Source organism: Hoplias malabaricus, chromosome 18 (assembly GCF_029633855.1).
Source record: "Hoplias malabaricus isolate fHopMal1 chromosome 18, fHopMal1.hap1, whole genome shotgun sequence".
In the NCBI taxonomy this organism is placed as follows: domain Eukaryota; kingdom Metazoa; phylum Chordata; class Actinopteri; order Characiformes; family Erythrinidae; genus Hoplias; species Hoplias malabaricus.
Window position 1 is genome coordinate 24678998 of NC_089817.1, and position 144179 is coordinate 24823176.

At 42.0% G+C, this 144179-nt stretch overlaps 1 protein-coding gene across 3 annotated transcripts; it reads left to right on the forward strand.

The window, feature by feature from the left end:
* The first annotated feature begins 3328 nt into the window (after positions 1 to 3328).
* Positions 3329 to 114536, forward strand: zswim6 (zinc finger, SWIM-type containing 6). Of its 3 annotated transcripts, none has more exons than XM_066651220.1 (15): positions 3329 to 3371; positions 78305 to 78661; positions 80272 to 80420; positions 81606 to 81756; positions 92285 to 92464; positions 94387 to 94563; positions 95124 to 95270; positions 97580 to 97724; positions 102882 to 103150; positions 106030 to 106165; positions 108005 to 108049; positions 110122 to 110279; positions 111042 to 111205; positions 111328 to 111409; positions 112304 to 114536. In XM_066651220.1, exons 2-15 carry the CDS (start codon positions 78532 to 78534, stop codon positions 113164 to 113166), a joined length of 2796 nt encoding a protein of 931 aa, XP_066507317.1. In that variant the 5' UTR covers positions 3329 to 3371; positions 78305 to 78531; the 3' UTR covers positions 113167 to 114536. The 3 variants fall into 3 exon arrangements, with proteins under 3 accessions (XP_066507317.1, XP_066507315.1, XP_066507316.1); XM_066651218.1 differs by lacking the exon at positions 3329 to 3371 and adding an exon at positions 34241 to 34717; XM_066651219.1 differs by lacking the exons at positions 3329 to 3371; positions 108005 to 108049 and adding an exon at positions 34241 to 34717.
* Positions 114537 to 144179: the final 29643 nt, after the last annotated feature.

The following is a 144179-nucleotide window of genomic DNA, read 5'->3' on the forward strand; positions in this document are numbered from 1 at the left end:
TGCACCCAAGGGACTCGCTGCAACACAGAGCTCGATAAAATGGTTAAAGGTAGTGAATGAATGACTAGATAAAGCATGCACTGACCATGGAGTTAATTCATTTGGATGCCTTCCACAGCCAAAAAGACTGATCATTGCTCTCTTTTTATTTGAGAGATAATTGGAAGTGCTGTGGGTTCCATATGTTTACTTTCATCTACTCTTTCTTGTTTGCGGGCAATAATTCAGCCTCTCTGTACAAAGACAAAATAGACGTCAATGTTAAAACCATGACCAATAGGAATCTAAAGAGTGTTGCTGTTGAAGGAGGAGTATTTCATGATGTCCCTGAACACTGGACGTTCAAGGACAGTGGAGAATGGATTCTCCTGCCGACAAAGGCTTGAATGCGCCTCTTCTGAGATGGAGGCCAGGAGGTCGCTTGGTCGAAGGAGACAGCAGACGTAAAGAGATGACCTCATCGACAGGGCAGTACATCCTGATAGATCACACTCAGGTCCAGAGGACAAAGGAAAAAAGAGAGAATAAGAAAGCAATGCGTTCGCCGCAGAGGACAGACCACAGCGGTGAAGGCCAATGAGGTCACTACCATCAGCTTGGCCACTCAACACAATCTCAGAATGTACCACACTGCATCAGTGTCAGAACATGGCAGAGACCACCCTCAATTCAGTTATTTCCATCTGTGCTAAGAATTATTTAGTAGAAATTAAGGCTAAAAATGATTATTTTTGAGATGTAACTCAACAGGTTATGTCACGTAATGTTGGTAGGTGGACTGGTGATTTAGAAGTGGCCATAAGTGTGAATGTGTGTGTGTTCCTTTGTCCTTTGTATGTTGGTTTTATTATTTATTTATTTTTCAGCAGCTGCAAGTTTACAGGTCCACGTCCTTTCAGACCCACCGTGTTAATCAGGTTTCCTTCTCACAGTGGACATTTTTGTCATCTTTTCCATCAGAAATCTGTGCATATTTTTTCTGATCTGAAGCAAGTGGATTTTCTCCTGCCTCTCAAAAGATGAAAGCTTGAAGTAGTAAGTGTTTATGTATTAAATCTGTACTCCACAGACCAGGAATGTCATCAAGTATTTTAAATATTTTACCCTTTAGTGACCCTGAAGCTTGGGGAGGAATGAATATTTCTTCATTTGATATGGAAGTGTGTGCCTATAGAGATGGAATGTGTTCTAGGACAAATCTTAATGAAAGTGATGCTTTAAAAACTTTTTTATTTTTTAATTTAATGGCACATATATGAGTCATTTATATCTGACTACATTTACATTTACCAAGACACTTACATCTTACATGCTGAGCATATCAGCTTTACCTTGGAAATGTAAAAACAAAATCTAATCTTCCAGTAAGGACTTATTATTCAAAGAAGACAAGGAAACATTTCTGGAAGAAAAACTGTTTCTTCGATGCTCAGAACCCCACAGGACCACAGAGGTTGAATTTGAGTGACACTGATGTGATGATAGTAGTGTGTCTTGTGCTGATAAAAGTCGATCAGACACAGCAGCACTGCTGAGGTTTTTAAACTGCTCAGTGTCGGTGCTGAATAGAGAATAGTCCACCAACAAAAAATATCAAGCCAACAGCATCTTGTGTCCACGAATGAAAGACTAGAGGACAACCAAGATACTGTCTCTGACTTTACGTCTACAAGGTGGACCACTGAGGTGTGTCTTTTAGAGTGGAAAGAGAGTGGGCACAGTGTTTAAAAACTCCAGCAGCACTGCTGTGTCTGATCCACATGACCAACACAACACACATTAACACACAACCACAACCAAGCCAGTGTCACTGTACAGCTGTACAGTCCCCTAAATCATACCTGAGTTCAAGCAATGTATTCAGAGCAGCAGATGGGACACAGTTTTTGTAATTGCTGAACTGTAAATTGCTCCTGTATGGTCAGAGGAGCTGGGAGAATTAAGTGCGATTCGTGGCCAGGTCGTGTAGGTTCTCATTGCAGGTGCGTTTTGAACCGCTCTACCTGTAGAGGCGCTGTTTATCTTCGTTCAACACAATTGCTCAGAAAACGGGTGTTTTTTCTTTAATGTTACCCGTTTTCCGACAAGTGCCGCCTCCTTTGCGAGGATTGACTGGCATCTCGTTGTCACGGACGGACCAGAGCCACTGGACTGATTTGCATACCGCGATAGGATTGGCTAGTGGTGCGTAAACAGAATACCCTCTGCCATCTGGTAAACAGTAGCGGGCTGTTAATTTGCATATCGTGCTATGATTGGCCGAAGATGCTTTTTTCAACTTGAAGCTCAACGAGAAGTATGTAAATGGGCGCAATATTCAAAGTAAAGAACTATTGACCAATCGTAGTGGACTGGGCGTGGTTTGTCGGAGAACAAATGAGAAAGCTGGGACAACATTGAAACACTCAGTGAGTGACCGTTTTTATTTTCTCTGTTCCCTTTATTCGCCCCCCCCCCCACGTTATTACCATTTAATTCGGTTTGAGCTGGAATTTATAGCTTTTGATATCATAATGAATTGTTGTACGTGCTTATACAGTGTTAATATTGTACATTTTATACAAATATTAAGGACATATCTCAGAATATTAAAATACGGCTCAGACGAGTGCGACTGCCTATTTACTCAAGTATCACGACCTCCTTTATTTCTGCTTCCATTCTCTCTCTCCTCTCATTGTGCAGCACCAGGGAAAAAGACGACCAGTTTGTTTTTAACACAACAACAGATGGCTTTAGTGTCGCTGCATTCTAGTCCAGGCCTAAAATCTGAAAGGGAATATCGGTGAAAAAGAGTCCAGATTGCTGCATCCTCAGCTGCCAGTGATCCCGGGAGTAAAATTAAGGACGTTCAGTGTTTGTCTGAGAGCCAGGAGAGCTTTAATTTAAGAAAAACACAGGCGGACAATACACATTAAATCAATCACATCTTTATTAGATTGTTTATCCTGCACTGGTAATACGTACAGCTCTCAGTAAGAAAGCCTAGTTTTTTATTCTGAGATTGTGGAGGTGGCCTTTAGTTCTAGTTATGTGTCCTCAGCAGTTTCAGCTTGGCCTTGGTAAAGTCCTGTATTCCAGCAAAATTATTATTTTCCTCCCTTTGGAGGTGCCTATTGTGAGTTTTCAGAGAACTTGGCCAACAGTGGTAACCCCCACAACTTGTCAGTATGAACACTATCATCAGAACATCCCATTTTCAGAAATTGTGTTGTGTATTATTAACTGTCTACAAAATACAACAAAGATAAATAGCAGCAGGTAATAATAAAAGCTTCTGTTTTCTGCAGATATGAAAATGGCACGTGGTCCTGCTCTGGAGGGCTTTGTCTCATCATTCATGGGTCCGTAAGCAGCTCATCGTACTTGATGTAAGTTTCTCACATGACAAAATTTGGATTTCCTAATTATAGTGTAAAAAAAATAAGAAAATGACAGAATTGTTTAAATATATATATATTTGTAATCTCACACCTCACTCTCAATTTCAGAGCCCCACAGTTTAAATTCTCCAAAAATCTCCTGTATGTGTGGTCTGATGTGCAGTTCAGGCTTTTATACCGCTTTCTGATACATAGTATGTATAGATATAGTGTGTATTCCCTGTAAGGTTCCCATGCAGCAAAACACTGTCTCCAGACTTATTCTCCATGAGAATCAATGGGGTCCGAATATTTGGGCTCACTTCACTTAATGATACATACACAAGTAAAATCCAAACAACTACACACAGTACCAGAGCAACCACTGGCAACATCCTAGCAGCCACCGAGGACACCTTAGTAACCACCTGGATAATTTCAGCAGCAACCTGAAAAACCATAGCCACCACCTTAGCAACCACCTTGGATACAATAACAAACACCTACCAACACTTTAGCCACCACATTGGATATACGAGCAACTGCCTAGATACACCTTAGAAGTCATGGGGTATACCATAGCAATAACAAGCAACACATTAGCCACCACCTGGGATACTATAGCAACAGACTATTAATGGCATATTAATGAACTGTTATCAACAATAAGAAATGTATTCATTAGACTTTTAAGATTTCTAAGGATTTGTTCCGATCTGGAAAACCCCAGGATTAGGGTTAGCAACTAAAAGACCCAGCAAGCTTTGTGAAATATGGTAGAAAATAGGAAACTTACATAGAAACAGGGAGAACAAAACAAACTCCTCACAGACAGTGATTGAAGGCAGGGTCTTAAACCATAACCCCAGAGCTTTGTGTTAGTAACACTACCTGACATTAATTTGCTATGGCAGTGAATAAACCAGAGTCCAAGTAGGTAGAGTCTTTATACAGTAGTTATGAAGTTAAACAGTAGACTTATTTTTGTGGGACATCACTTAAAAACACTGTGGTCCTGCTTATAATGACTGAATGTAGAATTATTCATATATTTTGAATACTTAAAATTGAGATAACTCAAAGGATCCAGTGGCATTATTTGCCTCGGACAAAATAACTTTAATTTTGTTCAGAACTACACTAGCCCTTAGTTTTTTCTACGTAGAGAAAAGCAGCTCAGACTTAGAATTCCTTATACGTCTCCATGTTAAAATTACTTTAGAGGTCAATATCTCAGGACCATATCAGGGCACTAAAGTGGTTAAGGTAAAGCATATCATCATCATCATCATCATCATCATTCTCATCATCACCACGACCATATTTTTCTTCTTTCTCTTTTCTTCCCCTTCATCCTCTTGTTGAGTTACAGCTGTACTTAAGCTTTTTTTGAGCTGTGTGCATGATTTTGTAGAGTTCACAAGTTCACTGGGGGCTTTGTGATATTCCATCAGTTCAACAATATTAAAATCCTCCCTGGAGAACCCCAACTTTCTGATCCGGTTGTTCGAGGAAGATTTGCCTGTGTTAAACATTAATTGAATTTTGATTTTGGGCAATTATCCTTCATTTGTGGTTATTTGCATTAATCTAAATTATTAATGGGTTCATTTGCTGGAACAGAAGAACAGAACGTATTTAGTCACAAAGGGTTCTCCTCATCATTTTGTCCCATGGGACATATTGCCCAAATCACTCAGGCCCTCTCCCGGCCATTGAAGCGAGTAAAAATGTCCCATCCAGAGAAGTCTCAATGTGTGAAGTGATTTGGGACTGTGATAATACTCAGACACTGTTTTATCAAATATCTCTCATTTAACTCTGGGCTTGTGTGTCTGTGATGAGGCATTAACATGACATATGCATCTTCATGATGAGAATTAGACATTGTATAGAGAAGTGTTCTGCAAGGATGGGCACATGGTCAATTTAGCACTGCATCATGCCCCCAAATCTAATCAAAAACAAGTTTAATTTATTGTTACTAAATTACTAATAGGAGTTTCCAATATTATCATATTATTGCAGCCACAACATAATTCAATTTTTATATGTAAAGCTTATGATAAAGTATTTTAAGATACGCTACATGGACAAAAGTATAGGGGTACACCTAATCACTGAACCCAGGTATTTAGCCATGCAGCCTGCCTTTACAAACATTTGAGAAGTGTTGGTCATTCTAAAAAGCTCACTGAATTCAAATGTGTGCAGTAAACTCTTGAATTTCCCCTGGGGATCAATAAAGTATCTATCTATCTATCTATCTATCTAAATATTACACACAAGGCGGGAATACACCCTGGAGGGGGCGCCAGTCCTTCACAGGGCAACACAGACACACACACACACACACACACCCCTACGGACACTTTTGAGTCGCCAATCCACCGTGTTTTTGGACTGTGGAAGGAAACCTGTGGAGGAAACCCACGCGGACACGGGGAGAACACACCAAACTCCTCACAGACAGTCACCGAGAGCAGGAATCGAACCCACAACCTCCAAGCCCCTGGAGCTGTGTGACTGCGACACTACCTGCTGCGCCATCATGCCGCCCTATGATCAACTTTGAGTGGTATTATTTAAAAGTGGAATAATTTAGGAACCACAGGAACTCAGAATCTAAATGGCAGGCTAAGTAAGGTAACAGAGCAGGGGTTCCAAGTGTTTAGGCACACAGGTTGTAAAAGTCCACGAGTAGGTTATGAGTACGCATATACCATTGGAATGTTACCTTCCTGACTGCAAAGATTGGTAGAGGAGGGATAATGAAAAAGAGTCGTTTTTCAAGGTTGGTTTAGGTCCCTTATTTCCAGTGAAGGCAAATATTAATGCATCGACTTCATTACTAATGCATTAACTCCATATTAATGGCTATGTATTTAGAATGGGATGTTATAAAATCACCTGTAGGGGTCCCAGAATTTTATGTTACACTATGTGTACTTTCATAGACACACCTATAATTAGACAATTACTTCACTTTAAAGTGCAGCCAGTCTTTATAACCTCAAAATAATAATGAAGTTATATAAATAACTTCCAAATGAAATGGTACACCAGAGCAGCACCTGATTCAGGATCACCATGCACAATGCCAAGCGACGGCTGGATGGGAATACAGCTTTCCCAGAAGAGTAGAGGGAAACTGTCGATACTCTTCAGAAGAAATATTGACTGAGCTCATAATGGATGATTAGTTTTAGATCACAAACACAACACCAACTCATCTATAAGGTATTGGATGGAACTCCCTCATTCAAGAGAATTCAGATGCGCAGATGCACTACTCCACTGCCGAATTCTGGCGTGCTACACCCCTCTTATACTCTGCATTGAGCATGGAGACTTTAGCCCATGTGTGACTGCTATGAAGATTATACAAGCGGTGTGTGTGCCACAGTGGGTGCACCTTAAAGCAGAGGAATTCATGAATTATTTGGACATGTGGTGTATCATTACCACGGACATTAACAAAAAAGTTAAAAAACGGTTCAAGGTCCATGTGATTTATGACTGGATTTAAAAAAGGAGTGGTAATATTAGAAAGGAGAGGTCCAGCAGCGTTTAGCGGGAGGTGGTCTACAGTTCTGTCTGATGTGCCGTGATTCTTCAGCATTTGAGAGTCATAGGGCCTTCAAATTATCTGACTCTACCTTCATATTTCAGTGATATGAAATTCAGATTTTTGAGTGGGGGATGGGAGGGAAGGAGGGGGGGATGGATTAGGCAGAGGGGAGAGAGAGAAAGAGAGAGAGAGACGGCCCGAATATTTCCAGCCATTTGGCTCCTCGCTGTGCGGACTGTCAGACGTCACGGGGCAGATTGTTTTGACACCCCGTTAAGAAATTCAGGAGGAAGATGGACGGCTCATGAAATTTGCAGGCCCTGATTGAATTTATGATATTTTCATAAAGGCCATCAAGTGTGGACGCCTGCAGGGAAGGACGGAGCGAAGGAGGGCGGGAGGGAGGTAGGGGGAAGAAAAAGGAAAAGAAGAAAAAGTGAACTGAGGTGCCCCCCCCTTCCTCTTTTCCATCTCTCCCCCTCGCTTTCACTGCTTCTCTCTCTCTCCCTCAGTCTCAGTCTCTCTCAATCTTTCTATTTCTCTATTACCATGTCTTTCTCTCTGCCCATCTCTCTCTCTCCTCTGCCTAATCCATCCCCCCTTCCTCTGTCTCTCCCTTTCCTCTGTTTGTGTGTCTCCCTCTCTCTGTCTCTCCCCACTCTACAACACCCTCGCTTCTCGTCCTGATGAAGAAAGGAGAAAAAGAAAGAGCATAAGAGCTTCAATACGTTCTTTACTCCTAATGACCACTTTGCCTTTGTTTCCTGTCACTTACTGGGCCACAGAACTGACTGCTAAGTCACTACCTGACCACTGATTTGAGTTCAGGCATAAACTAGCCAACGAGAATTCTTAGTCCAAAGGACACTGAAATATTACTCAGTTAAAATATTTTTTAATTCATTTGTGTCTCAGATGCCACAGTGGACTGGCTGGGTTTTTTATTTTGCTAGAATTCTATACTGGGCGGTACAGTGGTGCAGGGTTGTGGGTTCGAGTCCTGCTCCAGGTGACTGTGTGTGAGGAGTGTGGTGTGTTCTCCCTGTGTCCGTGTGGGTTTCCTCCGGGTGACTGTCTGTGAGGAGTTTGGTGTGTTCTCCCTGTGTCTGCGTGGGTTTCCTCCGGGTGACTGTCTGTGAGGAGTTTGGTGTGTTTTTCCCTGTGTCTGCGTGGGTTTCCTCCGGGTGACTGTCTGTGAGGAGTGTGGTGTGTTTTTCCCTGTGTCTGCGTGGGTTTCCTCCGGGTGACTGTCTGTGAGGAGTGTGGTGTGTTCTCCCTGTGTCTGCGTGGGTTACCTCCGGGTGACTGTCTGTGAGGAGTGTGGTGTGTTCTCCCTGTGTCTGCGTGGGTTTTTTCCGGGTGACTGTCTGTGAGGAGTGTGGTGTGTTTTTCCCTGTGTCTGCGTGGGTTTCCTCCGGGTGACTGTCTGTGAGGAGTGTGGTGTGTTTTCCCTGTGTCTGCGTGGGTTTCCTCCGGGTGCTCCGGTTTCCTCCCACAGTCCAAAAACACACGTTGTACGTGGATTGGCGACTTAAAAGTGTCCATAGGTGTGAGTGTGTGAGTGAATGTCGCACAATCTGAACGATTGGCGCCCCCTGCAGGGTGTGTTTCTGTCTTGCGGCCAGTGATTCCAGGTAGGCTCTGGACCCACCGCGACCCTGAACTGGATATAAGTGGTTACAGACAATGTGAGTATTGTGTTTTTTGCCTGTGACTCACTCATTTACTCAGTCGCCCATAATTTTAAAAATTGCTCCACAAGAGAAGATAATTACTATAGAATTAGTGATTTAGGCTAAGTCGACATGCTCCAGGCTCCTGGGGTAATTGCATTCACCCAGTGTCGGTGTGGGTTTCCTCCCGGTGCTCTAATTTCCTCCCACAGTCCAAAAACTGATGTTGGTAGATGGACTGACTGTGCGAAAGGGTCTATATGTTTGAGTGAATGTGGGAGTGTGTGTTGCCCTGTGATGGACTGGCTCCCTGTACACGGTTTGTTCCCACCTTGCGCCCAGTGACTCCAGGCAGGCTTCTTCCCACCGTGACCCTGACCTCGATAAGCAGTTTGAGAAAATGAATGAATTAATGAAGCTACTTTAAGGTGCTCCCACTGTGCACACAGATGTTCAGTTCTGCACACACAGCTTGTAAAATCTCTTGTATTTAATGAAATATAACTCATGACCTTAAGATCACCATGCTCAAAGCCAAGTGTCAACTAGATGGGTGTAGGTAAAGGACTAGGCCTGTCTTTTTTGGGCAGATGCGATGAGTTGGAGTGGAGTTTGTGATTCAAAATGAACCTCAATATCATTTTATGTGGCTGAATAGTATCCGTATTCACAGCAATGTACTAACATCTAATACAGAGTAACAGAGACACACTGCACATCAATACCTTTAAATTCAGAAGAAATTGCCAAGAATGGCAAATTTTGTCTAGTGGAATATGCCAACATCTTAGACATAAGACATTAAAAGGACCTCCTTGTTTCTCCACTGGCCGTACAAGTGCACTTTGTAGTTCTACAATTCAAAGTGTAGTCCTTCAGTTGCTTGGCGTTCTTTTTAAGCCCCCTCTCATTACCTTCTTCAGGGCTTCCACATGACCCCAGCAGATCAGGGATTATTTAGGTCAGTGATGGTGGTGTGTTAGTGTGTGTCACTGGATCAGACACAGCAGTCATGTGTAATTTGCTGCACCTTCATTGGACACAGGACGCTGCCCATAAGACACCACTGGCTCGATATTTTTTTTGCTTGGTGGAGTATTCTCAGTCCTGCAGGGACACTGAGGTGCTTATAAACTCCAGCAGCCCTGCTGTGTCTGATCCACCTTTACCAGCCCAACATGCACTAACACAAATAACTGTCCACCAAAATAACACATAAAGGAGGATAACAGTGTACGCAGAACCACTGATAAACTAGAGACTAGTAGGAGCACCTGTTTAATAAGTGGAGAAGGTCATTTTAATGTTATAGCTGAGGCGTATATGCTGGATGTTCACTTTAGAAATGTTAGGTGTGGATTATGAGCATCAGACCCGATGTTAGAGAATAGGCCGATCTCAGATGAGAATAATAATGATGGCGAATAATGGAGAAATCTTTTTTTTTTCTGTTCCAGAACATCTGGTACTGCATAGTCTCTTGAAAAAGCTCTTTTTATCTATCAATTATCATGAGGGCTTTGTGTGTTAATAATGAATAAATGGCGATAAATATCTAATGTCCTCAAAGACCTGGGCTTTTATTTCATTTTAAATTAGTTTGTTGGAGTTTTTTCTTTTTTTTCGCAGGCCCAAACACACCAGTCTTAATTATTCAAGTGACTGAGAGGAAAAAAGAAGAAAAAAAAACACATTGTAACACTTTTTTAGGTGTAAATGCCTGAGTTCTAGTCGTGGATGTGAGTGGGTGGAGATCAAATATTTATAAGCGCACAATCCTTTCAATTATTTCCCCGACACTTTAATAAGAAGGGGGAAAAAAACGTCTCCTAAATGAAATAGAACATTTTTAATGCAACACGGCTTTAATACGCCCTAACACAATACAACCGTTTCAATTATTAAAAAGCGGACGGAGGCCCACAGCATTATACATTCATATCTCACAACAGTCTCCAAGTGAAAATTCACTTATTTGTCTGAGTGAAACTCCCAAATTGTGTTTTAAAGCCTTTTAGCAGTCTAAGAAAGTAGGAAAACACTCCGATGCCCATGCGGGTTCAAAGCCATACTATCCAAATTCTCCCTGGATTCGTTGTCGTCAGCAGCTAACACTTAAAAGAGGTTGTCAAACTCTGTCTTTCTCAAGTTTTTTCTCCACTGCGTTGTCCTGGATCAGTACAATTGCCTTTTATCTGCTAACTGCTGTTGGCTGGTAATAATGACATAAGCAAATCTTTTAGCATCCAAGACCTGGAGTCCAAGAGAGAACAGTTGGTCTCACTCTCTCTGGGAGGGAAGGATCTAAGTCGGAAGGAATTGGCAGATTGGCTGGGTGTGTGTGTGTGTGTGTAGTGCCCTGTCCAGAGTACGTTCCTGCCTTGCATGCAAAGATTCCAGGTAGACCCTCCGCAACCTTGAAAATGAAGAAGCAGTCACAGAAAATGAATGAATGAATGACCTTCACTGAAAGTTTTTACAGTTTTTTCCCTTCGGTAAATTTACTTGCTTGGAAATACAAGGTTTTTTACTGCAATGATTATTATTATTTAAAAAGACGACAAACAGGACCTCAACGCCTATAGCATGTTCTCATTCAGTTCTGCTGCTGAATTTCTTGTAACAACCCATTCTGTCTTCTGCACTTGACCTCGTATGGATAATGCTCCTTCCACAATAACCCCATCCTAAGAGTCTTTTCTGTCTACCGCTCTCTGGATGAAGTTATTTTTCAGTGTGGATTTCAAGCACCGTGGAGGTAATCGTCCCTAAATGTTATCTGCCTAAAGATAGAGCGGTCGTCGCCATGACAACCACCTTCCCATATCACTTATCGCTAAGAAAATTGGGAGGAAAGCACAGGTGCCTGCATCTGTATCTTACCCCAATCTTATTAGAGATGGAGCTCACACAGACTTAGTCTGTCTTTATAAAGCTGTCAATTAAGACACAGACTTCGAAAAACAGGCCAGGAGCGAATGTACTCCAGATGGGCTGGATAACCATATGAAATTACTGGAGAAAAATTCAGATTTGCCTTCCTTTCAGAACATGAAGGACTAAGAAAGCAGCCTGAATTGGATGACCATTCAGAATAAGAACCGATCAGAAAAAGGCTCGTTTAGTACCAAATGTATGAAGAAATCCACAGTGGAAAAGCATGACAAACCTCTGCTTTAGTTGTGTATTCAAGCCAGTGTAACAGGGTCCCTGGACCTTGTCTATCAGCAGCACTAGAAGAAGGCTGAAGGGCATTGCTCATAAGACAGAAAAGCACTGCATAGCCTTTCGGGCAAAACAAACATAGCACTTGAATTCCTATTTGCCTTTGTCCATAACTTTTTCCACAGTCCACCATAAAGCTCCTTTTTCCAATCACCGTAGTCCTTGCTCCATGACTCTAGCGTATCTTCAAATGTTTAGAGTCAACCTGAACTCAAATCTTGTTTTTAAAGTGGTCATTCTTGGCCTCCTTGTTTCTATCCTCATTGTGTATGATTGTTTATGATGAGTGTGATTGCTCCAATGACCTTATATGTGCTCCTTGTAACAGTACAACCACATACTGCACACGTTAAGTCCCTACCATCCTGTTCAGAGTGAATATTGTTTATTACCTGTTTTCCAAAGAACCTACTGAGCTAGTGCATAGACCATCTCAGATACAGTGATTCATTCTGAAGTATAGAACTACATGGAAGGAAAATGCAATATGATTTTTATCACATGGAAATGCCAAAGTTGTCATTCTGACCATTTTGAAATTTCCCACTCAGGTTGTACCCACCCATATATATCCCTCAATTTCCCAGCGCTGTACTCAGATATACTTGCTCATGTTTGGTGCAGCAAAAAACACTACAAGAGGATGTCTTGCTAAAGGTTGAGTAGTGGGCACCACAGCTGACCTTCACATGGCAGACCAGCGTATACTTACAGTACCTGGGCATTCACACCAGACAATTAGTGTCCTTAGGAAAGACACCTAATGCTACATTACTAAAATTGTAAGCTAGTCTGGATATGGGTGTCTGGACAAAGACATCTCCCAAAAACCATTTCAAGGTTTTTGGCACAGTAAAATGGCTGAATGGCTGAAAGATTTCTTTAAATCTTTGTTTTGAAAGAAGAATGACACAAAAGTATGAGATAAGTTAGATTCGGATAAGTTTTTTTTTTTTTTTTTTTTTTTTTTAGGAATAAACAATTTGCAATGAAACAAACTGGTAGGCCACAGCTACTTTGTGTGTGTGTGTGTGTGTGTGTGTGTCTGTCTGTCTGTGCTTGTATTCAGATCAATGTGACTGTGCCCCTGAGTCTCAAGAAGAGTAGAAGGCTGAAGGGCATTGCTCAAAGTGTGAGGTGTTGACCTTCATGAGCAGTGGTTGCCCTTTCAGGAAGTGTTAGTAATCTTGGTATGGTACACCTGCTGATCCAACATTTCTTCTGAAATCTAGGTTATTACTCAGGAGTGTGTCCATATTTCAGCTGCAACATTTCTGTGATGATTTGATGGCATCCAGCCATTAAAGCATTAGTGAAGTCAGGTTTGATGATTAGTTCTGAACCCAGAGGTACTGAATTACGCTCCGTCAGGCAAGAGTACTTAGAGCCACTGCTCCACAGTGCAGTGCTGGAGGACTTATACCCTTCTAGCTCACACTTAGCACTTAGCATGATGGTTTTGTGCGGCTGCTCTTGAGCATTCCATTTCGTTACATTTCAAATTCAGTCATTTTAAGTGTTGTCTACAGACTTATCCTTAAAGGCGATGTTTATGATTTTAATCCAGTGCACTTTCTATAAAATTCAGAGAATATTTCCTCAAGGTTTGCTAGCTCTGTTGTGTATTTGCATGCTGGAAAATGTTCAGTGTTGCTATGCAGCCCTGGCTCTGAAAATGGGAAACAAAGGAAGGTTTTCTCTCTGTGCTGCTAGTTCAGCCACGGCCAAGAAACGGCACCTTGAGGCATTTGAACCTCAGAATGTTAATAAGCATGAAAAGAGATTGTCGCTCTATTCCTGCCCCATTCGGAGCTAAATATTGACTTATTTTTTGCTGTTTAGGATGTATTACTTAATAAGGAAATGCCTCCAAATTCAGGATACTTCTGGCTCTGCATTAAATGTAAATATAGACAGAAACTAAACAGCGTGAGTTACAAATTAGTTTCTGTTGTAATTCAGTGACAGACAGATAAGTTAAAGTTCAACATTGAACAAGCTACAGTCGGTTTTTTACACAAACATACCGTTCCACCTTAAAATATGCACCAGGTTACATTACTTAAGGTGGAACTGAAATCTGGGAGACTGCTAACTTTGTTTGAAAGTAATTGAATACAGATAATGATACAAATTAAAAGCTCAAGTTAAACTTCAACCACAAACAAGCTACAGTTGGCTTCTTACTCAAATGTACCATTCCACCTTAAAAGATGCGGAATGAACATGAATGGAAGAGGGGAGTTTGTTTTGCTGTGAGACTGGTAGTTCTCCAGAATCATCTACGTTGCCTTTATTGTATTGTTTACATTCACGCTTTCATTTTAGTTCTCTCTCCTGCTCTAAGCTTAGTAGATGGCTGAAGGGCATTGTTCCTAGCTGGAGAGGCCATGGATGGCTGTCCTCCTTAAGCTTGTCCCTTGTAGGATTTCATTACCATTCACCCAACAAGATAGGCCTAAATCTCCACACACCTCCAGCCTCTTCCCCCTCCTCCCTGCTCCAGCATTGTCCTTCATGCTGCACGTCCCTTCCAGTGTGTGGCCACATCATCAATTCTACTGTAATGCAGTTGTTCATGGGTGGGGCGAGGCACTCATTGGCTATTTTCCATGGATTCCTCTGTTACCCACCCCCCATCTGTTTATACTTCTATAGGATCGATGCTGTAGATGCTGGCTGGATATGATGTAGAAGAAGTGATAGTAAGGCTGAGGTTGAGGGCCTATGGGGGGGCGGTGTGAATTTGCGGCAGTTTGTTGGAGGCTGGGTGTGAACAGGCTGTCAGAATAACCATATTCATTATATTTGCCATAAAAGGAGATCCCACCTGGCCTCCCCTTGCACATGCATGCTGCCGGCGAGGAAGGAACCAATGTTTCCCAACATGGAGGGGCGCTTTTATTTTGAAGCCTGTAGGTATTTCAGGTTTATTTTAAGGTGTCCTTAAAAAAAAAACAAAAAAACAAAAACAAAAAAAAACAGAGCCTTTGTGGTCTGACTGCTTCTTAATCTTCGTAAAAAAAAAGAGGTGAATTCCCATGACAGATAATGAAGAGCGTTCATGCTCACTGAGCATTTCGATTCGTTAATTAATTCAAGATAATGATCTCCAGCCTTACCTTTCATGCTTGGGAGTCAGGACGTTTGTCATTTGCCCGATTTCTGGCTTTTAACGCGAGCGTTGGGAATCAGAGGTGACAGTTTAGTGCACTCTGATTGGCTACAATTAGCCGGATCCATGAGTGTCTGTAAAAAAGGCATTTGAGGAAATTCAGGCCAAACGAAGTCTGCATTTCTCCTCTTTCACCAGCACGGTGCGGTGAAACATCCATTTTTTGATCGCGCCATCCTGCACAGGATGACTCAAGCATTTCTTCAGATATTTGACCCTCCTTTGTCCTTCCTTATCCTCGCATTTGCATGAGCCGTTGGGGTGGGATGTGACCCCTCCCTTCAACCTCCACCCTTTCCACCCTGCCCCGCCCCTGCCAGCCTTTGCGTTTACATACATAAATCTGTGGAGCACATTTGTCCATTACAGCTGAGCATCCTGAGAGCAAGGCCTGAGGGTCCAGAGGCTAATAAGCCATGCGCTGTCAAAGCAGCGGCGCATCATTATAAATTGTGCATGGGCTTTATGTTTTAAACATTTCAGCCTCTCGCCTTACACACACACACACACACACACACACACACAAACATTGGCCCAGACGCACAGCAGCCCCAGCAACTCCGGCAACCACCAAATACATCTGTGTACAGTGTCCAAATACAGTGCGCTCATCAGAGACGGGAGGAGGGGGAAGAAGCAGGCTGCATGGGGTATGAGTGAGAGACAGAGAGAGTGATAGAGGAAGAGAGAAAAGCTAGAGAAAAAGAGAGAGAGAGGGAGGAGGTGTGTGTAATGGAGCCCACTGGTTTGTGCACACATTGCCCACTGGTTTGAGGGTTTATTTTTGAAGAAATACGTGGGGGGAGCATCCCTCCTCCTTTCCCTGCATGCATAAGTGCATATCTGTGTGTGTGTGTGTGTGTGTGCGCGCGCGCACACATACATGTACAAACATACACGCTTGAACGCGCCAAGCACACAGACTGCAGGTGCAAATGGGCTCATACACTCAACTCAAGTGCAACCAATTGGAGGGAGCGCCTCTCCTCGCCTCGAAAGCTCAGCTGAAGGGGTGCGAAAAAATGCAAACGCGTGAAAATATGTCTTTGTCTCTCCAAATTAACAATTCATTTGGTGGAATGTGTGATGAATTCCCGCTCCCCACTCTAACGGGCTGAAATGAAGAAAAAAAAAACTCGCCCTAGGACGTCTCCGTACAACAAAGAGAACAAGGACGCGTGATGTCACTGATGCAAAGCACCACTCGTACACAGTAGCCCCGCTGCTTTTCTTTTGCCTGTGGTAATCTCCATATCCTTGTTGTATCATTACTCTGATCAAGTGAACATTTCCATATCAGCAAACAGTTGAAGCACTGTGACAGCGCAGCACTATGTGCATGGTGTGTTTCAGACCTTTTTTTATTACTAGAGGTTGGAACACAGGCTGGACATACAGTGTGGCTGCAGTGAAGGAACCGAGCTTTCGCTTCCCTCAACATTCACAGCTGAAATCCTCTCGAGCAAGGCACTTAACCCCCAACAGCTTCCCAAGCACGGGGATGGCTGCTGACTGCCCCAGGTGTGTGTGAGCTCACCAGTGTGTATGAGTGTTAACTTTTCAGTGATGCATGCAGAAGTTACTTGAATTATTAATAGCTCCCCCTTGTGGAGAATCTTTACTCTGTCAAACATGAGTGGGTGTGTTAAAATTTTACAACTCTCAAGTGGAATTGATCAATTCACATAATATATAACGCATAGGTTGATCTCAGATTAACATACTTAAGGTGATAATATTATCTGTGATAACTTATTATTCTTTGCTGTCCAAAGAAAAAAACATATTCATTGCCATTTTTGTCCTTTTTTGTTTACTACGTCTTTGGAAAACAACAGCTGTCCTTCAAATTGCATGAAAATTCTATGATGAATGAACCTACAGTATTGGTATGATTATGTTAGTTCTTATTTGTGAGTATTTTGCATATTGTGGAAAAAATAATGCTTAAGTTTAAAAAAGGAATGTACAGTGCGCTCCAAAATTACTTGGAATAAAATCTTTTTACAGAAATGTTGCAGTTTGGTGTGGTCTCCCTGTGTCCATGTGGGTTTTCTCCAAGTGCTCCGGTTTCTTCCCACGGTCCAAAAACACACATGGATTGGCAACTTAGGTGTGTGTGTGTGTGTGTGTGTGTCACCCTGTGAAGGACTAGCGCCCCCTACAGGGTGTGTTCCTGCCTTGCGCCCAGTGATTCCGGGAAAGCTCCGGACCCTCCGCGACCCTAAACTGGCGGTTACAGACAATGAATGAATGAGTGAATGTTTTTCTTTGGACAGTGACATGTTGATCTTTGCGTGTTGTTTTAGCCCAAACATGTTAAATATCTGGGGCTTAGCCCAAATATCCAGAACCAGAACATCTCTGAAGATTTATTTGCCCATTTACAGCAGTGATATGAACTCTTTTTCAAGCCACCTGAGACAGAATTCCTAAACAAATCATTCATTCATTCATTATGTGTAACCGCTTATCCAGTTCAGGGTCGTGGTGGGTCCAGAGCCTACTTGGAATCATTGGGTGCCAGTCCTTTACAGCGTGACACAGACACTTGCACATTCACTCACACCTACGGACACTTTTGAGTCGCTAATCCACCTACAAACATGTATTTTTGGACTGTGGGAGGAAACCGGAGCACCCGGAGGAAACCCACGCGGACACAGGGAGAACACACCAACTCCTCACAGACAGTGAGGGAATCGAACCCACAACCTCCAGGCCCCTGGAGCTGTGTGACTGCGACACTACCTGCTGTGCCACTGTGCTGCCCCTAAACAAATCAGTACGTTCCATATGCAAAACATAATAGTTTCTGACTTATTTTAATTTCTGACCATAAAAAGAGGCAAACTTCTCATTTAAAAGGTCTAATTTAAATCATATTTGACATAAAATCTGCATTACTAATCTTAGTGGTGTTACATAGTTGGTGTTGCTTAGCTCTGTGGTGGTCCTGATCACTGGAGAACAAAGTAAAAGAGCTGAAACGTTGTAATTGTAGAACTACAAAATGCATACAAATGGCAAACATCCCATTTAAATACACACTCATGGCTTGTTTCAATTCTGCTTTTAACTACATTTAATATATTCACTAAACCAACTGGGCTGTGCAGAGATGCAGTGCAACGTTTAGACTACAGTTAATCATATAAAAAGAATGTTTATTTATATTATAGTTATAATTATTTGCCATTCAAATTTAACATAACATTAATAAAATGCTTACATTAGTAACAGCACAGTAACTTCATCATTTTTAGTTATAGTCAAAAATCCATCCATCCATCCATTATCTGTAACCGCTTATCCAATTTAGGGTCGCGGGGGGTCCAGAGCCTACCTGGAATCATTGGGCGCAAGGCGGGAATACACCCTGGAGGGGACGCCAGTCCTTCACAGGGCAACACAGACACACACACATTCACTCACACACACCTACGGACACTTTCGAGTCGCCAATCCACCTGCAACGTGTGTTTTTTGGACTGTGGGAGGAAACTGGAGCACCCGGAGGAAACCCACGCGGACACGGGGAGAACACACCAACTCCTCACAGACAGTCACCCAAAGCGGGACTCAAACCCACAACCTCCAGGCCCCTGGAGCTGTGTGACTGCGACACTACCTGCTGCACCACCGTGCCGCCCCATAGTCAAAAATATTACATTAAAAATATAATGAACTTTACATTGGTGAAATGTTATTCACTGTTTCTTTTGCTTTACATTTTAATAAAACATCTAAAGAGGCAGAAAAGTGCGGCATTTCTCTTATTTTAATGGATCAGAATAAAACGTTTTATGTCGCTTTGGCAGAGTCCGATAAAAATCTTACAAGCCCCAGTTCTACATCTAATGTTTTAGTACTGAGTACAACTTGATTAACATTCAAATTAACCAGAGCTCATCTCATGAGTTATTCTGACCTTTGCCAGTGAGCTAACCGCAGCCAACCGTTTTTTTTATTACATCTACCAATTTACACATTCACTAGTGTGGACTCACATGAAACAGCTCTCTGCTTTTCACCAATGGTTGATGATGCTGACTCTGTTGAAGTTGAACCACTTTCTTTTGCTGACGGCTGTGATTCACTCCTATTCAAAAACGTTGTCCATGTCCATGTTTACTATTCACTATGCCAGGTCTAGTTTTTATCAATATTTCGGCAACAATAACCAGCTAATAGAACATCCCTGATTGTTTTTAAATCTTTTGTTAATGTTAGTTAGAATGCAGTATGTTTTTAAGACACATTGATTTTACCAGTCCAATTACAGATACTTTTATTCATTCATTTATTGTCTGTAACCGCTTATCCAGCTCAGGGTTGCAGTGGATCTGGAGCCTGCCCGGAATCACTGGGAGCAAGGCGGGAACACACCCTGGAGGGGGCGCCAGTCCTTCACAGGGCGACATTCACTCACACACTCACACCTATGGGTACTTTTTGAGTCGCCAATCCACCCACCAACGTGTGTTTTTGGACTGTGGGAGGAAACCGGAGCACCCGGAGGAAACCCACGTGCACACAGAGAGAACACAACACACTCCTCACAGACAGTCACCCGGAGTTGGGCTCAAACCCACAACCTCCAGGTCCTTGGAACTATGTGACTGTGACACTACCTGCTGCACCATCGTGCCGCCCACAATTCTTTTAATGTTTATTTATTTATTTTTTCAACTTTAGTATCTGAAGTTGTTTGGGTGGCTTTTGATAAATCTTTTGCTCCCTATGATTGACGTATCTCTAGGGATCAAACTAGCAATATTCTGAAAACAAGGCCAACGCTTAGATTGTTACACCACTCAGGAGCCCCCACTTTTATATTATACATGTGTTATATGTATAATATTATGCTAATATTGTGCAGAATTGTTATCGGTTAATTATTATTAATCTACCACCAAGAAAATCAACTAATTACCAAAGCTAAAGTTAATGCTAAAGTCGAGTTGCCCTCTCAAGGACATAATTCATAAAGGAATGCATTATCCTGTTGTGCAAATTCAATAACACTGGATTTGGATTCCATAATTTGTCTAATTTTTTAAAAAAATTAATATTTATCATTGTGTTGAACCCATAATTAAATAAAAATTCATAAATTCATTTTTGACCAGATTCCACTGACCTGTCAAGGACATCAAAATGCATGTTTGCACATTGCTTACCTGTGTGTCTCTATTGGGCTGATACATAGTGTGGCCAAAAGTTTGTGGACACATGCTTATCCAGCACTTCTGCTGAAAAATGTAGGCTATTTATTATCAATTTTAACCCCTTTAGCTGCAGTAAAGGCTCCTACACCTTTGGGAAGACTTTAGATTATCACTTGTGTTTATTTAAAATAAGTATACTTTAAAATGTGCTGAAATAGTAATGTTGTTATGTTATTTTGGAACCACTAATTTGTACTGTTACTAATAGTATGTAATTTAAATTATATTAAGCTACACTTATGAGTACACTTGTCATATGTTATTTGACTCTTATGATGCAATTTAAGTACATTTCTCACAGTAACACAAAGTACAGCAATATGTAGAATTGCAAATTACATTTTTTAAAATTAGAAATATATGTGTATATACTACACTAAGTGTATGAATATATTTAAACTGTTTTAGAAGAGTGCTGGGGAAAAATAATCATATAATTAACTAGTATACTCAATTTATATGGTGAAAACAATAAATCATTTAAATTACTTACTAGTAGTGGTTTAGTAAAAGTTAATGACTCCATAATAAGATAAATACATCAGTACAATTTATGTATACATTTTTTATATATATATATAAGGATAGGGGAAAAGAAGCAGTGTCCATCTAAAGCCCCGCCTCAGTGTAATGGAGGCGAGGTGGATAAATATTTATGTATTGGTGCAGAACTCTGGCTGGGTCCCTAGTGGATGTTCATTTTGTAATGGTCAGCTGACCGTATGAGCTGATGGAGTGGCTCTCCAGCTGACCAGCCTCGATTAGTCATCCCTGTCTGCCCAGGGAAGCACAGAGCTGCAGATTGCTGGCATTCAGGTGCCATAGTGCTGAGGACTTCACTCCTGCTAACCCCTCCTCATTGTTCTTTTCTTTCTTTTCCTCTCTCATTTCGCTTCTTGCTCTTGCCCCATCCTGTACCACCCCCCCCCCACCCTCTCCCAGCCCTCTAGAACTGCAAATACATCCCTCCCCCTTTTACTCTCCCCTCCCTCCCTCTCTAGGCCCGCCTTGACTGTAGCGTTTAGTGATTAATGTGAGTTTTAATTGTCAGGCTCACTTTTATGCTCATTAAAGTGTATTATGCAGCAGTTAGGGTATTAAAGTTCAGTGAGAAAATTTTCATGCATACTAATCGGAATGCAAATGAGGCTGGCATGAAAAAAGAGGAGGGGGGGGGATCCCTAGGTGCAAGGAGAAGTGTCGTTAGTTATCTCTTGCTGTGGCTGTCTCCAGCAAGCGGAAAGAGCGAGGAGAGGGTGGGGGGAGAAAGAAGGAAAGAATGAAAGAACAAGAAAGAAAGCTAGAAATGACTGGGGGTAAATGGAGTTTTCAGCATAGATGCAGGGAGAAAGCAGCGTACAGAAAACAGCAGAAGAAAAAGGCTAATAAAGAAGCTGTTCAAGCCAATGCTGCAATTAACACAATGGGGCAGGTAGAAAGAGCTTCCCCCTGCAGAACTGGTGGAGGCCAGGTGTTGAGGAATTTAAACATGCACACAGCAATGCTTTGAAATGTGGGTGCACTGCAAAAACCATAAAAAAAAATCCTACCAAGTGAAATCCTCTAACTCTGGTCAATACACACTTTATGAAAGTGAATGTAGTGTTAAATTCACAGTAACGCTTAACATACAGAGTCGAGTGGATCAAAATACACAGGGCTTGGTTTAAGTAATTTTATCCAATGAAAGTGACTTATTCCACTGGCTGAACATTTAACGTGTTTCCATAATTAACACAAGTAATTTAGCTTTTTTTTTAAGGAATACTATGACAAATCTCGTACTGTAACACTACATAGATCAACAAGATTGCACTTCTGCACTCTGTCAATTGCTCTGCATTTTTCTTTGCCCATTTTTACCCTGTTCTTCAATGGTCAGGATCCCCACAGGACCACCAAAGAGCAGGTGTGAATTACATGTGATTACAAAATAAGATCTGATATATTTACTATAGATTAAACCTTTTTAATCGACGTACCAAGACCTCAGGACAGTTTTATTCTGTCTGGTAGCATTATCTAAAACATTTGATACTGTAAAAATGATATCTAATGTAGTGAAGTCTTAGATAATCTTAGACCTGTTTCTATATTTTTTTTACTAGTTTTTTAGTCATTTAAACTAGTGAAATGAGAAATAATGCTTAAAACAAAAATAAAACAAAATAATTGGGTTCGATTCCCGCTCCAGGTGACTGTCTGTGAGGAGTGTGGTGTGTTCTCCCTGTGTCTGGGTGGGTTTCCTCCGGGTACTCTGGTTTCCTCCCACAGTCCAAAAACACACGTTGGTAGGTGGATTGGCGACTCAAAAAGTGTCCGTAGGTGTGAGTGAATGTGTGAGTGTGTCTGTGTTGCCCTGTGAAGGACTGGCGCCCCCTCCAGGGTGTATTCCCGCCTTGCGCCCAATGATTCCAGGTAGGCTCTGGACCCACCGCGACCCTGAACTGGATAAGCGGTTACAGATAATGAATGAATGAATGAACAAACAAAATAAGTGAATCAGTAATAAAATAAACTAATTCTAACATTATAATATTTACACAACCACTGCAAAATATGAATATTTAGATATATCCACTAGAGTTAAGGTTATTTTCACTTGAAAAAAAAAAATTTTTGTTTGCAGTGAGAAAACAGACTCTATGTCGGCAACCATTTCTGTTGCTTTTATTGTAACATTCTCCTTGTTATGAACAAATAAAGCCTATATGATGATCATTATGCTAATGTAAATGCTAATTAAGTGCACTATACAGAAATGATTGTATAGAACCTGTGTCTGGTTTAAGAAACAGCAAACATTAATTTCCCATTAAATACGTTGCTTTGGGAAAAGGCATTTTCTCGCATTCAGTTTGTGTGTTGGAGCATGTGTACATCTTGGGCACTGATGTATATGTATAGCCCAGTTGAGTAGTCAGAGACTACCCTTTATTTATTTCATTTCCAGTCAAAGTTGTGATTAATTTCCCTATTTTTAACAATCAGGACACGAGGCAAACTCAAACTCCCCTAGCAGTTTATTAGGAACACCTGTAAATCTACACATTCGTGCAATTATCTACTCAGACAATCATGTGGCAGCAATGCTACGCATGAAATCATTCAGATAAGTGCAAGCAGCTTCACAAGCATCAGAATGAGGGAAATACGGTATGTGAGCTGGTGTGACTATTTATATAACTGCTGATTTCCTTGGGCATGAACAATAGTCTAGAATGTATGCAAAATGGTGGGATAAAGCAAAAACACCAAGTAAGCATCGGCTCTACATAACAAAACCTTGTTGATAAGAGAGGTCAATGGAAAATGGCCAGACTAATTCAAATGAAAGAGTACAATAACTCAACTAATCACGCTGAACGATTGTTGTTATTAGAAACGTATCTCAGAACGTAAATCATATCAAACCCTGAGGTGGATGGGCTGCAGCAGTGTTTCTGTCAGGCAAGAACAGGAAGCTGAGTCTGCATTGGGCACAAAACTGGACAGTTGAAGACACAGATGGTAGGATCAGAATTTGGCAACAAAAGCTTGAATCAATGGACCCTACCTGCCTTGTGTCATCTGTAAACGCTGGAAGCTGTGGGTAGTGATTTCTTGGCACACTTTTGGCCAGTTCACACCAATCAATCCTAGTTTGAATGGCACAGACTATTTGAGTATTGTTGTTGACTATGTGCATTCCTTCACAGCCACAATGGCTACTTCTGTCACAAAGCTAAAGTTTCAAGGTAATTTTAAGAACATAACAATGAATTCAATGCAATTCAGTGGCTTTCCCTTTCCCCCAGATCCACGTTCAATAGAATACAGTTGTGATTTGATAGAACAGCAGTGTGTGCCTCGGAATCTGCAGGAATTGTGAGATGCAGTCCTGTCACTGTGGTCCAGAAACTCACAGGTATGTCTCCAACATCTTGTGGAATCTATGCAAAAAAAGACCTGAGGCTGTTTTGAGAGCAGTGCGAGTGTGTAGTGTATAGGGAGACCAGATCTGAGATGGTGAAAAAGAGGACACGTCTCCCGGGGGGGGACTGACGTGCAGACTGACCAATTAAATGTTTACAAAGAAGGTTATCGACCAATAACGGTAGCTCTACAGTCAGACCGTCCAATCAGAAGATTTTAGGCTACTTCACCACGCCCCCTTCTCACTCAAGCGAACCAATTGGAGTAGGGGAGGGCGGGACTAGTTTGTGAACGAAGCGCTTCTCGAAGTTCTCTGTAAGCTCTAGAAAAACAAAATCCCGGACGTTTGTGAAATTCCGCCCCGACATTTTTTTAAGTCTGAAAAAGAGGACATGTCCGGGTAAAAGAGGACGTCTGGTAGTAGTGTATAGTGTCCCTTAAAAAGTGGTCTGTGAATGTACATAAACTACCTAAATATTTAAAGGATACATCAACGATTCAGTGGAAATGGTGTTCTCTCGTGTGTTTACATTCAGAGGTTCCAAGTCTTTTAATGTGGAACGATATGTTTGGGGGAAACCATTATTAACAGTCTCCTGAGTTTAGAGTCAGATCCATCTTAAATAAAGAAAAACTATTTACACCTATGTGTAATCTTGATATAATCATATTGGAGGGATTCCCCTTTGTTTGTTTGTTTTTTTACCCATTTATTGACACTGGGTTTCATAACATCCTCTGAATTGTTTAAAAAGTTTTTTTTTTTAATAAAATCATGAAATAAACTAAAATCATGATAATTCTGTTCATCTGAATGGGACAATGTTGGTGTTACTGTGTCTTTTATGGATGTTAGAGTCTTAATTCTCTAGATTTATAAGTAATATTATATTATAAATATTATGAATATTAAAAATTATTTATCAGCTTCCATTTTTCTGAGGAATATCAGCTGAAACATCTGTTTGAAGAGAAGTTAAATGAATTAAGGGGTAATCTACAGGGCTTCACTTATTCTCTGCCTTTTTCACAGTATGAGGTGTAAATGTACATGGCCATGTCTGTGTGTGTATATACATAAAAACATTAGCGTCTGTGACTTGGTAAGTATATGAGTGTGTGTGTTAGTGTGTGTGTGTGTGTGTGTCCTCTCTTGCCCCCCACTCCCCTACTATGATGGCGCTCATGCAGAGAGAATAGATTGTGTCATTACAGAGTCACCATATTTCTGTCTGCGGGGCAAAATGAAACAATAATAAAGATATTGAAATGGGCCCTGTGTGTGTCCAGGCCAACAGTGGTGTCAGTTGGCTTATGGGTCTGCAGGTGGTAATGTCACTGTTGTGTGTGTGTGTGTGTGTGTGTGTGTGTGAAAAAGACTACAAACAATGGGAATTGTATATACACCAATCTTCTGACACCTAGTACACTCAGACTGAAACAGCATTAAAGGGAAATTCCGCCACACCACTTCTGTGAAGGATAGGTGTTTTGGTTTTTTAATGTCAATGTGGTAAATCAAGAAAAAGGAAACTGAAGATAAAAGCCCTGTTAAAGCCAGTGTGTTAAAAGTACTGTAACCGTGATCAGCTGAATCAAAACATAGGATTTTATTCCTACAGGTATTGGTAATGTCTAGATTTACAAGCCATATGCAGCTGTTACACTTTGTGTTAAAGCAAAACAGCAACAGTGTATGACAAACAGCAACATGCAGCCATGTAAGCATTTCCATGGCAATAGCATTAAAGAAATAGTAAATCCTTTTTGGGCAGTTATTGAAATGTGAGTTCTGCTTGAATATGGATGTCAACAATGTGAAATCTAATCTAGTCCACCGCTTTGGCTTACAACAAAGCTGGGCAAATTGAACACCTGATGGTACATTGCTTTGAAAGTTGTGGTACACTGCTCCAGTTTGGTCGGCTAATAGTTCAGATAGCAATTGGAAGGCATGAGCAGCTAAAATAAACCACAACTTGACACAGTTCCATTATTCTAAATGCAAGCCTACTCTAATCTGCAACATTTGTGCACTTTCTGTTTCCCCACTGCCATGATTTCATCATATTTGTATCTGAACTGCAGTGTTTCAGTCTGTAATATCTGCTAATTTGGTTAGTATAGGTAAATATTACGCTGTATGAATCCTGCATGTTTTTTAAGGATAAATAGAGAATGGACGCTTGTGATATACAGTGAGGTTAAATATCAAGCTTTCAGCTCTTGACATATCCTGTTACTTTTAATGCAGGAAACACAAAAATGTTTGGAAGATCATTAAAAAAAAGGTAAAAATGTATTTCTATGCCATATTTCAGTGTAAAATATACTGAACCAAAACTCAAACAATAACATTCTCCCATTAAAATCAGTCCCCAAAACCCCTGAGTAAAAGCGAGCGCTCCAGCATTGTCCAATTTGGGTTTGGTGAAGAAAGAAAGTTGGCATGTGATAAAATGTTTAACTATTGTTTCTAATAACTTAGGGGAGGGGAGGAGTGAGAATGTGGCTCTTGTCTCACCCTCATAAAAACAAAGAGAGAATCACCCAGTCAACACTATTCACGCTGCAGCAGGAGTTACACGCAGAAACTAAACAGAACACCTGTGTGAGTGTGTGTGTGTGAGTGTGTGTCTGTTGGGGGCATGCAGATTAGAGTAGAGAGAGAGAGAGAGAGAGTAGACTGGGGCAAGAGTAAACCCTCCTGACTCCGTGTATTGCCAGCTGTCATTAACATGGTGCCAAAATGTTGTCAGATCAAACAGATTTGTTTTGGCTGAGCCTGTAAGGATTCTTTCATAAATCATTCTAATTAGAGAGGGGAAGCCATCCAGGCTGGAATTTTACACGTGTTATTACTCACTCTATAACAATGCTACTCCAACTCCACAAAAGACACCATGAGATGTTTATACATCCAAAAACAAGGTCCAGAAAGGATTTTCACCTCTCAGTAAATTCACAGAATTAATTAACTATCAACTCCTTTAATGCAGACACACACACACACACACACACACACACACACACACACACTTCAGTGTTCAATGTCAACGTGTAGTTTCCATGTAAATATAAATATTAAATATAACGTGGCCATAAAACTTCTCATATAAATGCTTTATGATGTGGTTTTACATTAATATAAAACACAATTTAAAGTGAATTAACTTTATTAGTTTACAGAACAGTTTTAGAGGAAATAAGTATTAATCTCTGCAGTTTACAGCCGTGTACTTCTATATCCACTTAAACTACAAAGACTTTTAGAGACATTCTGAACTGCTGCCTTTTTTTTTACTAAGTGCTGAGATTTCAAATTTCATGAGCAGAAAATGTATTAGTTGCAGTTAGTCTGGTTAAACTGTGATTGCTAATGTCTGAGAAATGAAAGTCTTCTTCTCCTCGTCGTCCTGGACACTGGATGACTGGATATTTTTGGTTGATGGACTATTCTCAGTCCAGCAGTGACACTGAGGGGATGCACTAACACACCACCACTATCAGTGTCACTAAAGCACTGAGAATGATTTATTCATTCATTGTCTGTAACCGCTTATACAATTCAGGGTTCTCGGTGGGTCCGGAGTCACTGGGTGCAAGGCAGGAACACAACCTGGAGGGGACGCCAGTCCTTCACAGGGCGACACACACACACTCACTCACACCTATGGACACTTTTGAGTCGCCAATCCACCTACCAACGTGTGTTTTTAGACCATGGGAGGAAACCGGAGCACCCGGAAGAAACCCACGCAGACACAGAGAGAACACACCACACTCCTCACAGACAGTCACCCGGAGGAAACCCACACGGACACAGGGAGAACACACCACACTCCTCACAGACAGTCACCCGGAGGAAACCCACACAGACACAGAGAGAACACACCACACTCCTCACAGACAGTCACCCGGAGGAAACCCACACGGACACAGGGAGAACACACCACACTCCTCACAGACAGTCACCCGGAGGAAACCCACACAGACACAGGGAGAACACACCACACTCCTCACAGACAGTCACCCGGAGGAAACCCACACGGACACAGGGAGAACACACCACACTCCTCACAGACAGTCACCCGGAGGAAACCCACACAGACACAGGGAGAACACACCACACTCCTCACAGACAGTCACCCGGAGGAAACCCACACAGACACAGGGAGAACACACCACACTCCTCACAGACAGTCACCCGGAGGAAACCCACGCAGACACAGAGAGAACACACCACACTCCTCACAGACAGTCACCCGGAGGAAACCCACACGGACACAGGGAGAACACACCACACTCCTCACAGACAGTCACCCGGAGGAAACCCACACAGACACAGGGAGAACACACCACACTCCTCACAGACAGTCACCCGGAGGAAACCCACACAGACACAGGGAGAACACACCACACTCCTCACAGACAGTCACCCGGAGGAAACCCACACAGACACAGGGAGAACACACCACACTCCTCACAGACAGTCACCTGGAGGAAACCCACACAGACACAGGGAGAACACACCACACTCCTCACAGACAGTCACCCGGGGGAAACCCACGCAGACACAGGGAGCACACATCAAACTCCTCACAATTGGATGTTATGATCATTATGATTTGTCCAAACTCATCCCATAAATATAGAATGGAATGTTTCTCTCCAGTCTTCTTCCTGTGTCAACGTGGTTTCCTCCGGGTGCTTCAGCTCCCTCAACAATCCAAAAACACATGTTGGTAGGTCGATTGGTGACTCAAAAATGTCCCTAGGTGTGTGTGTTGCCCTGTGAAGGGCTGGTGCCCCCTCCTAGGGTGTATTACCCACTTGCGCCCAGTGATTCCAGTTAGGCTCTGGACACCATCGTGACCCTGAACTGGATAAGCGTTACAGACAATGAATGAATGAATGAATGTTTCTCTCCATTGAACACAGTTCCCTTGCTTCACTGTCTAATGATAGGAGGTTTTAAAGCACTCTACCCCAGGCTTGGCATTGGGAAATGTGACATTAGGCTCATGTGCATCTTATATGTACAGATTATTCTATTTCATTTGAATGTATCTAATGTAAAACCCAAATAGTGCGAACATTTATCTCAACTCCATTTCTTTGATCGTTCAGAGATTACAACACCCCTCCAAATGAGTTACAATTAGTTACATCACTTTTTCAGTCTAGATTTACCCTAATGCTACACATTTTTGTGTGTTGTTTTAAGGTGATTTATAATAAGTAACGGGCTCCCTGAAATGTAAACTTTCAGATCTCTTACTGTTTCCATGTTTGCAAGTGAACTAGAGGAATTTTAATGAAGGAATCAAAAGGAGGATTTTATCAGACTAATCAGTGCTCAGAAAGCTAAAACATTCAGGGAAGGTGCATCCATATTATGTGGTTCTTTGTGTGCTATTACAGTACTATGTCTGTCTCTTACTGTAAATAAAGTAATAGAAATCGGTCCACTGATGAACAAAATGGAGAGGTTAAAGTAACCATATTCATTCATTCATTCATTCATGTTCTGTAACTGCTTATCTTCCTGAACCTACCTGGAATCACTGGGAGCAAGGCAGGAACACACCCTGGAGGGGGCACCAGTCCATCTCAGGACAACACACTCTCTCAAATTCACTCACACTCACACCTATAGACACTTTTGAGTCACCAATCCACCTACCGTGTGTCCTTGGACCATGGGAGGAAAACAGAGCACCCGGAGGAAACCTATGCAGACACAGGGAGAAAACAGAAACCCAATTAATATGAGCATTTTTGAGCAATTAAAATGCATTATTATATAAATAAATAAATACTGTATATATAAATTGATTAGCCATTGAATTAAAACCATCTCCTTTCACACTACACTCACTGTTCTACAAATTCAAACTATTGTCCCACAGTTGCTCTTCATACTTTGTTAGCTCCGTTTAAAGGGATAACTTTTGTGTTTACGCTCAGGTTCCACTTCTTTTAAGGTAGAATGGTACTTTTGAGGGTGAAAGAAAATGGCTGCTGTTTGTATGTTTTTATTTACTTTTTGAATTACCACAGAACTCAAGCTGTTTAGATTTGTAGCACTTTTGGTCTGTGTTTACTTTCATGCAGCTAGTGGTCTACTGAACTTTAAGGTCAGTTCCAACATATTTAATCTGAAACAGCAAACATAAGTCACTTTTACCCACCTATGGAGTAGGAATAGGGCAATCCTCATCTTTTTCATGGTTTTCAACATTTGGAGGTCTCTCACATCTGTGTCTCTGCAATTAGAAACATATAGGACTGATCCCTTTTGTTTGTTCCCCCCATTTACAGACACTGGGGCTTCGATAAACACATTAGACCTGTTTCCAGCACGAAAACAGACTAGAGAGCTGGTAAATGATGTGAAAAACATTTTTTTGTTTAAACATTGTTTTTGATTAAAATTATGTACATCGTCTTTAAAGTAAGGAACCCCCCCCCCCAATAGAGCAAGTTATTATATGGAAAGTAAAGCTGCATGTCTGATAGCATGGTTTGTCTATCAGCTGAGGTGATAGATCTGGGCAGTTTGCATTCCCCTCCAGCATGTAAAGCTATTCAGCAGTGTTGCATTTGCAGTTCAATAGTGGGTTTAGGTCAGGTACTGATATTTGGTTATTAAACCTAGATCACAAACTCACCCTAAAAAAAACTGCACCAGCAGCGGGTATTGCTCTAAGACTGCAAGGGAAGCTCAGCTTCCCCTAAAATGTAAAAAATTAAGTGATCAAATATATACTGTTGTGTGTACATGTCAGTGAATAAATATGCACTACAACGCGCTCAACTTTTGTTCAGAATCAGCTTCTTATCACTGGTAAAGACGCGGCTTTCCTCTCAATCATTCCCGCAGCTTCAGTGCTTTAAACGGTGTGGACGCTGAGCGTCCTCAGAGTTCAATAGCGAAGCAGCGAAGTGCAGCGAAACGAGACGAGTCATTGGATAAATGCTGGGCTTTGTCCCGCCCATCAGACGCTCAGCGTCTCTGGGGGTCTATGGGGTAGTGGGCTGGCCTCGGCTGGCCCGGACGCTCAGCTTCTGCATGATGATTGGAGGATCTGTCTGAGGCTGAATCCCTTTTTGATTGACAGCGAAATGAGCGAATCAGCGATCCTTTGGATTTAAAGATCCGTGGGAGCACAGGCGGACACACTTCACATGGGCCAAGGTTTAAGCAGCCTAGCTCTGCTGGCCATTGAAAGGACACTAGTCAAGTCCCTGGAAAAGACGACAGGGTCAAAGATCATTTTCTTAAAAAGGAACGGAGGGTAGAATTTACGTATAAATAAACCAACACATTTTATGATTTAGGCCGAAATTGAGCTCCCCCTCCTTGAAAGACCAGCATCCGCCACTGTGCACCAGAAAATAGTTTCACTGCTGCAGAGTATGGTACAAAGCTGGGAGGCTTTGTACCTCTCTATCTGATGCTTAGCACTGGGTGTGAATACATTAGGTTTATTTGTAGCTTTTTCAGAGCATCCCATTTCTGTGGACATGTAGCTGTGTACACATAGGTACAAATGTTTGGACATGCACATAGGTTGTCTTCCACAAGACAACATGTGGAACACATAAAATTTTTATGACAGACATCTCTCTTACAAAAGTGCACTTCTCACTCTAGTTCCATTTGCAGTAGGCTTAAATTACCGGTGTGGAGTCCAACATTTAAAGCTAGGAAAGTCAAATTATTGCGTTGACTTCTGTCACATACAGCAGAAAAGAGACAGATGAGAAATTATAGCGCACCACTTATCATACACTCCGGCCTTTTCAGACTGAGGCTATTATACTCTCTGCAATAGAATAGATAGAGCACAGAGCAAGTTTTGAACCATAGTTTTGTATTGTACAATTGAATACATTCATTCTGTCCAGAGGAAAATGGCACCATGGGTGTTTAAATTGTAAAAAAAAATGGTCAGTTCCTCTCTGTTACTGTGATAAATGGTTATTCTGTTGTAGGTAAATCAGCGTACAGAATATAGGCTAACCTCTTGTCCATTTTGTTTTCTGTTTATACAGTAAATTCTAGCTGCCTTTAACAGTGTATTAAAGTTAGGATGAATTCAGCAATATAAATGCCCCAGCAATTATTGGGAGGGGGGGGGGTGGAATCTTGTTCCATTACAGTCCATTTAAAGTTATGAACATTTCTCCTTCCCCTGTAAAAATTAAAGGGTCCTGTAAAAGGTTTCTGGTTTCAATCCTCTATTCAATCATGGTCTCAAACGGGTCACTGTTTTGTGAGGATTTTTGGGGCCTCTTATTTGATACCACAATTCAAAATCATGTTAGTATGTTGATTGGCAATGTCTAATTGTCTGTGTGTGTGTGTGTGTGTGTGAGAGAGAGAGAGAGAGAGCGAGAGGGAGCGACAGAGAGAGTGTCCAGGGTGTGTTCCTGCCTTGCGACTAATGATACAGAGCAGACTCCCGGCCCACAGCAATCCTGGTCAGGACAAACCTGTTAAAGAAGATAAGTGAATGAATGTGAAACCACATACATTTTAAACTTCTATAATTTTCCTGGCATAAACGCCTTCGCAGAAATAACATCCCTTCAGACTATAAGAATAATGATTTTGAACAGAGTCCAATGTTATCTAATACGGTTTTTGACTAGATGTAATACAGCAGTGTTTTTGTAGGCCTACACCACTCCGCTTGGAATAGATTAGGGACACCGCACATGCCTCAGACGTTTTTGTGATGTGTCCACTTGAGACACCGCCCTTAGGAGTCAATGTCCGCCCATTCATTAAAATATCGTCTGCAGAGAAAACGTAAAAGTTGTCTAAGTTTTGGTTAAAGCCCCTCCTGTCTGTAGGACGTTTTGGGAACATTTGAGAATTCCACCCTCCGTTCCTTTTCTAGCGTGGCTGCTGAGCTCTAAGCCCCGCCCCTCATTTCATTCGTCCAATTGTAACGCTCGACACCACTCAGAAGCCCCGCCTCTTTAACCATATAAGGCAGGGGTGTACAAACAGGGCGAACAATCAGCGTGCGTAACGCACTTTCCCTTCGCATATCCCTCCTGTGATGGGAAATTCGATTCAACATACTGAACCGACTCTTTTGAACTGTCCGTTTAAAAGATTCAAACATACGATTCAAAATAATCAGTTGCTCACGAGACTCACGAGGTAAAATGCAATGTACAGTACAACACTACACATATGTGTAAAACAAAAACATTACTAGGCATAGAATACAGGTACAAATTGTACACAAAAATACATAGAATTCTTTTATAAAAATTTGAATAACGCACATTTTTACAAAACGTAGGAATAAAAAGCCTACTCTCACAGAAGTACAAATTTACTTAGTCTAATTTTGTCAATTAAAAAGCAAAAAAAAACCATCTCTATTAATAACATATCTAAGGAGGCATTTACAAGAAATGCCTTAATCCTTAAATGTAGCTGAGATGTAAATCTACATATTTGCCTTCATTCAGTACCTTTGTATGTATAAATAATTAGTCTCAAACTCAATCTACCCGCAGCTCAAAAACTCAACCACTCAATCTGAGGGATTCATAACTTAGGTTTATGACATAAAAAGACTTGACTGCCTGAATTTGCCCATTGAAGAATGTCTTTGATGTCTGATTATTTACCTCATGATATGTCTCCTGGCATGTAAACAACACCATTGGACATGTTAACAATGTTAAAACTTGATTTTTATCAGAGTGGATCTTTTAGGAATGTAAATATCTATTCCACAAAATGCTGGACAAATTTTATTACTCCACTTATCAGACTCTTTGTTATCGTGGAAACAGCAGCTGGAATTTTATAAATCTGAACATTTTTGGAAAGCCTCATTAAATATTTCGTTCCAAAGGAGGCCTGTTTGGTGTGAAACGAAAGTGTTGTGATGTTATCAAGTTTAAACCCGACTTGTATTTGCGCTGTAGTTCCTGCAAGCGGATGTAAACATTGTATCTATTGTACGTTTTGAGTTCGACTTGTGAATCGGTTCGAAAAAGAACCGACTCTAAAATGAACGACTCGTTGACATCGCTGGCGTTTATATGGCACGGCGACTTCCGCTCTCGCCGTTAAAGCGGTGCGATCATGGCGGAGCGCGTTCAGCAGCCTCCCGCTAAACGGCTGTGCTGCCGGCCCGGGTTTGGCTCGGGGTGCCGGCAAGGACAGCGGCCCGGCGGGGCAGCGTGCGGCGGAGGAGCCGCGGGAGCCTCTGGCTCAGGACACGGGGCCGCGGGCAGGGCGCACAACCCGGAGACCCTGCTGGACATCGCGGCCAGACGCGTGGCGGAGAAGTGGCCCTTCCAGCGGGTGGAGGAGCGTTTCGAGCGCATCCCAGAGCCAGTGCAGCGGCGGATCGTGTACTGGTCGTTTCCACGGAGCGAGCGAGAGATCTGCATGTACTCGTCGTTCAACACGGGCGGCGAAGAGAGCGCGACTGCCGCCGATGGCACCGACGAGACACGGCTGCCCTTCCGACGGGGCATCGCGCTGCTGGAGAGCGGCTGCGTGGACAACGTGCTGCAAGTCGGTGAGTGGAGCGGAGAGAGAAAGGGAGATAATTATGGTTATTCGTCTGGTGACTAGTCTCCTACGAGCGATATTCAACTCGCGGTTCAAGTTAAAGAGCCAGGCAACGGAGAAACACGAAGTTAACCGAGCGAGTTTACGACGAACAAAGAAAGGAATGACAACGGTTAAAGAGGCTCGACGGGCTTTAAATCTCCCCGAGGCTTTAACGCTACACTTCGCCCTTTAGTCCGAGCGGACAGCTCGGTCCAGCTTCACACACAAACACATTCCGACTATTTTAATGGGCAGACGGTCGTTAGGTTAAGCTCTTTTTAAGAGCTACTGCATATTTTTGCCCCTACTCACCAACAGAAAAAAGAAAAACACCACGGAAGTGGAATCAGCTACCCATTTTTACCTCAGCCGAGCTATTCAGTGTTAAAAGCAAAACATTTCCGTCGACATTTTAGTGCCCTCGCCCTCAGCAGTGAAACTGTTTTTATTTTTTCCTCTCAGATAGTTACAGCGACGAAGGCACGGGGCTCGGCACGTCTGCTATGTTTATTTTTTCCAGCTGAAAGCAATGGGGGAGGTTTCTGTTGAAGCGAGTGAAGCTGTAGCTAAGTGGGCTCCAACTGCTCCGAGGACGGGCTAATGTCAGCGAAATGTGAAGCCTAACTTATGTTTCCGTGTCCGTTTTTCCGTTAAGTCGGTTGCTGATGTTCAGAGGGCGAAGCGTCGCACGGAAAGAGAACTGGCTTCGCCGTTTTTGTTGTTCCAGAAGCTCCCTTTTGGTTTGTGTTTGGGCGCATATCAAATAGCCGTCAGGCATTTCCCCCATTGAAATTGGCACTTTGTTCCCATTTTCATGTTCATTTGTGTCTTTTCAGCTTTCTGTCAACCTCCTAAAAAAGGAAGGCAAACAAAAGCGCCTTTTTATTTCTTTTCACTGCTTGTTAAATAGAAGAGATTTGGAAAGGGGAGGGAGGAATGGCGATTTAAAGCTGCAGCGCCTCATTTTTCTCCCGTTTCTTGTTTGTTTTAGTGGACCTTGGCTTGCACCAGTTTCCAGCTGATTGACTCAAGCTGATGCTAGGAGCTGTGTGTGTCCAACAGTGGAAGGGCCGTGTTTGGAATGGATGTGTTGTGAAAGATAGCATTAACAAAATACTTTTTATTTTATTTTTCATTTATATTTAGGTGTACCTGGTCCATTCACGAATGTCCACTCTTTTTTTAGAAAAATTTCAGGGTGTTAATCTCATTACCCTGTATGCTTAATTTGAATTGTAATGCGCTCCGCAAACACAATTTTCTGCATGACCATTCCACCCCCTTCTCAGTCCTCCATAGGCTGCTGGATCAGCGGCGCCTCATCTGGGCTTTGTGCCCTCAGACCCGAGCCAAAATGGGTGTCTGCTCACAATAAGGCGTGAGTCGGAGACCATGTGTCTTTTAGCAGCGGCCTCCTCCCTGTGGAAGTGGCCCGGCCGCTCCTGAACAGAATCTATGTCTTCAGGATCAAGAGTTGTCCTGTTTTCTGTCAGACGTTGTGTAGAATTTTCTCTGCTTTTGGTGCCAAGGAAGAGAACTTATCTCTTTTGTGCGTGTGTGTGTGTGTGTGCATGCGTGTGTATGCACGCACACTCCTCATTCTGCATTCTAGCGATGGGAAATGACAGGAGTGCATACACACACACACACACACACACACACACACACACACACACAGGGAGGGTTTCTTGGCTGATTGCATCTCGGTCTGGAATGTGAAGCAAAAAATAAAGCCAAGGAGTGATAAATAAAAGATGCAATCTTTCTTCCGATGCGGGCTGGGCCAGGGGGCCGCTCCTAGCAGAACCCGGAGCGTGGCGCGGAGGGCCGAACGCGGGACAGGAATCTGTTTGTTTTTCTCGTTTGGAGGTAGGAGGGGGAGAAAGTGGTGTAGGGCCGGGGCTGAAAAAGCCATATATATATTCCTCTGTAAATAGCATGGCTTCACTATTGCTCTGGCAGGTGGCCATGATGGTCTATATTTACATCCCAAGGGCACAGGAGAAACCCCCTCCTACCTCTGATGCTCGCGGTACATTTTCAATCTCGCAGGTGTGGCAGACGGGCCTGTCTCGAGGAGACAGAAAGGCTGGGCTTGATGAAAAGCGTGGTGTGAATGCGTTCTATATCTCTCTCTTTTAAGGATCGGTGCTGTAGCCTGGTCCTCAGAATGGATCGCTGTGGAAAAACGGGAAAGGATCTAGAGGCCACGGACCATGTGGAGTCAGTCAGCGATACAAACAAAAGAATAATGGGATGCAGGCTCCAGGCCACAGTCGGCCCCCCCTGATTGTAGTTGTTATATTCAAAACAGCAGTGAGGGTGCCATTGACGTTGGTGTGCAGTTCTGCCTGTTATAGTTTACATCAGCGTATTGATCACGCACACAGACGGTCACACTCTAGCTCAGAGGTCACCGAGGTCAAGTTCAGCCTGCTTTTTTTTGTTGTTGTTGTTTTTTTCAGCTCTGGCTCACTATCACCCACCGTGTTGTCTCATTACATCTGTTACTTGTTTATTAAGGCAAAAGACATGCAATGCTTATCTGATGAAGTAAGACCTTGCCTTTTTTTTTAGTGAATGTTTTCAGGCTGTGAAAAATCACATCGTTAAATGATTTACACTGCGTTCAAATGTGATGATTATTTCTACACAGTATAAGATATTTATTGATATCCGGTGTTATATAATAGTAATAAGTGTTCAGACCATTGTTTTTGTATTTATTACGTGTCTAATGCAATTCAAATGTACACACATTGGCTTTTAGGTTTGAAATTCTCAGTGAAAACAGAATATATATATGAGCTGGTGTTTGGCAGTTGTAGAAGTGAAAATTAATAATTCAGGATATACATTTTGGTGGTTGACGCCTTAATTAATGTAATGTAAGGTGCAAAAAGTCAATCAGACATGTTTGACCTATGCAGTGGTAAGGTTGTGTGACTGCATGCGCAAGCACATGAGCTAGTACACATTTCACACACTGATGAAGCTTTCCGCATACTGTGTGTGTGTGTGTGTGTGTTTGGGTGGAGGGTAGGAGGCTGTGCTGGCTGGCAATTGACATTTCTAACATTTTGTACGAGGAAGTGCAGAATTTAAGATGTGCAACTTAAATCTTGCATGAAGATGCTGTCTTTGAGGCAGTTTGAAATGCCATTTGGAAGGAAGGACTGCTGAGGGCTAGATGGTATGAAGGCAGCTTGGAAATCAATTCAGAGGTGCCGGAACCAACAGAAAATAAATATATATATGAGTTGGCGGACATTAGAGCTTTGCAAAACCCTGTGAGGACCCATGCAGAGTGACATTTCTATTTTGTGGGCTTTAGATTAAAGCAAACCCACAAGATTTAGATGACCTTTGAATGACCATTGGCATCATGCATTTTGCATCATGTCTGATCGATTCTGTTTGGTCGAAGGTTAAAAGTCTGTGTTTCGGAGCAGATTTTGGGTTGTAAGTAGGATGCCAGAGTTACACCATGCGGGCCTTGGTTTCTGTGTTGATCTTTAGTTTTTCTTGTGGCGTAGCCTTTAGTATTAAATTAACTGAGGGATGTTTGTGCATCTCCTTTTCAGTGATTCATATTTCCTCCCTCACTAAAGCTTAGAAACATTATCCCATTTCTATAAATTAGCAAAGAATAGTGTTCAATATTATAATGCAATCATACGTTATTTATAAATGAACCCCTTTTAAACCTTTTGTATGAGACGGGTGCTTTGGTGTTATTGGACTTTAAGATGGATGTATGTAAATATGATTTTCTGATTAGCTGCCTTCAACAGTTCAAGCTACAACACTTCTTATAACCTTACCAATGGGTGGGGCTAAACGTCTGTAGGATCAGGGTTATAGTTAAACAGTTGCTGAGAGAAACAGCACTTTAAATATCTCTTGTAAATATACCCTGTTTCCCTTAAGAGTTTTTCGTCTTTAAAAGGAAAAATATTGCAAACTACTTATTAATCTGCCTTGTGATCTATATCTCTTCAGTCTCTAGAGGAACAACCCAGAAAACAGGCATCATTACGTTAATTCGGTAAATATTAGCAAGAGTTTGCAAGTTGTTTGTGAAAGGCTGAAATCTCTCTTGGCTGATTTAGTGAATGATGGATACCGTGTGAGATTAAAAACTCTGAAACCCATGGAGCTAATGCTCAACGATCAAGAGAACCACATTTTTTTTTCTTCTCTGCTCGTTTTGCCTTGAACTAGTTTTGGCTTGTCATGATTCCGCCAGCAGCAACGGTGGCCTGACCCACTGGTTTCGGCTATCAGCGCTCTCTGGCATGGCCTTAAACCAACAGTTCACTAAGCTGTGGATATGCCTCATGGCGTACAGGAGCAACTTGTGTTTGGCCTTTCTCTCCAGAGCAGTAATATTCAGCAGTATGGTAATTTCCACTAGTACTTCACTTCGAGTGCTGTGACCTCATGTCAAGTAAGTAGAGAGGCCGGTGCGTTTTTCCTTTGGAGAGCCTCCTTTCAGCACGATTCTGTAACAGTGATGAGCCCCACTATCGTTCTTTAATAGACGTCCACTTCTGTTTATTTCCACTAGTAGGTTTTTTTTTCTATTTCTTATATGTGACCCAGGAGCAACTTGGTGCATGAGTTGAGATGAGGGTTGTATTTTAGGTGGCACTGCAGTTGTGGAGCTGAAATGGAAGATTAGATGTATGCACTGATTGCCTGGAACACAATGTCTCCTGGTATCGTCATACTTGAGTTCTCCGGTACCCTGATGAGCTGGGAGAGTGGCATGCCTGCTTTTGGTGGGACAGCTTTGGGCCGAAAACCAGTCTCTTAGATTCAGATCCAGCTTGGCCTTTGTTAATATAATGGTGGCTCTCGCTTCAGTACGTTTCAATTCAAAGCAAAATTTCAGAAAGATAAGAGAAGTTATGTGAAGATGGTTTGAGATTTGAGGTCCTGAATGTTTGCGGTTTAAGCTCTGGCCGTTCGGGTTCTACACGTAGACCATAAAGAGATGTTAGCTCAGGCAACGTCAGTCAACTCCTTTGTTCTTGGGCTGAGGATGCATATGGAATTCTCCTCTAATGTTTTCCGTCTGTCCATATGGTGGTGTCAGATATAATGTTATGCCTTGACTAGATCGCCTTGGAACGTAGCATGGAGCGATGAATAATTTTACGTATGGAGAGGTTACGCAAGGCTTTTATCTTACTGGTTATGGAATGTGCCTCAGTGTAGGTCTAGACGTGTTACACCTAAATCTTTCACGTTGTCAGTGCTGGGTGAGTTTCTGTTTTTTTTTTCTGAGCCCTTTGTTTTTGGATTTCAGGACTGAGACGTTCAGTAGCCAGAGCTTTGGTCCCGGGCTTGGTTTCAGTGTTTGGCTGTGACGCTTTGGCATGTACAAATCGTCGTCTCATCATGGGCCCACATTAGATCTCTTTCTGGATCAATGAATGCAAAAAAAATAAAAATTGCGGAGATGCAGGGCAGCATGAAGAGCTTATTGGAAAGAACCTTTGATGTTGTCTTTTTATTTTTTTTAACCCTCCTTCTATTCCTCTGATCCTCCTCGTGTTGTTTATCAGCAGTATTTGAAATGCAAATGGAAATTCAATATATTTCCGTCTAGTGTAATCAATTTTTATTGGAGCTGTTTTGAGCCGCGAAGCTGCGGCGAAACTAAGAAGTGAATAATCCATGTTGTACTTAAGCCTCAGACCAGGCTTCTTAGCCATGTTGGAGAGCAGTGCAGTAGTCTGGCTTTTATGGAACGTTTTAAATATGGGGAAATGAAAGGAAAATTATACATTTAATTTTTGCATTAAAATGATTTGATAAGCATGTGCTTGTGGTTTTGTAGGAACAGGGTTGAGATGATTTTTCTCTTGGACCGAGTCCCACTTAGGTATTTTCCAGGTCATTGTCAGTATGTCCAAGCTATGCAACTTACGTTGGCTCAGGAGACCTTCATATTTTCTGGCTCTGGCTGTTCTAGTTTAAACCACTGTGCTCTCTCCTTTTTTAAAGGGACTGGGGTGTGTTCCTCTTCCCTTCCATTAATTTACTCTTGATCAGGAGGAGGGGGTGGCCCCAATATTATTAGAGGGCTTTTTTGTTTCATTGGGGGATGTTTGATGAAGAGAGGGATGGGAGAGCCTGTAATTGCTTTAAGGGGAAGCAGCTGTATGGTTTTTTTTTTTTTTAGTTAATATTTAGTTAATCTCTAGACTCCGGACCTGCGGGATTGTTTTCCTCCAGCTCTCCATCCATCTTCCCCTGATCGGTATTCAGCCTTGTCTCCCTGTGCCATTAACCTTCATCGAGGGTAAAGTGGGGGTGGGGGGAGAGAAGGGACCAATGTGGAAATGCAAGGTGGAGGGGGGTGGGGGGTTAGCAGGCTTACCTTTCCTCAGTGAGGACACACCTCTCTTATTTTTCCATTACACATTTTTAGCCGCCTCCTTACATCCTGGCCGAACTAAGCAGCGAACATCAGGCTTCTCGGCAGGTCCATACGGTACCGGGCCCTATAAAAAGGCTGGAACGTGGCAGCACTGTTATCCTGGGCGTGTAGCTGCGGTCCCAAAGGCAGGGAATTACCTTAAAGGCCATATTGCCAACCTTGTCCCTAATCCAGACTACAGCAAGCTGCTGGCAATGGCGGCACGCTTTGGGTAGACACCCTGACGCGTGGTGACGCACATCGCCATCCCGTCCGACAGGGGAACAGGCCCTAAATCAGTGTGGCAGAACACAGAAACTTCGTCATTGCCCCTTCCTGATTCATATGTCATGAGCAGCAAGAATCGAAGCAATGTTTTGGCCCAAAAAAATAAAGCTAGTAATGGCCAAATTTTAAAGGAACACTAGGTACGTTGTTTTTACTCCTGACCACACCCCTCCCCCCTGTACAGGTGCAGAGTGCAAGTCATTTGTACAGCATTGTCCTGAAATCAGAGATGAGGAAGGAGGATGGTTTCCTACCCTCCTCCAAAAGTTACATAGTGCTGTATCTGCAGTGCTGAACCTGAAACAGCAACAACAGAGGCTCTAGTCTCCTTATCACAGGTCAGAGAAGCATCACGGTGATTTGGAAGCTGGAATGTTGAGGTAAAAATACTACCTAGTGTTCCTTTAACCCTTTACACATAACATATTCATGTGTAAAAATGAACTAAATCGGTTACTTTTGATAAAGTTAAATGTTAAACCTTGTGAATTTGATTTTGGGCAAAACCATGGCTTTAAGAAGGAATTGTGGTCAGGTTATTTATTCCGTCCAGGGTACTCAGAGACCCCGATCCGTCTTCATTATCTGGGCCACAGCAGAGACCTGGAAAGCGTGTGGTGATGAATGAGACCTTTAAGTTCACGTTAATGGCTAAGTATTGTTCACGAGGAGCTTCGGATTAGGCCTCTGTTGGAGTGGTCTTCTGCGCTTCTCTGATATTTCTGTGTGGTTCTTTGAGGAGGTTGTGAAAGTAGCAGAGAAGGGAAAGCATCTCGAGCGGTTGCGTTATCTAGAGTGGTTGTGTCTGCCGTAGCAGACGGTTTGCACATGGCTGAAGTTCTTCAAAGCCCATTCTTGGAGGCCCCCACATTGCTGTGTGTGTGGCGCGCAGCAGGTTATGACTTGCTGCGAAGGCCTGTAAGGGGGCAAACAGTCATTTACACAGCCAGGCCCCCGAAAAAAATCTGTGTGCGGACCTCCAGCGTCCTCCAGTTTTGAATGAGGGGGATGGCAAAAAAAAAAAAAAAAGATTGCCCAAGTGCTAGCTGATTCAGGCAAATGAGGGTTATTTCCTTTTTGCCTTGTTTTTCTTGTCTTTTTTGAGCACGGTTCACCGGGCCACACATCAGCGACTGCAGCTGGGCTCCTGACGATGGTTTTACTAAAAGCAAAGCCGGGTCACCACTTATCCGCCACTTCCTGCACTTGCTCCCCCTTCTGGGACTCACGCGGCGGATAGTGTTTCGCAAGGTCCACAGACACCCACCCACCCATACGTTCCGTTTACTTCTCCTATCCCTCTGTGCTAATGATCTATGAAAGAGCTCGGCCCTAGAACACTGACTCAAATATGGCTGTAAAGACTGACTCACTGGAACAGCTTACTTTAACTGTTAGAAGTCACTGAGCTGTATGTTTGACTGTTTATGTATAGGACTATACCCATGTATTATGTATGTGAAGATATAACCAGAAGTAAACATGTTAAATAAAAAACAAAACATCTTTTCTTCTGAGCAGAAATGGAGGATAGTAAACACGGATGAAAAACGACGCCCTGCTTTTGTTGTCGTCACTACCAATAAGTGGCACTTGTAAGGGTTAAAGTAAACAAAGGCTCGCTTCCCCACCACCACCACCACCCTCCAGGGCCGCCACATGCTCACACATGCCCGAGCTCTCGTCGCACCTTTCCTCATTCCCTGGCAGCACATTGTTCTGCCTCCAGCCCCAGTCTCGCCCTCCAAACCGCCCGGCTGCGAAATGAGTCTCAGGCCAGAGCCAGAACCTGAAGAGCCTGAAGAGAAACAGGTTCAAAGAGGATAATAAGGCACAGGGGCCATGGCTCTAAAGGCTCCGAATGAATGTGTGTGATCTGCCCTCAATGAATGTTTGCTAGTGGCAGGAAGTGCTGAGCTGGGCTATTGATGGCAGTGGATGGGGAGGGAGTGAGGGCACAGAACACTAACCGCCCTCCCCCTTTTCCTCAAACACACACACACACACACACACACACATGCACGTGCACACCTTTATGTGGACTGTGAGTCATACTAGAGGTTTTTGTTTACAGCCCTGTATTTGATTCAGAATATTGATGTTGGGTCTCGCAATTGTTCACTTATTTTTTTTGGTCATCAAAATTTGCATATAATTTGCATATAGAATTTTAGGCACCTGAGAATGAGAATTAAAAAGCTATTTGAGCAGTAAGACTTTATTTGCTCAAAAAATATTAATATATATATATATATATATATATATATATATATATATATATATATATATATTCCCTTTTTATAGGGCAACTTTAACACGGATTGTTTTAATTATTTAATTATTTATTATAAAAACTGATGGGAACCAGGAGTCACACTCTCTGCAACATAGACATTTATTTACAATCCAAAATGTTGTTTCAAAAACATTTGTACACATCTCTCCACAATAAATGCATTCAAAATATGGTTAATATACATGTTAGGCCCAAACCTGTATGTAAAGTATGTAAAATAGTTTCTCAAAGTAGCACAGTTTTCAGCACTTTCCGTCACTACCACAGTGAACTGTACTACATTGGAGCATGAGGCCACACTGATTTTGTTTGCCTTTTAAGTATATACTTATGCGGTAAATTAGGCCCAGAACAGTTGTTGGAATCTCACTTTATCTGAAACACTGAAGTAGACACAGAAACACATCGTGTTACCCATGTAAAGCTGAGCTTTATGAGCGTCATTAGCATAAGGTTAAGCTAAATGGTTGAACAGCAGAGTAAGGGCAGGTATAGCATTTCATGGCTTTTGTGGCTGACATGCTTTAGTGTTAGTTTTCTGGCTCTTACAGTCGTAGTGCAGTGAGAGGTTGTAACCAAAGAACCATCCTATAAAGACCTGCTAACTCTAAGGTTAATTAACAGTACGTGACATTAGACAAATTCGGTGTCATCGCCGAATAATTATCCCGTACGATGCTGTCGTTTGGTGCACATTGAGTATCCACGAGCAAACACGCTAGGGCTCTTGTTTTATTGCAGTGTGCGAGGTCCTGGAACAAGAATCGAAGGTTGCAGGCGGTGACCAAATGATGCTCTGATATGTTTCCTGTTGGGTTTAAAATGAGGGTGTTGGCTAAGGCGAATGGAAGGAAGGGATGTCCTGTGGTGCTGCAGCGGTTTTGATTTGCTTGCGGAGACCAAGTATGCAAACTATTGACAGGCCTTTATCATTTTTATTTACTTGGAGCGCGAGAGCGGAGGAGGCCGAGTTTGTGTCAATTGAAGAGCGGAGCCCAAAACCGATCGAGATTTATGGAAGCATAAGCAAGACAAATGGATGGCCCTGCTTTCCTCCACGGAGCCCCGTCCAAAGGAAGAATATGCCATAAATGACATATTTAGCGCCGTGAGAATGGGTCGCTGTGATTAATTTAGTGCAGAAGGAGCAGCGGTATCGACATCGCCAAGGAACGAGGGAAGGGCACTTGCAGAGAGCTATAATGGTGATCATAATTCTATCTGTAAGCTGTGGAGGGGGGCGAAACGTCTCCCAGCTTAGACCCTTACACTGCGAGAAATGAATAGGAATTGGATATGCAATGCAGCATGACAAATCGCCTGCGCCAAAATGAAGGGTTTGCAGTTTGTAAATTAAATGCGGGGAGAGAAATAAGAGGGGAGCCAGATTTGATTTTCCTTTTTTTTTTTGGTTGCTTTGCCTCAGTATCGAATCTGATTTAAAAGGTGCCCAGATCTTCCGCGAGAATCAATTCTGAGACCCCCGAATATCATTAGTGAGCAACAATCCAGGCTTGACTGATATTGTGTTGATGGCTGAATGGAAGGTGAAGGTATGTTCTGTTACGGCTTTGACAGTAAAAGGCAAAACAGTCACACCCTGAAATCAGTTATGTGATTTTTTTTTTTCACCCTTGTCTATGAATTAGTCACATAACTGAAAATGCTATTGTACTCACGCGTTCTCGGTGCATAACCACTAACAGCTTCCTACAGAGATCAGCTGCTGAGTCAGCTGTGTGCTCAGAGGCAGTTTCGAGTTGCTCACACAATTCCCCCCCTGAACAAGTTTGTCTGGATAAGGGTGGAAGAAGCCGGAAAATAAAATATCACTCAGTTCCACGTTTCCTTTAAAGGGCACACAGGAAGCAGCCTTTTGGAACGACCCAATAAGCATTTCTCCCGTGCACTCAGACGCAGAAGTAATATGTTTTGTGTTAGGGGAAAATTGGTCTGCGGTCAAGCGTCGCGCAGCCACACTGGCATGGCAGCCTACTGCAGTAAGTTTACTGTGACTTTGACAGGCTTTTAAAAAGTTCCTCAGTGGGCCACAGCTGTGCCAGTCGTGGGTTTGCTTGCGCACAGACGCTGTAGCTGCCAGGATATGGAGGTGGTATTTACATTGCTGAAGTATCAGCATCTCCTTACATATGGCAAGACTAGAGAGTTAAGACGCTGGGTTATAACACACTGTGACTTGAGGATTTCTAACAAATTACAAGTAGAGAAGTAAGGACACTAACATGAGGGAAAAAATCTGTAGTAGATACGAACTGTGCTTTATTATATAACATTAAAACATCTTAAGATATCTGTTGGATATAACTAAGCCCAAAAACAAACTGTTTAAAGGAATCAAATGTACATCATTTCTCATTCACCCCGGACTTAGGCGTTCACCTGAGACATGTTTGGTCTCCAAACTTTCCTTCTTTATATTAGCACTGGAGCTACAAGACTCAAGTTGCCAACAAACACTGGACGTAAATAGAGATCACATGTATTCTGTAAATACAGTGAGGCTTTAAGGAAAAGCTAGATGAACTTTGAGCAGGTTTTTGCTCTGTCCTGGGTGTGTTTGGTTTTGGTTAACTGCTGGCTACTGGTGTTGGTAGCCTTGTTGTTTCCAGCTACACTAACATACCAAAGGTACACCAGACATGTCTTGACTGACTAACGTTATCTTTGTTAATGTTGCTTTTCCACTGTATTGTACCTAATCTACTCGAGTCTACTCGCTTTTTATTCCCTGGTACCTGATTGATTTTCTACTACCATGGCTCCCGCCCCCCAAATGTAGCCAGTGGTATCCCAGAACACATTCCTAACATGATGTGCAGGCTTTGGAATCCACAACAAAGGAGGCAGTAATGTTGTGTTTTTTCTCACTGTCCATTCCAATATGGTGGTGTTTTGTTGTTGTTGTTGTTTTTTGCGAATTTTTCTTCCTTGATGCAGAAGTCCAGCTCTCACTAGAGTCTTTCATCAATCACTGATCCAAGGAGCGTTAGAACTTCTTCAAAGGTCCATGGCATAGCTTAGAGATTTTCAGCTGGCTATATTGGGTTGGATGTCTGCAGTTCATCGTGATTGATAAGTCTCGCCGACCAATCCGTGCTCTACAAGGTTTACACAGCGTAGTTGAGTCCCTACTCAGCTCGCTTGGAACCACAATCAAGTAGATGGTAAAAAACTAACTGGTTCCAGGAAAAGCAAAATGATGCACTGTCCCAAACAAATAAATAAATAAAAGTAAGTAAGTAAATGCAGAGCACAGACAGTATTAAACTCTGGGTTTGATCATTTTGCCTGAACAATTCTTTTCACGGTCATTTTGGTTAACTCCTTTTGAAATGGCTCTCTTCTTCAAGCTCTATTTGCTAGGTCCTGGTCTGTGAAATCACGTCCTCATCTAAATCCCTTTCTCCCTTACCAATTCCTGTCTAGCCATGTTGCCTTAATTTACAATATTCGTGTAACGCTGATGACCGGTCTCAGCAGCCTCTATGCCCCAGCTGGAGTGTGCTCTATATACAGGACCATGGGAAGGAGAGAAAGAGGAGGAGGTGGAAGGGAGGAGGAGGGGAGTTCGGCACAGAGGGGCCGAGGCCCTGGAGGATCTTGCCAGGCTCTAGCTGTCTCCCTGGCTCGTCGCTGAGAATGATGGATCTGTTTGTGTTTGCGCTGCGATTGATGCCCTGGGCTCTCTGCGCAAGGAAGCTGTTTTGTTTATAGAAGTTTCTTACTCTTGAATGCGTATTTAGTAACCCATCTCTCAATATTTATCTACACTCCCGTACAGCTGTTATTGATTGTGGCACTAAAACTAGGGAGGCGCCAAATTGGGATTTCATGGTCGATGGTGATATCTGATGGTTTCATATTTATGTTCTAATACTGCGGCATATACATGAATATTTAAACCAACATTGGAGCTTAATTATCAGTTATAGAGAGTTAAAAGTGCTGCTGATATTGATATGGTTCCAATAAAATCAGAAGCCCCTAGCTAGGGCCCCTGAGAGTGTCTGTTTTTCTGCCTCTTGAGGTTTGGGAAGTGGCCACATGTGACACTGGGAATCAGGTCTGACGTGCACATGGCTGGCTGGCTCTGCCTAGAGGCGGGAAATGAGTTTGGGGCGTGACTTGGCACCACATCCCCCACCCCTCCCCTTTGTGTCGCAGAAGTAGTGGCTGGCTTTGCCTAGTTGGCTCGTGTTTCACGTCAGATAGTATTTTTGATCGTAAACCGAGGAGGTGAGCAGCATTTCATGCACTCGACCATGCCTCTAAAAGGAGCAGCCCTGGAGCCTGGCAGGCTGCAGCCTGCCTGTGCCTTCCCGATGCCATCGTGCCATGTTTCAGCGGGCACAATGAGGGCTTGGCGGAGCCGTGCGTCTCCTGCCATTCCCGCCAATGGCTCCAGCTGCATGTTGGGCCCGGTCCCGCTATGCAGGAGGGGACAGTTCCAAATGGAACAAAGCCACCAGCCACTTCCCTCAGACACAAATGCGTCTTCACTGCTCTGGCCCTTGAGTTTGTGTGCAGCCTTTGGCCATTAACCTCTACAAGCAGCTGAGAAATGGCCTCCTTTGATTTGCCCAAGTGAGAGCATATGTGCACCACGGGCCTCTTCTCCGCAGCATACGGGTGGTAGATTTGGTTGCTATTTCGTACCTTCATCCCCAGCCTGATGTAGATGTAGCATATGTAGCCAATCACAGATGTAGACGGGGTAATAATTCTTCAGTCTACATAGAACTCTTTTGAAAAGGAGCTGTTTCCTCTGGCAGGAACTACAGCTGGGTTGATGCTAGTCTCTGCTATAGCACTCAAGCTCCTCTGTGAGCTGGGCCTACTTGACGTGGCTGTCTTTAGGGAATTCTCCAGAGGCCTCCAGGTGATGGAGTGTAACTTCTATACAACAGGGATTGATCTTTTTTTATTTTTTTTTCTTCCTCCCCTTCCCCCATCTCCCTCTTGCTAGCCTGTTAATGCAGTCCAGTTGCACCTGTTGGGAGTTCAAAGGTCAGAGTTCGAACTAAAGTCTCATGTGAAAACACTACCAAGCTTTAGTGGCACATGCCCTGCCCCAGGCGATCCACCCACCCTCGAGCAAGTGTTTGTTGGTGCAGGTGGAGCAGGAGATGGAGCTAATGGCTTTACAATCCCTGGTATGACTGCTGACCAGCCCCTTCCTTAACAGCTTTACAATAACAGCTAGCTCTGTCACTCCACTGCATTGACCTCCTTTTTTTTAAACTCCAGAATGGATAAGTCTTAAAGAGGACATATTATACTTATTTTTAAAGAAGTTAGAATAGGTGTGCTATACAAAACATGTTCATGACTCTCTATTCTTGCCAGTTTCTGTCCCTTTCAGAATGAGCCGTTTAAGGGCTCTGACTTTTATGCAAATAAGCTGTTGCTGGCCATGCCCCACCTATCCATGTTTATGCAGGTAAGGGGTGGTGCCACGGTCGTTCTATGCAAATTTCCTTATTGTGAAATCACAATAAGGGAGTCATACAAAAGGCTTGTAGAAGCATATGATTCCTGACATCAGAATCTATCAATCTTTCTCAATCTTCAATCTTACAATCTCAGAATCTTTCAAGACTCACAGAAAACTTCTTTTTTTTCGCACTTGAAGTGTTTATAGGAGCAATTGAGACCCAAGTGGAAATACAAAAGCACGCAATAAAGTGAGTTTTGCGTAATATGTCCCCTTTAATTTAAGAGATTTAGCATTAAGATCTTCTTAAACATAAAGACATTAAAAGGGTTTGAGTGGTGCCATAGAAAAACACTTTTAGTTTGATAAAGAACCATGTTTGTTTAGGAGATGTGTAAGTGTGAAGAACATTTTAAAAGGTTTAAATATATTAGAAAAAAATGTTCTTTATGGAACCAAATATAGTTCTTCTATGACATCACTCAAATAACCTTTTGTAACAGCTTTATTTCTAAGAGTGTAGGGTTAATTTTTTGTACTAATTTGCAGTGGTTTGTGATGTAAATTCTAAAATAATTCTATTTTTGGTGAATCTAAATCTGCAGTGGTCTACTCCATAACATAAGTTGATAACCTAGTAATAATAGAAACCAGTTCCTGTTTCTTCGGAGAAGGCCTGATTCTGTAAAATATAGCCAATATGATACATGTCTGTTGTTCTTTCACTGGACTAAATACCTACCCTGTTTCTACACTCACTGTCCATTTTATCAGCTCCACTGACCAGACAAGAGCAGCTTATAGTTCTACAATTGCACACTGTAGTCCATCTGTTTCTCTGCATACTTTCTTATTCCCATTTCACCCTGATTGTCAATGGGCAGGACCCCCACAGGACCACCACAGAGCAGGCTCATTCTCAGTGCTGCAGTGACACTGACGTCCTCATGTGGTTGTGTGTGTTGTGCTGGAACAAGTGGATTAGACACAGCAGTGCTGCTAGAGTTCACTAGAAGCCACTGATGAGGGACTTTAAGTGCTTAAGAAATATAAGACTTCAGAAATAACCTGGCTCAATGCCAGGGCCCAGAAAGAGTCACTGTAAAACTGCTACAAAAGTAAAATATATGTTAAAGTGTTAATACGAAGGATGTTTTACGCACTTAAATTATCTTCATTGAATGTAGAACGAGCAAACAGTCACCATTTGCGAACTTACATTAGCAGACTACATTTGGAGGCTTAGCTCGATTTGTTATAGCTTAGCATATTTGTCATATATCATTTACCTCTGGGTAATTTATGAATATATATTACATCTCACATCAATCAACTACATTTTATAGACCATGTTTAAAAGTAATCCACTTTCTGGTATATATTTTTTGTATGATCACATGGGATTTTAGCATACAGGGGATTACAGGGTGGGGGGGGAGGCTATGACTTGTGCATGTTATGTTCATGCTCTGGTGCTTTTCTAGAATCACAGTGCGTTACACGCGTGGCCGCCTCTCTCCACTGTTGTGTAATCAGGATGTTTTTTTTCTTTTTCTTTGTGTGTGTGTTTCACTTCCCTTATTGCGAGCATAAGAATGCATCAAAAGAGCTCAAGCAGTGGTCCATGAGAAGCCAGTAGCCCACCCCTTCTCAAATTTCTCAAACGCTAGTGCGAGCATATTAATATTCATATGGTCTTAGTTCTGCCTCTTAATCCCGGAGTGCGAGAGTCAGGAGGCCCTTTCCTTCTGATCTCTGATCAGCAGGGGCTGAGGGCAGAGGGCTCGCCTCTGTTCGCTCGCTGGAGGATCTGCTCTGAAACCCTCTGAGAGCTCGGGCTTGACCTTCCAGGCGATCGTAACCCATGCCCTTCTGGAAAATTCTAAGAGATGGCTTTTTTTAAAAAAGAAAAACCCAACCCTGCTGATGTTTGCCTATTGCTGAGTGCATGAGCAATGAGCTCCTGATAATGAGCTTACTCGCTCTGTCTCTGATCAAAACCTCTATCACTTGGTCTCTTGCACTCAGGCCGGTCCCTCGTCTCTCGGCCCATTCCTTTTGACATTCCACTTTAAAATTCAGAGCGTGGACTTGGCTGCAGATAAAGATGCACGCATTTTGCACGCTTTTCTCTCCCTGCTTTCATGCTCCTGGATTATACAGTTCCTTGGAGCACCACCAGCCCCCACTCCTTGCATTGATTAACCCGTTAAGTGTTTGTCTCTGTAATGGTGCACCATGTGAAGCATGAGGGCTGGGCGAGACGAGATCTGTAGCCCCTCTCAGGGCCTTTGTGCTTGGCCAGGAGTCCTCCAGGATCGTCAGCCTGCCAGAGCTGCTCATGCTATATTCTCCATAGCGACTTCGGAATGTGGTTCCATTTATGAAGTGGAACTGAGTGGAGTTTTCCCAAGCTGCATTTCTCACTGCTTTACAGTGTTGCTAAGTTTTTATTGTCAAGTGTTGTTTTTTTTTTCAGCTCCAATGACCATACAGGTGAACTTTGATCAGGTATGATTTGAGTGGTGGACCATTCTGTTGCACAGTGACAATGAGAGGTTTAAAAACTTCAGCAGCACTGCTGTGTCTGATCCTCTCATACCAGCACAACACACACTAGCACACCATTACCATGTCCACCATCCAAATCATATCCGCTCTGTGGTGGTCCTGTAGGGGGGACCTGACCATGGAAGAACAGCAGCCCAAAACCCAGATTAACTGGATGATATGGAGAGGAACAAGCTTGACTGACACCTCTAAACTTTGCTATGTCACATGGCTGTGGTTATTGATTTGTATGTGAAATGTCCCCCTTTCCCCCAGACTAATGACTGTGACTTGTCTGACCTGTAAACCAATGCCGCCGAACCAAACAGCGTCTCTGCATGTCCCTCTCCTGCCAAAGAGGGGCTGGACTGGCCTCAAAAGGAAAAGATGGATGGAAGTATAAGGACAAATTGTAAGAGCATAAAAAAAAAGTCTGCTTAGCACAGGCTAAAAGTCAACTCTGCTGGCGTCCTCGTGTTCCTGTGTTGCTCAGGGCTCTCTGTAGTTTGCCCCTGCAGCTGGCCATGGGAACAGCTGACAAAACCTGAGCCCGAGAGGCCTGTGAGAAGCCTTGCCCTGTCAGTCAGTGGGGACGACTGGGGGGCCTTGGCCACAGCCTCCTGCTTCTGCAGTTCGGAAGGCAGGAACAGCTGGAAGCACACAACGTTCACATGGACAGAGAGGCTCTTTACTCCCCACAAACCAAAGCTCTCTGGGACTGCCTAAAACGTCCCAGTGCTGAGTTCGGATGGAAAACTGCCTGTTGAAGATGGTGGGACAGAAGTCTTCGTTCTCTCTCGTTCTGTCTCGGTTATTGCTTAAAGGATTCATGGCTTGGATGCACAGTTTTAAGGCAGTTTATTTTATATGGAATTGTTGAATAATTTTTGTTCTTCCTTGTGTAATAAAAGTAAAACATGTTTGTCTTTTATTACAGTTTTAGTAAGAAAATATATGGAAAGATTCTATCCATGGGTTACTGGTGACCTCACTGTGTATAGTAGCGGCCATATTGAATATTTACTCATTACTCATAACGCACAAATGAGAAAACTGATGTTTAAATACATGTATTGTTCCTTTCTACATTTTAGTCCTAATTTAGACTTTACAATTAAAAAATATAAGTATGGACCTCATCCAATTTATCAGCATCACGGTTGTAAACGGAGTCCGTTCATCTGAATGAATAAGTCATAAATATCACAAAAGCAGAGAATTGTGTTGGATTCTGACATGCTAACCTTTCCTTTAGATCCTCTGACAAAAATGCTAATATGGCTAACAGTGGATAATTCTTTTTCTCCTCATTATGCAACACAGTGGGATCCTTTACCCCCCAGCGCAAAGAGGCTGTTGGCTTCAGTGCTTCTGAATGCTGTGAGACATTCTCCAGCGAATGTTTTTTATTAACATTAGTAATGTGCACTGAAACCAGACATTTGGCAACCAATATGGCACCCATACCAAAAAAATAAATCAATTAATTAATCACATGAGTGGAACCCATGTATAATGAACCATTAGTGGTTTCTTCATGGCAAGTGCTCCCCAATCTTTTGCTCTAGATCCTGCTTAGATTCAGCCATTGCCAGAGATTCAAAACAACAACATTAGCCTAAGCTTTCTTAATAGCTGCTAAATGTACGTTACTCCCTTTCCTCTTTTTTTTTGTTGTTTTTGGACTCAGTGGTGACATTAGTTATTGTCTCAATGCAGTAAAACCGACAGAAGGGATCTTTTGTGCGAGAGCCCTTTCTCTTGATCACGATGGTGGGAACTAGAGGGCGTTTGCATTTGGTGTTTGCTCATTTTTATTTGTGTACGTTTTGGCCCTGCAGCGCTGGGCTGCTGGACTAAACGGCTTGGATTGCGGAGGTTGGGAAAGATGTGGGGGGAAGAAAACTCCAGCGTTCAACCGTTGAGCATTGCCAAGCCTCAAATGTGGCTCACTGGCTTCAAGGGCCTTTCAGATTCCTAAAATAAAAAAATAAAAAAATAAAATAAATAAATGGCCGACCAGTCCCGCTTGGTTGAGTGTGTTTTCGTTTTTTTTTGTTTTTTTTTTGAAAAGTAGACAGACATTGCCTCTCGGGTTTCTTTTAAGCCGAACAAAGCTGAAAGCCATATGCCTTGAGGTTGATCAATGGCTGCTAGCTGCATGTTATGTGGCTTCCTTGCTTGAGCCTATTTTTAATTACCCTCCCGCCCCCAGCCGGTCGGCTGAATGAGATTTGTCTCAGGCTCCCTTTGCTTATTTCTTCAATCTCCCCTCCTTTACACCCCACCCCGGTGCCTTTACCTTCCTGACAGACTGTAAATCTGTTTGGCAAAATCAGCTTTTCTGTGGATCAGCCTTTTGAGGTGGCGTTTGCTTTGCTCATATTAATTTGTGTACTTGCGTGCAAAATTGAACTAGACATATTTGGGTTACAGATTGTTGTGCGCTTGTGAGAATCGTGTCCTCTAAAGCCTGTTAGAGGTGTTCTTTCACATTCAATGAAACGGGCTCTAATGCATCGTGTACTCCTTCACTCCCTTCCCCCTCCTCGTCCCCTTTCCTCTCTCTCTTTCAGTTGTCTGTCTCAGCTTGGTCCAAAAAAACTCAAGTACTACTTGTCAAGTCTCCCCTCCAAGCTTGTGTCCTTGAGAATCTAACGGTGAGGAAAAGAGCCTTTTGAAATTGAGGGGTTGAGTGTCTGTTTCTCCCCCCCAGTTCTTTGGAGGCATTGTCCGGGGCCTCGGTGAGAACTTGGAGCCAGGCTCCCTGTTTGTTGACATGCCTGTGTGTGGGTGGGTGGATGTGTGCCTGGTTTCGTATGGCTGCACCCAATCAGATTCGCCTTTAACTGTAAGATGACCACTTGTACCTCTGATAAACTCTGCGGTACGTCAGCAGATTTGGGAGCGGCGATAGCACCGGCACCAGCCGTCCGTTCTCCTGATAACAGAATGGAACGAGGTCCAAGTGCTGACTCTGTTTCCCCATCCCCTCCTCCTTGTCCCCCTGATATAAGGCCAGAAGGGGGAGGTAGGAAGCACAGTTTTAGCCCTTTTCTTGCTCCTCCATCGCCAGGAGAGAGGCTAAATATGACTGCATCAGGAGAGGCGGCCTGGCCTGGTGCGCTGTTCCTGCATATAGATCACTGTCTGAGCTTGGGCCTGCGCCTAGATCTGCTGAGGCATCAGTATAAAGCCCTCTCGCTTTGCTCTCCAATGCCTCATCCCTCTCACTGGATCACTACCATGGCTGTAAATTTCTGACCTCACAAGTTTATGCAGTTATGATTATTAGGACGTTATTCCGTCAACGGTTACAACGGTTCTGTAACTGCCATATTACAAATGAACCTATATTTCATCATATTGTTGCTGTCCAATGAAAAACCTGTATCTCCTGAAACAGTACGTTTACAGAAGGAAAAACACTTTTTAAATGACCTGGAAGTCAATGGACCAACAATAAATTGATGTAATTTTGGAGCATTTCTATTGGTCCATTCATCTTAATATTATGACAAAAACAGACCAAAATGGAGGTACATATATTTAATTGGACGATACACGTCTGGGGCTAATGGGCTAGAAGTATAAAGGCTCGTAACCGAAAATGAATGCATGTTGCCATGGTGCAGGGAGGGTCCCTCCATGTTCCCATTGTGGCCACTGGGTGCCCCTCTCTGGAGGAATTCTGTGACTTTAAAGGTAAGGGCGCTGAAAAGGCTGACTGGGCTTGGTGTGTTTGGATTGTGCCTGAGCCTTGTGACAAAGGCACCATGACTGTGAACTAGCCAGCTGTCCCCTGGCTGATGAATGGCCAGTGCTTTTTAGCCCCGTAGCCGTTGCCATTGGATAGGCGCGGGACAAAGGAGAATTTTCATAGCAGCTAAAACCAATATCCAGCTAAAAAAAAAAAAAATAGAGGAGCGGAGTGGAGAAAGCAGCCCACGATGTGCAGCTAATTAGTGGGAATTTGTTTTGAGCGCAGCCCTTTTCTGCAGGGCTGTTTTAGGCGGCGAGGGGGAGGTGAGAAAGTTTCAGAAGGCAGGTTCCTTTGAGGCCTCGGGAATCATTTTCTGTCAGCAATGTTTAAAGAGAATAAAGTGAGCCGTCATCACAAAAGGTTAAAAATCTGTCGTGCTCAGCCGTTTATTAAAAGCGACTGGGTAACAACCACAAACTGTAATCCATTATTCAGAGCGCTATGCGAGAGAAAAAGTGGCATTAAAGGCAGAAGCGCGAGGATGACTGCGCCTCCCATGATGTTTCAGTCACGTCAAAATTGAGATGGCTCGTTTTGAAGTGGAAATGTGAACTGCATTCATTGTTTGGAGTAGTAACAACTTGTAAAACAGAAAAGCTCTTTTCAGGTGCAGAGAGGGGTTGTGTCCTAATCGTCTCGGTACTAAGCAGAAAACGTAGGGATCTATAGGTTTGGGTTTTTTTTGGTAAACAGCTAAAGCCCTGCTTAAAAAGGGTTAAAGATACAGTAAGGTTTTGACAGTAATGAATGACTTGATTTTGAATGACTGGGTGAAGTCACATCCTGCTTGTGGTCATCGGTGTGTTTTAAATTGTGTAGAATGTGTGTGTGTTTGAATCTGACCCTCGTATATGACCACACTTACGGGAATAGGGACATAGTCAGCTAATCCTTTTCCTCTTCCGAGAAAGTCTCAGGTCCCCCAGACTTCTTCAGTCACGGTTCTGATCTCTGGATACCCATCAAATGAAATGCACTCCAGTTCTTAACCAAGATCAGATGTTAAGACTCATACATTTCTGAGCATGGTTGAGATAGATACCAATCACAGTGATACTTCACTTGCGGCTGGAATTACTTGCTATAAAGAGAGGTTGTTAATCTGTAATGTCACACAGCTGGTGAAAAAAGGCCCAGTGGCACCCCCCGTAAGGCCATTACACCCATGTCAAATAATTCTGCGTTCCATTTCAACTCGGATGTTGGATTTTTCGAGCTCCAACTAGGAGATTTCAACTGTAACACCCCCACAAGTCAGACTGTGTCTTTGGAAAGTCGTGGGAACCTCACCAACCCAGAGTTCAGAATCCAAGATGGCTGCCCGCACATAAAATGTGTAAAAGCAGTAGTATCAAAGTGTTTGTTAGTGCTTTTATCTATTTGTGTCTCATTAAATCAGTCATACACACGGCAACTTTCCAAATGTTGTGTGTGGCCATGTTTCCATGGAGTTTGTATGTGTAATATATCATATAATGTGCTGTTATCAAATGCTATCGCTAACAGGAAACAAGCTAACAATGAAAAACCTAGGGCATAGCATTTTCTGAAGGTTTAACTGGAATGTAGTCAACTCAGGTATGGCATCATTCACAGCGTTTTCTGGTCCTGTGTCATTATTAAGGCATTTTGGGGCCCTAATATTTAAACATTTTTAAGAAATGTTCTTGTTTTTTGTTTGTTCTATCCCTCAAACAATTTTTAAGGCCTGCCACTCCTCTCACAGCAGCATATATCATTAACTTTAATGTTTATGTTAGACTACTTGTTTAGATCACAGAAATTATATGTAATATAACTGTCAGAGACATCACTGGCCAAATATGAAGACAAGGATTCCAGAGTATTAGTCCTGTGCAACATACATATTTGATTAAATATACACTTTGATATATTATTTAAAAGGAATGATTTTGATCTTTCGAGATGAATTCATGAAATAATGAACATGTCATATAACAGGTAGAGAAGGGTGCGTTTGAAAATGGTTCCACTGGATGAGATACATAATGAATAAGATGGAGAAAAATAGACTTCGGATCCAAAGCTTGTTGCTGAAAATAGAATGGATTTTTTTTACTTTGTTCATTCACTAATGTCATTAATTCACTTATGAGTAATTAGTACCATTTATTTACTTCTTAACACAAAACTAGGTAGAATTTTTTTACCTTAAAGGTACAGCTTCAAATAAATAATAGAGGCTTCTCTGGGTTCAGCACTGCAGAAAATAAATTATGTAACCTTTGGGGTAGGGAAGGAAAACACTCCCAATTCCCTCTCCCTTGATTTTAAGACAGTGATGTAAAAGTAAATTAATCCCTGCAACTGTAGGGGAGCCCAGGATCAAAAACACCAAATCTTACCTTGTGTTCCTTTAAGGTCTGTATGATTTTTCTTAGCTCTTAGATCTTTAATTAGTGCCCCCCAGCGTTATTAATATATTATACTTTTATATATTTTTTCATGCTTACGTAAGCATAAATTCAAAGCTTCTAATTCTCATTTTCACACTTTCTTTATTCATTATTACTATAGTTTTAGGGTATGTTTGCAGGTAAATATTGACCAGAATGTCTATTGTAAACATGGTTTGCCTTGTCAGTCCATTGTGTTGCACCATGACCCTTGTTTTAAATTACATAGTTTTCTGTCAGTATCCAAGTCTTATTCAGGTTACTAGAAGCTATCTGTGAGATATGTTAAGAAATGAGGTCTTGCTGTGAGTCTTGTGCTACAATAATGAATATATAAGAATATGTATGAGGTGCTCTGGGCCCCAATGCAATTGCCCTCCCTGGCTCTGCAAGTAGTTTCATCATAGTACTTACAGTAGAGATCAAAATTAGAGAACAATTTGCATCTAAAGTCACTAATGATCCCAATTTAAAGTTCTAACATGAACAGAATGGATGTAGGTGAAACAAGTCGTGCAGCAGGTAGTGTCGCAGTCACTCAGCTCCAGGGACCTGGAGGTTGTGGGTTCGAGTCCCGCTCTGGGTGACTGTCTGTGAGGAGTTGGTGTGTTCTCCCTGTGTCCGCGTGGGTTTCCTCCGGGTGCTCCGGTTTCCTCCCACAGTCCAAAAATGGTGGATTGGCGACTCTAAAGTGTCCGAATGTGTGACTGACTGTGTGTGTCGCCCTGTGAAGGACTGGCGCCCCCTCCAGGGTGTGTTCCTGCCTTGACAGTGAATCTAGGTAGGCTCCGGACCCACCGCGACCCTGGATAAGCGATTACAGGCAATGATTTTGATCTCTACTGTAAGTACTATGATGAAACTACTTGCAGAGCCAGGGAGGGCAATAGAGGTTTAGAGGCCTTGTTTGAATGGCTCCAGGATCTCTGAACTTCAAATTTCAAATTTGAATCCAGTCTTTTCTACAGTCTGGTAACTGTAGTGAATTTCAACCATGTTCGGATCAGGACGCTGGGCTGGCAGTTTCATTATTTCAGTGATAACAGCTTCAGGAAAGTGCTTTACCTGTTTTGCATTGTGACAGTTTCTGGAATAAATATTACTGGCTGATTGGGAGACATTTGCAGGGAAGATGCATGTGTCTGCAGGGGATTCTGTAAACATTAGAATTCACTTTGCCTTTGAGTAGCTGTAAGAGGCCCAACTCCTGCAGTAGTTTGCGTATCATCTATCACCAGTCTACATATTACTCTCTCGGAACAACCACCTTCACCTGTGATGGTTGAAAGGTTTATCCCTTCGGCCTGAAATCTGAAATACCTGCCCTCACAGGGGTTCATTCACCTTGGTGCAGCGTGCCATTTTGCAGATGTGTTGCGAATGTTGGTAGATAAATGAGGCTTATCAGATAAATCTGGAAATTAGCAGCAGTAACTCTTCTCTAATTCTGATCTTTTTCAGTGGCGCAAAAGGTAGTGTCGCTGTCAAGTTGTGGGTTCAACACCCTTTCTTTCTGTGTCGGCTTGGGTTTCCTCCAGGTACTCCAGGTTCTTCCCACAGTCCAAAAACACACGTTTGTAGGTGGATTGGCTGTGTGAAATTGCCCTAAGGTGTGAATGTGTGAGTGTGTGATGCCCTGGGATGGGCTGGGACCCTGTCCAGGGTGTGTTCCTGCCTTGTGCCCTGAACAGGATGAAACAGTTACGTCCAAAATAAAAACTGTTGTTTTTTTTTTCACATTTACGGTATAGCCATAACCTACAGCCATTCTGTCCATGTTAGGTTAACTTAAATGATGGTGGCACTGACTTTGTAATTGTTCTCATTGATTTCTGCGGCACGTCTGCAGCATAATTTGTCAATTCCTCCGTACCGACACCTTTGATTCAGGTCGGAATATAAATGACGGAGACATACCACAAAAATGAACTCGGAGCTAATCTGGCTAACTGATTTTGTTCTTGCTTAATGACCAAGCTTCTCTGACCTTTTCCCACTATTAGGTTTGCACTTTGGGCATTCTCCCCTGGAGCGCTTGGCAGTGCACTGTCACATTTAACTTTAAACCTTGGATTGTCACCTGACACATCAGGCCAACAAAACGGCAAAGCAGTTTACCGGCCAGCAGAAAGGAGATTGTCCCTCTTCTTTGACTCGGGCCAAGGGTCTGCTCTTCGGAAATGCCAAAAGGACAGTTATTTCCATGGACAGATGGAGCCGTCCTCTTTATTTTTTTTATGCATATCTGTATTGAGGAGCTGGCCACAGGCCTCGGACCATTCTTGGCAGGGCTGAGAAGAGCTATAATGGTGACAATTAGACTCATAGTGTCACTAGAGGTCTCTTTGTGTACTTGGAGGAGCAGGGCAGTAAAACCGCTTTGATTGTTCTGAGGATTGCTTCGCTCTGTCTGTCACCACACACTGCTCCATCTGCACGTTTGGAGAGTCTCCTCGCTGCGTACACACGAGGGAAGATGGTTAATTAGTGCCTTGAAAAGTGCAAGATGTGTGCAACCCCCTCCCCTTTTTTTGTGTCCTCTTACTTTGCTGAGCAGTTGGAGATTACTTGTGATGGGCTTCAATTGACCCAGTTTGGGGGTGAAATCCTCATTGACCTAATTTGTGGTCTGTGTGTGTGTGTGCACGCTCTTGCATGGTGGTTCCTCCCTCCCTCCCCACCCACCCCAAGCTGCTCCTCCTCTCATTGTTGTCGTCTTCTCCCCAATGTTGTTGACTGGACAGCCATGGAAGCTCTGAACATTGTTTTGTTGGTTCTTGCCTGGAGAGAGGAGCTGGAGGTGCCTATTGTTGTCACATCTTTACTTTGAGGCCGCCCCCCCCCTCTCTCCCATTCACCAGTTACCTTCTGTGTGTACACCCCCAACCCCCATCCCTTGCCTTCCTCAGTTCCGACCCCTCCGGGGGCTTGCTTGTGTGTCTGAAGGAGTGATTGGGTTATGCTTTGTGAGGCCAAGCTTACACCCACTTTATAGTACACACCTAACCCTGTACTTTCAGGAATTCACAATAACAGGACTGGGAGGGGAGCCAGAAATGGCTTGGGGATGAGATGGCAGTATATAGGTGTTGCTATTGTATTTTTGTAATGAACGCCATATCTGTGTACAGCAGTTTCAGGATCCTCAGCTTCTGCTGTTGAAAATAGGTTTTAACCTTGGAGAACTTGCGGTTCTGCATTCTCGGGTTTATGTGGATGCAGTCAAAGCGTCTTGTAGTGCACTCACAAAGACGTGGGAGCACTCTGATGAACTCTGGAGAAACTCTAGCTACATGCTAGCAGGATAAAGTCTGTGTAAAGTCCGCGAAAAATATTGAATAAAATAGAAAGAGCTTCTGTTGTTGATTCTGCAGGCTGCAGAAACTGCACTGTGTAACTTTTAAAAGAGGGTAGGACATCATGCCCCATGCCCTTGATTTCAGGACAGTGCTGTTAAAAGAGAATTAAACTGTAGGGGGAGCCCAGGAGCAAAAACACCAAATATTACCTAGTGCTCTCTTGATATATTTTGAGCACAATTTTCTTACAGAGGAACATAAGTCTGCAAACAAGGTAATGACAGCATGAGCGTTGTTTTCCGCATCTAATGTTTTTATCTTTGCAACTCTGAAGTGATTCTTAATCAAAAGCATAAATGGACTATTCAGTCTATCATAATTAATATGGGCACTCAACGTCCTACACTGCAGGCTCTCTATTTCTTTTTTCGTCTGTAGAAATGGAGATGCGTGTAAACCTTTTTAATACAGGAGCTGTCAGAGGAATGGGGCCGCCTGTTAGAATTTACTGGCTTGGGATCATTCTTTATTTGGAGTTGCATGTAAATCTTATTTGCAAGGCCGACAGTGATGGTTTACCTTTGCAAATGTGAGCAAATGTGTTGTTCGCTGTACTTTCTTCGCCTTTTGAAAACAGAATACGCGATTCTCAGACTCTCAGGGCTAAATGTATTATTGAGCAGGGTTGACTGTTCATGAATGTTTGGACTGAGCCTAAACGAACAAAGAAATGGTAAGTAATGCATTGACATTGTGAGAGGTGCTCGTGGTAAACTTAAATGAATGGCTAAGTACTGTCAAATATAACGCTAAATACGCAAACAACCATCCATTGATTGTGGGCCAGGGTTGGTCAAGCTGTTTTTTTTTTTAAAACCATGTTATTGCTTTAAACCAAGCCTTTGGCTTTCAAAGGGTTGGAAATATCCTGTTCTTGTTTGGTTGAAGTGTCCTGTCTGGTCGCATTTCTGTTTGACGTCAGTGTAAACAGGTTTGATGGGGATGAGTGTGTCTGCCACGGTGGAGATGCACTGGGGTGATGGAGGGCTTTGACACTAATTCCGAAATGGTGCAGGATGCTAGAGTTATGTCAACTGCGATTACACGTGAGGGCCCACACCATCAAAGGCCCTGTCTGCAGGCGTTAGACTGACAAAGCCGTTTTTCTCATGGGTTGTTCTAGAAGTATCGGTTTTGAAGTCCTGATGTCTATCGGGGATTGTCGTAGAGCTCTAGGGCTGGGCAGCAACTTGTTTGGGTGCCTTTGTGTCAAAGGTGTCTTGGATTCTTGATGGCAAGACACCACCATTTTACTTTCTTTTTCATGTTGAGGTAGAGGTCCGTATTCAGCTGCTCTCCCGGATTCATAGGATCCTCCGTATATTATGGTCAGGCCTCTCACTGCGTTTGTAAAAATTGGCTGGGACATGAAGAGTTAAAGGTTGATGGCTGTGGCGGCCGGCGGTATTATGCAAGCTGTTAAGCAAAAAAGGAAGTGCATTACAAAATGCTGAGCTCAGACATCTGGCGCGCCGCCAAGCCTTTGCTTTTTCTTCTCCACAGCTGAGGGCTTTCTAAGCTTCCCACCAGTGGGTTTGTCTACTGTTTAGGAATTCTCTCTCTCTCTCTCTCTCACTCTACCTCCCCCACCCCCTCTCTCCTCACCCCGCCCCAGTCTCCACCCCCCGTCTGCCTCTCCACACCACCACCCCTCTGTTGCCATGACGTCAACGGAGCAGTTCAGCCCAGGGCCAGGCACTGTCGGGGCTGGGCCATACAGGGGAGCAGCGTTTGTTGATATTTGTTGATGTGTGCACGATTCAGGCAGTTGAGGGGGAGGAGGGTGTGTGTGAGTGTGTGTGTGTGAGCAAGCAAGCAAGCGAGTGTGAGTGAGCGAGTGTCTCCGCAAGCGGGTGTGGATAGCTGCCAGCGTGTGGAACGCTTCCCTTGTGGCCACAGCGTCAGCTGACTACCAAGTGTAAGGGGAACAGAGGAGGGGAGGATCTCTCTCTCTCTCTCTCTCTCTCTCTCTCTCTCTCTCTCTCTCTCTCTCTCTCTCTCTCTTCCTCCTTTGTACATTAGTCAGGTTTTCCAGTCAGTTAGTCTGGGTGTAAATTCCAGCAATAGTATCTGGGCACTAAGCAAGATTACTGCACACAAAAAAGTAAAATGTACGTGCTTAAAAATGATGGTTCTTCAAGGGTTCTATATAGAAAATGTTTTTGTATAAAACCACGGGCACGTTAAAGAGCACTTTGTAGGTTTAAATGGTTCTTTGCATTGTGAAAGTGTTCTTCAGACGGATGGAGAATGTGCTACAGATGACTCTGTAGAGCACCTTTTAGAAAGGGTTTCTATATGGCGTCAAAATGGGCCCTTTTTTATTATGATGTGAAGCTTGTTTCAATAGAACACTGCCATATAGAAGCCTTCATTATGAACCCTTGTAGAACCATACTTTTTCAGTGTGTAGTTATGTACGTAGCACTGTATCGTCATAAATAGCGTTAGCGCATATTCTACGTTAGAAGCTCACACAACTCTGAAACACACTGGTTATTGCTGCTGGAGCTACTCGAGGCTTATTTTCTGTTTTCTTTTTTGTTGTTTTCAAAGAGAAAATAATCTCCTGCTTGCTGTTGTTGCCCACCTCATATTTTATACTCTCCCATGATTGTGTTTAGTTAAAAAAAAGTAGTCATCATATGGCCTTACATCATGAATTCAAGGCTTCAGTGGCAGTTGTAGTCATGGTGTACCCTGAACTGCTGTAAATTTAACAATTAATTGTAGTTTACTTGGTTTCTTCTAGCCGTAGCAGGCTTGCTTCATATAAGATCACTTTCTGAAGGGGGCTTCACAAGCAACTAGCGCAGCTGATTGACAGCAGGACGCTGTTGTTGCTTAGCAACACGGAGACTCGCAGTCAGAAGTCGCAATCTGAAAAATACAGTCGAAACCCCCTCCATACAGTGGGCCTTACAATTTAACACCTTAAGAAAAAAAAGCACAGTCTACACTGAACAATAATCAGATTAATAACACCCACCTTGTATCTACACTCACTGTCCGTTTTATCATCTCCACTGACCACACAGGAGCACTTTGTAGTGCTACAATTACAGACTGTAGTCCACCTTTTTCTCTGCATACTTTCTTACCCACACAGGACCACTACAGACAGGGCAGGTATGATTTGGGTGGTGTCTGATACGAGTGGATCAGACACAGCAGTGCTGCCCGAGTTTTTAAACATGTCCCTTCAAATTTCTGTTAGACACACAACTACCTCGTTGGTCCACCTTGTAGATGTAAATTCAGTGACAGTAGCTCATCTGTCGCTGCACAGTTTCTTGGATTTGTCTGTTGATCAGTGGCCACCGACAGGCCACGGTTGGATATTTTTTGTTGGTAGACTATTCTCAGTCCAGCCGTGAAACTACAGGCTTTAAAAATTCAGACACCACTGCTGTGTCTGATCCACTGGTACATACCCACCACCACCACCATGTCAGTGTCACTGCATCACTGAGCATGAGTCAACAACCAAATCATACCTGCTCTGTGGAGGTTCTGACCGTTTGAGGAGCAGATTAAAGATGGTGGACTACAGTCTGTTATTGTAGAACAACAAAGTTCTCCTATATAGTCAGTGGAGCAGATAATCGACAGTGAGTGTAGATACAAGGTAGGTGTTCCTAATCCAGTGATCATTCAGCGTAAACCCTTGGTCAACCCTGACTGTCATGTGTTCAAGTGACTAACTAAACATGAAACTAAAATGGCTGATTATGCTGCAGGATTGGGCGGGATGTGCTTCTAAATCTGGATCTTTTTGAAATTGAGCCCTACTGGATATTTACAGGACCTCTGACATAGTGCCCTCTTATATGCAAGACTTAAGTCAACGAGTTCACGTGAAAAAGGCTGATCCAGCAAACTAGCTCATTAATTTCCCAACAAATCACAGGCTTACCTCCACTAACCTCATGGAGCATCTCCTTTTTAAAAAAAAAAAAAAAAAAAAGCTGAAGTTTTTGGTGGGCAGACTGAAGCTCCAACTGTGGTTGGCTCCTATTTTTAAATGCCGTTTTCCCCTCACCACCAGGGCTCTCAGTGTGCAGGGAGGGGTCCAGAGCAGAGAACCCACATCCACCCTGGCCCACCCAAACCAAGGCTTTTCTCTCTCCACCGCACCCCTCTCCTCCTGGGACCTGGAAAGGCAGGCTGGCGGCTAAGGAAAGCCAGTCTCTCCACAGGCGTTTCGGCTTGAGAGCCTTCCTTCTTCCCCAGAAGTGCAGCTTTGGCCTCAAATGACATACGGGGCGCGTCCACATAATTTATGAAAGCTGTGTCCACCACATACATCCTTTAAAAAAAAAAAAAAAAAGTTGTGCTGTCCTGTAGCGTTCTAGCGTATCTCCCAGCAGCAGCTTTGGCTGTCTCTGTGACCCGTAGCTAACACTAACATTAGCATGCCTTGTGCTTGTGGAGAACCCAAAAAAGCCAGGCGTCTGGGCTTTAAGTGTGTCCCAGATAGTAGTTTTCCACTTCCCTATGCTACAGGGCTGAGAAGTGGGCCAGATTTCCGGCTAAAGAGGTGTAGTACACTCACTAGCATAAAAATTCCAAGGCTTTCACTTAAGCTCAGTGCTATGTTCTGATTAGCATTTATTGGCAGTCTGTGCTTGTTTAGTTCACTCAATTGTGGGTTTGTGTATATATGTAGTTTAGGTTGTGATAATTAAAAAAAAAAAGCATTTTGTTGAATTAAACCTATATTATTGTCAGTGTAGACATTAAATAATGGCCTTAAGATTAGGAACTAGGGCAGTCAAGCATTTAAAATAATAAATCAGCATTGATCACATTGGCTGGGGTCAAAAGCACTGATTCTTTTATTTACCCAGTGTCCTCCAACACTAATATTGCCAGCATTAGTGCTGGATTTTGCTCATAAAGGGTCCCTCAGACTTGGTAAACTTTGACGAAAATCAACCTGCGTTTGGAATCTCAGCAATAGTGCACTATATAGTGTGTCAGCCATTATGTTTTGCTAGGTACCCTTAGACATTTCACGAAGTAACAAATGCTATATGGTGAATAGTGAATGAGTTAAACGAGTGAACCATTGCAAATTTACAGCACAACAGATTTTCCAAGCAAAAATAGCAATTTAAAAACTGTATTTGAAGGAGAGTGTCAGAACAACATATAGTCATTGTTTCAGAGTGGAACTATAGATTGTTTGAAATGACACACTAGAAAAACATTGGCGTTACAGAATGTGTCAATGACAATTTAAAAAAAATTAACACATTAACTCTACTAATAACTTATCAATACGCTTAGGTTTCAAAGGGTTAATTTCATTTGGCATAAGATCCTTGCTTGGAGCGACTCTGTTGCTTTAGGCAGGAAGTGGCTGTCCTCATCCTATTCCCTATACAATTGCATGTGGAATTGAAACCGTTCCACACATTCACACAGTAAGCCTCAGAATGGAGGGGCTCCGGAGAAGCCTATGGGCTGCAGAAGTAGACTAGTCGTAAAAACCCAGCTCGCACTTCCCAACACATGTGTTCTTAAGGTTGTCCTGTAACGTGAATCAAGGCCCGACTGCAACCCGCCCACACAGAACCTCATATTGTGTGACCTCAGAGACCACCCCAGGAAACAGGTGGAGGTCTGTTTTTTTGGAGAGTGCGTCTCTGTATGTGCACGTGTGCTCCTGCCTGGGAGGGGTTAGCTGCGGGGAGCCAGAGAGTAGTGGTTGTGATGGCCTCTTCCTTTGCTCCTCCTCTTCCCCTTATTTGTTATGGGAAAGTGATCCGGCCAGAGGTGGAAGTAGAAGGTGGAGGAGGGGACCCGGCTATTTGGTTGGCAGAGGCCAGCATAGTGAATGACTGTTGGGAAAACACGCCTGGGCTACAGCTGTGCTTTTCCAGGCCCGTGAAGCGCCAGCACTGTGGCACGCTGTTTGCTGATGGGGACCACACACACACACTTGTACACAGACCTTGGACTACATCTCCATTCTATCTGCTCCATTGGCATTCATTGGCAGAGTAGAGCCATACTCTACTGTCCCATCAAAGAAGGTTTAATGCTACTAGGCTTGTTTACAAAGGCTTCAGCATCAACGGGGTTGGACGGAGCTGAGCTTAATATCAAATATATGTGGGCTGTTGTGCACAATCCGGCCATTGTAAACAAGCTTGATTGGAGCCATATCGAGTTAAACGATATGGCAGCTAATAAACAGGCCTAAACACAGCATCCATTGGCAGTAGCGCTCCCCGTGCAGTGTTTCCTTTCATTGGCCGAGAGCACACTCAGATGTAATTCCAGCCTGAAGAGCCAGAGCCATTCTCTGGGTATTATCGTGGCCTATCCGCTGCTTCGCTGCCTTTCAGAGGCACAACACACTTGGCCTAATCCACAACACAAAGTTAAGTTAGTGGGGTTGCCTATTATGCCTACTGACTAGTGTGTGGCATGGCATTACACAAATCATACAGTGGGAGGTTTATCAGTTGTTTTCTTGTGGTAGCTTAGAGATTCTGAAAATAAAAGGTATTCAAGTATCCCACATGCTGGCAACAGGAAACCAGCGTAATAGTAATACTATAGTTCAGGGATGTCATTAGACCCAACTTACTGAGGCACGTGCCCCAGTAAATTGTTGCCGTGCCCCACTAAAATCACAGTGGTAAAAAGGGAATTTTATCATGGATTGCTGAGCAGAACTATATGACTTGCCACACAAATTCACTCCATTCACATTTCCCATAATGCCCTAGCATCTTTCTAAATACATGAAGATCTAATACTTTCGGTCATGCCAGTTAAGCTTAGTTCTTTGCATGGTGATATTAAATGACTTTCGTACATATGTTTACAGGCAAGTCAGCTGTGCAAAAGACAAGCTTGTCCATCGCAGAGCAATGCCCACTTTACTGTTAAATCACTTAAACTATTAGTGTTACAGGTGCAGTTCTGACCAGCAGAGTGATACGGTTGTGCCCCTGTAAACTCCTTGTACCTTTTTTATAACAAGCAATGCAGAAACACCCCTGAAATTGGCTTAGGGTAAATGGCTGAAAACATAGGTCTGAAAATATACCTGACACTGAGGTTTAGATCTGGGAGTAATTGGTAGACTGATAGAATTGGGAGCATGTTTGTAGACTTGGGTTAGTTCCAAATCCTGTTCAAAACAAGTCAATTATATGCTGTTTGCTGGGAATTTCCTAACTCGATTAGACAAGTATTTGGGTTTAGGGAATTGAATTTAACAAAGTATCTCAGTCCAAGCCCGAGATACCTTTTTATAAAGAAACACATATGAACGCAATCACGTTTCGCCGAACACGTTTAGCAGGCAGCCTAGGGATTGCAAGTTCGTGCAGCATTTAATCGTTCAAATTCTTTGTGATGAACCGTTTGATTGGAAAACTTGCGTGGCTAATTATATGCACTTAGGAGAAAAGAAGAAGGGGAAAAAAAGTAAACATTTTCCCCTTTCAATTTGTCTGTTATTGTATTGTGGACGACTATCTATATTTGGTTACTTCTATTTGCTTTCATGTTGACATTTTGAACATTTTGTTTCTTGGCTGAAGTGGTGAGCGGCGAGGAGCATGCTAGTAATCATTCCGTCGTCTGTTTTCAGGGGGTGAACTGCTGTGGCTGGGAAATGCGTTTGATCTGCTCCCTTGTGTTTGGGTGGTCTTAAGAAGAAAACAAACCAGTTTATGTAGAACCAGCGTCAGCCAAACGTGAGTTTTAGTACGGGCAGCTTGGTTTCTAGTGCCTGTGCTAAAACTGGTCGTTTTTTTTTTTAAACCGCCTCAGCTTCTTTCGAAACACTCGGGAGAATAACCTTAAAGCCTTGGACAGGACGAAATGTCAGCATTTAATAACTTGCACGTGAGATCCTGAAGGTTAAACACAGGTGTTTTCTAATCGTTGGGAATATGCGAGGTGGGCGCAGGGGAGAGGGCAAGATATTTCCTTTTCTTCTGCAGTGGTTTCAAAGAGTATTCAACTTATTGGTTTGACTTTGTAATGACTCGAGATGTTGGATAAACCAAGGTTCATAAGCTGGATATTGTTCACAAGTTGTCTCTAATAAATAATGCAGGTATTTCCTTTTGTTTTGTGTTTTTTACAAATACATTTACAATATTTTCGTCCAGTAACTGGTTTGGTAGCAGTGTGAAAAAGGGAAAGACAGTGTTTTATGTTCTGCTCTGGTCCAAAAAGGTAAACACCACAACATGTCTCGCATCATTAAGCTCTGTGGACCCTGGGCTTCAAATCACTGACATTGTCCCCAAAGCAAACATTCTCTCTCCCTGATATCTAGCTCCTGCCATAATAGAGGCCACTCACTTGTTTATGTGAGCAAAGTCATGCAATGCACTATGGGTAGTCTTATGAGAATTGGCAGCGCGATACGGGTGCGGGCCCAAACCATTGCCCAGCATAGCTATTTAAACTGATCAGTCTAGCACAAAATAACAAATAAAGCGTCCCTGTACTCCAAGATGGATGGATAAGATAACAGGGATGTTTAGGTGAATGGAAAGACATTTGCAGTTTTTTCACCATCTGCCCTTTACATTTCATGATGAATGAACCTATAGAAGTGCTCCAAATGTTCTCCTTCCATCAATAGTTCACTAGTGGCCCATTTAATGTTATTGTAATTGTCCTGGACTTTAGCTTAACACGGCCTGTTCTCGCCATACTGTGTGTTTTATGATCTTTTATAATTCTCCCTTTGCCCGTTTAGGCCTGACTGGCCTAAAAGAGAGGGAAAAAAAGAAAGAAAAATAACACTCCCACTTAAAGGATTGCACATAACAAACTTGTGAGTTTAAATAACTTATTAATTTGAAATTCTTACATCAGTTAATAAATAATTTTCAGTATGTTGAAGTATATCGTGTGAAAAACGATAATAATCCGTTGAATTGAAACCTATTGAATGTCAGAGTTTTTCATTACCTGGCTTTAAAATATGCTTCCACAGATCTCTACTTTCAAAAATAACTGGAGATAATTGGAAACCTGTGATCTGTTTTTGCAGCTTTTAAAATACAAATAAACATGTGTTTTTCTTTATGGATAACTTTTGAGTCTAGCTTTGTATGAGGCCTGCATACCAATGGGAAAACAAGATCTCGCATATTAAATTTCATTTATTTATTTATTTTTACTGAATAGATTATTAAGCAGTAGGTCATGGTCAGCACTTGCAACATCTCCTTGCATGCGGTAATGCAGCATTGTTTTGTAGCCTCATTGCCATTTCCCAAGCCCCCTGCTGCAGATATGCCTTTTGGGTCAATGCGTAGGTCAGAGCTAATTGGACATTTTTGAAATGGTAATGTTTTGAAAAGGGCAGTTGTGAGTGAGAAAGGTTACAGGTCTGTCTTCAGATGACTGAGGTGGGGAAAAGAGGGGGCCGACTTCAGTGTTCAACAGGGGGAGGATTTATGGCAGGCATTTTGGAAAGCACTCAGAGTTGTCCATCTCTCCGAATACGGGCCTGTCTGTGTGCTTTTTCCGGGCCAGTTTTTATCAGCAAAAAAAGGCTCCCGCGGTCATTCTTCTTCATTTTCTTTGTCAGTGTGTGTGAGAATGACACGCTCTGCTGTCAGCCAGGAAATGAGGTGTTATCAATCTCCTCAACTCGCCGCCCCTGGCTTCTTGCTGTAAACTCAGGAACTAAGCTTAAACCATCATCAATCCTCCATTTCCACACCTCGTCCCTGGTTTCCAAACTTGGTGTAGGAATTGGCCTGTTAGGAATACTTCACGACACAAACAGCGATTGCTAGCACAAGCCCTGTTAGCACTGAATCATTTGCTTGATGCTAACTGCTCTCCACTAGCTTTCAGGCTAGAATTCTGGATAAATCTGTCTTTAAACCATAGACATAAAGCTAGAGTTTGTCATGTTGTTCGGAGTTCTGTAGTGCAGCATTTTGTTCCTTTTGGCAGGAGTTGTACTTTTGCATGATTATTTATGATTGTTCATTCACAACAGTATGTAGAATGCATCATATTTTATAGAACTATTGGGAATCCTGGTTGCTAGCCTAGCTATGGCTCTGTGGTCCAACATAGCAGGATAGAACTGGTGTAAATCTTAAATCCGTCATTTAACAAAATTCTAAAGACAACAGCGAAATTCACTTTATCAGTAGAGATTTGATTTTTCAACTAGTGAAAAAAAAATCAATGTATTGGCTACTGGGGTAGGTACTGGATAATTAGCTTGAAACTTTAGCTTTTAGCTAGTCATTTCTGTTGTTTGAAAATAGTAAGTATATTTATATGGCTGCATATGTAGCATCCCAGCAGTACTTTTAGCTATCTGAAAAAAAATGAGCCCACCCCAAAGTGTTTGGTTCTCTTTAAAAGATGCACTAAGTTATATTTAGGGGATATTTTGGCAGCAATGGAAAGTAGTATACAAAGCTGTGTTTTTATTAGTGTACATTAGCTTGTAACTAGGACACTTTGTAGATATAAAGGGCTTACAAAAACACATAGTGGGTGGGTCCTCTTGCAACAGTGGCATTCATATTGCGCTGCCATGTTTCTACAGTAGCCGAGAACAAACAAACACCAATCACATGCTGTAGAAAGTACTTCTCACGTTCTCATGTTGAAGTGCAGCTTAGTAAGGGAGGGGTGAGAGTGGGGTATTCAGTGAGTACCGTGTGCAACCTCCCTGATACGTCACTGTCCAATTTAAAAACACGTATCTCCCAAAATGTTAACTTTTACAGGAGTAAAACTTTCAGTGGAAATTAATGTAAAAAGTAATTTTGGCACATATCTATTGGTCCATCCATCATGAAATACTTAGTGTGAAGGAGAGCTACTGTGAAGAAGTAAATCTACTAAAAAATACACAATTCCTTAAAGTTCCTCAAACCTTTAAGAGGCATCGCAAGTGGGCTTTCCTTGACTAGATGTAGGTATGATTACAGCAGATATTCATTTTTAAAGTTGGCTGAAGTGTCTGCTCTAACACCTGAGGGGAGATGCACGCTAAACACGTCTAATCTCAGTGTAAGTAACCTCTACCATCAGCACATCACTAGCATGTCATTAGCTTCTTCAGTGTCCTGTGACACTATTGGCCTGCTTTACACAGCAATGTTAGTTATGCTGGGTCTAGAATACAGTCGAGAAGAAATACCCAGGTATCAGTAAACCCCATATAAGTAACATCTACCATCACCACATCACTAGCATGTTATTAGATTCCCTGCCTGGTGTGATGAAGGCCCACACTGGATATTAACTGCAGATTGGTTTGCTACACCCATATGAAGTCTATGAGCTCCGCTGGGCATTACCTAAGTGCTTTAATAAAACTGACCATCGAGAAGACGTGTTAATTAAAGTCTTACTAATTGTCTCGTTGCCCCAGCCATTCCATTAACTGTAAGTTAGCTTTAGCTAGACAGTACATTCCCCCTTAGGAAGTGAGGCTGATGTTGGCTTACGACTTTGACGTCATGCAAAAATCCATCAGCACACTGCCATCCACGGCTTATAAAGTTATGATCTATGATAATTATTAGTCATATAAACTGATAAATGTCTGCAGCTGTAATCTTTTTGGCTCCGTTTGGCTATAGAGGCCCGGAAACTCGTAGTGGCACTTTTCATGGAGAAAATGTCTTTGACTACAGACCGCAGAAATCATGTTGTAACTGTTGTACCTTTTAAAGGTACATTTACACTGTTTGTACCTTTACTGACCAATAATGTATCTCTGTCGTACTGTTTTTCTGAGTTAGTTTAGCTGGCGTCATGCCTATATAAGGAACTGTGGATCTTGGCTGTATTTCTATGTGAAACCAATAGTGTTCCTGAAAATTGCCACTATCACACTCGGGAAATGTGGATAGTACATTTACATCCTAAATACCACTCAAGCCTAAGAATCTTGAGGCTGTAGCAGTCAGTATATGAATAATGCTAAAGTACACTGCGATTTGAACTGATGCCAACTTCACCAAAAATTTAAAAAAAGCAAATTTGAGACCAATGCAGCGATAGAGACTGGAGATAAAAGAGAGAGTAGGGTTTAGTTCATTTGGCAAATCTGAGCCCAGTTTCTGACTTTACTGAGATCTCCACAAAGACTCCAAAAGAGACGCATGTGAGATTTCTTCTTTATCTCAGGGGACACGTTTGAGCAGTCATGTTTGTCTCATTTGTTTTTCCTCAGATCTCACTGTTGTTTTGGAGAAACTACAGAAATATTAAGAAGAACTCCTTTTTGATTTTTCTTTCCTCTGGGTTTTTTCATGCTGCGTCTTTTCCGCTCAGGAGTGTTAGCTCTTGCAAGTTGTTGTTTACCACAGAGCACGATGGAGGCCATTTCTGAAAATGTTGTTCATTTTTCCCACAGAGAAAAGGCACTTAGGCCCAGAATTACTAATATGGGCATGTGAGCATGGCGCTGAGTACTAACTGACGCACAACTTCAGAGGCCTTTATGAATGAACCGTTTTCTCCATTTCTCACTGATTTGGAGCAGGCGGTGAGCGAAGGGGGAGGAGGAGGGCGAACCAAGTGAGGTGCATGCAAATAATTCTTCGGAACAGAGTGGTGCGTGTGCACTCTTTTGTGGAGAGCGGAGCAGAGTGGAGGTGCAGCTAGGCTAATTATTTACCAGTCTGTTGGAGAGGAGCAGGGAGGGAAGCACCGTCTTTAACCCGAGCTAGCAGATGGCTCAGGGCTGATGAACTGTCCGGGAGCTGCCGCTCTGTGTGAGATGCAAACACTCGGGAGAATACTCTCGCTCCCTCAGCAGCCTGCTCATTAAACAGCTCCCCATTTCCCTGAGCTCCTCGTGTGGCTCGCCATTCCAAGGAAAATCATTTAGAGAGAGAGAGTGTGTGTGTGTGTGTGTGAGAAAGAGTGAGTATGTGTGAGCCTGTGTACGAGTATGACTGATTATCTATGTAAGAAAAAACAGAGCACTAGCTTTATGTAGGCTTCCCGACGTTGGAACCCCGAGCTACTGTTGATTCATTTAGGCTTTTGATGAATAGTGAATTCTCTCCAGCGTTTATTTATATTGGCCTTTAAATCTACACTTTACTTTCATTATTACCTTCTGCCTCCTAGGGGAGCGTTTCAGCGCAAAATAATTTTGATTATGGAGCTCGCAGCTCAGTACTTTGGCTCGGAGTCTAAATGTTTTGTGTAGGCCTGATCTGGAGATTTGAACAGAATCGTTAAGTGGGCACCTTGAGACCAGCTCCATAATTAGTTGATTTGCTGAGTGATATGTGCCGAATTGCTTCCTTTGTTTTCCTTTGTGAATGAATAGAAGTGGATTGCAGATGGGTGGATGCTAGCTTCCGTTAAGGAGTCCCACTCACTGCGGTGTAGACGAATCCGGGAGCCTGCCTGTAACGTGCTGTTGAGCACGGTCCATATGATGAGCCAAGCATAACAGCAAGTAACTCGTCTAAGGGTAGGGCTACTAATGCGTACCACAGGCATATAAACCACAACCCAGCCAAGCCCAAGAATAGACAATGGCTGTGTTCAAACTGCAGACAAATCTGACCTACTCTCATCTATTTATTTATTTTTTTAAATCAGATTTTTACAGATTTTTTTAATGTGATAAGATGAAGCTGTGTAACATTTGGGCTGAAGAAGAAGAATGCTTTTGGATGTGAGCCACATTTTAAACCAATTTGGAATGGGATTAATGATCAGTCTACAACTGGACAAGAATTGGACCTAGCTTACATGATAATTGCAAGACAAACAGGACAAAAACACTCAGAATCAGCTGTGGTAGACAAATCTAGTCACTTTTTCATAGACAGATTTAAAGAAATGGTTTACATTTGTTCTGTAATGTTAGCTAGGTAGCGTAACAGCTTATTAAATATTAGCAGTGCTGGCTAACATTTCGTTTGTTTTGTTCCCATTGTTAGCTTTACGGATTAGCTACCCATTAAACTAGCAACAGACCAGTTTGCTGGCTAGTTATGCTGTGAATTTGTCTTCAGTATTTTCAACAGGTTTACAATGTAGAAAATTATTTTTATATGTATTCATATTTCTTACAATTTACAAATAAGTAAAAAAGAATGACACAAAAAGGAGACATGAGGTAGAGATAAAGGAAATATAGGGTGTAGTTCATCAGGCAAATCTTAGCACAGTTTGTGACTTTACTAAAAATCCAGAGGGGAGACACGCAAGAAGATCGAGGTCTGTATCTCAGGATTCTTTAGCCATTGTCTTTCCATCTAATCTCGTTTTTGTCTGGGAGAAATTACTGAGATATTACAGAGATCTCCTTTTTGATTTTTACTTTCCTCTGGCTAAGGCTAGCTTATACTTGTTAAATTTACATTTACAGTTTTACAGAAGGCCGCAAAGCTCCCTAAACCACATGGCCTGGACCAATGCTGTTTAAAAGCTAAATGTTTTTCTAAATCCATACGTGTGAATGAAAGCGCTGTGCGGCTGCTCCTCTGTGCTCTGTGGAAAAAGCTTTACACGCTTTTCTTTTCTGTATACAAAATAGCCTCTGGCTCTTTTTTCTCCTGCCTGCCTACAAGCAAAGGCTTTTCTTGAGCGATCAAATATTTTTGGTATTGCAGGGGATATAGGTGGCTAGTGCAAGGTCAGCACATAGAGAGGGGGGAGAGGAATGAAAAAAGTGAAATATGCAGCCCTTTCCCTCTCTTTTTCTTTGGCTACCATAGCTCCATTGCTGCTGCAGAGGAGAATTAAAAGGTGAGAAGGCCTCTGTGCCTTAAAGGCAAGAACAAAATGGAGGGGAAATGGAGACGAGTGTAAGGCAAAGCACCTGTGAAATAGATATAAGGTCGCTGTGGATCGGTGTGTGGGTGTTTGTGTGTGGACGCTCTCTTGCATTACAGTAGCAGTAGCCCTCGGGTGACTACACCACAGGTCTCCAGGGAGTGGTAGTTTTGCTGACCTATCGCTGAGGGATGTGGACTGATCTTGAAGATATGAGACAAAAGGACATGAAGAGTGTAAATTCTTCTTTGTCTTTCCATTTTAAAACGCCTTCAGCCACCTCCAGCTTTATATTGTGTGTATTTGTCATGCTAAAATAAGCAATGGGAATGGTCCTTTAGTTTCTTTCCGTCTCTATAGTTATCGTTTCTTCACGAGTATTTTCTTATTAATGCATGTTAATAGTAGGGGTGACCATACGTCCCCTTTTTCCTGGATATGTTCTCGTTTTGGACGTAAAAAATGCATCCAGTCGACTATTTTTAATCACCAAAATGCCCAGGATCCAGATTTTGCGGTTGGCAGTCGCCATTCTTTTTGTATTTTTGCATTTATTTAATTTTTTGGCTCACCTTTTTTGCCCTCCAGTCCATGAAAAGAAACAGTGTTATGTAAAATGCATTAAAATCTAAACTGTATTCTATTTGTTTTATTATTGTATAAGGCTTAGGTTTTTACTGTTGTTTTATTGTTTAATTGTTTACACATAGCCTTGCTGCCCTCCCCACCAACCCAGCCCTCCACCCATTGTAGGAGTCTGTCCACTCCAGGCCACCATCCTGCCTAAGTGTCCTCCTTTTTAAAAACCAAATTATGGTCTGAATAACTAAGAGCAACCCATGAATATTCAAGCTGTATGTTCATTTTGCTCTATAAATCTAAAAATTGATTTTTGCTGAAACCTTTAGGCTTTCATGAATTAATTATTAAGAGCAGCATCCAACAATCACTACTTTTTCAATGTTTTCTTTCCACCTCTGCATGCAAACTATAATGTAGCAGTATTCACCTCACGCTTGAGTTTGCGGTGTTGTGTTTTTTGTTTTTTTTTCTGTCGCAGCAGCTGGGTGTGTAAATAAAGCAGGATATGTGAAGTCACATGCTGTCTAGGTCTCTCTAGAAATTCTCTATCTCTCCCTCTCACCCCTCAGAGTGGCTGGCTGGGAGTGACTCATTAGTGTCTCCTTTACTTCCTAATCAACGTATGATTTCTCCGCCTCTCTTGGCCCAGCAGCACGGACACATCAAACACATTCAAATCAGCAGCTGCATTATTCAGCCCTGCCTTTGTAGTGGCACACGCCAGTCACTCTGCAGCCCCGCCCCCTCCTCGCCCTCCTCCCCCACGTTGGGTCTCACTGCTGCCCCCCCCCCCTTCCAACACACACACACACACACACACACACACACACACGCACACAGCCACATACATCTGCTAGCCAACAGGGGATTGAAGCCTCCACTTCCTCTTCCTCTCTTTCTCAAGCATTTGGAATTCTTCTTATAGAGATGTCTCAAATAGAACCCTCGCAGTGTGCCACATTTAGCCCAATACTGTGCTCATACTGGGAGTTGAAAGGAGATGTACTGTGTACCATTGACAGCCACGTGAGGCAAAAAAACAGCACACCATTTTGTACTCCCCTTCAAAAATGGCCCACACACCAAACGAGACAGTCGTTAAACTGTGCAAATGGGATTTATGTGTGATTTAAGGTGCAAATTATGTGCAAAGAAACAAAAAAGCGACCATTTTTATATTTAACAGCATTTTAGCAGCATTTTACAAGCTTTGAATTTCCAAATGAATGCTTGCATGCTCTCTCAAAACAGCCTTTAAAACAGCGATGTGTCTGCTTCATAAATTACCATAATTTGAAGTACATAATGTTGCCAAGAGTTTGTAAACACCCCTTAGAATGAATGAATTCAACTAATTTAAGTTTCACTCTTTGTTGATGTCTTTCTCAGGTCATTGTGAAAAATCCTATTTTCATGCAGCGAAATGTGCAGTGTTATGAATTTATACCTAGCGCTTGTGAGAGATGGAGCTGGATTTTAGTGATAGGCTTGTGGTTCGTGAAATTGAAAACACAAATCTAAGCGTGTAATATATCATATGCGTACGTGTGTTTGTATAATTCTTATACATAACGTATGAACTCTTTCCTCAGTCTAACGTTTCTGTTTCTCTCCCTCTCTCTTTGTCTCTCGCCCAGGCTTTCATCTCAGTGGGACAGTGACAGAGCCGGCCACACCCTCTGAGCCGGAGGTAGTGTGTAGTGTGGCCATCAGCTTTGACCGCTGCAAGATCACCTCTGTGACATGCGGCTGTGGCAACAAGGACATCTTCTATTGCGCCCACGTGGTAGCGCTCTCCTTGTATCGCGTACGGCGGCCCGAACAGGTCAAACTGCACCTGCCCATATCAGAGACACTCTTCCAGATGAACAGAGACCAGCTGCAGAAGTTTGTACAGTACCTCATCACCGTCCACCACACAGAGGTGTTGCCCACAGCCCAGAAACTGGCAGATGAAATCCTCTCCCAGAACTCGGAGATCAACCAAGTACACGGTGAGGGAGAACATGGCTTATATATAGAGGCAGGTTTATCAGCGCCAATAATGTTTTGGCCAGTGAAGCAGAATTCAAATAAAGCTTCATAAGTTGAATTTGGCATTTAGTATACACAGATTAACTGAAACATTAACAGTGCCTCTTTATTTCTGAGCTCATTGTTCATTTCATCAGATTCACTTATCATGTGCATGCACTTTGTAGTTCTATAAATAAAGATGGTTGTCAATCTGTTGCTGTGCATACTTTGTTAGTCTCCCTTCATTCAACAGCCAGGACCCCTACAGGGCCATCACAGAGCAGGTAGTATTTGGGTAGTGGATAGTTTCATTTTATGTTATACCATAGCAATAAGTGCATGTTTACATTTGTGTTTGTTTGTGTTTGAGTGAATCAGGCACAGCAGTGTCGCTGGAGTTTTTTTTCTTTGAGTTTCACCACAGCATTTTGTGCTGATTTCAACCTGATACCAACACCAGTTTTAGTTCCTTAAATCTATATTAGGATATTAAGTAGGGGTGGTCTATATGGCAAACAATATATCACATCAAAACTATGTACTACCCTCTCCGGCAGTTGAACCCTATTGTATGTGATTAACAATTATATTCATCTCAGATTTAAAGACTACTAGAGCTGTCCCCATCCAGAAATTGTTGGAAATAAAATAATTCAAGATTCAGAACTGTCCCACAACAACCACAACCGCCCAAATTGATCAGAATGTTCCACGTGTTTGTCCGATCCAAAAGACACATTATTTATTCATGTGCTACCGACCCATTTTCCTGTAAAACTCATTGGTTGAAATCTTTTAATTGTAGGTTTTTATTCCCTCACACCAATGGTATGCTCTGGTTCATAGTCCCATTTATGGAAGGGTCCCCCCTTTATGGTGGATTGGTTCATCCCTGGCAGGGTTGACGTAAGCTCAAAGTGGGGGGGGGGGGAGAGGAACTGTGTCTTGCTTCTCTCATCGTGTCCACGTGAGGCACAATGGCCATATTATATTTCACTTTTGTCGGGAAGGGGAAATCTAAAGCGGATGTTCCAATTATGGAAAAAAGGAGCCGGTTAACTGGCACATTTTGGAGAGGGGGGAAAAAAGGAAGTGCTTTCATCAAGGCAGGGCTGTGCGAGTTCACGGCTGGAATGCAGGAAGTTGATTTGATGTGGTGCTTCGTAAATCTTTATAACAAGACTGTAAGCGTTTAAATCATCAAACCTTTCTTTTGTTTGGGGTTGGGGGCTTCCTCCTCGTCCGCACACATGCAAAGCATTGGGCTCTTTCTGCTCTTTTCAAACCCAAACAGACCTCCCTGGTCTGACAGCCCTCATATGCTGTCTGGACTGGATTAGTACTGATTGTATTAGTGGGCCACATTGCTGGTGAAATATGTTGGCCATTTGGTTTTCTCTGCTTTAGCTTATCTGGGCCCTGTGTTCCTACATGAGCTTTTATCTTCTTTTATGTGTCACCACATGTGTACCTTCATATCCAAGAACATATGCTTCTTTGTCACTGGTTTGTCTTTCACATTGTGTGTACTTAAAGGCCTTTGAGAAGCGCTGACTGATTTTGTTTGTTGTGTGTGTGTGTGTGTTAGGGGCCCCGGACCCCACAGCAGGGGCCAGCGTGGACGATGAAAACTGCTGGCATCTGGACGAGGAGCAGGTCCAGGAGCAGGTCAAACTCTTTCTGTCCCAGGGGGGCTACCACGGCTCGGGCAAGCAACTCAACCTCCTCTTCTCTAAGGTGGGATGGCTACAACACATCACGCAACTCCTAGCGACTGGGTCTTTTGTATGGACCACATGTCTACATGAGAAAGCAATGATACACTTGAATTATCATATTTTAAAACACTTGTCTGTAATATAGCAATATTTATATGGCTTTTCATATGGTGTTCATTTGCTTTTCACTTGTAATGCAATAAAGAGCTATTAGGCTCTTTTAAGAGATTGAAATCATTGTTTATTTGTTTGGGTTTTATTCTTTTCTAATAAAATATAAATTTGTAATGAACATGTAAACGATGATTGTTACATGATAAAAAACTTCATTGTTTTCAAACATTTATTGCTAAACCGAAGGAAAATGAACAGAGCTGTAGGTGATTCCAGGATATTTTAGTAACACTTGTAAGTTCTTTTTTTAACTAAGAAACAGCTGAATATTTTTGTGTTGTGGTTAATAAAGTAACAAAATTGGAACATTATAGGTTGTTACACCATTACCCTGAAATGGATTAAGCAGAAAAATGATGATAGACATTCTGAACGTTACCACAGCATGGCTTCATGCCTTGAGTGCAGGTACTAGACTGACATTGAAAATGTGTGACGCATTATGAAACGCAAAATATGACAACGGAGACCCCGGACTGTTGAGCAACCACCTACAAAGCTTCAACAATTAGTGTCCTCAGTTCCCAAACACTTATTGAGTGTTGTTATAAGGAAAGGTGATGTAACACAATGGTAAACTTGCCCATGTCCCAACCGTTTGAACATTAAATATCTCATCTTTGTAGTGTATTCATTTGAATATAGGTTGAAAAGGATTTGCAAAACATTGTATTCTGTTTTTGTTTGTTTTACACAACATCCCAACTTAATTGGAATTGGGATTGTAAGTAAAGTTTTCCATATTTTCCACAAATTCAGGACTAAGTAGACTGTATTTAGTCATATTTAAAAACTTTTCTATTTTGTAGGAAGTACCTTGAGGTCAGGGTTTACAGAATGAATGTCTGTGGATGAATGCGGATGAATGCTTAACCATAAATTATCGCTAACTTTCCCAACAATTTGCTGTTGTTTTGGAAACTTTCAAAAAGGCTCACAGGTGTTGGCTCTTTCTCAGACCCATAAACTAATGTCTTTTGGGTTTTTTCTTTGTTTTTGTTTTTTTTGTATCTGTGTGTGTACACTGCAGGTGCGGGAGATGCTGAAGATGCGGGACTCTAACGGGGCAAGGATGCTGACGCTAATAACTGAGCAATTCATGGCTGACCCTCGGCTCGCTCTGTGGAGGCAGCAGGGCACCACCATGACAGACAAATACCGCCAGCTCTGGGACGAACTCGGTGAGCTGATATCAGCAGATTTGAGTTCACAATAAGCAAGATAAGGGCCACAGTAACAAGAAAAAAGGTCTAAGATAAGGGTAAACAATGTGAAAAGAGAACCCAGACTTTAAAGGGGACCTACTATGTTCCCAGTCTTGGGCCTATTGTTAGGAGATTGCGGATTCTATCCACGAAGATGCCTCAGGCAGCCAAGACTGGGAGTTCAAGAGAGGGCACATTTGGCCTCATTCTTTTTGGTGTGTTGGGTGGCCTTACTTTTCTGTTTCATCACAAGTACAAGGCTCACCAGGGCAAGGATCTGTTACTTTGCAAGGGAGATCTGGACATTTCACAGTGTCTTCCAAGTGTGGTGATCTGTCAGTGGCATTATGTTAGGAACAGTTTGAAGAGAAGCATTTGTGGAATCACATAAACAGGAGGAAACAGGGGCTTGCATTCACACTCCCAATTGGCATTTTGTGCGATTAGGGGAGTCGGGTGGAATGTGATACAATTAAATTGAGGAAAAAATTAAAGCAAATAAATAAATAAATTGTAAAAATCAAATTAAATTATCATAGAAATAAGAACCAGCTTGGGCATTCAAAACAGGTGTGTAGCAGTGATGTGTCAAAATGATTAGCCTGTTTGTCAGTCTTATGACATTGCCAATGGTGGTATTTTAAATTTATTGCAAACAACTGCGGTAGATGCTGCGATAGTTTTGTTCGGGATGCATAATTATTAGCTAGTATAGTAGAGCCAATATGCAACTTTATATGATAAAGATCGTATTTCTGCAACAGTTCTTACTAGAATTGTATCTTCATGTTGTCTCTGTTTTGATTGGTAAAGAATGAACTGCTTATATCTTTGAATAACTGAATAAACAGTATTACAGTATGATATAAACGCCCTTAAACTGGGTAACTTAGTCTAGATTGTGCGCTTGTGTATTGTGTATTTGACTTGACTACATTCGGACTGTGTTGGCCACATGCTAAACCCACCTACGTCTCTGAGGACATCCATTTAGAAGACTCTTCCGCTGCCAGTTTGCACATTTGCAGCATTTGCTCTTGATCAATATTGCATATTTCTTTCCCACTTAAGCCCCCCCAGGGCTTTCTGGCTGAAATATTGTGATGTAAGTTCAAAAGCCTGAGTTGCACTCTAGTAGTACAACACCCTTCTGTAGAAGACAGTGAAATGCTGATCCTTGTTGTTCCATGCAGGACAGCGGGACAAACTTTCAGGGTGGGTCAGTGAGCAAATTTTGGGGTATTATATCATTACAGTTCACGGGCCAAATCATCCAAAGAAGAAAAAAAGGAAGCGGAAAAAAAATCCCACTGCGATTGAAGCTATTGGAACGAAAGCAGCGCAAATTGGATGGCTGTGTAATCATTTTAATTGTGACTGGCTTGCCACAGCATTGAGCCTGCCAATGCACAAAGCCCTGTGATGTTTCGTCAATTTTGCCTTGGCACCCAGGACGACCGACACAATAGATCGGGTCCAGGTCCCTGGGCACAAGGAGAGGGATGCAGGCCTGGCCTGACTAGTGAAATAACTCCAGGAAAGCTTAAATTTACACAATTATCCTCTTTGCCCAAGCATAGTCAACCGGCCAATACATGTTTGGTGTGAGATGTTTTCTTGGGTTTTCTGTTGGAGCTTGAACGCTTCAGTAATGGAATGTAATGGAAGCTTATGAGCAGAGTTAGCAAACGCGCAGCTTAAATCACACAAATTACTCACAGCATATTAAACTTTCTCTGACACATCTGCATAATGTGCTTTTATTCGTGATATGGCCAAACATTTGACAATAACATTTAAATTTTGAATTCTGCTACTTTAAATTGCATCTATTTCTAACACAGGTGTTCAGTTGTGCACAGTTTGTATAAGACCCATATAAAAGCACTGACTCATCTAGAGCAGCCAGGTGAGTCTAAGGTCACCTCACCATGCTCAGTGCCAAATATGGGATTAAGAGGTATAAATGCACCCAACGTTGGGCTCTGGAGAAGGGGAATTTCATATATTGAGTGATGCAGCGTCATCTAACGGGGCTTGTCTACCACATGGTACTATCTCTTCTGTGCTCTACTCTACATGCTACCTAGTTAATTTTCCACTATAAAGCTCTTCACACCCCCACTACCCCCGAAATATAGCTGGTGATGTTGCAAAACAGTGTGTCTGAAACTGAGCTCTATTCACTATATAATGCACTAATTTTGGTTGCCGCCATTTTGTATGACTGTATGAAAACCTATTGCCGAAAGTGCAAACAATCCCACAATGCACCGCAAACGTTAGCATACAACCCATGTACACTAGCTGACACTAGTGGATAGCAGATACCCATAATTCACTGTGCTGTTTGGTTAAAAACCTGAATGAGTTAGTGTCTGAAACCATTCAGTACACTATAATAGTGCACTGTATTATGAGTAATATGGAGAATAATGAATAGTGACCCATTTTGAACGGTGTCAGTCTCTAACTAGAGCCACTGCCTTTGGAATTGTGACAGTAATGTTAAGCATTTTTTACTCATTGTGTACTACACGCAGCAGTTCAGACAGATCAGTGTAAATTTTATTGTATTTTTTATTTTCTTTTTGTTCCTTCTTGCACCCTCCAGTTCTCACTGGATGTAATTTTATGAGCTGCCATTGTTAGTCAGATAAAAACAAATGTGATCTCTACTGTAGCTTGGAAATGTTACAAATTTTACACAGATTGTGCTAGATATCTGAAAGTCTCTATGGCCATTCAGTGCTCTGCAAGATTTACAGATCATTTTTAGTCCCTACTCAGCTCGCTCGGAACCAAAAGCAAACAGGTACTAAGAAAAGTACCTTGTTCCAGGTACCAGAAACCCCAATATGCTTAATAGAAAAGCAAAAAAAAATAAACTCCTTAGAGGAGTTGGAGCTTTGTTTTTGAATCAGAACCAGTCATCCAACATTATTTCTTGACAGTAAGGCTCCTGAGAATGAATGCAATCACACCTTCAAAACATTCTACCATCTAGTGCCTTGCCCTGTTGTGCAGTATGATCAGCCATCTCGAAGCCTAGGTTTTCTCTTAAGAACATGTTATCCAGCATCTTTGATGTTAGCCTAAGAGCGTCAGACTCTAAATAAGTCTTGGTAAATTGTGTAGATTATATTGTTCTCAGAACTATAAGTGAAGCTGTCTCACGTTGCAGCCTCCCACTGCTTTTGAAGTTGGACACTGGTGTATTCAAGAGTTTTGCATTTGTGTGTTACTAAAGGAGGGCTGTTGCCTTTGTCCTTCCAAACTAGCCGTGTGAATTTTTGCGGGCTAGTGGAGATTAGGGGGAGTTTGGGTGTAGCATGCACTTCCACGTTTGGCTGTGTTTGTCAGGGGGCCGCTAACAAGAAGGGGAAGGGAGGCCCCTCAGTCACAAGGGAGGTGGGCTGTTTAAGTGACCTCTACTTGGAACGCTCGCTCACAAACTGAGGAAGAGCTCTCCTGTTAACATCTGCCCTTGAAGCGTTGTAGTTCTTGGAAAATCTCTGTTTACACAAGGCATGAATTTTGTTACAGAACAAACATTGTGTGTATAACATAGTTTTCAGATTCAGCTCATGATAAAATATCTTCTAATGAGCTTAGAACCAGCACTTAAAACAGAATCCAAGTGAGCAGTAACGAATAACGAATACTGATAGGCAGTGGTTAATTTACACGATGCAGTAGAACAAAGATGCTGAAATCAATTTATCCAGTGGCCACATGGTAAAATCTGAGGCTGTGTATAAGGTGAGATTGTAAGTATGTAGTGGGTCATATTTATCGGAATACAGTCTAGGGTCTCATGGTTTTGAGACCTTTGTTGTGGAGCTTGGGTGACCAAGGAGCCACAAGCTATATTTACACAAATACTCATGCACAAAACTACCATTCCACAGCAACCTTCTTATGTCAGTCACAAATTGCAGATTGAGTCTTTTAATTCCAGACGTTCGAATATACATTATCTGTATTCAGCCACTGTCTTTGTGAAGAGAGTATGCAGAGGGATGATGTCTTTGGAAACAGACTCTGAAAATTAGGGCAGATATTACTCTGAATTATCCATCATATGTCACAGGATTGTGAGGAAGCGTTGGTTTTTAAGATAAGACAATAAGATACAGGAAAACCCTTGTCCTTCCCCATAATCATATGCCATAGCGGCAGATACTGCGGAGGTTTCTCTAAGATGGTTTCAGAGTCTTAGAGAAACTGGACTCTAGGACTGTCTTGCACTGATCGAGAAATCCTCACCATAGCCACCGAAACACAACGAGAATTTGCTTATTTTAATTCAATAAGACACGAGTTACTTCTGATTTTCTCATTTCAAAATGAAAATTGAATGTCCCAGAAGTACACAGGTCTAACATATATATCGCTATATTTTTTATTACGAAAGGAAGAGCCGCAATTGCACGGGAAACAAGTCGCGGGTTGGCAACCCCTGCTATAGAGCCACACTTCAGGTGTGTATCTGCGGCAGCCATTTTGTACGAAGGAGTGTTCTTCCTCTCGCTAAAGGAGAGGCTCTACCTCATTAAAGAGCAAGAAAAAGAGAGGCGGAACCCTGTCTCAAACATTTTCCTCTCTCTCTCGCCCTCTCTCTCCTCTATCAGGCTCTCTGATGAATCACTAGGCCTGTCAGGCCCGTAATTGGAGAGGCCTTCGTTATGAAGGCTGCCCCCCTCTCACATTCTCTCTCTCTTTCTCCCCTTCTCCCCTTCCTTCCGTCCCTCAGCCCTTCTTCCCCTCCACCTCCTCCAGCCCCTGACAGGAGCGATAATGCTAAGACCGTTTCATTAAATTCTGGACACTTAATGTGACACCAGCGGTCAGGTAGGAGCTATGGGAGAGGATGAGGAGCTGGAGGAGGAGGGGGAGGTGAGGTTACAGCTCAGATTTATGCATGGAGGCGGAACCACGTCTCTCTCTCTCTCTCTCTCTCTCTCTGCCTGCCATGAGAGGGCCCCTTTTGTTGATGGGAACAAAGGCATGTTTCCCTGAGACGGGGCTTGTCGAGTACAGTGAAGGATGCTATAGGTTCTGGGCTTGCTGATATGAATATCACCACCAATGCAATGCAGATTTTGAGGAGCATTGTTATATGTATGCTAATAAATCTGCTGGGTTTGATCCATAAAGCCACAGAATGTAAGACTCTTAAACACCTACACCTCCGCTAATGATATTGCACATTCCTGTTGATCACTATGAATTCTTTTAAGTTATAAGTGAATTGAAATCTGGACCCACTGACTTGTCCCTCCGAATGGAAAGAGGTGAACAGAGTTTAATCTACTGATGATTAGCAGTTGTGAAATACGACTAGAAGTCTGTATTCCGAAGAGTTATTCAGTATCTCCTACTAAACAGATAAGTACAGTTATGTAAATAAGTAACCGAAGTGCAGGCGAACACGCAGAACCTGATTAATGGTTAACAACCAGAATGTACACTCTTCCTGAGGTCTTCTGTTAAATATTCGAGACTATATTATGGCTATGATAAATCAGTTGGAACTAATATCAGCTGATTTATTTATTGCCTAATTGATGAATTGGTGGGGGCTCTGTGTAAGAGGGCGCAGAAACGGAAAGACAGTTTTAGCACTGAATGAGCAGGTTGATGGTGGAGATGAGATAGGGATTGAAGGCTCAAATCAGGCCTGTGAAAGTAGCAGCCATGGGGCGGAGGAAGTGTGTGAGAGTGCGTGCGCGCCTGCCTACATGTGTTTTGCGCATGTGTGGATGCATTTATACAGTGAAGCCCAATATTGTTTTAATTAATCTGGGCATGGGGGCCTTTGTGGTGAAACCGACTCCTTTTCATCTAGCTTGCATCTGAGAGAAAAAAAATAGGCCATGACTTCTCTCTGCTGACATAATTACACCAGCAGGCTCTAATCCTTTACATTATCCGCCCCACAGCTGAACACTCCGCAACAGCAAGACAATGGAAAGGTAAAGGCACGGTAGATGCTCCATTAGGATCCAGCCCCATGTTTAGTATTCTCCTCGCCACCTTCCCCCAGCATACAGGCTTATCTTGATCTTTGTCGTAATGAATTACAGCTGCTGAGGCTGCCTCACTCCCTCGCCTCTGCGTTCCTCGAACAGTGAGCTGCGGAACAATAGGATCCTCCGATTATTGAGGGTTTACCAGCAACCCAGCCACGTCTATCGGCCTCGCAGAAAAATAGCTCCTGCTCAAGTGGCGCTTTTGTCGTACCCTGCCGACTCTTTCTAGCGCTGGGTAAGAATGATTGGGAAAAATAATTTCAGCGAAATTCCATGATGGTGATTAATTTGAAGATAAGAAGATTTCACACACAATTGTAGCAGTTGAACTGTCAACAGTTGATCGTGTGAATAAATGGGTGTTTAGTGGCACAAGTAGAATGCTTATTCTAAAGGCCTTAAGACTGCTTTGCAAATAGGAGAACGCATTTTGACGTTTTGACCGCAGTCAGAAGGATATTTTTTTAAATAAACATCAAAAATAAATAAGTGTCTGCCTTTAGATTTCAATGAAATCGGTCTATAGACATACGACCAGCAATTTCTTCCATTGACAGTGTTTTTGTCATGAGCTGCATCGTACGTTTATATACCTCCGCCAATAAGATACATATTCTGGGGTGCGGCTTCAGTCGGTACCCAGCTCTTAAAATATTCATGAGTGTGGTTAAAATATCAAGTCTATATTGCTTCATGTGATTTAAAAAAACAGCATGCACCGATCTATTCCCAAACACACCTGCTATTAACTAGCATACGAAAACTTCTAATGTGCCTTTTTTCATGAATCTTGCCACTGGTTTGGTTTTTATTTTCTAAAAACTATATATTGAAAGACTTAACTGACATTTCTACGTGATCTCGAATGAAGATGTTGCCCACTGAACGTTTGAGGTTGAGATTTTGGTGAGATGTACACTGCTTTTAGCCAGTAGAGTCTGTGTAGAGCAGGGCTTTCAGTTTAAAGCAATGTCGATGATTCTGGGGAAATGCTGTTTTATTTGGTTTGTTCACATTCAGGAGCTCCACGTGTTTTTAAGATTGAATGCGGTGTTTGAAGGAAATAAGTGGTAAGTTTTTATTCACTGTTTGAATTACCACAGAAACTCGTTATTTAGTTTTGTAGCACTTTAAGTTTGTTTACTTCCATGCAGTTAGTGCTCCCAGGACTTTAGAGTCAGTTCCAAGTTAATTAGTCAATATTGCCCACCTATGGAGCAAGAATAGAGCAATATCCGCAACTCTTTTCATAATTTTTGATGTTTGGAGGTCTCCCCACTATCTGAAACCTCCAGATGCCATTTCTCTGCCATGAGCAGAGAGAGAGAAAGCCTACTAGGTCGGACCAAGACCCTTTATGACTGACAATGGTGAGGAAACAACAAAATTGTGCACATTGACCTTAAATTACATCTGTGCTGAACAAAATGCAAGAGAAATGTAATTCCTGCTATGAGCATTCTAGCTCTAGAGCTGTTAGCATGTGTTTAGCTTCATTCTGTAGACACAGAAGAGTAGTATCACTTTTTTAATCAGAATGTCTTTTGACTGCAAGCTAAGGCCAATGCAGAATTGTCTGCACTTCTTGCGCAGCAGTAAACGGGAGGGTTTTTTCCTTTTAGCCAATGCAATTATCTTCCGCAGACGGTTGCGTTTGGAACAGTTTTCCCCCACATATTGCAATTATCCTCCACTTGACATATTGAATCTTCTCAACGCTAATGTTAGCTTATAGCTTGAGTATAATCGTATTAGAAATCTGGCATGGACCTTCCCTGGGTGTGGCTGTGGGTGTGGCCAGGGATCAGTACTAAGCTTGTCAGCTATCTCCTGTACCCAGGATTTCACCCATTCTCCGCGCTCTTCCTTCTCTTGTCCTTGATGCCCAAACAAAGACTCGCCTAGCTTCTCTCCCCTTGCCTTCCTCCCCTCCCCCTTCTGTTCTCTCCCTATCCTTTTTTTCACATTTCCTCCCTTCAATCTCTCCGTCTTACTTTCGATTGCTCGCCTCCTTTCATTCTTTTCTCTCTGTCTCTCTCAATCTTAGTCTGTTTTTGCTCTTCTGTAATTGTTCCAGTGCCATCATATATTTCTTTCACTTTTCCTCTCATTTACTCTCTCCCCCCCCTCTCTCTCTTATTTACTGTCTCCCTCTCTCTCCCTCCCCATACTCTTTCCGTACAGTGTAGGTATTCTCAATATGTTATTGTGGCTCACTTGGGGAGTGATTAAACTATCATACGCTTGCCGTATGGCACAGGCCTCTCACCAGAGTCCATACATCATGCCCTAATGCAGCCAGCGGGATGACTTGGCGCTCACAGGAAGGCCCTGTACTGCCAGCCAGGGAGACAGTAGCCGTTTTTACCCTCAGAGAGGGAGACGATATCGATCGCTTACTGAGAGCTTCCTGTCATTTTTGGTTTGTATGTGTCAGTAGGATGTACATATGAGCTCCACAAGAGAGTTTTAGGGAAGCAATCCTGCCAGCGTTGAATTAGAGTAGAGCACCTGGACTTAGGAGAAAAAGAAATAACATATTTCCAGGCATATTTTATACACATTGCTGTAGTTTATTTATTTATCCATTTTTTTTATTACATACTTTCATATGATTGAAGATAAAAATTATCTTTGAAAGAACCAGTCGAAATATTCAAAAACTTAACTTACATTCAAATTAAGAAAGATTTTCCTTCCTCTAAAGTTACCGTTGGAGTTGAGCAGGGTTTGGTCTGACAGCAGCTTTCAAATATCAAATCTCCAAAATGAGATATTCGTTCATTTCATTGAGAACTGTATGTACTGTAATGTAAAGGGCAGCTGTCGTTTTTTTTTTTAATGGTGTAAACAATAGGGCTTTAATATGACTGCAGTAATAAATCAGTGCATGTCCGTATGAATTTTCAGAGGCATCGTTAATGTCGGCTGCGCATCACCAGAACATGAAATATCCAACATAAACTCATACGCTATTGTCTCTAATTGACCCCTTTTAAAGGAATCAATCATAGTTTGTCAGGCCTCAGGACCCTTCGGAGAATACACACAAAAGACTGGCGCCAATTACGCCGGGACGGGAAATTAGCACGGCATAGATTTGCATGTTTAGCAGCGGAGCGAACCGGGCGCATCATGGGACTCAGCTTTTTAGCTTTCAGCATAAGCTGAAGAATAGGTACATGGCTCTCCAAGGCCATTTGTCCATGTTAAAGGTGACGGGACTTATTCGAGCAGTCAGCTGACCTATTTCTTTGTTTGTCTGTCCAAAGTAATGAAGCTTTGGACTGTATGGATGCTGCGTCTCATCTGGGGACCTTAACGGGATGTATCTAGATCCTTATGTGGGTGTCTGACCGGGTTCTTTTTTATTTTTTTCCCACCAAACAATAAAATATGAACAGGATGTCACTTATGATTCATACTACACATATGGATATTTGTGATGTTTTAGAACCTTGTTTGCTTGAACACTGTGAATTAAATGAAAATCAGCCACACATGGAAGTCAGAGTCCTGATAAACCTTACTGTAACTAGCTCCTGTTTTTTCACACACAGTTTCTCACTGGTTTTACTGAGTTTAACCGGTCTCGTACTAAATAGGACCTGGAGGTTGTGGGTTCAAGTCCCGCTCCGGTCTGTGAGGAGTTTGGTGTGTTCTCCCTGTGTCCGCGTATGTTTCCTCTGGGTGCTCCCACAGTCCAAAACACATGTTGGTAAGTGGATTGGCGAGGGAAGAGGGAAAAAAACAAAAAAAAAAACAGTGTGAACGTGTGATTGTGTGTTGCCTTGTGAAGGACTAGCGCCCCCTCCAGGGTGTGTTCCCACCTTGCATTCCCAGTGATTCTGGGTAGGCTCTGGACCCACCATGACCCTGAACTGGATAAGTGGTTACAGACAACGAACGAATGAATGAAGAGTAGTAATGTTGAAAAAATGTATTCGATAAAGCAATTATGTTTTATGTTTATAATTGGCATTCAGTAATAATCGTAGTATTAAAAACAATAAATAATGACGTTAAATAATTAACAAGTCATCTGTTCATACTCATTTCATGCTTGTATTTATAGTATTATAGTATTATAGTAATTTTTACATTTTTAAAAATTTTTTTAAATAAAGTTTTACTCACTCTTCTTGCTCTCTTGCACATTTCTTTATTATATACAGTATGATTTATATTATATACATGAAGCAAACAAACAAAACAAAGAAAGGAGAGAAAGAACCTGCATTTACAACCACGCCGAGTGTGTCTGATTTCAAGATTCTGACACCTTGAGTGCTTACACAGTCCGTATGAATGGGACACAGTCAGTTTGACGTATCATTAGACAGTTTAGCATCATGCTAAATCTTCAGACCCTAAAAGACAGTAGAGAGAGGGAGAAATTTTCTCTATCCCTGTGTCTCTCACTCAGCCTGTGTGTTTAACCACGCCCTCTCCTCTGCTGGGTTTCCCAGGTGCCTTGTGGATGTGCATCGTGCTAAATCCTCACTGCAAGGCCGAGCAGAAGGCAGCCTGGCTCCGGCAGCTCAAGAAGTGGAACGGCGTGGACGTGTGCCCCTGGGAGGACGGTAACCATGGCAACGAGCTGCCCAATTTAACAAACGCTTTGCCTCAGGGTGCACACGGCAACCAAGGTGAGTCTGAATATGTTTGGGGGTGTAACTGTGGAGGAGATTGGGGTGGGGTGAGCGGGAGGTGGGGGCTCTCTTTTAATCAACTGTGCCACCTTGAAGCCCCCCAGCTCCCGTCTTTATTGGGCTTTGTGTGACTAATGGAATGGACCTAATGACACCACCTCACATGACCCTCCTCCTCTCTGGCTTTCAAATCATAACTCAGGACAGAACTGATGGAAGGGTGCTCTGTTAAAAGTATTTGATCAGCCAGTGCTTTTATATGGACAGAGTTTTCTTTTTTTTTTTTTAATTGGGCATTTTGCTATAAATATTCAGTGGAGCTGCACAGTAATTGCTGAGAAATCATATCTCAAAGCCTGGGCCTTGCTTTTGGTTTTTCTGAGTGGCTCCTGTGCCCTGGGCATAGATATAGTGGAATGCTATTACAGGCCTATATTATTCTGTTATGGCTGTTTTGTCCATGTTCAGTAATTCAAGGCTTAGGTGTTTTTTTTCCCCAAAATAATCAATATTTGTTGGGTTATGTGAATAGCCTGATTCATCAGAACACCCACAGAAACGCTCGTCTGGAGCTGAGGTTGTTCCAGATGTAAGCCGAACAGTTATTATTCAGAAGTTAATGTTTCTACAGTGTCAGTATTGAATAAACAAGTGTCGTTTGTTAGTATTTTTGAATACATAATCAAAATGATGTTGTATTTTATTTTACTCTTCAGTAGTTCAAATGTTTTGAAACTAATACTTTTATTAGTATAAAAGCAGTGCAATATTAGATATAGATACTCTCCAGAATAATGGGCCTGTGAAATATTGCAGGTTTATGTAGTCACTGATAATAAATAGGAATCTGTGAATAAATGATTGCATGTTGTGTCCAGACTGATTGACAGAGCCATAGAAGATTCTAAAATGTTTGCCTAAACTTGAAATACAGTAATCCCTCGTTTTTCGAGGGGGATGCGTCCCAAGACCACCCGCGAAAAACAGATTTCCGCGAAGTAGAGGAAAGATATATTTTTTATGTATTTAACGAGTATTTGGACGAGCCTTTTAAAACCCTCCCTGTTACTGTTAACAACCCACCCTTTGCATTAAACAGTCATTCTATGTTTTTCAGCTGGAACTACATGTGATATCCTACCAGTTTCTTTAATAGAGTAATTCCTAAGCTGTGATTTAGCGTAAGTAAATTTCACTCGGATGTGGACATGAACAGTACATGTACTGTACATAAGAAATACTTACGTTTTTCCTAGATTTTCCCTCAATATTCACGATATAGCGGCCATAAGTCCCATTGAAAAAACCAGCGAAGTAGTGAATCCACGAAAGATGAACCGGAATATTTTTACCAGAATACTTTGAGTATTGTATTGATCTCAGGCTCTTGAATGGTAATGTATTGTTATTCATTATTTGACTAATTAAAAACCTGTTGCTTATTAATATATTAGCTGTGTATTTGCCATGTTGACACACTTCATCTCTACAGCAAGAAAAGTCTCCTTTTATGGTGTGAAACATATTGCTCCCACTGTTTCCTGCAGTGTACTACAATCTGTCTGATCACATGGCCATTATGAGGCATCGCAGAGCAATTTTGCTTTTTTAGTAATCAGCACATTTTCTTCTTTTTCTATAGTTGACTACTTAGCTCTGCTGAGAATGACCAAGGCATCTCTCCATCGCTCTCTGTCTCTCTCTCTCTCTCTCTCTCTCTCTCTCTCTCTCGCTCTCTCTCTCTCTCTTGATCTGTCTCTGTCTCTCTCTCTCTCTCTCTCTCTCTCTCTCTCTCTCTCTCTCTCTCTCTGTCTCTTCATCTCCATCGCGCTCTCTCTATCTTGCTCTCTCTCTCTCTCTCTCTCTCTCTCTTCATCTCCCTCGCTCTCTGTCTCTCTCTCTCTCTCTCTCTCCCTCAGATTCAGGCACCCGGCCACATCGGACAGTGTTCACGCGGGCCATCGAGGCGTGCGATCTCCACTGGCAGGACAGCCACTTGCAGCACATCATCAGCGACGACCTCTACACCAACTACTGTTACCATGACAACACTGAAAATTCACTCTTTGACTCCCGCGGCTGGCCCTTGTGGCACGGTAAGTGGCTCAAGGAGAGAGAGAAAGAGACAGAGAGAGAGAGAGAGGCAGAAAAAGACATCTGCGCTGGCTTGCTCTTTTGTCTGCTGTTTTCTATAGCACCACCGTGAGAACAGAGTTGTGTTTTTCAGGGATCCTAAGAGAAGGGATGCAGCATTTGCTGCACTGGAAAAATAAAGTTCCTTTCTGTAGGACCAGGGTCCTCAAGTGTCCAGCACAATTTCGTTATTATCCAACTGAAACATCCAGGACATAACTCAGGAGTCAAATCAGATATGTCTGAGGAGGAAAATCACCGAACTGTACTGGACACCAACCCTTAATAACAGCATGTGTATGACAAGTGATGTCTACTTTAAAAGTGTGAAAACCACTGCCATGAACCATAGTGCCCCCTTGGCTTCCTGTAGCGTGTTGCAGTTTGTCAGATCATATGGACATTATGGGGAATGCTTTAAAATGTAAAGCACCTTCGTTATTAAGTAATCATCACATTTACTTCTTTTTCTGTAGTTGACTTTGAGGCTTGTTTAACATTTTGTGGTTATGCCTCTGTACAGAGCACGTCCCCACCGCCTGCGCGAGGGTGGATGCACTGAGGTCCCACGGTTACCCGCGGGAGGCACTGCGACTGGCCATCGCCATCGTCAACACCCTGCGTCGGCAGCAGCAGAAACAGCTGGAGCTCTTCCGCAACCACAAGAAAGGTGAGTCTTACATTTATGCTGTTTGGCAAACGTGTTTATCCAGAGCAAAATTTGATTTAAAAAAAAAATCACGATACAGATGAAGTAAAAATAATAATACTAAAATTATAATACATGAGGCAGGTCCAAGTGCCTTCAGTAAAGAATTTTATTTTTAAATTTGTTTTTAACATTTAATTTTAGATAAACAAAACAGATTAGTGTTTTATTTAATAAAAGCTAGATTTAAAAGATGAGATTTCAATTTTTTATTAATTTTTTTTCCAGTGTGTACTGAGCTCTGCTCGAATTGAAAGAGGAACTGTGTTTCACAATTTAGAAACTTTACAGTTTAAAGGCTTTTTAGTGTTTCCTTTATTTTACGGAAGGTTTCTGTAGAAGGCCAGAATCTAAAGATCTAAGATGACGTGTGGGAGCATAAGCAGAGGTATTGTGTAAGGTACACAGGAGTTGAGAGCTGTTAAGACCCTTGTTAATAAGTGAAATATAGACTTAGGCAGTACTGAGAGTCTGGGTCGAGAACTCGTATTGGCATTACATTCTGCTCTTGCCCGAGCTGGGAGCTGAACCCAGTATGGTCACGTGAAGAGCAGTGTTACCCACTACACCAACTGCTGACTACTATGATTAACATTTACACAGTTTCCTTCCTGAATCCACATGACCTCAATCATACATTTGGTGTTCAGTATTAGCTCTTAGTTTTGCAGTGGAACAAGAATAAAAGCAAGCGTATATACTGCATCGCCAAAATGTGTGCAACATATCTTCTGAAGGGGTTTAGTGGGATGTTGCCCCCTCTTTGCTGCAGTAACGCTGTGAGGATTTGATGGCATTTAGCCATGATAGCATTAGTGAGGTCAGCTACTGTCACTGGTTGATTAGTTCTAGATCAAATTACACCGTTTCAGCTCATCCCAAATGTACTGGATGAAGCCACATTAGCCCAGAAAACGCACTTTCACTTCTCCACAATATGAAGCCGGGAGGTTTTACAGCCCTTTAGCCGACACTTGGAAATGGGCATGGTCACTAATTACCAATGCAATGAAAGATTCCCTAATATTATTTCTGTTCGTTATTGCTCAGATATTGTCGGACCTGACTAATGTCGCATGTTGAATCTTATGAAAAACATGAACCGGGAATGTGTCACAATCTGACACTCATATGAACTGAAATCCACATTGTGTAGAAATCTCTTTTTGATCTGGGTGCTGCTAAAAACCCTCTGATCTTGCATGTGTGTGTGTGTGTGTGTATATGTACATGTGTGTGTGTGTTTTAGAGAATATCTTTTTTGCAGAAGACCATGACGGAATTAGCCCTCTGCTCTGTTCTGAAGCTAAATGTCCACTCATGCCCAGCATGGCTGGGGTCAATTGCATTTAAATGCAAATGACTACCTGTTGTGGGACTAGTGCCCGAGCACGATTCACATTCAAATGAAGCGGCCGGGCCCTGGGCCTGAATGTAAAGTGCTGTTGCAGTGATTTACGCGGGAGCCACAGAAACGGATGCTTTCGTACCCCTCAGGTGTATGCCATTGTCCTCTCGCAGTAAAGAGAAATCTCCCTGCTGGTCTGGTGGAAGGTCACACCCTCCAGATGTTGAAAGCACAGGAAAATGTCCAGATTGGAAAGATGAAGTTAAATGTTAAAATGTGTTTCCACACACCCATACGCTATAATGAGGCATTGACCAATATGAGGACTTCAGGTTGCAGTCTGAATGTATATTAGCTTGTATCCTACACTGATCAGCTATAACGTTATGATCACCTCCTTGTTTCTACCTTCACTGCACATGCAGTTCTACAAACACAGACTGTAAACTTATCGTTTGCATGGTGGACCATTGCAGGGACACTGATGTGGTATGTGTTGTGTTGATTCTGTTGGTCGTCCTCTATTCCTACATCAGTGGGCACAGGACGCTGTTGGCTGGATATTTTTGGTTGGTGGACTATCCTCAGTTCAGCAGTGACACTGAGCGTTTTAACAACTCTAGCAGCACTGCTGTGTCTGATCCGCGCCTACCAGCACAGCTCCACGTCAGTGTCACTGCAGCTCTGAGGATGATCCACCTCCACATCACACCTGCTCTGTGGTAGTCTGGCAGGTCGTGACTTTTTGAAGAACAGGGTGAAAGGTGGTTAGCAGAGCAAGAGATGGACTATAGTTTGTAATTGTAGAACTACAAAGGGCAATATGGGGAGTGGAGCTGAGAGAATGGACAGGGAGTGTGTAAACAAAATTCCAGATTCTGAAGTACGCTGCTAAATCTCTCTCGCTCTTCCTCTTTCTCAGACCTGCTTCATAAAGGGATGACCTCCATTACTAATCTGGAAGGGTGGGTGGGTCATCCGCTGGACCCCATCGGCACCCTGTTCAGTACGCTGATGGAGACGGGACGAAGTGATGAGGAAAGCTCACAGGGTGGCTTCCTGGACTTCTCAGGTACACACACACACACACAATCTCTCTCTCAAGAGCAGTGCATGCTTTAAAACACTATTCTATGGTTGGAATCACAATGTTCCAATAATATTGAGCCTTTTTGATTGCAATTATTATTATTGGATAGCCTTATTACAGGTGATGCCAAATTTTTGAATGGGAGGCCATGATATTAGCATATACCAGTGTTATATTCTGTATGTATGTAATAGTGCAGTTTTAACATACTTAAATGGCCCAAAGGTTCTGGCCACCCAGGACAACAATGCCGTGTCAGATCACAGAATGACTGACAGTGGCTTTACCATGGCAACGTATACAACCCAACCTCAGCAGCCATGTTGAGCTATAACACCATGGAGCTAGCTGAATATATGACAAATGCTGCAACTAGGATCACCATGGTTTAAGACAAAACTGAATCATTTGCTCTACTCCACTTTATAGCAAATTCCTAACAAAACCCACAGATAATTGTTAGAAGATAAATAATTATGAATAAAATGAGTAGACAGGCCTTAACAGTTTTCAGGTTGTTTGTCTGTCATCTTTCTGTGCATAATAATAAGATTCATCACATGCGATAGTCTCCCCTTCTTTAGGCCTTTAATATTTATGTAGTAATGGTAGGGGTCTTATCATAGAGGACTCACTGACACCCCTCCAATTAACCCATATGTGTTTGTGGTTCAGAGCACATCGTGAGCCCCCAAACTGGAGATGCTCTTCTAATGCAGGCACACACAAGTTGGTGACTGCATTCTTCCTTCCTGCATTTTTAATGCCTTTTAATTTGAATGTTTTTTTGTTTCCCATCTCTTATTCATGAGCTTTGATTGGCGAGATGACTGTATCACAATCAGCGTGTGCCCAGGACCATAATTACGCATTACTGCCGCCCTCAGCCCCGCTGGCTTCTTGGCTGGCATCATGTGATGGTACAAACACTCCCTCCCTGCCCTTACCAGGCCCCAGATCGAGATGGCATAACCATGAGGCTGCCATGTGTTTACTTTATTTCTGTTGTCACTTAAGGGCCTCTTTTTTTTTTGTGAATGTACAGATCAGCATTTTTTGTTTAAAAATTTCAGACTTGAAAACAAAAGGAAACCTTATTTTTTTTTGTACGTTATTTACATTTTTACACATCTGGTATTTTCCCAAGTGTCTAAATCAAAATGGAGATACAGGGTTTTATTCAGACAGCAATTATTATCTTAATTAAGGATATAGAAGCTTTAAATATAGAAATTAGTCTGTATCTGATTACTGATGTAATTATTTATTAATATTTGGCATATTTCAATGTGATTTATTTAACATAAAATTTTAACACCTATTGTTGCCAACCACAAACATTAGCCTGGGCTCCCCAGTGCCGCCACCACCTTGGGAGTGTGAGGGTAAGCACATGCTTCCCTTGAGACATGTGAAGCCAACTGCCACTTCTTTTTGACCTGCTGCTAAGACACCACCCCTGGACCGTTAAACGACCACTAAACGAACAGATCTGAAATCCAAGCTAACATCTATGTTGGCAAGTGTTGTGTAGAGTGATGGAGGGCAATGGATGGCCATCCTTCCCAACAGGAGAGCGAGGCCAACTCCCAATGGGTCTAATCCAATTTTCAGAAGGCTGCGCAACTCAGGAGCTCCTTTTGTGACGAACAGTGACTCTGAATTGTCCACAGTGGTGGTCATGGGAACTTTTCTTTGTTCTTAATTTTTTAAATTCTCCTCTCTCTCGGTCTCTGTTTCTACCCCCCCCCTCTCTCTCTCTCTCTGTTTCTCCCCCCCCCCCCCCCCCCTCTCTCTCTCTCTCTCTCTCTCTCTGTGTGTGTCTTTCATGGTGGACTAGTGGAATAGAGAAGTATTTGCAGCCAGTTGTACACTAGCTGTTCTGCCCAAGGCTTTGGTCGGGTAATGTTTTGTCCTTTGTGCCTGGCTTTGAAGTGGTAGCTCAGTTTATTAATGGTATAAAGTGAGGAGGAGGTAAGAACTTAGTTCCTTCTTCTTCTTCTTTTGTGTGTGTGTGTGTGTATGAGAGAGAGGCAGAAAGAGAAAGAGAGACGCCTGGGTGCCTCGTTACGTGCTCTTGTTCGTGATTAGCACGTTAAACCCTCCCGGGGTCAGCCGCCCGAGTCCAAAGAGGCATCATTAAAACATTATGATCCTGCTTGCAATTATCCCCAAATGAGTTGGCATTGGTGGTAATGAATAATCTAGAACCTTGTGTCTGAGAGTGCTTTATTCTCACAGTAAAGATGACCAAGCATCTGGACCAACGGGGAGTGGAGCTTTAGTTCAGTCCTAGATTCTGTCCAAGTCTGGTGCGACCCGATCAGTGCCACCACATTTCAAACAGAGGTCTGGCTGAAGATGACCAAGTAACGACGCAACATTTTATTGATATTCTTTGAATACCTCTTGCTTCACTGTACGGAAGGTTGTTTTGTGTTATGAGAATTTTGGGTTGTTCCTTTTTGTGGGGTTCAGACTGAATGTTCAAAATTCATGAAGACATGGAAGATTTTGGGACTCTTAATAAAGATGTAATATATAATAAATCACCAAAACTGTCTCCATCAGATAAACTGTAAAAGCTTTAAGCTTTTATCTTCGAGAAACAAAACAAATCAAACTCCACTCTTGCTTCATATCAGAAAACGTTTAAGTGAATGCAGTCAGATATCTGTGCGTTGATCCTCTTTATAATTAGTGAATTCAGCTGCTGTATGTGAGACTCGATGCGTGATCGAATGGAATATAAATGCCTTATGGTCAGCCGTTCAGAATCCAGGCCTGTTATCTCCTTGAACAACATCTGAAAAGTTTTTAATGTGGTTCAAGTTTACGTAATGCACTGTAATCAAGTCTGATGGACCTCCAAGGTGTAAAAGGAACCCCTCCTGATGTGGTGATGTGGTTCTGGTGCCGGGCAAGTGAGAGGTAGTTTAAGAAGGATTTGCTCTCTCATCCTGCTCTTCTGCTGTAGAGCTGATCCTAGCAGAGGGTTCTCAGGTGATTCATGCCTAATTTCAGTGGCAGCCTGAAGCCTCCACTCTCATTTGCCAGTCATGACAGTAGCGAAGTGGCCGAGTCTCCATGGAGCCCGCCAGGCCGGCCCTTCACAGCCAATTAAAAGAGCGGATTTGGTGCTGAACTGGCAACGGTGTTCAGAGAGGGACTCAGTGACACTCTGGAGTTTACGGCGATGTAGCTGAGAAGCAGTGGAGGGTGAAGAGCTGGAGCTTAACATCTCTCTCTCTCTCGCTCTCTTTATCCTTCCACCTCTCTCTTTATACTTCTACTCTTTCTCTCTCTTTTTACTTGTTCTTTTTCTCTCTTCTTCGTGCACACCCTCAGTGCACAGACATACACATACCCCTTTGCTCTCATGCTCTATTTTTTTTATTTATTTTTGTAATTGTTTTATTTGACTTTATTCCGAATTTTTACTAATTTATTCATGAATGATTCTGAATATGTTTATATCATACGTTAAATATTCATACATTGCAGTGCTGGTGCAAGCTCCCTTACTTCCTTTTCTTCCATCCTGTTGCCTTACTGTTTTTCTCTTACTCCTTTTTCTATATTTCTACCTCTAGTGCTCCCTCTCTCCCCTGGAGCCCATTTAAACCACCCTCCCAGCATTTCAGACACTTTTCTTCGGCTGTTCTTGTTATTTTGTAACCTGCTCGGTAGCCCGCCTGCCCGGCTCCAGTGTATTTGCAAGTCCAGTGGATTGCCTCCTTTCGCTCAGAGGGGTAATTGAGCGTGCCTTGCCGAGTGGCCTGGCAGGAGAGGAGAGCTGCTTCATTAGGGAGAACTCCGTCCTCTCCGGTGCCTCATTACCATGCGTCCACACCAGGCCATAGCTCCACAGAGGCAGGTTTCAGTTATAGATGTGAGCCAGTGTTAAAATAGACACAGTTTCAGAATGATTGTTAATTAGTAAGGTTTCGCTTTAAACAAATATGCTTCATAAGATTATGTCTTATGTCTGATCTCATACTTGCACTCTTATGCAAAGCAAAGGGGCCGGAACCAACATGCAGAACGTTAACTTTTAATTAGCGAGACATTAGCACAAATAAACACAATAACGTAGTATGGGATATCTTGTCCTTTTGATTTCTTTAAATGTCAAAGCCTAGCAGGCAGCTTTTAACGAGAGAAGAGTCAATATTTTCCCACTCAGTCTTGATGGCTTCTAACACCTGATTAGTCATTAGACACTTCTAAACAAGTTTGTGTCTAACGTGAGGCAAAATATTCTCAACAGGACGGAAATCAAGACTAAACATGAGCGTGTTGGACTTGTTCTCGAGCCACTTCTTGGTGATGTTTGGTCTGTGAGCACTATGTTGTTGAAAATTAACGTCTGGCTATTCGTCTTTAGAAAACAAGTTTTCAACAGCAGCGTTTCTGCAGACTTCTGTTTGTCATTTGTTGTTAAAACAGTTAAAAGCTTAAAAGTTCAGGTTTTTTGCACAGGACAGTACTTATAATGTGAAGTAACCACTGCCTTTAGCACTACTACTATCTACTTGTAGCGATTGATAGCTCTCCCAGCTCTCTGATGGATTTCTGGCCCTCTTCTTCATACAGAACTGTTTGAACTCTGCAGTAGGGCTGTATGTGGGCTTTGAAGCATGCTTGTTTCAGGTCCTGCCACAGCATCTCAATGGAGTTTAGGTCCTGACAGGGCAAACTGGAAATATTTCAGTTGCCTTGCTTGAGTTACGGTGTGTCCTTGTTCAATGCTATATTTAGTTTTTTTGCCGAACATCACAAGCTTTTTGTGTCCTGGGGATATTAGTTTTATGTGTCCAAATATTACAGCACCTTTCTGAAATGTATTCGTCCAGGTTTTCCTAATTGTACTACTGATACCTAACTGTTTTTCTAGCCTGCTTTCTTAATGAGTACTAATTTGCTACCAGTTTTTCTTAAAAACCATCTGCCGTTAAAATGTAGTCCACCATAAACGTGATTTAAACATTGTTACATTTTAAAAGGGACAAACCCTTGGTAATGTTTGAATACTATAAAGTTACTATAATACAGGTATAACATCAGCATTGTTGTCAAACTGTCCTTAAGGAACCCAAGTTAATGCCAGTGCTAATATCCTGACTTCTCCAACCTCAGGCACAATGAGCTCCAGTAAGCACGCAGATCTCCACCTGTTCTCCTCGGCACGGCGCTTTCTGGAGGAGGGCGAGTCCTACCTGGCACTGGCAGTGGAAACGGCTCTAATGGGGCTCGGTCAGCAGAGGATCATGCCTGACGGTCTGTACGCCCAGGAAAAAGTCTGTCGAAATGAGGAGCACCTCATCGCTAAGCTGCAGGAGGTGGAACTAGACGATTCGCTCGTCAAAATCTTCCGCAAGCAAGCTGTCTTCCTCTTAGAGGGTGAGTGAGATGTTGCTACTCTCGTAAGTGTAGAACTTTAGATTTGACGGTGCTGAGCATGGTTTTGATGAATTTCAGTAATGCAGTCCACTGGGAACTGAGGAGCATGGTGCAGAAACATCCGCATTGGCAAAAAATTCATCATTGTAAAAATTAAAAAGAATATGGTTCAAACATCTTCATCGGAAGATTAGGAGATTACTGGCAATGTCATAGCCACCTGTGGCTGGGGTCTAAGAGCATTCACGTTCAGAAGATCTTCACATTTCTCAGAAAAATATGTTAGCCCTCACTGTTCCAGGAACCGGGGGGAGAGGCCTAGCTATCTATGGAATGGGAGTACATTGTCACCATCTGAAGTAGTTATTCAGTAAGAAATCAAGTGCATTAATTTGCCACTAGTTCATTTTTATAACAATGAGACTCTGTTTTTGCTTAACAACTCAATACTGTCTGAGGCAAATGTGTAATAATTTAGGCATGCACTGCTAACTTGTATTTTTCCACTTAGCCTGGTAGCTACATTAGCCTCACAGAACCAGTAACAAAACAAACAACTCTTTGCAGATCAACTGCTTTTAGGATTGAAGGAAACCGTATCAATTTTAGGCAATCAAGAAGATATGGACTTAGCTAACTTTAATGTCTTTAGTTAGACATTTTTGGGTTGTTTTTTGTTTTCGCTTTTTTGCTTGTTTTTTCAAGTGATGTAGTTTTAATAGGAACATGGCATGATTGAGTGCTTTGTTTTGTAAAACTGTGGGTGAGAGCATGGAATCCTGCGAGGCCTGGAAGTCTCCGGAACTCTTTCCAAACCCGTAAAGCAAACCCCCAACTTCCTTCATCACTCAAATACTTTTCATATTTCCTGGTCTGACAAGACTAAACGATTATTGTCAATTCATTCCAGTGACGTGACACTGTGGCTGTTTGTTTAGTTGGGAGCTGTTTCTCTGAATCTCAGTTCTCAGTGTTGAACCAGGTCTCTGCATTTGCTAGTCTGAAGCTTTGCTTAAGTCTAAAGCGTGTGGGGGCTGTATGCTGTGCTGCTCGCAGGCGTGGAAAGAATGCAAAATGGCTACTGCAGGCCGGCTGGTTCTCAGCACCGCTGGCTTGTTATGAAAGCATGACGGAAACTGATAAAGAGGCGGCGGCATCCCTCCCTCCTCCTGACCCACGCCAGGAGCCATCACATGGGCACAGCAGACAGGAAAACACGCATGAGTGAGGGATAGGCCCAGAGAGCCAAGGCCCTGGACACGCTGTAATGCACTTACATGCTCAGCTGTGTGCCTGTTTGTATTTTTAGTTGAGTATTTGAGTCTCAGCTGCATGCGTGTCTGCTATTTCCCATACTGTTTGTCTTTTGTGTTTTCCTTAACATATCTGTATGTGTAGAGGTGGTATGTGCATGCACATTATGTTCTATAGTGTGTATATGGGTGTATTCAGATGTGTATGTGATGTGGCCTGTGGTCTGGGCCCTCTCAGTCAAAGAATAATCTAATGACAGGGCCAGCAAAGCCCTCACATCAGGCTTCTGGCATTGCAGTTTATTTTGTAGGCAAGTGTGAAAAAAAGGACCCTGGTGCACTTGAAAGTGGATGTGTGGTTGCATCTGGTTTGAGGATGAGAAGTGGGGGGCCTGTAAAGCGGGCTGTAAGCAGATTAGTGTCGATGCTACACTAACCCCAGAAACAGTACGGCCCATTTAGGGCAGCGTCATGTTTCGGCTCCAAATGGAACAACAGGGAATGCATTTTCCCTCCCAAACCAAATTTTTGTTGTGGTTTTTTCCCTGCATGTCTGAATCAGATTGAGGGGTGGGAGGCTGTGATTCTGTTGGCTGCGTTTGGGTTTTTTTAATGAGGAGGTGAAGATGATGTCTCGCACATGTTCTAGCAGGGAGGTGTGCACGTTTGTCAAGAAGTAGAACTGGAAACAATGCACACTGTGAGGTCACAAACATCATACAAATGTTATTGATTGGTGCTGTACAGATATACATCCATCCTATGTTGGGAGGCTCTATACTCTCTAGCCCACACTCGGCAGTATTCACAGTGAACATAAACGTATGTGCAGCTGCTTCGGTTTATACAGTTTCATGCTCTCACACACAAGTGATTGGAGGTAATGAACATACACAGAGTTAAGGACTCAAAGGGCATTTCAGCTGTGGATATTGATGGAGAATAATACTCTGTTCTTAGCTCTCCACCCACCCTTTTCTCCTTTGGATCCTGAGGATAAAAACCAGCAACTTTATGGCCTGAAGCCTGATTTAAGGGGTTAGCTTCCCCTCAACTGTTTGTGCACCATTGCGCGACATACCAAAGTGCCAGACTTCTTTGGTAGAAGCTGCTTGAGTTGCTCGGTTGGCCTCAGAGTTTAGGTTCTCCTCCATGTTGCTTCCATGTGACAGACAGGATGGGGCAGATAATCTGTGGTAGTGTGGTTTTAAGGGGATGCGAAGTATAGTCACAGGTATGATACATTTTCAAATAATTTTTGATTGATTGCCCACCCCTAACTTTTTTTTTCTTTGAAACGACGACCCGTGAGACTGCAGCAGACGCAAAAAATGTGAAATATAACTTTGGTGCAATATGCAGTATTATAATCTCAATGCAACTATTCGGTCTGTATGGTGCAGCCCTAACACCCACAGCCCACAAATCAGTGAATCTGTGATGTTTTTTCAAAGCCACTATATTGCATACTGTATGTGTGCAGTCATTACATGCAGATGACAACTTCTGTACTTCAGTGGACTAGAAAATTACACTGTGTGTTTGTGTCTGTGTTTGTATGTGAGTGGGTGTGTGTATATTCAACTAACTGTGTGTGTCTGTGTGTTCATTTTTCTCCCCCTACAGGTGGGCCCTACAGTGGTTTGGGGGAAATCATCTACAGAGAGAGTGTTCCAATGCACACGTTTGCCAAGTATCTCTTCACCTCCCTCCTACCTCATGATGCCGAACTGGCATATAAAATTGCACTGAGAGCAATGCGGTGAGTACCTTCACGAAACACACACACAATGCCTTTTACTCTAACAATAACTATAGATTTTTCTAGTATTATTATTTAGTGCATGCATTTGAGTTTTCAAAAGGCCAAACAATAAAAAAATGGACTTAAATGATCAATAATAAAAAAACAAAAAAACATCCTTTCAGACGTTCTCATTAGGAACACAATAGATAAGGAAGATTTTAATAAGATTTACATAAAAATGTATTAAGGCTAGTAAGAGATACCAGTAGGAAAATAGAAAATATGCATTATCATCACTTTTTATTATGTTTTGTCAATCTGTAATAAAAAAAAACTACCACAACACAGAAGACAGCATGGAATTGCAAATATTTGCTTATATATATATTCCCTGTTGTGTGTGTGTGTGTGTGTGTGTGTGAGAGAGAGAGAGAATGTATGGTCGCAGTGATCTGTTTAATCAAACAGCACCTTCTTGAAAACTTGCTAAATAATTCAATGCTACTGAAAATTAGTTTTAGAAAAAGTGGGAATTATGAGTATGTGGGATGAAGTCTAATTTGGGCACTGCCTCATTTTACACTCTGGTGTGGAAATGTGAGCATGTGTTGGTGTGTGAAAACGCACTACGTGGACTGATTACATTAATCCTGAGTGGAGCTTTTTACCTAAATGTACATTGGAACTACATGTACACCATAATATTTCAGTGCCAACAAATGGGTGCAACTTTACAGAGGAGTCGACAACATTTCAGTTCTGTTTCCTTCTGTCTGAGTAGCAGCAGCTAAAGCTGATCATTATTGGAGTGTTCTACATGTAAATGAAATACTTTTATGAGTCTGAGAATATCATGCAGATTACAATAGTGGCTTTAAAGGGAGGTGTAGTGCATAGTGCTTTTGGAAGAATAAGGGATGGTGCTTCTCCAGAATAAGCTTAAATACTTGAGAATGTTCTCGTATAAGCCAAGACTAACTTCAGGATTAGTAGGGGAGTCTAGCTACTCCTTAACATCTTCACAAGCATTCGTAGCTTCCCTCGCATTATCAGTGTTTTATATCTAGGACAGCTCTGTAGTTTAGATGTCAGTATTCTGGAGACAACACACCTAGATTGTTTTATCCAAACCTGGGACTGTGTTTATTTAAAGCTTGTCTATAACATTATTAATACACTACATCATGTCCTACAATGCAGACACCAGTTACCCACCCTCAGATAATGATTGACTTGTAAATTTTTAGAAATATTATCAGAATCAAACATACAGTTTGAAAATAGTGTAATGATTTAAGTTTAAAGAAGTAGCGTGATGCTAGTTCATGAGATTTAATTTTGTGTTGTGTTGGCTGCTTAAACAAAAACAGAAGATCATTAGATACACATGTCTTTGCTGTTTGTCATCAACTTGCGTAAGTGGACAATTGTGTAAATTACATTTTCCCTGAACTTTGAGGGGGTTTGACCGTTTTGTTTTTTTTTTTTTTACCTCAAATTTTCTGCATAATTCAGTTAACAAACAAAGCCATTCAGAGTGGTTTAATTTGAAATGAGACATTGTTAACAGAAGTGGTGGTAGGAACCAGGAGTCTACACCTTAAACACCTCTTACAAATGCCTCACACAAAGCTACTACAGGAAATTGTTATGAATGTGTTGCCTGATGTAATTTCATCATCATAAATTAATTAAAGATTCTGATGTAAAAGCATGCATTTAATGCCAAATCCAAGCATTTTCAGATTTGCTACTGTTTTAACAGTTGTCAGCCTTACATGTAAAACTAGAAGGCACATGTAAGAACACTGGTGGTTTTGGATAGTGAATAAAAATGCTATATTTGCGTTGTAGACATTGCGGCCCCTGGTTCCCATCACCACCAAGAAATCTGAGTTGGTAAGTTTCTGTACAGTGAAGCATTTCACAGGCAAACACTCTGAATTACTGTTTACAGCTCAATAGTTTTGTATAATAAGTGGAATTCCCCTTAAAGCATCAGTACAGATGTTACTGGATGCTTTTCAACACTTATAAGAGGTCTACGATGCAAGAAAAGTAGCTTAACCAAAACCATCCTAGTATTTTGATAAAGCGCAAACTAAAATGGCTGCTCACTGTTTTTCTAGGGCTTCCTCGTTCCCTGTGGAGATTATTCAGTCGCTTGATGTGTTTTTTCTCAAATACGCCTCAACAACAATCCCCACCAATATTGTATCGTACGGTATTTTGATTGGATTATATTTACCAAAGATTTGCGGCTGGGGATGAGTGTACAAAGTGAATTGGATCAAACAAAGATCCACCTAAATTTAGGCACGGTTGCAGCCCTAGGCTCAGTATTGACTCACTCTATAAAAAGAACTCGCCATCCAAATAACAGCTTTCTGTTACATTGGCTTAGACCTGCACTGATCTCCAGATACCATGTTTCCCTTTGCAGCCTGGATGGAAATTAACGGCATACTTGAACGTTTAGATGTGTACTTCTATGGAGACAATGCTGATAATCCCATGTCTATCACTGGACCATTTGACACTATAGCTTATTAAGCACTATATAAGCTGCACTATATTTTCATACTGGAACCTCTAAGACTGCAGGGCCAGGGTATCTAGAGCTTCACCCCTTTGAGAATCAGAAGTAGGTTTTGTAAATGGAGCGGCCCAGCATACCTTCGACTAACGGCCAATTTAACAGGACTTGAGCGGAGGGGACAATCTGGGCCACTTTAATCAAGTGTAAACATTCATGCATTTAATTATTTATTTAAAATAAAAAATAAGAGTTGTTTAGAAAGTTTTCTGAAAAACACACTCTCAATTAGGGATTGAAAGTTCCTCATGCATTCTTTTAAGCCAGTCTTACAGCAAGAAGAATCCAGTTGGATATGGATCAAGAACAAATTATGCCTATTCCCCTCATAGCAATGTTTGATAAACGTAGTGAGCATCCAAAAAAAAATGTCTTCCCTGCAGTGCTTCCTTAAAGAGACCGACCCTTTGTGCGAGCACCGTGCCCTAGGCCACCTCCAGGCTCGTGTTTTGTCCGGGGTTTAACGCCGCAGTAATAACCATGGAAAAGGACAGCGTGGTCTTTCAAAGCCGAGGGGCTTATGCCGTTATTTTTCCAGAGCAGGTGAAAAGTTCAGAGTTTTCCTCAGACCATGACAAGAGCCAAGTGCTGAACTCTGTGTGGATGGTTTTCTGTTCTGATTGGTTCTTTTACTTGGTTGCCTACGGTCAGATGTGACTCAGTTGTAGGCAAAAGCAAATCTGCTTACTGGAATCACTTAAAAACTTGTTTTTATTAAATTAGACCTGAACAAATGCCTTACATAAACATCAGTCTGTACTTCATTTATTTATAATTAAAACTATGTCAAGCACTCAGCAGTACACTTGGATCATTGTATACATCACTGCATTAACGTTAACATGTTTATATGTTCTATTTTTCTTTGTTAAAACGCCCACTGTAGTTCCTTAGATATTTAAGCCTTTAACCTCTGTCCCTAACAAAATCAGAAAAATCAAAAATGACGTAAAATACAAAGCCAGTTCTGAAAAAGGCTGTAACTTGACCTTTTTACTTAAAGATGTCCATTGCAGGGAAAGGGATGAGCTTTATTAAGTCTAATCAGCCAGCTTTGGGAGATGAGTTCTGCTGTTCTCCCTTGCTGCAGAGATAATGAGGCCAATGCATCACCATATTTATCTACAGGTGCAGCATAAGGTGCTTGGTGTGAACCAGCATTGGGTTTCTCTTTAAGCCATATGTCGGAGGTTGGTGTTGTGGACCCAGGACAGGCCCAAAATCATTACGTGATGTTGAGAGTCAAGACCTTGTTAATCTGTGTTAAATTCCTAGTAGTTTTGGTGCTCCATGTTAGGATCTGTCCTATTGTTTGTTTGCTAAACTGTAGCCACTGTATAACAAGTAGCATGTCGTTCTTGTGTGTGTTTTTTAGGTTACCAGTGTTGGAATCCACAGCTCCTTCCGGCGACATGTCCCGGCCTCACCATATAGTATCCGTTGTCCCAAACCGCTACCCGCGATGGTTCACCCTCAGCCACATCGAGTCCCAACAGTGTGAGCTGGCCTCCACCATGCTCACTGCAGCCAAAGGTTAGACGCCTACTACTCTGTCTGTACACGGCCTATTGGCCAGCACACCTATCAATCAAACCCAGGTTGCAATTAGTGTCACAAGACGACACGTTCTTTAATCTCAGGTCTCCTCTCTGAGTTTCCGTCTTTGGTTTTCTCTGGGAGTTCAGTTACAAATCCGGAAAACAAACAAGACAATTTGCTTCCCTGTCTTTGCAAATGATGATGTGGAATGCTGGGTGTTTTTCAGCTTTTAAACTTGTTATATGCTGCAAGCTATAAACCTGGAACTAAGAGATTTCAGTGTACATTGACCCTTCGTGCCGAGTGCCGAAGCCAGCGGACATATCTGTAGCTTTACACTAGTGCTGACTCACTGTGTGATTATGCAGAAGTGTGTGTGTATCTCGGTTCTTGCTCTCTGAACAGCAGGAGGCGCCTTACAGAGGGGAAAGAACAATAGTCAGCGGTCAGTTGCATGCACAAAGGGTGAAATGAAATCAGAGCCCAATTTATATTCATTTTAATCAGGGCAGTTTCTCTCTTCCCAAGGTTTTCGATTACAGGAGCGGATTGTGGTTTAGTCTCTTTCTTAATGTTTGTTCCTTTGAAAAATGGCTCTCAATATTCCACACGGCGCAAGACAATTTCCTTTGGAAAATGTTACCAGGTCCTTCTGCCACATGTTGTTTTCCTCTTCCAACACTTTCAGCCGTTACAAGCGTCCTGGAAAAGTAAACATGTTATTTATGTCCCCCTTTTTTTTTTATTTGCTTTTAGGTGATGCTCGAAAGTTGGAAACAGTATTAGAGTCCATCCAGAAGAACATTCACTCGTCCTCTCATATCTTTAAACTAGCGCAGGATGCCTTTAAAATAGCCACACTCATGGACAGCCTGCCTGACATCACTCTGCTGAAAGTGTCCCTGGAGCTGGGCCTTCAGGTAAACACTCTCTCGCCAACCGAAGGCTCCTCTGCTTAGTCATGCCACACTTTTTTTTTCTTTGTGTTGTTTTCCCCCTGCATTTGTGACAGCCATCATGATGCACTCTGTTTCTTCAAAAGGTTATGCGAATGACGCTTTCAACACTGAACTGGCGACGACGAGAGATGGTACGATGGTTAGTCACTTGTGCCACAGAAGTGGGTAAGTTGGAGCGTCTTTTGTGTCATTTCTTAGTGCCTTTTTTCACTCTGGAATATTAATCGGTAAAGACACAGTAGAGATAGCACTTTTTAAACCCGTCCACCATTTCTATAACGGTATGTTTAATTTCGAGAAACATTTCGAAGCCTATTTGAAGCTACTTAAATATTCTGTGCTTAAAGAAGGTGTTTAAGGTAGTGGTGTCGATCGATTAAAGAGTGTAGTCAAGATAATCACTAAAATATTACATGATTAATGTTTAATAATGATTTAAATGGAAGGGAGATAAAACAAATAAATGTGTAGAGTTGTATAAATGACAAACTAGTCATTTATACAACTCTTTACTTTATTCCAACATTTTAGATTTAGTTTTTATGATGTTTGATGAATTGGAATCTCTTAATTTGCTGAGTAAAAGTTGCAGGGGGAGAATTAACATAAAACACAACAAATCTGAGAAAATTGCAGCATGCAGCTCACCGCTACGACAATAAAACGAGGCATGAGGCATGAGGGGGGACAAGAAAACATGCCCAACTTATTGCTATGTGTGTGTGAATGAGATTTAATTCATATAGCATAAAAATAATGTAAACAGTGGCTAATACATATCTAGGCTCTGTAAAATTTGTGAATTATAAATAAGTTCTGGCCAAATTTGGTATAATGTTTTGCTTAGTTTTCAGATTAATCACGTTAACACACTAATGTTGACAGCCCTAGTTTAAAGAGTTAATCATGTTGCATAAATGATGCTAATAAATAACTCCCACAAGCTTTGAACTCCAAATTACTGCTTTTAAAGCTTGGTTTGGACAACAGCTGATTGCAGTCTTTGGATCGTGGTGTGGTTGTACTGACTGAATCCTATTTGTGGCCGCATCTTTGCAGGAGTCTACGCACTGGACAGCATCATGCAGAGCTGGTTCACCCTCTTCACACCGACTGAGGCCACCAGCATCGTGGCCACCACCGTCATGTCCAACAGTACCATCGTCCGGCTGCACCTGGACTGCCACCAGCAGGAGAACCTGGCCAACAGTGCACGGACACTAGCGCTGCAGTGTGCCATGAAGGACCCTCAGAACTGCGCCCTGTCGGCCCTGACTCTCTGCGAGAAGGACCACATCGCCTTTGAGACGGCCTACCAGATCGTTCTGGACGCTGCCACCACAGGCATGAGCTACACGCAACTTTTCACCATCGCGCGCTACATGGAGCACCGCGGCTACCCCATGCGAGCTTACAAACTGGCCACTCTGGCCATGGCCCACCTCAACCTCAGCTATAACCAGGACACGCACCCGGCCATCAATGACGTGCTTTGGGCGTGTGCACTCAGCCACTCGCTGGGAAAGAACGAGCTCGCCGCCATCATCCCGCTTGTGGTCAAAAGCGTTAAGTGTGCCACCGTGTTGTCGGACATTTTGCGACGGTGCACGCTGACCACGCCTGGCATGGTGGCTCTCCACAGCCGTAGGAACTCTGGTAAGTTGATGTCGCTGGACAAGGCCCCATTAAGACAGCTCCTGGACGCTACGATCGGGGCCTACATCAACACCACACACTCACGGCTCACTCATATCAGCCCTCGCCACTACAGCGAGTTCATAGAGTTCCTGAGCAAAGCCAGAGAGACTTTCCTCATGGCGCACGACGGACACATCCAGTTCACACAGTTCATAGACAACCTAAAACAGATATACAAAGGCAAAAAGAAACTGATGATGCTTGTGCGAGAGCGGTTTGGTTAAAGCCGCAAGGTCTCCTCCTCCTTTCCTCCTTTTACTTGAGTCTGCCTTTGTATCCTTTCTAAATTAAAGCAACAAGAAAAGAATGGGGGGGACAGAAAATAGCAACCGAAACGAAAAAAACAGTAAGAGCCACACCGGTATTATGTGTACAGACTTATTTAGTTTGCGAAAAAGGAAAAAAAAAAAAAGTCATGTTGTGGAAGTTTTGTGTGTTTCCCTTTATTTGTACGGAAGTGTGTGAGAGCGAACAGTAACAGGGGAAAAAAGGATAAAAGTGTTTTGGTTTTTTTTTTGTTTTGTTTTGTTTTGTTTTTTTTGTTTTTTTCTTTTGTTGTTTTTTTCTTTTTTCTTTTGGTTTACACTGAGTATATGTTGTCCAGTGGCAAAAGCCCACATAGCACTCCAGATATCTCTGTCAACATTCACAGCCTCAAAGAGAAGAAAAATGGCTTTAAACCAAACAGAGCACCTCCATCCTAAGTGACAAGTACCTCGTATGGCTCCAGCTTTACTCCTTCCTAATCCATTCACTCGTTATCAGTATACTAAAGAAAAACAACAACAACAACAACTTACAAACCAGTTTGGGACATGTACATTTTTTTTTCTTTTTCCTTTCTCTCTTTTCTTTTGTACCAGGCTAATTGCGTGGCTTTGCAGTGCTGTTCATCCGGAAGCATGTCACATATTACACAGATGCTCACAGATACACCTAAAAACGAAAAAAAAAGAAAAAAAACTAAACAAAACCCGTTGTGCTTGCGCTTGTGGAAACTTTAGCGACTGTCGACATACATTCTCAGGGATTTCTCAAGAAAAAAAAGGACAAAAAAAATTATGAGAAAAAAAAGAATGAGAGCATTTTATTGTACTGTATATATGATAGTATATGTCTGAATATTGAAAAAATGTATACGTTAACTAATTTATAAAAGAATATTCTATGTAATGCAAAATACTTGAAGCTGCAGTACCTTGGTTTAAAAAAAGAAACAAAAACATATCAGAGGGACTAAAAGTGCGCCTTGCTTCAGGGGGCTGAAATTGGACAGTGGACTTTTGTACGCTGGGTACCTATGCAGAGCCACCTTATCCGACTGCATGATCCAACTGCTATATCGGGGGGAAAAACATGAACGGGGGGTTGTGTTTTGTATGTATATACAAAATGTATGTATCCAGTGTACACCCAACTGTACAGGGCACCAGTGAAATATAGAGCAGCAGAAAAAAAAAACAGTAGTATCCGGTTGCTGCATTGCAGACCAAACCACTGACTGGACAAACCTCAGCCTGAGTGTTCGTTTAAGATTGCTGTGTGTGCAAAAGTTTGGAGGGAACTACTTTATCAGTGAATTCCGCTAATTGAAGACGCAACTAAAAAAATAAAGGAAGAGCTTGTATTGCTAAACATGGCATCTGTTTACACAGTCGTCATCCCCCTCCCTCAATAAGATCAGCCAATCAGCTCGCTGGTAAGAGAGTGAGTGGGAATAGCCTGCCCCTCATTGTGTAATATACTACACCTGGCAAAAATTATGGAATCGCCACACTTGGGGGATGATCACCCCATTTTGTTTTCTTTGTAGTAAATGAACACGTTGTATATATGATGCTAAACTTACATCATTGGCATAATTATTTTCCAGACTTATCAGCACTCACTTTGTAATTCCGAATTAAACTGTTCTGTGGAATTGATTTGTAGCGTACGCCGCTAGAACAAGGTCTACATAGTGAACAGTCTTCAGTTAAAAGGGTTTAAACAGACCTTAACCAAACTGTTGGAGATTTTCAATTGCAACAATGGAAACTCCTTCAAGAAGTGAATCCAGCATGTGTTTGGCAAAGACGTGGGTCGTTCCCATTCAGCTGAGTATAAAATTTGGTGCAAATATAAATAAACTGTGGAGGTTATAAAAGGAAAACCTACAGGTAGGTAAAGAAAGCCACATGCCTTAGAAATAGGAAATGTAAAACAAGTTAATGTTTGTGGTAGAACTGGGAGATTTGGGCAGAATCAAATGAGATTTACAATTTGGAAAAGCACATAAACAGGCAAAAGCAAGGTTACAGTGGGCTAAAGAAAGAAACATGGTTCTGTAATCATGCTGGTGAGGATGACTGGATGAAAGTGATGCTGTAATGAATAGGAAGACGTCTGCCTGAACCAAAAAAATAAAAAATTTGCATGTCATGGAAAGGGGGAGGGAATATGGCACAGGTGTAATTTTGGACAGTTTTCTCTTTCCAATCACATAAATTAAGGTGGCAATTAAAGAAATTGTTTTTGTCGACCTCTAATTGAGAAATTAGAAACCAGTGAAGTCACAACCTGCCACGAAGTGTTCAAATTTAAAGTGTTTTGAGTGGGGGGAGGGGGGGTGGGTTAATTACTGTTTTTAATTGTTATTTATTCATTTTTTAATGGTTTCATCCTTTTTCCTCAACTGAAAAAAATCTATTAAAGTAAATAATTTAATAAAATATGTTTGAGCCAAAATCTTTAGCTATTCTTCAAGAATAGTTTGGGTTTCATTTGCTGTGAAGTAAAAAATCTGGGTGATCATATTCTACATGTGGTGATTTCATCAGTTTTGCCAGAGGTGTTATAACAAGCTGTTTTTTATTTTTGTTTTTGTGTGTATTTTACTTTGGCCAAAACCTACTACTGTCTAAGATTATTTAAGCCCTTTTTGTCAGATATTACCTGTGAAATGTGTCTTACAGAGCCTTGGGTTAAAAGTTCTCCCTCCAACAAAGGGATAGGAATCTTGGAAGCAACTGCCTGGTGTTGGTATTAAGACGATTACGTAGTAAAAAGATTTTCCATTTAGGACTTAAACTATCTTTGGCCCAAGCTCAGTCTTTGTCCAGTGAGGTGCATGGTCTGTGGGCAGTAGCTGGACGTCACTTGGAAAAACCAGAGCAGCAAGCCTTAGCATTAAGAGATAGGGGAATGCAACACATCACAGGCCCATGTGCCTCAAAAAGCGCCTAGAAATGTAGATCTGAAACTTTTAGTAAATTAACGTTCCAAGCAACACACACACACACACACACACATATGAATACACACACTCTTTCTTGCGCGCGCAGTAATATCGGCCTGACCACGTTCATGTCTCTTTCCACGTAAAAGCTCCATTTGTTTTGTTCGTTTGTTTTTTTATGCACAATAACGTACACGCGCCTCTTCTGCTGACATCTTGACTGTGTGCAGGACAGAAAGTTGCTGTGTAGTTCTGACTGTTCCACATTTTTTTAAACTTATTTTTTTAACATTTGTTTTATTTCAATTTCGTTCCTCTAAAATTCCTCAAACGAAAACAGCCTTCTTTCTTGCCTTGTCTTAACGCTTTAAAATAACCAAACTGGAGTTCTAACTACCAAACCTTGTTGATTAAAATGAAAAGCCAACCAACTTTGGTTACAACTTTTAGTGTCTTTATTTTATTTGATTTTTTTTTATTTCTAGCTGATGGTTCTGTACCTTGTGCTTTAAAAAGCAGTTTTCCTATGTTTTTTGGTGCAAAGCGTTGTCGAGTGTCTCTTGTTCCCTTCCTTAGAGGTTTGTCTGTAGCTCTTTTTTTGTTTGTTTGTTCATTTGTTTGTTTGTTTGTTTAGAAAACAGAAATACCATGTTCTCCATATTATTTATTATAAAAGGTAAACGATTGTACTTCATCACCCGTGTCAACATGCTCATGAAGTTGAATTTAAGATTTGATACACCGATATCAATTTATTTATGTAACTAAATCACTGTTTTATAAACTTGTTAATGATTCAACATTTTTTTGTTTTGTTTTGTTTTAATTAAAATTAGTTTTTTGAGAGGAACAGATGCTGTGAGTTTGTTTTGGATTCCCTTAAATAACGCTTTGAAAGAATACACACACCCCCACACACTGCTAATCTGACACCTGGTGCTAATTTCCTTAATATTCTAACAACACTTGTAAAATTTTACGAGAGAGCAAGTTGCTCCAAAGAGATCGTAACGTTGTAGTAGAATTGTTTAGATGAAGGCAGAGGGGATGACCTTTTGGACTGGGGCACACTGGTCCAAAATTCGCTTTAGTGATGAGAGCCAGTTTCATTTAGCTTGTTATAATGGAAAACATTCATATTCGTGTCGACCTGAGGAAAGACTGAACCTGCACTGTGTCATGGTTTGGGGGATTTTCTTCTTCAGCAGGAGTTTGGGCCTCTAATGCCACTACGTAGCCAATCCATTCATTATCTGTAACCCTTATCCAGTTCAGGGTCGCGGTGGGTCCAGAGCATACCTGGAATCATTGGGCGCAAGGCGGGAATACCCCCTGGAGGGGGCGCCAGTCCTTCACAGGGTGACACACACACACACATTCACTCACACCTATGGACTTTAGAGCAGCCAACCCACCTACCACTGTGTGTTTTTGGACCGTGGGAAGAAACCCACGCGGACACAGAGAGAACACACCAAACTCCTCACAGACAGTCACCCGGAGCAGGGCTCAAACCGACATGGTCCCTGGAGCTGTGTGACTGCGACACCTACCTGCTGCTGGCTCTGGCTAAACACAAATATGCATTAACTTCTTTCCTTTTCCTTTCACATAGTTCTTTCATTATCGCCTTTTTCCTTCTGCATTTTCACCTTAAACTTTCCTTTTTCTTGTTATTTATTTTTCTTTTTGTTTGTTACATTCCTCCTTTTTCCTTTTCATTCTTCATCATTCACTCCATTTTCTTCCAGCACATCCTTTTCTTTCATTATGTCTCCCATTCCTCCCCCCCTTCCCACTTTCTGTCTATGGTCTAAATCCTGTTCCTCTGGTCAATGAGTCTCTGCATATTTTCAGTCTTCTCCCTAATCTCACACACCTGATTCAACTTAGCAGCTACTGAACTCAGCCATAGCAGCTTTATAGCAGAGAAAACACACACACAAACACATCTTCAACAGCTTTACAACAAGAAATCACACACACACACACACACAGGCTCGCAGGTCTCAGTGCTGGTCAGGCTGGGATCTGGCAGTTCTGCTAAGTGTCTGATTGCTGAATTTACAGCTTCTTGAAGTCCAGGAGCTTCAGCCAAATCCAGGGAACAACAATCCCCCTCTACTCTTAACTAACTAAACAGGAAGTAGAGAAAATGTCTGCAGTGGAAGATTGACACCCCACCTCCCCCTTATATTTGCAATGGAAAGATAAGGTTGGCTGCTCTTAAAAAGCTTGAAACTTTGAAAGAACTCCTCATGGTCAACGTTTCTTTTGATGGCCAACTTCCCGGCATTAACAAGCCAAGGGTTTAAACTCTATTGAGGTGTCAAGAGGGGAAGCTTGGGTGACTATTAAATACTGCAGGAAGAAGTGGGAGTTCGACCCCGTTTTCATGTTCACACACTGATAAAGACAAAGATTTCTTGTATAGTGTTTTGATTCATTACTGGGCTTTATTCTTTTCAAATTTAAATTTGAGTTGTAGAGGTTTTTCCCTAAATTTAGTCACTGCCAATTCCACCCGCAAACTAAGTCTCTTACAATTTTCAGTTACAAATGGCCCTAGGCCGGGTGAAGGCTCGCTCACACATCCTTCGAAATATACGAAGGCAGCCAACTGTGGCTAACAACTGGATAGCTCAGTGTGCTTGGAGGAGAACTCTAATGTCCATTCATTTATTGTTTGTAACCACGGTGCGTCCAGAGCCAGAATCACTGGGCGCAAGGACACTAATGTCTAATGGTTAATTCTATTATGCTGGCTAACAGATGCCTGTTTTAACTGGCATTGTGTTGAGTGATGTGGAGGAGGAGGGCCATCCAACAGCTCACCAAGACGGGGTAATGCTAACCGCGCTTTCTTGAACTCCCGCCTTCATTTCATTCTTCATCTGAGCTTAAGGGAAAGTCCCAGTTCAGACCAGTGCTCTAGGATTCAAAAATCTTTTTTTAACATCAAGCTCATGCATCTGATAAAGCCTGAAGTTTTACTGTCATCACTAAATTGTCTTGGTCTGCAGTTAGCATCTTCTGTTTTTTGCAAACTGCATGTTCTGTGATGTTGCGATTCTTTAAAAATGCCACATCGACGATTCTGGAGGTCTACTGTTCACAGTACTTGAAAAAACTCCCCTTTGTGTTTGTTCAGAAGCTCCACATCTTTTGGTGGAATGGTATGTTTGTGTTTGAAGCTGACTCTTTTTTGTGGCAGAAGTTGAACTTGTTTGTAAGGTTTTATTAGGTGTTTGATTTAACAAATTTAATTTGTAAGCGGGGCGGCACGGTGGTGCAGCAGGTAGTGTCACAGTCACACAGCTCCAGGGACCTGGAGGTTGTGGGTTTGATCCCCGCTCCAAGTGTGACTGTCTGTGAGGAGTTGGTGTGTTCTCCCTGTGTCTGCGAGGGTTTCCTCTGGGTGCTCCAGTTTCCTCCCGCGGTCCAAAAACACACGTTGGTAGGTGGATTGGTGACTCTAAAGTGTCCATAGGTGTGAGTGTGTATGCTGCCCTGTGAAGGACTGGCGCCCCCTCCAGGGTGTGTTCCCACCTTGTGCCCAGTGATTCTGGGTAGGCTCCAGACCCACCGCAACCCTGGATTGGTTAACCGGTTTCAGACGATGAATGAATGAATTTGTAAGCTGTTTAGTTTTGTACTTTTGGTCTGCGTCTGCGTTTATGTTCATGGAAAGTTAACAGTCAGTGTCAGATCCACCTTAAGTAATACTTTTGAAACTGCAAAAATAATCAAGTATTGCCTACATAAGGGGCAGGAATAAAGCAACATACTAATCTTTTTCCATACTTTTCAACATTCAGAGGTCTCTACTCTATCAATGCCCATCCAGATGCTGTTTCTCGACTGTGCCTGAGCAAATTTCTAGTTTCTTTCCCATTTACTGAGCCACTGATGTGTACAAACACTGGACCTTTTTCCAGTGCGTAAACAGACCTCACCTTTAAGCAGACGTAGACATTATGAGAATATTTATTATTTATTTACTTGTTATTTAAACAAGTGTCTAAATTGAAGTATCTAAATACAGATACAAACTGGATACAAAAAAAAAAAAAAAAACATATCATAACTTGATATGAGGCGCTCAGGTGTTGTCTTTGCCACACAGCTCTATGGTCTTGTGCCCTGGGTTCAAACCTCACCTTGGGTCACTTGGGTTTTTTAGAAACTATCCACAGCTGTGAGTGTATGATGCCCTGCACTAGACGGGCACCCTGTTCAAGGCATATTCTTGTGAATCAGAGTAGAGGTTTATTCTCCGTATAGGATGTGTACTAATTGTCACCGCAAATATCTGACTCTGTGTGCCCAAAGTTGTGCATAAGCCAGTGTGTTGCAACAATGATTCTCTGAGGGAAAGCTGGTTAAAAAAAACTGCTCAGAACCAGCTCCTGCTTCGTTTTCCTCTTCGTAATTTCTTTTTAGTGATATGGACAGATGGGCCCTCGCTAACCATCATTTCTCTCTCTTGCTCCTTAGAGCGCAGAGTCATCGTCAAATCCAACATGGAGCACTCTGCCCAGACCAGCAGTCCCTCAGTACTTTTGGAAGAACAAACTGTAATAGCCTCAGCCATAATACCATAAAGCAGCCCAGGCCTGTGAGCTCTACTCCTGCCAAAGAACAGCAGAGCAGGAGGCCTGGGCTTCGCCGAGAGATCGCCAAGCGCTCAAGTGTGACAGCGAGAAAATTCTTCTTTTTTTCTTTCTTTCTTTCTTTTTTTTTTTTAAAGCTTGTGTTTGAGCATTTAATTGAATCTTCAGCAAAACCTTGAATATAAAACAAGAAAAGGCACATACAGACACACCGACAAAACGTATTATACAAAATAACTGCAGTATGGAGTGTGAGAGTCAGATACTATTAACACAATGCCATTGGGGACATGGCTTATCATAAATTTGGAATGAAATGTAGCCTTTATTGAGGAGAAAAGGCTGTGGACAGTGGTCCATGTATATTTATTTGTCCGTGTAATAATCATGCTCAGTATGTAAATATTACCCAGTTTATCAGGAAGGTGTTATTTTTACATTTTGGCTTGTACACCTGAGGTTATTTCTTTGGATATTTGTTTTAATTTTCGATTCCTGTAAAGTGTCTTTGTGACACATTCATGTTTTAAAAAGCGCTGTACAAATAAATTTGACTTGACAGTGATTTCACAGCTTGGACACCCCTGGTCAGTGTGAAAATGTCTCATCTAGGCTGGCCCAGTAGGTGGTCCAGCAATAAGAACAATGAACAAATTTCAGTAAGATATTTTTCAGATTAATTTGAGCTTAATATATCCACAGGGAAAAATAAACTTACAAAGTGTCACAAACTTCAACAAGGTGGTGCAACAGGGGGTGTCTCTTTCACATAGTTCCAAGGTCCTGGGGCTGTGGATTTGATCCCTGGCTTGAACGATTGTCTGTGAGGAGTTTGGTGTGTTTTCTCTGTGTCAGCATGGGTTTCCTCCGATTGCTCCTCCAGATGTACTGGTCATGCAAAATATCCAGAGGTGTGAGTGTATGTGTGAATGTGTGAATGTGTAATGCCATCTGATGGACTGGAGCAGGGTCCGGGGTGTACTCCTTCTTGTGCCCAAAAATTCCAGTAGGCTCTGAACCCACTGCAACTATGAACAGAATAAGTGGTTACAGAAAATGTATCAAACATTGCATCTGAAATCAGTGATATTAATAAGAATGTCATTTCACTGCTTCACAGCCCAGTGCTGCATGTTGACCTCAAAAACATATTATTTTGTTGCCCATTACTAGCTGACTGAAATTTTGTGTGCACATGGGTGCACTTTAAGTACCTGAATTTACTCATCAGGAGTGTCCATAAACCTTTGGCCATATAGATTACAATGTTAACAATGCAACGTCTTCCTCTCACACTCCTTTAGTAAAATGACCTCTTCCCTGTCTGAGACTGACCAGTGTTTAGACTGGCACCAAAAGATATGCTATCTACTGCAGCATTAACAGACCCTAGTGCACTGTTTCCTCTAGTGCAGGAAATGCTGGTTGTAAAAGTCATATGTTGACAAGTGCTGCTGGTGTAGACATTTAGTGCCCGGCACCGGTGACCTTTGATCCTTTATCACTATACGTCCAGGCCCCAACAGCCCTGTAATTAACACAGACACTAGAACTGGTCCTCTCTCAGCTTTAATAAGAAGAATAGGAGCTATAATAAAGAGCGAACTGAAGCCACTGCAGTTAGGAACACCACAAGCCAGAGTGCTGGTATTCATGCCACAAAGCCCTCAAAATAGCTCTGAGCCCTATTGAAAAAAAATATTCTCTATAGTGACACACTTTTTGGTTTTAGATCAAGTCTCTGGCACCCTGAGCCACACAGTAAATCCAATGACCCAAAGCTCTAGTTTTATAGCTTCTCTTAGTCGACTGGGCATGGTCCAGATTCAGCTTTTGCCAGTGTGACCAGAGATGAGAGGAAACATCTGGTTTGAGAGAAGTGCCTGGAGTAAGGTCTAGGCATAACATTTGCGAAGAAAATTAAGCCAGTGGCAATAGAAACATGTGGCATATGCCTTGGGACATTTTTTGTTGTTCCACCAGGAAGCTAAACCCAAGGCTGAAATTGGGATTAACAGGCAACATGAAAAATCAAGAGGGGGTGGACTTAATAGAGGTATTAATTTTTGTAATCATTAATTAAGTGGCCTTTTTAAAGCTGCTTAGAGGCTGTAGCGGAGGCTTTACTGTTCTCCTATATAGCTTAATGCTTAGGGTTTGTAGGAAACCCTTCTAATTAGTGATTTTAGTTACTTCATGGCGCACCCTTGCTGACACAGGAGTTCAAATGTGCTCCCACTGCTTGGATAATCATTATAGAATAGGCTTGCCCAGTAGAATGGGAAACTCTGAAGCAGCCAACCAAGACTAAGGTTACTATGCTCAACACCAATTGTCAGCCAGAGGGGTATGACGCACCCCAGCATTGGGCAGTGGAGCAATGAAATTGCACTGGCTTTAAGATGTTTGGAGTGGCACTGGAGTGTGATCCAGAACTAATTTTCCAGCATCAGTAGTTGACCTCAAATACTCAAGCAAGTCCATCCTCTCCAAAACTATATCCGTGTAAAAAGTTTCCATATGAGTAGAAGCTGTTAATGACTTTGGAAGAAATGTTGAATCAGCGAGTGTTAACATAGAATGACATAATCTGAATCAGAGACATCTTTATGCTGTATACTTCACTACAACACAAAACCTATTGGCTCCATCTGTTGTGCACTGGCCATAGTCAATAACGGAGCTGAAGGAAACAGTGTGAATAGGTTAGCATTTGAAAACTGAAATTACTCCAGGACTTTGGTCATGAAAAATGATCCCTCAAAATGCCATATAGCTAAATTTGGCATCCACATAAGGAGCAACTGATCAATAAGCGTCACATTTTACCATGTGGTCACTCTTTGCTCTTTTTGAATAAAGCATTTCAATAGGAGGGCTTTACAAGGCAACCTTCTGAACTCTCACATTTCCTCTAGATTTTCTGATCTGCCTTGTTAATTATGCATGGTTTAGCATTTCGTGACCCCCTGTGCAAATCAATGTCAGTCCTGGGTAATCTATTTCTTTGCTCCATCGAAGGGCCTTAAACCTAATCACTACATTAAGTCATGCTTGGACTGTTGCAGGCAAAACCCAGTGAAAGAATCCTATCACTGAGTCACTTCTAGTACACACTTAAGAGAGGAAACCGACAGTGCCTTCCCACACTAATTGTGCTAATCAGTGAAAAGGCAGTATTTGCTGAGAAGATAAAAATGCTGTATGCTGCTGACAAAATTAAATCATTTCCAGGGAAATGCTCAGTGGTTAAGTCTTATAATATCATAAAGTTTACCAGAGCCATTAACTGCAAACACCGTGCTAAATAGAAGATTTGGACAACCAGCTTAAGAAGCTTCTAATAACTAACACTGGATGCTTGCTTATGGCTCCAAATTAAACCATTTGAGGAAACAACATTTAATGGACATTAAATGGTGAACATATGTGTCAGCAGAGCCCCTGGGCCCATGGAGGCCTGATTTTGAGCCTCACCTTGGGTCACTGTCACTCTGGAATTTGGTGCATTAACCCAGTGTCTGTTACTTAACTGACACTGGGATTGCTCGTGTTTGCTCCCGATCCTCGTGAACCCATTTCACCCAAGCCCCTGGGTGAAATGGGAAGGTTGCGTCAGAAAGTGCATCTGGCATAAACCCTGTGCCAAGTCTACTGTGCGGGTTGGCAGGTAATCTGCTGCGACGACCCCTTGTGAGAGCAGCTGATACAACAACAGCGTTAGCACAGAGAAAACCACTACACCACAGTTTTAGCTGCACATGCTACATTTTTTCTGGCCTTCAATCATGTATAATTGCTTTGTGTATAAAAGCCCTACCTCAGAATCTAGCAAGAAAGTTAGGCATGCTGTAGCATTAAGTTTACTTTATTTGTTATAGGAACTTGAGGTTTGAGGGGTCTTCTGCTTTACGGTTGAGTTGATGGGAGCATTTACAGTTGGCCAGGGTAGATGTATACACCTGTTGGAAAAAAAAAAGCGAAAAATCTGAGGAGTGTCTACATACTTTGGATATCCATTGTATTTTATGGTTTCAGGTTTTTGCGCATTTAGCATTATAGAAGTACAATATTTTAAACAAAATGTATTGAGTTGTTTACTGCCCAGATCTAGCCTACAGAACCCCAGTGACAGGTTCACATCCTTGTCATGATACCAGCAGGCTGAGAAGGAGATAAACAGCTGCAAGATTCACAATCCACAGGGTAATGGCTGATGGACAGTCTTAAATTGATGGTAGCCCAACCTGGTAACATTAATCCACCCAGATCCAGACTGTGGGCCTATGGCAGAATCATAACTTTGCATGTTGTCGAGGTAGAAGTGCTGCAAGTGTCCCTCAACATGTCGATCATGTTCACGGTCATGGAGGTGATCCAGTGGCAGTTTATTATGAGAGCCATGCTAAGACGAAAATGGAGAGCAATGCCCCAGTTTCCTCAGCAAAACAGTGGTTAGCAGGGTGGCTGTTAGCTCTGATATTCAGTAGCTTATGGAAGAGGACAAAGCCTCCATGTTTGGGAGGTTGACTGAGTGTAGCCCCATTTTGTACAGCAAAACAAAAGAAAAGGGAAAGTGTTCAGTAGCTAGCAAATTGTCTCCAGTGTTGACTTTGTGGGAGACATGGATACAAAATGAACCAGTGCTATGTGCCAAGACCGGTCAGGCAAGTGGTGATGGTAGCATGCAGAAGCTCAGTGCTAGCAGAAGAAAAGCTAAACACATCATCCCCATAAGTGAAGCATGTCTTAGTAGAAGAAGCAGTGGCCATATGATATGGCTCTGACAAAAGTGGGTTTTGGGGGCTGAAGGGGTGTTTATGTTAGGAACAAGATCTCTGTTTTTCAGGTTCAAATAAAAGAGCATTTTCCTTTGTCAGGAAACCATTTTGATCCTCAAATTGCTACAATACAGTGATATAATACAGCTATTATGATACATTTTAAATATAACACTCTGTACTGTTACTTAGCACAGATGCTATTTGCTATCCTCGTTGTTCTAATTGTGGCAGCGACAGCTACAGTACATATGTCACAGGTCTACGGCTAGTTATCTCCCATACCTTAACTAACCACCACCTCTCCACTGAAGTGTTAGCTACAACATCTAATTATGCTTCATGAAGCCACAGATCACTTTCTCCAGTCCACTGTCATGCTTGAGCATAGGGGCTAATCAGTACAGCTTCTTTCCCAGCTCTGCCACTGCTAAGATGCCACCTCAGCAATATGAAACTCCCTTCCCCTGGCACTAATGTTTCTCTTTGGCCTAGACATTCTTCTTACCAGGGTGTAGACACCAAAACTCATTGTATGGTATGTCCAGTGAGGCTAACATGAAAGTGAACACTGCTATGAAGTGAATATGGCCTTGAGTAATAGTTTTTGCTGTGCTATATAATAATCTTGATGTTTAATAGCAAATTTACTTACATGTGATGTTTAGGAGAGTTAGCTTGCAGCGTTGCAAAAGTTTGTAGACACACATTAGGTTATACACTGAATGATTATTGGAACAGAAACACTTACCTTGTATCTACACTCATTGTCAATTTGATCAACTCCACTGACCATACAGGAGCACTTTGTAGCTCTACAATTACAGACTGTACTTCACCTGTTTATCTGCATACTTTCTTATCCTTATGGTGTGTATCTGTGTGTTGTTCAGGTATGAGTGGATCAGGCACATCATTGTTGCTCAAGTTTTTAAACACTGTTGATCCACCTTATAGATGGAAAGTCAGTTGCTGCAGAGTGTGTGTGTGTTGGTCGTACTCTAGTCCTTCTTCAGTGGACTCAGGATGCTGTTGGCTGGATATTTTTGGTTAGTAGACAGCAGTGACACTGAGGATTTTAAAAACTTGAGTAGCCCTGCTGTGTCTGATCCATTTGTATCAGTGCAACACACACTAACACACGACCATCAAGAGCGCTGAGAGCTGAGAGCCATCCACCATCCAAATCATACCTAATCTGTGGTGTTCCTGTGGGGGTTCTGACTGTTGAAGAACAGGTAGAGCAAGAGATAGACTACATTCTGTTGTAAATGTAGAACTACAAAGTGCTCCTTTCTGGTCAATGGGAGTGACCTGTATAATGAATATATTTAAATTTGGCTGAATAAACCTGCCACTATCGTCAAGTTAAATTATGTGTGCACAGCTTACAAATATTTAGTATAAGCATTGGCAAATAAAATTGAATGCTACAAGAGCAACTTTATTAAAAACACTGTGCCCTACTTCAAAAACAGACTTCACTAATGTCCTTATGTCTGAAATAAGTTCTGCTCCCAATAATGTTCCAACAATATGTATCTGCTACATGTTTTTATGATTTACAGGATTTTCATCAAGGAATGTGTGAAGGACTAAACATATCAAGTTTGGAGCATTTTGGTTTACTACAGGAAGCTATATCAGAGATTTTCAAAATACAGTGTTATTTTCCCATAGAGAAAAATATTTGAGAGTACCGAATATAGGCATAGTGCATGATGCAGGTTACAGATTGCTTTATTTCAGTGGTCTACTGTAGCTCTGTAATGTTCCAGGACATATCCCATGCAAGCTATTTATCTTACAGCATCTTTGTGTGACTTTGTTGGTATAAGATTTCCATCTATGCACAGATGCAGGAACAGCATCCACTGCTACTGGCATTCATCAGAAATTCATAAAACTGCAGTTTGTAAGTAAGGTTTTTACTCATGAGGAGCACGGATTCGCTGCAAGCAGTTTAGTCATATGCAAAATCCCATTGGCACAACACACCACACTTGTCACGCCTCTTTAGATGATTCGATTCACTGCTTGGCTCAATAAAGCCCCCCCACTCGCCAAATGCAAGATGGTAAACAGAAGGAAACAAAGAGCAGAAATACAACTGAACAATACATATTGCAATGTTTTTGGGGTTTGGCATTGTAAATATTTGTAAACCCATGGTTTTGTCTTTTATAAAAAGGCTCAACCAATATCCGCAGAGTGTAATAATAATAATATTTGGAATGTGTTTGCCAAAGCACTAATATAAGCATGCTGTGCTGGGGATTTTCACAGGGCGTAGGACGTGTGGGGGCTCCACCATGCTTCATGGGATTAAATGGAACACGTTAGAGCTTACTGTACAGCTTGGACAGCAGAGGCAGTGTCGGAGCGCAGCTCACCTGAGAGAGTGTCCTTGAGAGATACGGCTCTATAATCCCCATCCCCTCCCCGGAGCCTGGTCTACAGGATGAATTACTGCATCAAGCTGCTCACACAGGCGAAGGTGTGCATTAAGGATTTCATGTATTCACGCTTACGGTACAGCCAGACGCTCAGAAGCAAGCCTTTACACCCATACACAAACAACACAAACAGCGTATCGCCACAAATGGAAGCCACATGGGAAACAGAACCGCTGAAGGCGATTATAGGAGGAAATGGACAGTCAAATCCAATGTTTTATGGTGAATGCGACCTTCCTGAAGATCCATATCTGTGAAAATAAATCTCAGGTGCCCTTTGAGTTCATTAACTTACCCATTGACCCTGCAATCGCAAAATGTCAGCCTCCTCAAGTTCCTCAAGAGGGATTTCACAGCAGTTGGCAAATCTTCTTCCAAAAGAGAGCACCTCTGTCGCCCCACCCCGACAAAGAAGCAACGGCCCGAATCCCTCATGAGAAATGAACAAACTGTTTTTGAAACATATGCCTAGTGGTATTTCAGGCCTTTGTAAATTTCATCAAGCTTCAAAGATGAAGTGGCCACAGATGGGCAGTTAACCTGGGGATTCAAACAAGGTCTTTGCAAGTCCATCTTACATCTCAAATATCCATCAGCATCTGATACAGTGCGCAAGGGTATTTGTGACCTTTTCCCTATAGATAAAAGGCCTCACTCAGTCTTTGATCTGAAGTAACAGGGCTGCCAAGATTGAAGTGACTGTCAGGCCTTTTCAGAGTCTCTGCTCACCCCAACTAACACACATTTGAACTTGAAGGTGATTCAAAATGCCACATGGGAAAAATAAAAATTTCATAAATGTCATTACTTAACATGGACAATTAATCTCTTCAAAGATGAAAGACGTCTATTTATTTACAAGAGCAACATCCACTCTGTGAGGTCCATCTGCCTTGTATATGTCCTGAATGTTCTATAAGCTCGAGAGTAACAGGGTGTTTCTTGTCACTGTCCTATGAAGACTCCTCATTTGTGTTACATAATGCAAAACAGAACAGTCTATCAAGCTTGTTTTGTCATATCACTGGAAAATCAGGGAGCAAAAGTTTATTCAGGGGGCAAAAATATTGTCAATTATGTCAGACTAAGTTGTAAATGAATTTGTAATTTCCTTTTTCATGTCCCCTGATTGAAGTTTCATTAAGCACATTTTGCCCATCTCAAATATTCAATGGTGTTGATTACAGCACCATGTAGGAGGGGGAACATCCATTATCTGTAACCCTTATCCAGTTCAGAGTCGCGGTGGGTCCAGAGCCTATCTGGAATCATTGGGCGCAATGCAGGAATACACCCTGGAGGGGGCGCCAGTCCTTCACAGGGCAACACAGACACACACACATTCACTCACAATTTTTGAGTCACCAATCCACCTACCGACGTGTGTTTTCGGACTGTGGGAGGAAACCAGAACACCCGGAGGAAACCCACACAGACACAGGGAGAACACACCAACTCCTCACAGACAGTCACCCGGAGCGGGAATCGAACCCACAACCTCGGTCCCTGGAGCTGTGTGACTGCGACACTACCTGCTGCGCCACCGTGCCACCCGGAGGGGGAACAAGAAGAAATAATGTCTTGTTTCCACCAAACCTCCACCTATTATCATATATAAAACACTCAGTGGGTTCAGAAACCTTCCATGGTACCATTTTTCATTACAGGCAATTAAGGAATAAAATGACCAGTACTAAGAACGTATGGAAAATCAACTGTCCAAGATCCACAGTACACAACGTGCTTTCATGGATGCCGTAAAATGGGAAATGGACACAGGCACTTCACCCAAGTTATGGGCATTCCTGTGTTTGTATTAATAAGGATAGATTTCCATTATTCTCTGTTTAACCCGTTTTCTCCTACATTTTTAGTAAATGGTCTCTGTCATGTACAAAACATTATCATGCATAGGATGAAGGCTAGTGCATGCTTCCTCCAAGCCACCATTTCTTTTTCCAACTGCTGTCAAAGTAACATCTCTGTAGAGCTTAACATCTTCACAGGAGAATACTAAATGCCCATGAGCTAACAAACGTCCAAACGTCCTGTCCACTCAGAGAGCAAGGCCAAATGTGCTCGCTTGGTCTCCGAGCCTAAACCAAATGAAGGGGCATGGTGGGTGAAAAATGATATTTATAACTAATAACCACTGTGTAAAATGCTGTTGAAACATTCTCAAAGTAATATTGTAATAAATATTGCCATGTTTGGAAAATACAGACTACCACTACTTCCACAGTAGTTCTGAGTTTTTTCTGAGATTTTCACAATTTGGGACATTTGGGGTCTTTTTTTATTTTCTTGTCTATTGTTACTCTCCTCACTCGCTGAGCCATTTTTTTGTGCTGCTGTAAATGCTCTAAATGCCCAGCCTCAGTAAGTCTGCAGAGACTGGCCCAGCACCATGTGATTTATCTATCTCACAAAAATGCCCTTCTCTCTCATCCCTGGTGGATTTCCATAAATGCCTCATGAATACCCCCTTTTATTTTTATTTATGGGCCAAGGTTTTATAATTAAATAGTAATTAATACCGTCGGTGCTGGGGCCTGGGCCGTTCTTCTCCTCTGCTGTAGTCTTGGGTGATGAATGGGCTCCATCTATTAAGTTACCTAACAAGGCCTGGCTCCTCACGACAACTCTGATTAAGGTATCAGTCCGCCGCACTCATTAAAACGCAAAGAGAGGGACTTTCAATTTAATTTTAAATTTGCCCTCGATAACACCAGACCATTCTCTGAAACCTGACCACTCAGTAAAATAGATCTCTTGTAAGATTTATAATAGATGAAGAAGAATAGATGAACATTAATAAAAGTGATAACTTCATTTAGGCATCATGAATTCAGCAGCATTTTACCAGAGGGCTCCCATTACTTTTTATTGTATTTAAAGGAGATATAATTAATGCGCTTGACCTCCGAATTACCAGAATACCTGGACAGAGGAAGTAATTAAGGAAATGGGTGATACCGTAGTCTTACGTTATGCTCAACTGTGTAAGGTTTCCTTTAAATTGCCTCTGTAAGTGGCACTGTAGTAAATAATATGAGAAGGATGACTCTAATGATAGTGTGATTTGTTAAAGTTAGACAAAAGGGCTACATTGCTCATTTCAAACTTGAATAATGGGAAACAGGTTAAAAACCATTGAACTACTTTTGACTACATATGCAACTGTCGGTTGCTTGGTGTTTAGCCTGTCGCCTGTCAGCAATTGGATCTTGGGATCGGTTCCCATCTGGGTGGAGTTTCCATGTTCTCCCAGTGTCTGCATTGATTTCCTCCAGGGTCCTCCCACAGTCCAAAAACATTAGGTTTGGTGAACTGGCTCCTTTAAAAGCTGTGTGAAACTGGTGTGAATGAATCAGTGTGTCTAATAATAATAATAATGTCGGTAGGTCTGTATACCTAGGTATGGATTGGCACTCTATCCTGGGGGATTCCTTGGTATCCAACGCAGTCCGCCAAGTGAATGGTCTTTCCTGGTTGAGAGTATGCTGTGTGTGATTGGCTGTGGCTTCTCACCAGTGTGTGTGTTGACTGGGTGTTGAATAGAATGCCATTGTGTGCAGTGTGCATTGTCTTCAGGGACCTGGAGGTTGTGGGTTCAAGTCCCACTCTGGGTGAATGTCTGTGAGGAGTTTGGTATGTTCTCCCTGTGTCTGCATGGGTTTCCTCCGGGTGCTCAGGTTTTCTCCCATGGTCCAAAAACACATGCTGGTAGGTGGTTTGGGACACTCAAAAAGTTGTGTGAGTGTGTGTGTGTGTGTGTGTGTGAGAGAGACCCTGTGAAGGACTGGCGACCCTCCAGGGTGTATTCCCGCCTTGCGCCCAGTGATTCCAGGTAAGCTCTGGACCCACCACAACCCTGAACTGGATAAGTGGTTACAGGCAATGAATGAATGTATGTTGTGTTGAATGTGTCTAGAAATATGCTTTATAAGTGTAACTATAAATAAAACCTAGTCAATTTATTAGTTAGCCAACTGACACTGTTCACTATTATTTTTTACTAAATTAGTCTCTATTGGTAAATCTGATGTCTGACATATATAATCATGTTTAGACAAATAAAAGTATATAAACATTCATAATTTTTGGACATTTTTTGGATAATGATAATAATACTGAATAATACTTTAGGATTCTTTAGTAAACTGTCTTCTATTAAAGCAACACTAGGTAGTATTTTTACCTTATCATTACAGCATCAAAATTATTTTAATGCTTCACTGACCTGTAGTATGTAGATCAGAGCCTCTGTCATTGCTACTTTGAGCTCAATGCATTAGAAATTTCATTATGTAACTTTTGAAGGAGGGTAGGTTACCACTCCCCTCAAGTCTACAAAACAAAGATCTTTAAAGTGCACTTTGAATGTTCATTTGACCAAACACACACACACACACACACACACACACACACACACACACACACACACACACACACACATATACACAGAGCTTCACAGAATAGCACACAACGAAATGAGTGCTCCCATGTGGCAGATAGGGGCAGAAAAACGTGACTACAGGTTGGTAGAGTGATTTTAAACAGTCAGTACATGAACACGGTGGGGACAAAACAGAATTAAAAAATCAATATAATTGATTATGTCGATTAGAATTTCTGAACATTGATTCATTAATTTTCGAATAATTGTCCAGCCCTAATTCCATAATTGTTAGGACAAAGATCTCTTTGCACACACATTATGTGGACTGTCAGCACAGTCATGTCTCCATAATGTATATTATTATGTATTGTATGTAATGTCCCATCAAATCATAGAGAAAAGGCTTTGTGTGTGTGTGTGTGTGTGTGTTTGTGTGTGTGTGTGTGTGTGTGTGTGTGTGTGTGTGTGTGTGTGTGTGTTTTGCCCCAGAGAAGCCCAGACAAACAGAAACAAAACAGACACAACAGAGACAGCACAAAAACAGCATTTATCCACCAGAAACCCCTCACAGACCCCCAAAACACAGCGCAGCCCTCCTGCCTCTGACTCACACAACTGAACACATCAAAACACTGCCATCTACCAGGAAGCCATTTCACTCCTGCTGTTCACAACAGCCCACCCCCCACCCCAAATCATCTCAGTTACACAGCCTGCTACAGCTATTACAGCATCATTACCGTAAACAACAGAGTCAGCCCTGTTACCTCCTCTCAGCTTGATCTCCAGCTTTTATTTTTATTTTTATATTTTTTTCTCTGTTTTTCTTTTTTTTTTTTTTGGTTTTGTTTTGTTTTTTTCTCAGCTGCTTATATTGCAAATGCTTTCCCTGGTTGGAATCTCATTTGAGCAGAGGTGAGGTGTGAGAGAAAGAACGCTTCGGAAAGCATGAATGCCTTCTGTTCCAGTCCACCTGTTCAGTGACAGGCAGCTGGGCAGGTGTGTGTGTGTGTGTGCGTGTGTGTGTGTGTGTGTGTATGTGTGCCAGCCAAACAGCCAGTCTGCTGTCATCTAGGGACGAGCTCTGCATGTTTACTCTAGCACACACACATACATGCCTATACACACACATGCAATATCTCAATTTAGATCAACACTTTGGGGTACAGCAACAATCCGCTCTATTCAACTCATAGACCTATGGCAGGGGTTCCCAAATTAAGTATCTTGACCCCACATGATGTCATTTGTTTTGCAAATAAGGGTATCTATTTAACAATTAAAGCACTTTTATATGCTACTTATTATAAGGCCTGGTTGAGACAGGCCTCATATCCATTTCGTCAGCATACCTGATTTCAGCAGGACGTATTGTTTTCTGAACAGCAAAAAAAAAAAAAAAAACATATTACATTTTACCACTCAGATTCAAGCCACATTGTTGTTTTATGTTTGTTCACATTGTAGACACTTGGCCTAAAAATGACATTTAAGAAACAAATATACTAAAATATACTGGAAGTTAAACCAAAAACTTTAATTGAGAGTTTACATAATATATACAATAGTAGTAATGTCTCCCTACCTCTGCTAGTTTGTCTATAACATCAAGTGTCAGTGGAGACACATATATAAAGAAAACAAATTATAAAATATATCAAAACATTTCAATCAAATGTTTTAGAGGCCAGAGAATGCAAATTCCTTCATTCATTCATTATCAGCAGGCGGTATTCTTATCCCTAAAGAGAAAGATGCTGTGAGTATAGAACAGTTTCAGCCCATAAGTCTTATGAATGTGGAGGGTAAGATATTCTTTAGTGTAATAGACTTGCTGCTTATTTGAAAGCAAACAAATTAATTGATAAATCAGTACAAAAGGCAGGGGTTTCAGGTTTTGCAGGATGTTTAGAACATAGCAGCATGATCTGTCATCAGATTCAGACAGCTAAGAAAGAGGGTAGGGCTTTACTTGTTGTTTTCCTAGATTTAGCTAATGCATTTGGCTCAGTGTCACATAAACTTATGTGGAAAGCTTTTTCTTCCAGGTGCCAGATAAAGTTAGTAGGATGGCTAAAGCATACTTTATACTTTACTCATATGTTTTATACTTATAAAACATATTTAGTTTTGCTTTATTACAGTGGAATTTGTTACATCATGGCAGCGATTAAAAATAGGTATAATGGCTGGATGTATGATTTTACCACTAGAATTTACAATGGCAATGGAGGTAGTAATTAGGGCCTCTAAGTGGGTTTTAGGTGGGGAAATGTTGCATGACATGACTTGGCTCCCCCGATTAGGGCTTACATGGATGACATGACAATGCTAACGACTACTGTGCCTTGCACATGGCGGTTGCTGGGGAAGCTGAATGATAATCTAGGATTGGCTAGGCTGAAAGCTAAACCAAGCAAGTCTAGAAATCTGTCGATTGTCTAAGGAAAACTTTTTGATGGAAGGAGAAATGATCCCTATAGTACTGGAGAGATCAGTGAAGAGTTTAGGTAGATGGTATAGTGCAGCACTAAACAAAGCAGACTAAGTTGTGGGACTAAAAGCTGAAATGGTTAAAGCTGTTAATAGCATTGATAGATCGTTGAAATTGAAGTTGAAATTGTGGTGTCACAGGATGTGACTTACTGCCTCGTATTAGGTGGCCATTGACAGCTTATGATGTTTCAATCACAGAAGTATAGAGGATGGAAAGGGTTATTACCAATGCCAAAAGGAAGTGGCTAGGGGTGCCACAGAGTTTAAGGAGCGTGGCATGAGCGATTGGCAGAGGATATTTTATATCTTATCTATGATCTGTAACCACTTTTCCAGTTCAGGGTCACGAGCCTACACGGTATCATTGGGAGAAAGGTGGGAACACACTCTGGAGGGGGCGCCAGTCCTTCACAGCGTGAAACACACACAGACACCAATCCACCTACCGACGTGTGTTTTTGGACTGTGGGAGGAAACCGGAGCACCCGGAAGAAACCCACGCGGGCACGGGGAGAACACACCAAACTCCTCATGACAGTCACCCGGAGCGGGACTTGAACCCACAGGTCTCTGGAGCTATGTGACTGTGACACTACCTGCTGCGCCACCGTGCCGCCCGGAGAATGCAAATGAGAAACCAAAATGCCTCAAAGACAATTTACACAAATACAAATATTAATTGAAAATAAATAATAAGTAATATAATATAATATAATAATAAGTAATTGTTGTTGTAATCAGTTCTAAGTAAAACCATTTCCATTTAAAAATGTAAATATTAAATTAAAAATGTTGCAGAATCATTTGCCCAAAAAGTGTTGGGCTCCCGTATGTTTCCGTATGATGGCTAGAAACAGTAAATAGATTGATGTTAACATTTAGGGACTAAGCAGCAGGCAATTAAAACATCTCTTACTGATACCACTCACCAATTCTTCCACTGTTTGATGGCTTCTTTCACTGTTATTTTAAAGCGCAGCACTTCAGGTTTGGTGAGCTATTAGGCTCTAACTATCCATATAAACTCATTTCCAGCCTAGCAGAGGGTCTCACTAAGAAAGGCTGTTTAGACTGTGAAAAACACCACGCAGACATTAAAAGAAGTAGGCTAATTGCTGCAAATTAGCAGAACATCTGTTCATGGGCTTGGAATACCCTGAGATTTAAATAAAAGATGGAGGTTTTTGCCAACAACCTGAACAGTGCAAGACGAGCACAACAAAACCACACAGCATAACTGTGGAATTGAATGGTTTTGTTACCTTTTTGCTTGTTTTTGAGGCATTCCATGAAGCTGATTTTAAATGGACATGCTAATTTCAATGCTTTTTTTAATGACATGAAATCACTGTATTTGTCAGAGTGTTTTTTGTATAAAACAGATGTTATTCAAAATTATATTGCCTCAGTGCATGTGAACTTGATACAGAGGGGAATGAGTTAATGACATAACATTTCTGTGAATATTGCACAAAAACTTTTCTGTTAAAAATTATATTTTCATTGTTTTGTTTCATGGTGCATGTGTTTGAGCCTTACAGTGAAAGAGGATACAACAAATGATCAATGTTGAACAAAGTCAATGCTCCTCTGACATGAAACGATGTCATTTACTCATGAGATCACTCAGTAAGGCAATGTCATTTTATGGTTAAAAAATTTACTTTGTATTCCTAACTTGTAAAATACTTGACTTTCTATGCCTTATTCCGCACAGGTGTATTGACTGTGTGAAATTGCCCATAGATGTGAATGTGTTATGACCTCTGATCAACTAACTTCCTGTCCAGGGTGTATTCCTACCTTGCGTCTAATGATTTCTGAGTAGACTCTGCACACAACATGACCCTGAAAAAGATGAAGCTTGTAAATCTGAAAAACAAATTATAATCTTCACTGTTAAGAGGAAGATAAAGAGCTCTTTTTTTCAGAAAACATGGAAAATCAAGGGGATTTGATTTTGAATCTGGGATTGGATCTGGGATTTGAATCTGGGACTTACATGATCAGACTTGGGCTGAGTGTGGTGGAACACTTTAGGCAATTTGGTCTGTCATTTCTCATGAGAAAAAGGAGAGGAACATTGAAATGACTGACCCAAACCCAGAAGAGCTCATGTAATAGAAATTAGCTCAGGACTTCATATACATTTAATCCTGTCTGAATCTACAGGGTGATGAATGGAGGCAGGGAATGGAAATGACTATTCGAACGGAATATGCCCATAATAGCCCCAAAAATACATAGCACTGAAAGTTGTTTACAGAAATATCACTATTTTTGAACACAACAAAACAGTGAAAGTTGCTAAATTATCAGTGGGAGTGGGCTTATGTGAAATAATCTATTTTGGATACAACAGGCCAAACTGTGTAAATCAAATGGTGGTTTGATTGCAGGAGTTTTAGGATGTGTTTTTAGGGTGGACAGTAGGGGTGGTATGGCCCTAAAATATTATCACGATATTTCAGGGTATTTTTACAATAACAATATCCTTGGCAATATGATGTAATAATGAAAAATTCATTCATTCATTCATTATCTGTAATCGCTTATCCATTTCAGGGTCACGGTGGGTCCAGAGCCTACCTGGAATCATTGGGCGCAAGGCGGGAATACACCCTGGAGGGGGCGCCAGTCCTTCACAGGGCAACACAGACACATCTACGGACACTTTTGAGTCACCAATCCAACTGCAACGTGTGTTTTTGGACTGTGGGAGGAAACATTGAGAGCCACATTCCACCGTACTTCACTGTGCCTAAATGACTCATATAAAGAACGTTTGCCATATTATGGCTAATTGCATGATGTCGTTAGAATATCACAATATCACCATATTGACTTTTTAAAATAGTTTTAAAAATTATGACAATATTATTGTGAACAACACAATAAGGCACAGCCCTAGAGGACAGACATAAAGGTTTAGGCCAGGTTTTTCAAAAGTCCTCCTTTTGGAGTGAACTAGTTAAACATTTAACTTTGGATTGGTTTTATTTCTGGTCATTGGCTCACTCACAAATCCAAAAAGATCACTTGTATTTAATTGGTTTAACAGTGTTGTGATATTGTATCTCACCTACTGCTGAAGTTGACTTCACCCATGTGTTTTCAGCACAGCATTTTTGAAGTAGGGAGTGTAAAGTCAGTACTGTAGATCTGCATGAATGTTGCAGAACGATGTGCAGAAATGTTACACAAATTCATGGCCAAGAGCAAACTTTTGGAGATTTGTGGGTATGAAATATAGATTTCATGTTTAAACTTGTAAACGCTGTTATATAAGTCATGGTTTTAAATGGTTGTGTTTTATTATTATGCCTCCCTGTTTCTAGTATAATGCTCTACTTTTGGAAGTGTAATGTCCTTCTTTTTGAAGTAATGAAAATGGCCACCCAAATGTTAGCTTGGGCAAGCTAGTGTGATTTAGTTGATTACAAATGAGGAAATAAGTGGAATAGAAGATAAACCAGGTGCTTATATTAAAAAACCAACAGCTTTGGCTTTAAAAATTGTAAAACCCAATGTTTGATAGGATGTGAGGAATATTATTGTGCTAGTTCAGCCACGCTAGCTTGCTAGCATATGTTTGTGATGCTAATTTCTACTAATCACTTTTAAAAGCGTTAGGAGCTTAGTCAGCTTATTATATGTACCTCACATAGCCTACTTTATTGAGTGGCCTCCTCTTATTATACTCCAGTACACTCAACAGTTTTGTGCTTCTCCAAGCTCTGCTGTCAGTTGTCTGTTTCCTTTTGTGTCATGTGGGCAAGGCTCGGCCAGAGAAGTCTACCAGTTGTCACGGCTTTCTGCCTCAAGTGTCCATCATTTCTGAGCCGCCATTCTCCTGCGCTCTTGTGGCCACATTGCTGCCAGTCCTGTACACAGTGCCTTCTAAGTGGCAGCAAACTGAACGAGGCGCAAGAAGATAAACAGCATGTCCTGCTGATGGGTTAAGCACTGCGAACTATTAATGTGTCCCAATATTAGTTTGGAGGTGAGTGGAGATGATGTTGGGGGAGGGGAGAAGGAAAGGAGTAGGTTTCTTCTTCAGCCATCATCCCTGATAATAAGCACAAAGGCAGGCCCCAGCGGTGGGGCTGTCACATACACACAATCACACATACACACACACGCACACACGCACACAGATACACATGCAGAGGAGGAGAAGGAGGAGGCCGAAGAGCCCAGCAGGTCCCAGTGGCTCTGATGGAGCCGTCAGCAGGCAGCCTGACAGGTGCCCCCTCGTCCGCGCTCAGAGGTGATCATTTGCTGCCGCTGCATAATGGACCATTGTTCCACTCTGCAGACTCCTGCGCTCGCTCCCTCACTCTCACTCCACACTGCCATCATATTGCTCCTTGCTCTGTTTGTTGACAAGCTCGCCTTTATATGCTTCCAGCAAATGTCTAATGTTAAAGGAGCATACTGGACTAAGCCTAGCATTAAATATATTTGTTTGTGTTTCTACAGTATTCTGTAGAGCAACACTAGATCCACTCAGCCTCATGGTTTTGACAAGCCAGGATTTAATAGCATTTCCATGTTTCGGTATTGTATTACTACAGTACCCAGAATACTTTTTGCAAATATGCCACCACATAATGCTGCTTTCTGGTGCAAGTCGGGGGGTAGATTTCTCAGATGTCCAGCTCGTTGTTGATTTCAGCCTTTCTACAGGTTTTTTTTAAACACAGAAATATCAAAAATAACACAGATTGATTGTGGAAATTTAAAAATTATCTTAGTATTATAATTAAGTACAAATATTATATTATTGTTGGACTTCTGCGTACTGATGGACTGTTCAGCCATTTTGCAAAGAACATTAACATCGCAACTTGGTCAGTTCGTGCAATATCAAAAATTTCGATGTGTCCAACTTCAGCTTCCAACTTCAGATGTTCATGTGGTGCCTCCTGGTGGAAAACCTTTTATTCCCGAGAAAATCGACACCACTTGAAAGCAGCATATGGACCAAGAATCCCATTTGTGCCGTCCAGTTTGGATTGCTGATAATTAGCCAAAATGCTTTATGTTATTTAAATTAACTAAAATGTTACTGTAATTCTTACCTGATTGTTGATGGACAACTGACAAAACCGACTCAAGAGACTCACTTTCAGCTAAAAAGGGAAACTGAGGCAAACTGATGTGACCTGTGAATGTAGCATTTTTATATCCATTAAATTGTGTGCAATGATTTAAAGTCAGTTATTACTCTTATACCCTTAAATAAATTTTACTCTTCTTGACTTGCACCCAGTGGTCCTGGGTAGGCTCCAGACACACCAATACCCTGTAGTCGATTTGAATATGGAAGATGAACGCATAAATTAATGAATATATTTGACTTCCTAGCAGTAAGGTTAGCTTTCTAGCGTTCATCTGAATTGGTAGCTAGAGCAAAACCGCTCTTTTAAAACAACCCTCTTGACTGAACAGAAATATGGTGACAAAAGCTAGGAAACCTGGCCTGCCAGTTAGCGCAGCATCATGCTAAAAGGCAGTGCTGGCTTTAATCCATTGTTAGCCATGCTAGCTATCTTTTGCCTGAATTCCCTTTTTCAGTTCAGTGCCATATATAAGGCAGTGGGATAAAAGGCATGCTAAAGAAGGTGCTGGTGCTTCTTTTCATCCTGCAGAAGATTTCTCTGGCTGAGGTGACGTTGCGCTCGCAAGAATATGACATGGCTCTACCTCTCTCCATGTCGGATTTCAGCTCTAAAGGTGAATAGATGAAGCCGTTTGTGGGGGTGTGAAGTCTTGTCGGAAGACTGGAGGATGGTAATAGAGCAGGAGAGAGACAGGGAGGAGAGAGACGAGGGAGGGAGAGAGAGAGAGAGAGACAGGCATGGAGGAGGGTGATGAGATGGTCTCGGGTGAGAGTAGTTTTGCCCCAGGGGGAGGGTGAGATGCAGGCAGATCACAGGCAGTCCACAGGGACCAGATGTGGGAATATGTCAGGCTTCAAGCTTAGCGCTACGACAGCTGCCTTCATCTGGGTATCCGTGCCTGGTGCCGCCATGTTGAAAAGTCCTGCTGCAGAGATAGGAACAGATACAGCGAAACTGCTTTAATTTAACTTGCTGCCACATATCACAGTGCAGTCTTCCGTCAGCTCTTCAAGAGAGGATTCCTCATAAGGATTTCTGGTTTTATTACCACATGCACCAAACTCTCTCCTGAGCTGTAGCCTTCTGTATGGTGGAATTATCTCGCTAATGAATGGAAGATTAAAAATTCAGTGTACTATTCATTAAATATATTTCTTACTGGGGGATGTGTTAGCAAGAGATACAAGAGCAACATTTGACCCAAAGGCTAGAATGTGGCCTATCTTACAATTCTGTAGGTTGGTGTGTTCAATTCATGGTGGTCTGACCAATACTTATATCAGTTCCATTTTTATAAACGCTTCTGAGTGTACATGCTCAGAATTTTTTTCAGTCCTATAGGAAAAATATTTTGTTTATAAAGCTACATTTTCAGAAAAATTAGCAAATTCTGTAAAAATACAATAAAAACAATACTTTGTGATTTGTTAATTCTCTTTGAGCTTTATTTAACTGACAAAAAATATTTCCAGTGTTTTCACAGAAGTAGATTGTGTTTCTCATGTTTACTACTCTTTAATCATTTGGGAACTGAGGATAATAAGAGCTGAAATGGTGCAAGTGGAATTGTGGCCTATTCTTACTTGATTTAAAAACCATGATGATTCTCCTCTTCATGATACACCAAAGGACATGGATCTGCAATTAGGACAACAAACACGCATTCTGTTTCTACAAAGCCATGTTGTTATTGTTGCATGTACAGAATGAAGCCTGGCACGGTCTTACTGAAACAACCATGGACTTCCTAGAAAATCACTTTAACCTAATCCTCTCTACAAACCATTTGTTCATCTCTACATCAATGTAAATGTCTCACATATGCAAGTCACCCATGATCACAGACGCTCCCGTAATACCATGAGAGATGTTGGCCTTTGGCTTTAGTCTTTATGCATGGAAAAAAAACAACATTCATTTTTCATGAAAAGAAGCTGAAACAAAGACTTCTCTCACAACAGCACGTTTCTCTCTTTTGCATCATATGAGATGAGCTTGGATTCCATTAGAAGTTCTGCATAGAAGTTAATGTATGGCTAGTCTCACATTACCAGACTCTCTATGGATATCTGGTGCTTCTCGCCACGTAACGTGTCCAAGAACTGCCTATACTGCAGGAAAAGAAATTTGACTGACACGCAAAAGATCAATCACAAGTCTGCAATTTTGACATGTTGTGTAGAAGGAAGCAGTCTTTATGATTGATGTCAGACCAGTAAGAGCCAGGACAAAAGGATCTGTGTATATGCGGATGTTCAGCGAGCCAATGAGAATACAACTGGCAGAATCCTGAATGTGCAGCTAGATTAGTGCACTGAAAGTATCAGACTCTTAGTCAAATTGTGAGCAGAGCATCTGTGGCTGAGTTGCGCAGTCAAGTTTCAGGTTGCATCTTCTGAAAAAGCTCCATTTGTTTTAAGGTGGAACCATATGTTTGAGGGAAAATAACGCCTGTTGTTTGTACGTGGCTGAAGTTTAACTTGTCTGTAAGATTTTATTCATTGAAATACAGCAGAAATTCATTTGTAACTCAAGATGTTCAGTTTTCTAGCACTGTTGGTAATGCAGTTAGCCGTCTCCCAAGTTTGGAAATTTCCACCTGAAGTGATCTGAAACAGCATCAAATTACGTCAATATGACCCTATGGAGCAGGAATAGAGCAATATAGAGCACGAAAGTCACATTTATTCAACATCAGCCCAGCCTTACCCTGCCCTTACTGGTAGTGCTCCAGATTCCCTGAATCATTTTACAATATTTTGTGGATGTTAAATGTTAAATGTGTTCTCCCCGTGTCCGCGTGGGTTTCCTCCCACAGTCCAAAAACACACGTTGGTAGGTGCATTGGCGACTCAAAAGTGTCCGTAGGTGTGAGTGTGTGAGTGAATGTGTGTGTGTGTCTGTGTTGCCCTGTGAAGGACTGGCGCCCCCTCCAGGGTGTATTCCCGCCTTGCGCCCAATGATTCCAGGTAGGCTCTGGACCCCCCGCGACCCTGAATTGGATAAGGGTTACAGATAATGAATTAATGAATGAATGTTAAATGTTACTAAATTGTCCCTTTCTGTCCAAGGAGGCAGTTCTGGGCTAAGGCTATGCTTAAACAAATTTTTCAGTTTTGACATTTTTCATCCACTTTTTAATCTTGTAGAATTTCTGCAGAATTCTGTAGAAGGTTTCATTAACCCTTACCCTGTGCATATATTATTCATTCATCCATTCATTGTCTGGAACCACTTATCCAGTTCAGGGTCGTGATGGGTCCGGAGCCTACCCGGAATCACTGGGCATAAGGCAGGAACACACCCAGGAGGGGGCGCCAGTCCTTCACAGCATGACACACAAACACATTCACTCACACCTATGGACACGTTTGAGTCGCCAATCCACCTACTAACGTGTTTTTGGACCGTGAGAAGAAACCCAAGCACCTGGAGGAAACCCACGCAGACACAGGGAGAACACACTAAACTCCTCAGACAGTCACCTGGAGCGAGACTTGAAACCACAACCTCCAGGTCCCTGGAGCTGTGTGACTGCGACACTACCACCCAGTTCCTCTATTCTGATTATGATACTGACATTGAATTTTTGAGATCACCACAAAATATATTAAAGTTTTGAGATCACCATACATGTCCAGTTTGATTTTTTAAAGCTTCAAAATGGTTAATGAACCAGTTCAGTTCAGTTGGGAATCATGCTCAAAAGGAAGGAAAATATGAATGCTATTTCAGGCTTTTTTTTTACAGGAATGAATCAACCTTTTCCCTCTCTAAAATCTTATCTAAAATTTTCAGCTGATATTGATCCAATATCAATACCTATTAAAGGTCCTGTTGTTTTTGCTCTGTCATGCAATCTCTATATTGTCAAAACATTTCAAGGCAAATGCTGCATGAGTGATATTCTCTTACATCAGTTTATAAATACGTATGTGTGGCTGTAGGTCATGCATTGAGGGAGCGACCTGGCAGAAGACCTGGAAACAGTTGGGCATAATATGTATTTTAATGTATTTAAGACATAATAAACAAATTAATAATAGTGTAAAAGCCAATGCCTCTACTAAACCAATGCCACAATATCTGAGGCTGAGAGACCAAGACATCTTTCCTCACCTTCTCCCTCTCCAGTGCTAGGAAATG

Coding starts and splice junctions, on each gene's coding strand:
- zswim6 (XM_066651218.1), top strand. CDS start 34,276: ATGGCGGAGCGCGTTCAGCAGCCTCCCGCTAAACGGCTGTGCTGCCGG. Junction 97,725..102,881: donor CAGGGTGGCTTCCTGGACTT/CTCAGGTACACA, acceptor GACTTCTCCAAC/CTCAGGCACAATGAGCTCCA. Junction 111,206..111,327: donor CCCTGGAGCTGGGCCTTCAG/GTAAACACTCTC, acceptor TTTCTTCAAAAG/GTTATGCGAATGACGCTTTC.